General features: G+C 38.4%; 4 protein-coding genes, 2 long non-coding RNA genes, 1 other non-coding gene and 4 pseudogenes across 16 annotated transcripts; 3 read left to right on the forward strand and 8 right to left on the reverse strand.

Moving 5' to 3' along the window:
• Window positions 1-12141: 12141 nt before the first annotated feature.
• Window positions 12142-12248, reverse strand: LOC140822272 (small nucleolar RNA R71). The gene has a single exon (XR_012115925.1). It is a non-coding gene; the product is annotated as a small nucleolar RNA R71 (small nucleolar RNA).
• Window positions 12249-29332: 17084 nt separating this feature from the next.
• LOC140821909 (uncharacterized) lies at window positions 29333-32476 on the reverse strand. Its single transcript, XR_012115858.1, has 4 exons — window positions 32347-32476; window positions 29875-30042; window positions 29664-29804; window positions 29333-29377 (listed from the first exon to the last, which is right to left on the reverse strand). It is a non-coding gene; the product is annotated as an uncharacterized lncRNA (long non-coding RNA).
• On the forward strand, window positions 32295-94176 carry LOC140821908 (protein SIEVE ELEMENT OCCLUSION B-like). The gene is made up of 7 exons (XM_073182587.1): window positions 32295-32737; window positions 32883-33026; window positions 90753-91201; window positions 91312-91421; window positions 92479-92621; window positions 92705-93184; window positions 93474-94176. Exons 1-7 carry the CDS (start codon window positions 32360-32362, stop codon window positions 93624-93626), a joined length of 1857 nt encoding a protein of 618 aa, XP_073038688.1. The 5' UTR covers window positions 32295-32359; the 3' UTR covers window positions 93627-94176.
• LOC140821791 (protein SIEVE ELEMENT OCCLUSION B-like) lies at window positions 33115-53145 on the forward strand (annotated as a pseudogene).
• LOC140821907 (protein-tyrosine-phosphatase MKP1-like) lies at window positions 66423-70778 on the reverse strand. Of its 5 annotated transcripts, none has more exons than XM_073182582.1 (3): window positions 70521-70778; window positions 67592-70190; window positions 66423-67055 (listed from the first exon to the last, which is right to left on the reverse strand). In XM_073182582.1, exon 2 carries the CDS (start codon window positions 70160-70162, stop codon window positions 67883-67885), a length of 2280 nt encoding a protein of 759 aa, XP_073038683.1. In that variant the 5' UTR covers window positions 70163-70190; window positions 70521-70778; the 3' UTR covers window positions 66423-67055; window positions 67592-67882. The 5 variants fall into 5 exon arrangements, with proteins under 5 accessions (XP_073038683.1, XP_073038686.1, XP_073038687.1 ...); XM_073182585.1 differs by having other exon boundaries at window positions 67592-70154; window positions 70521-70776; XM_073182586.1 differs by lacking the exon at window positions 70521-70778 and having other exon boundaries at window positions 67592-68224; window positions 68351-70506.
• LOC140822156 (mRNA export factor GLE1-like) lies at window positions 74685-87078 on the reverse strand. Its single transcript, XM_073182906.1, has 14 exons — window positions 86797-87078; window positions 86587-86727; window positions 86185-86299; window positions 85834-85979; window positions 85177-85348; window positions 84472-84688; window positions 84275-84387; window positions 83949-84037; window positions 83735-83816; window positions 83484-83567; window positions 83174-83257; window positions 82810-82941; window positions 75113-75235; window positions 74685-75033 (listed from the first exon to the last, which is right to left on the reverse strand). The coding sequence occupies exons 1-14, from the start codon at window positions 86982-86984 to the stop codon at window positions 74758-74760; spliced, it is 1962 nt and encodes a 653-aa protein (XP_073039007.1). The 5' UTR covers window positions 86985-87078; the 3' UTR covers window positions 74685-74757.
• Window positions 94177-94848: 672 nt separating the features above from the next.
• Window positions 94849-99434, reverse strand: LOC140822175 (putative multidrug resistance protein; annotated as a pseudogene).
• A 2419-nt stretch (window positions 99435-101853) lies between these two features.
• Window positions 101854-104740, reverse strand: LOC140822145 (D-cysteine desulfhydrase 2, mitochondrial-like; annotated as a pseudogene).
• Window positions 104741-105527: 787 nt separating this feature from the next.
• On the reverse strand, window positions 105528-107505 carry LOC140822176 (E3 ubiquitin-protein ligase RGLG1-like; annotated as a pseudogene).
• A 4059-nt stretch (window positions 107506-111564) lies between these two features.
• LOC140822077 (mRNA export factor GLE1-like) lies at window positions 111565-116731 on the forward strand. 5 transcript variants are annotated; one of them, XM_073182796.1, is made up of 13 exons: window positions 111565-112493; window positions 112948-113062; window positions 113263-113411; window positions 113556-113727; window positions 114315-114510; window positions 114599-114711; window positions 114970-115040; window positions 115178-115259; window positions 115406-115489; window positions 115715-115798; window positions 116028-116159; window positions 116258-116380; window positions 116501-116731. In XM_073182796.1, exons 1-13 carry the CDS (start codon window positions 111565-111567, stop codon window positions 116729-116731), a joined length of 2481 nt encoding a protein of 826 aa, XP_073038897.1. The 5 variants fall into 5 exon arrangements, with proteins under 5 accessions (XP_073038897.1, XP_073038898.1, XP_073038899.1 ...); XM_073182797.1 differs by having other exon boundaries at window positions 114315-114482; window positions 114586-114711; XM_073182798.1 differs by having other exon boundaries at window positions 113556-113688; window positions 114450-114510.
• A 4416-nt stretch (window positions 116732-121147) lies between these two features.
• LOC140822065 (uncharacterized) lies at window positions 121148-122775 on the reverse strand. 2 transcript variants are annotated; one of them, XR_012115895.1, is made up of 4 exons: window positions 122463-122775; window positions 122119-122279; window positions 121317-121609; window positions 121148-121234 (listed from the first exon to the last, which is right to left on the reverse strand). It is a non-coding gene; the product is annotated as an uncharacterized lncRNA (long non-coding RNA). The 2 variants fall into 2 exon arrangements; XR_012115896.1 differs by lacking the exons at window positions 121148-121234; window positions 121317-121609 and adding an exon at window positions 121619-122021.
• Window positions 122776-144179: the final 21404 nt, after the last annotated feature.

Genomic DNA, 144179 nt, shown 5'->3' on the forward strand with positions numbered 1-144179 from the left:
CCTCGTTCTTATCATTCCACCGCTACCGCGCTCGAGCGGTAGATTTCTCGCGCCCGAGCGCGAGAAGTTCTGTCCCCGAGACTTATTTACGCCGTGCTCGGGCGGTAGAAAGTTACCGCTCGGACGCGGAACTCTCTGTCCGAATACTCATTTCAGATACCCTGGCGCTCGGGCGGTAATTTTCTACCGCTCGGGCGCCACAAGTTTTGTACAAATTTTAAGTTTGTACTAAATTGGCGTCCGGCCTCTCAAATCAAATTCATACAACATCAATTCATATACAATATTCATTTTCTCAATTCCATTGTCACGATATACCTCAAATACATAATCACGTGACAATTCCAATAATTATCGATAATCAACATAGGATTTACGATAATACGATACACGGTCCTTACATTTCTCCCCCTCTTAAAAGATTTCGTCCTCGAAATCTCACACATCACTATATATACATAACATTGGCAAACATACATATGTCACCAGTTATAGTACATATCAAAACTAAAATCAGTAAAAGGATCATTATACATCGAATACAATGGAACAGATGTCACAGAATCAAATAAATGCGGATACGAATCTCGCATCTTGCTCTCCAGTTCCCACGTTGATTCTTCAACACCATGTCGTGTCCATTGCACTCGTACTAGAGGAATCGATTTGTTTCTCAATATCTTTTCCTTTCGATCCATAATGCGAACAGGTTGTTCAACATAGGAAAGAGAAGGATCCAATTCAACCTCATCAGGTGCAAGTACATGCGATGGATCGGGTTCATATTTCCTTAACATAGAAACATGAAATACATCGTGAATAGCAGATAGAGCTGGTGGCAATGCCAATCGATACGCAAGATCACCAACTCGATCAAGAATCTCGTATGGCCCAACATAACGGGGAGATAATTTCCCTCGCATGCCAAATCGAACAGTGCCTCTAAAGGGAGATATTTTCAAAAAGACTTTGTCACCTTTCTGGAATTCCAAGGGTCGTCTTCGTTTATTCGCATAACTCGTTTGACAATCCTGAGCAGCTTTCATCCGCTGTCGAATCAACTGAACCTTATCATTCATTTCCTGTATCATTTCAGGTCCAGTCAATTGTTTCTCTCCAATCTCATCCCAGAATAATGGTGATCTACATCGTCTCCCATATAGAGCTTCAAACGGTGCCATACCGATACTCGTTTGAAAGCTATTATTGTAAGAAAATTCAACCAATGGTAAGGCATCTTGCCATCCCATACTGAAGTCCATCACAATCGCACGCAACATATCCTCTAAAGTCTGAATCGTACGCTCAGTCTGGCCATCAGTTTGAGGATGATAAGCAGTACTCATAGCCAAACGCGTACCCATCGCTTCTTGGAAACTGCCCCAGAATTTAGAAGCAAACCTGGGATCACGATCAGATACAATTGAGACTGGCACACCGTGCAGTCTCACAACATTCTCGATGTATAAACGGGCCATTCTCTTATAAGGATAAGTCCGCTCATACGGAATAAAATGTGCAGATTTCGAAAGCCGATCAATAATAACCCAAATAGCATCACAGCCCTTGGGCGAACGAGGTAAATGAGTCACGAAATCCATAGCAATATGTTCCCAATTCCATTTCGGGATTTCAAGACTATGGAGTAAACCTCCCGGTTTCATTCTTTCGGCTTTCACTTGCTGGCAGACCAAACATTTAGAAATAAACTCAGCAATGTCCTTCCTCATACGTCTCCACCAGAATTGAGGTCTCAATGTCAAATACATTTTTCGACCTCCCGGGTGAATACTATATTTGCTACAATGTGCTTCACGAACAAGGGCAGATTTCAAACCAGAATCGTCAGGGACTACCAGCCGACCATTAAGTCGTAAAGAACCATCAGAAGAAATCTGAAATCCAGACTGATGTCCTGCAGATACAAGTTCTTTCGACTTCTGGATCTGAGCATCGCTTCGTTGGGCCTTTCGAATCTTCGATATCAAGTTCGGCTCAATTTGCAATGCTGAGACAGTGACAGAATTCCAATTCGAGTGAAAAGTCCAACCAGAAGTACATATATCCTCATGTACCTTGGCGACATTGATAGAAGCTACAACAGAATCATACACTTTACGACTCAAGGCATCCGCAGTAACATTCACTGCTCCAGGGTGGTATTGAATCTCACAATCAAAATCTTTCAGGAGATCCATCCATCTGCGTTGCCTCATATTCAGATCGGATTGAGAAAAGAGATATTTCAGACTTTTATGGTCTGAATAGATAACAAACTTTTCTCCGTACAAATAATGGCGCCAAATCTTCAAAGCAAACACAATGGCGGCCAATTCGAGATCATGAACAGGATAACGTGTTTCATGAGATTTCAGTTGACGAGACGCATAAGCAACCACTTTGCCATGTTGCATCAGAACACAGCCCAAACCTTTACCAGACGCATCTGTACATACCACAAATCCTCCGGTACCTGAGGGAATAGTAAGCACAGGTGCTGTGGTCAATCTCGTCTTCAATTCAAGAAAACTAGCTTCACATTCATCTGACCAAATGAATCGCTGATTCTTCTGTGTCAGTTGAGTAATAGGTTTAGCTATCTTCGAAAATCCTTCAATGAAACGACGATAATAACCAGCTAAACCCATGAAGCTTCGAATCTCAGGAACATTCGTAGGTCTCGGCCAATTCAATACAGCTTCGACCTTTGTAGGATCAACAGATATGCCATGTCTCGAAATGACGTGGCCCAGAAATACCGCTTTGTCCATCCAGAATTCACATTTGGACAATTTGGCATACAAATGACTAGTACGAAGAGTTTGAAGTACCAGTCTCAGATGTTCAGCATGCTCCTTTTTCGATTTCGAATACACAAGAATATCATCAATAAAAACAATAACGAATCGGTCTAGATAATCTCGAAAGACACGATTCATTAAATCCATAAAGATAGCAGGAGCATTCGTAAGACCAAAAGGCATAACCAAGAATTCATAGTGGCCATACCTCGTACGAAAAGCAGTCTTGGGCACATCTTCGTCTCGAACTCGTACTTGATGATACCCAGAACGAAGATCAATCTTCGAGTAAACAGAAGTACCCTGAAGCTGATCAAATAAATCATCAATGCGAGGAAGTGGGTACTTGTTTTTCACAGTAACCCGATTCAATTGCCTATAGTCAATACACATTCGCATAGTACCATCTTTCTTTCGAACAAATAAAACTGGAGCTCCCCAAGGTGATACACTCGGTCGAATATATCCCTTATCGAGAAGATCCTGTAATTGTTCTTTCAGTTCTTTCAATTCCAGAGGTGCCATGCGATAAGGAGCTTTAGATATAGGCGCAGTCCCCGGCACAAGATCAATACTAAACTCCACTTCTCGATGAGGAGGAAAATCAGGAATCTCATCGGGAAATACATCCGGGAATTCTTTCGCAACAGGAATATCAGATAAAGACGGCTCTTTCTTCGAGACATCAATAGCGTAGATAAGATAATCCTCATCTCCGCTAGTCAAAAGTCGAGACATTTCCAAGGAAGATACCAATGGAATTTTGGCTTGGGAACCCTTGCCATAAAAATTCCACTTGGGTCCATCAATCGGTCGAAATCGAACCACACCGTGACAACAATCAACAGTAGCTCGATTCGTCATCAAGATATCCATGCCAACAATACAATCAAAGTCGTGCATTGGGAGGACAATCAAATTCAAGAATATCACATTATCCTCATATATCAATACACAGTTATGCACAACTTTCTCAGATAAAATAATCTTCCCTGCTGGCGTGGCTATCGACAAAGTATCATACAACGAGGTACACTCAATATCATGAGATGCAACAAATGCATGATATATGAATGAATGAGATGCTCCTGTATCAAATAAAATACGTGCAGGATAATCGCAAAGCGTGCAAATACCTTCAATCACACCTCCAGGAGCTTCTCTCGCCTGATCCTCAGTCATAGCGTACACTCTCACTTGAGGAGGAACTTGAGCACTCTGACCACCCGGTCCTCGATATCGTGGGACATTCGACTGCTGAAAAGATGGAACAGTAACAGCAGGTCTCATCGTACTAGGGCCACCTCTAAATCCTGGCTGGGGCTGAACAGAAGTCGTACCCCTGTTCGGACATACTCGAGAGAAATGGCCTTCCTGCCCACACTGATAACAAGTACCAAACATACCTCGACACTGCTCGATAGTATGTTTGCCTCCACAATGACTACAATAGGGAGCAATCACAGGACTCCCTCGCTGAGATCCACTAGAGCTTGAAGAAGACGAAGAAGCAGAGCCAGTCTTCTTGAACTTCTTACCCCTCGGTCGCAAAGTAGGCTGCTGAGCTGACACCGGAGGTGGAGGAGTATACTGTGGACCCCCTCGCCTAAGTCCAGCCTCGGCTGCCTTGGCTCGTTCAACCGCCTCTGCGTAGCTGGTAGGCAATCCAGAAACAACATATGTATACAAAACAGGATGTAAACCATTTACAAACCTGTTATATTTCTCCCTCGCATTTCCAGCTACGTGAGGTGCATTCTTCAGTAAAGTAGAAAATTTGGAAGCATACTCTGCAACAGACATCGTTCCCTGCTACAGATTATTAAATTCATTCTCCTATGCAGTATAATAAGAAGGAGGAGAATACTGCTCCAAAAACTGAGCCTTGAAGACATCCCATGTGACTTCAGTCCCAGCCTCTTTCAGTCCAATCTCAGCGGCTTCCCACCAAGATTTAGCTCGGTCCTTCAACTGATATAAAGCAAGTTTCAGTCTCCGAGCCTTAGAATACTCAACAATATTAAACAAGTGCTCGATATCCTTCAGCCAGGCCTCAGCTCTTTCAGCACTCTCAGTACCAAAGAACCTCGGTGGTTTCAGATCCTGGAATCGAGCCATTACAACATCCATGGACAATCCTTCAAATTGCCCAACAATCCTCTCAGTATTACTACTCGCAACTTCATCTGTGTGATCCATCTACAAATCAATGATGAATATCACAGATCAATATCAATATCATAATCTCATCATATACTTACTCAAATTAAATCAAGTAAGAGCAAGTAATACAAATAAATCAAACACAAGCGCACAATTCATTTGTGCCTATTCAAGTGTACACAAGACTCAATAGAGCATTCCCAGCTATGCTCTGATACCATCTTTTGTGGGGCCCTTAGCTCCTAATCGTTATTACAACGCAATCTGATTAGGTTTAACTAATTACAGCGGAAAACGAGTTTAAAAATTTCTTTTAAACGAGCCCAAATCATTTCTCCTTGAATTTATAATACTAAAAATAGTATCTAAATTCATATCATAAAACACGCCCACACATAACATAAAACACGCCCACACATAATCAAAACCAATCACATACAAACAACTCATATCCTCGGGGCATGCCCCGGTATATAGATACATATACATCTACTGGGAACAAGACATAAACATAAACCTCAGCCCAAGCTGTGGCTCCCTCCAGAAGCACCCTCTCCGGTCTCCTGATATCCTGGAGTACCTGCCATTGTCCACACACAAAGACAACAACAGCCCCCCCTTGGGGGTGAGCAAAGCTCCGTATGGAACAACCAATCATATATACCACAGATATCTAAACAATGATATATGGTTTGCAATGCATGTATGTCGTGGAGGTATCAGGTCAAATGCCCATCCACTGAGCACATGTCAGAATCAATCGAATCGCTATCAAATCAAATCAATGCTCGAGCTGGCACACCGGCCGATATGGGAATACATATATGATAGCGTCGACGAAGCGCCATCAATCCCACATCTCATATCCAATCATATGGGGCCACAAATATCTATGTTTTAAGGGTCATGTAATACCAAACATAGCATTGTGTTCACAAACCCCGGAATCCAATCCAATCATATCAGGGTATCCAAGGATCATAGCTCAACGTGCATGTCATGTATCGATGTATGCATAAAATGATGTGTGTTAACAAAACATTTATTTTATACATCGATATTCCAATTATATGTCATGTATGCCACACCAATCAATAAATAAAGCATATAGACACGTATTCCAATCCAATCCAATCAATCCAACATATATCATATAATACAGATACATGTCGTATGTTACCCGGTCGCAACATACCTCAATTCTTCGTTCCAAATTGATGTAGTCTGAAGATACTGATATTACACTTTATCTACATCAATAACATATTCATTCCAATCAATAACATACTCCAAAATCATTAATATGAGTTTCAAATATCATTTGAAACTTCAAAAATTCATATCAAATCATAATCATATCATAATTCAATTCCGACTTCAAATACTACTTTATTGTCGGATATTCTATTACATATCAAAAATTCAACTTCAAATACATGCTATTCCAGCCCTATGATAATTAAAGCTGCTGGAACTGGAAGAAAATTACCTCAGTCAGAAGACCACAACGCGCAGATCACAAATATATAATTTGTTTCGCGTTTAGACGGCGTTACGAAGTCGATTCGGACGAAAGAAATTCGAAATCCCTCGTGTCTCTCGAAGTTGCATGGAAAGAAATGAAGAAAAAGAAAAAGAACCTCGTTCTTATCATTCCACCGCTACCGCGCTCGAGCGGTAGATTTCTCGCGCCCGAGCGCGAGAAGTTCTGTCCCCGAGACTTATTTACGCCGCGCTCGGGCGGTAGAAAGTTACCGCTCAGGCGCGGAACTCTCTGCCCGAATACTCATTTCAGATACCCTGGCGCTCGGGCGGTAATTTTCTACCGCTCGGGCGCCACAAGTTCTGTACAAATTTTAAGTTTGTACTAAATTGGCGTCCGGCCTCTCAAATCAAATTCATACAACATCAATTCATATACAATATTCATTTTCTCAATTCCATTGTCACGATATACCTCAAATACATAATCACGTGACAATTCCAATAATTATCGATAATCAACATAGGATTTACGATAATACGATACACGGTCCTTACAAAAATGGTGGAGATGTAAGGTGAGGGGGAGCCGAAATAAAAGGAATGAAATTCTATTCCTGGGCTAAAAGTTGGAGATGTAAGGAGACGAGGAAAGTCAGACGAAAAGTCTTGACGATTGCACAATGAAAATGATCGATGTACTCCCGACTGTTAGCCACTTGAGCTTATTTTCCTTCTTTTCGACACCCTTCTCTGCACTTAAGAATCGAATAAAGTTCAAATTATGGTTAGTGATAAATGGACACGGGGATGCATGCTAGTGAGACTTGTATTGAAGTGATAATTGAGTGACTCGCATGATTGGATGATTGATCTATTTGAAGTACGAATGACTAGACCCATCATGACACACACACACGTTCAAATTAATGTCAAGATTTATGTATAGATAAGAATGAGTATCCGTTTGTGATTTGACTTGATTATGATTTGTATGTGGGAAAGTTCACTGAGACATGAGCATAAAAGTTGTTAACTCACCATGGACATTTACTTGTGTTAGTTATTTCTTGTTTGAGTAATTTTGTGGTTGTTGTGTTTGTTTAGAATCTCGTGCTTTAACCTATTTTACTCGAGGGCGAGCAAAAGGTTAGTATGAGGGGGTTGATAGGACTCGTTTTTACGTGTTTTTAGTGTTGGTTTTGAGTCGCATTCACGCATCATATTTATTTGTTTTAGTTAATTTTGCATTGTTTTAGCATTATTTAGCATTTGACTAATCTCGTGTATTCAGTGGTTATTTTGTAGGAATTGAACCAAAAAAGTGGGAGAAACTTTGGCCTAATATCGAAGAGGTCTCGCTCGGGCGGTCAAAAGTGACCGCCCCAGCGAGCATTGTGGTCTGGCCGAGGATTATTTTGCGCAAGTGTTTCTCTAGGGCGATCAAAAGTGACCGCCCCAGCGAAACCAGGGACATGCTCGAGGAAGCTTATTCGAGGACCTCTCGCTAGGGCGGTCAAAATATACCGCCCTAGCGAGAAGCGAGATTGAGAAAGATTTGTTTCCAAATTTTGAGGGACTCTATCCTACACCAAAACCTACACACGAGATCAGGCGCCAATTTATCATACTTTATCAGATTTTTCATCACTTTTCTTGGAGAGGAGGCTAGGAGCAAAGGAGATTTCGAAGACCTCGAGATTTCCACACGTTGTGGCCGTCATCCATCGTCATATTTAGTATTTTCATTATTCAGTATTTTATTTCTTACATTGATTGTTGGTTTTTATCATGAATTTCAGTAGCTAAACTCTATATTTGTTGGGATTTGAGGGGATCCTACCCCGTACTCGGTGTTTAACATTATTTCTCGACGTTTTTATTAGTGATTTGTTTATGCTATTGTTCTTTCTTGTTTCAATCGAAGCCTAGCTAACTTCCTTTGATTATTTCATGTTGTTAATGATTTCGATAGAATAATTAACAATACGATCAAATAGTATAAACCACGGATTTACAATTTTAGTAGATATACGGAATTGGGTACGTGTCGATAGTGATAGTTCACCCGGATGAAAGCTAGTGGATTCCATAGAATATAATGCAATCTTGAATTGTTAAATACTTGAGGACACTTGAGTACTGCATGTTTTTTATTAGTATTAATATAGCTCGACAGAGTATATTAATTAGTCTAGGGAATTCCGTCGAATGCACGAGTAAAAGTCGAGTGTAATTATTTAAACACGAGTGGTAGGTGAACTGATAATTCCCAAAAAATTCATTTCTCATCTGATTTAATCCAAATTAATCATTGCGTTCTTGAATACGTTTTCTTTGCAATTCAATTATTTTAGTTGTTTAATCGACATTAGTTTAATCATCAACTCAATTTATCGTTGCTAAAGATATTTTACTTGAAAATAAAAATAGTGTAACGCAGTCCTTGTGGATCGATACTCGTATTCACTTACGTTTATTATAACTTGACTATCGTGCACTTGCGATATTTAAATCGAGCTTTCATTTATAAAATAAATTTTGGGACTATTCACTGTGCAAGTTTTGCTCGATCAGAAGGCAAGCTCAATGATCTTTTGGATTTCTGTATAAGCTGTATTGCTTCCCCTGCGTTTTGGCTAGCAACCCTTTCTGTTGATATAGTCGAATGACTTAACGGTCGGAAAGGACAGTTAACATAAACCCGAGCTTCTGAATCAGATGAGTCGCTTTCATATTTATGAGCAATAAATGTGCGCATTAAATCTTCCTTTTTCTTATCATAAATCTGAAGCTCTTTCTTTGAGGATTTCCTTTTAAGGCAACTGTTCTCTTAGTATCAAAATAAGACGTCAATCTTTGAGCTTCCTTTCTGGGATAGAGAGATAAATGCATATAATTCTTGGAATTGATGTGTAATTGTTGACTTCAAGGAGTTTTGAATGCATTCAACCGGTCAGAGAATGTCTTCTATTCTCTTAAATAGCCGGTTCGCTTTTGTCGAAGTCTGAAGAGTCAGCGGTCGAAAATCACCGGTTTAAGAGCGATTGGGCTAATTGGAATTCCAGCCGCGGTTGATTTGGATTTGTCATACACCAAAATTCTTTAAACCCTAGTTACATTTATTAACACTGTGAATTTGATTTACTCTAACAAGACTGTGTTTGAGCTTCATTGGTATAGTTTCACAGACGACACAGGTACATGCAGAAAGGAGCAGAAGTAGTACACGTCGTCAACCCCAACGTTCTTGTCATTTTGTCTGGGCCGAAATTCGACAATGATCTATCTTTTCTTTTAAGAAAACCTATGAATTTGATCAGTTACTCTAACAAGACTGTGTTTGAGCTTCATTGGTATAGTTTCACAGACGACACAGCATGGCAATCAGGCAACCATAATCAAGTTTGTGGGCAAGTTGCTGCAATAATTCTGCTTTGAAGCTCTCAAGTTCTGAATGAGTTAAAAAAAGTTATAACCAATAAAATTCATATAATGAAGCAAAATAAAAAATTTACCTAGGTGCTTCTTGTCAAAAGGTACATAAAGATCTAAATTCGCGATAATCTTCTTTTCAATCGTATCAAGCTCTGATAATAAGTTGTCAAATCTCCAATCAGGTTGTGGATCTGCCGTTATCCCATTAATATTTGGTGGGCAGTGATAGGACTCGTTTTTACGTTTTTTTAGTGTTGGTTTTGAGTCGCATTCATGCATCATATTAGTTTGTTTTAGTTGAAGTTTGCATTTTTTTAGCATTATTTAGCATTTGACTGATCTCGTGTATTCTGTGGTTATTTTGTAGGAATTGAACCAAAAAGTGGGAGAAACTTTGGCATAATATCGAAGAGGATTCGCTAGGGCGGTCAAAAGTGACCGCCCCAGCGAGCATTGTGGTCTGGCCGAGGATTTTTTGCGCAAGTGTCTCGCTAGGGCGGTCAAAAGTGACCGCCCCAGCGAAACCAGGGACATGCTCGAGGAAGTTTATTCGAGGACCTCTCGCTAGGGCGGTCAAAATATACCGCCCTAGCGAGAAGAGAGATTCAGGAAGATTTGTTTCCAAATTTTGAGGGACTCTATCCTACACCTAAACCTAATACACGAGATCAGCAGCCGTTTTTCAATCTTGATCAGACTTTTCATCACTTTTCTTGGAGAGGAGGCTAGGAGCAAAGGACATTTCGAAGACCTCGAGATTTCCACGCGTCGTGGCCGTCACCCGTCGTCATCTTTAGTATTTTCATTATTCAGTATTTTATTTCTTACATTGATTGTTGGTTTTTATCATGAATTTCAGTAGCTAAACTCTAGATTTGTTGGGATTTGAGGGGATCCTACCCCGTACTCGGTGTTCAACATTATTTCTCGACGTTTTTATTAGTGATTTGTTTATGCTATCGTTCTTTCTTATTTCAATCGAAGCCTAGCTAACTTCCTTTGATTATTTCATGTTGTTGATGATTTCGATAGAATAATTAACAATAGGATCAAATAGTATAAACCACGCACTTGCAATTTTAGTAGATATACGGAATTGGGTACGTGTCGATAGTGGTAGTTCACCCGGATGAAAGCTAGTGGATTCCATAGAATGTAATGCAATCTTGAACTGTTAAATACTTGAGGACACTTGAGTACTGCATGTTTATGATTAGTATTAATATTGCTCGACAGAGTATATTAATTAGTCTAGGGAATTCCGTCGAATGCACGAGTAAAAGTCGAGTGTAGTTATTTAAACACGAGTGGTAGGTGAACTGATAATTCCCAACAAATTCATTTCTCATTTGATTTAATCCAAATTAATCATTGCTCTCTTGAAGACGTTTTCTGTGCATTTTAATTATTTTAGTTGTTTAATCTACATTAGTTTAATCATCAACCCATTTAATCGTTGCTAAAGAAATTTTACTTGAAAATAAAAATAGTGTAACGCAGTCCTTGTGGAACGATACTCGTATTCACTTACGTTTATTATAACTTGACTATCGTGCACTTGCGATATTTAAATCGAGCTTTAATTTATAAAATAAATTTTGGGACTATTCACTGTGCAAGTTTTGCTCGATCAAGTTTTTGGCGCCGTTGCCGGGAACTGTTGATTCACAATTTTTTATTTTTCATTTAAATTCTTTTGTATTATTTATTTTATTGTTATTTGATACTCTCATTGTGTTGCAGATTTTTCTTGTGGTGCATGCGAAGATCACTCGAGTTTAAGCTTGAGCTTTTTGACCCCGAGATTGAACGCACAGCTAGACGTCGACTACAGCAGCAAAGAGCGAAGGAAAGAATGGAAGAAGATCAACAAAGAGAGGAGCCAAGGCGTATACCGATGCTGGATTATGCACAGCCGTCTCTTGATGGAGCACGTCCAAGCATCGTTAGACCAGTCATCCGAGTTAATCAGTTTGAGATCAAGCCAGCTATCATTCAGATGATTCAGAACACTGTCCAATTTGGGGGAAGTGCACTTGACGACCCTAATTCTCATATAGCTGACTTTCTTGAAATTTGTGATACTTTTAAGTTTAATGGCGTGTCTGACGATGCTGTTCGTTTGCGTTTATTTTCATTTTCGCTGAGAGATAAAGCTAAGTCGTGGTTAAACTGTTTGCCTGTAGGGTCTATTACTACATGGGAGGATATGGCAAAGGCATTCCTGATCAAGTACTTTCCTCCGTCGAAGACTATGAAGCTTAGAGCCGACATTACTACTTTTGCTCAATATGAGCAAGAGTCACTTTACGAGGCATGGGAGCGCTACAAGGACATGTTGAGGAGATGTCCACACCATGAGCTGCCTCTTGGGTTAGTTGTTCAAACTTTCTACTACGGTCTGCTTAATCCTAACCGTACTATGATAGATGCTGCTGCATGTGGTAACTTACTGAGAAAAACGGCTGAGGAAGGATATGAGTTATTGGAGGAGATGGCTGCTAGTAGCTATCATCCTCATTCTGATAGGCAGAGACGTGGTGCTGGAGTTAATCAAGTTAATGATTTGTCGGCGGTTTCAGCACAGTTAGAGGCATTGAATAAAAAGATTGATGGGATGAGCATGAGTGGGTCGGCTATGCGTCTGCAAGAAATTTTCTGTGATAAGTGTGGGGGTGAGCATGACGTGCAGGATTGCCAAGATGGCAATCCATTCTATGTGTCTGAGGTTGCACCGATAAAACAAGTGGGATTCCAGAACCGTCTTAGAAATGACCCTTATTCGAACACATATAATCCGGGATGGAGGAATCACCCAAACTTTTCATGGGGAGGTCAAAACAACCAAAATCGCCAACAAAGAGGTCCACCATATGGGATGCACCAAGGATTCAAGCCAGAACCGCCTCGGGAGGAGAAATCCAATTTAGAGCAAATGATGACTAAATTTATTTCTGCAACAGAGACGAGATTTCAGAACCAAGATGCATCCATAAAGGGGTTAGCGAATCAAATTGGACAATTGGCTAAGTTGATTGCTAATAGGGAGCAAGGAGATTTACCAAGCAACACGGAAGTTAACCCAAGAGAACATGTGAAGGCGGTGGAATTGCGTAGTGGAAAAGCACTCGAGTCTAATGAGGAAAAGACCAAGCACGGTGAGGATGAGGTGGAAAATAGAGGAGGTAAGTCTTCTAACTCTACATCTACACCTATTTCACAGAATAAAATTGTTATCCCTCCACCCTTTCTTGCAGCAATGAAAAAAGCTAAATTAGATGCACAATTTGGTAAATTTCTTGAGATATTTAAAAAATTGCATATTAACATTCCCTTTGCTGATGCTTTATTGAATATGCCAAGTTATGCAAAATTTTTGAAAGATATCGTAGCAAATAAGCGGAAGCTAGAAGATCATATGACGGTGATTTTGATTGAAAATTGCTCCGCTTTAGTTCAAAACAAGATGCCTCCTAAGCAAAAAGATCCAGGGAGTTTCTCTATACCTTGCATTATTGGTGACATTAATTTTCATAAAGCTCTATGTGATCTTGGTGCGAGTATTAATCTGATGCCTTTTTCTGTGTTTAGGAGACTGGGATTAGGTGAACCCAAGCCAACTAAGATGTCGTTGCAGCTGGCTGACAGATCTGTCAAGTATCCACGTGGGATTATCGAAGATGTTTTGGTGAAAGTGGATAAGTTTTTTTTTCCTAGAGATTTTGTGATACTGGACATGGAGGAAGATTTAGAGATGCCTTTAATCCTAGGGAGACCGTTTCTGGCTACAGGGAAAGCGCTAATTGATGTTGAAGAGGGGAAATTGAGACTGAGAGTTGGAGGAGAAGAAATTATTTTTGATGTCTTTAATACTGTAATAGCCGAGCTCGGTGTACGGTATGGTTTAAGTTTTGTATGTTTATTGGGTTTTGTGATTTAGATGTTTAGAGTTGTGTTATGGGTTATAGTATAGTTGGTATTATTGTTTTATGGCATGGTTGATATTGTTAGTTGTTGGTGGTTGCATTGTTTCAGTGTTTTGAATCGATTGTAGTTGCTTTGGTATGTTTCTTGGCCGTGACCAGACCGCACCCGCACTCAGTGTAAGGACCGCACCTGCGGTCTTAATTGTTGAATTTTGGTGGTTTGGCCGTGAGTACACCGCACCCGCGGTGATGTTAGTACCGCACCCGCGGTGTTTGCAGGACCGCACCCGCGGTCGTCGTTTTCAGGGAACTTTTTGGACTACCGAGAGCTTAGCGCACCCGCGGTAAAGGTAAGAGCGCACCCGCGGTCATGCATTATTGAGGTATGGGCGAGATTTTTAGTACTTTATTGGAGTGGTTGGCTTCACTTTCCCTCATTCTTTCCTCTCCAATCTCGATTTTCTCTCTTAGAAGTAAGGGTTTTCTCATTTTCTTTCACTTCCCATCTTTGATTCAAGCTTTTAGTTGGATTTTCGAGTTGAGATCGAGGTTCTTGGTTGCTCTAGGAAGCTAAGGTAAGCTTTTGGTTGTATTATTTCTTGGTTTTGGAGAAGAGATATTGTGGGTTTGTTGTTTGAGTTGGTTTAATGGATTATTTGACTTGGGTTTTTGGATATTGAGTTGATGTTGGTGTTATTTATGGATTATTGTTGTAGGTGGTGTACCAAGAGTTAGATTCAAGGTGTTGTTGTGGTTTGTAAGTGGAATTTCATCCTTTTTGCTCACATGATTATATATGTATTGTGTTTCACAGATTTTAATGTGTTATTCCCTTCATTGACTTCATAACTATGTATTGATTCAATTGTATATCTATTGGAGACATTGTATGTCTCAAGTGTATTGAAAAGGGAATACAAAGAGTTTAGTTTTCAAAGTTATTAATTAAATGCCAAGAGATAGTTTCAAATGTTTTATTGGATTGATAGATACATAGTCAGAGATTGCATGCAATTAGTTGATCAACGACCATAGGCTTATATCCCTCAGAGTTGTCGATTTATATCGATGGGATACGAGTACCACAGACAGAGTTACTATTGATATCAATCCAACCAGAGTAAAGAGAAATACCATCTTATTGTTATGCTATTGCTACGATATATATGTTTCAGAGTTAATGGTATTTATGATTTCAAAGCTATGTTTTACAGAGTATACTATGCATCATTGCTGTGTAAGAGTTCCACTTGCTGAGTTTTATACTCATTTCAGTTATTTTCATGTGATGCAGATAAGAGCGATGGACCAGGACGTTGATTGTGGCCAGGAGTCATATGCATACGAAGTTGGAAGGAGGATGTTTTTGAAAGCATTTTGTCACATGATCACAGGAATGATATTTTTTATTTTTGTTATATCATTTGAATGATCATGTATTTATTTTGTAAAAATATTTGATGGAAATGTATTTTGAAATTCCTTCCATTTGCAAGAAAATTTTAAATTCCGCTGTATTTTTATCGTAACGGGTCAAGGTGTCATATTTAGTGGTATCAGAGCACCGGTTCTTCGGACCAATGCATATGACTTCGTCTACTTTCAACTGTCCGGGTATGTTTCCTTTTGCATCTATGCATTGTTATCTATTGATATGTCTTTTGTGAGCACATTGTAAAGTATGCCTCCTAAGAGGAAAGCCGTAGAGGGTGAGGATAGTTCTTCCTCTAGAGTTGTCGATGAGTACGGCAAGTTGCTTGAAGAGCAGGCCAAAGTCCATAGTGAGCAGATTCAACAGCTGCTTCGATTGCAAGGAACAGGACAGGGTAGAGGTCAAGTGAGAGGCCAAGTAGCTCAGGCAGTTGGCACTGATGCCGTCTTTTCTGCTTTCAAGAGAATGGATCCACCGGAATTCGCAGGTAGCACTGATCCGTTAGTGGTTGTTGAGTGGGTCAAAGCTCTAGAGGCGATTTTCGATCATCTCAGTTATTCAGACAGAGACAGAATCAGCTGTGCAGTATTCATGTTGGTCAAGGCTGCCCGCATATGGTGGAATGCGACAAAGGTTGGTGTCGATGTTTCAGCTCTGAAGTGGTCTGAGTTCACTGATTTGTTCTATGATAAGTATTTTCCCGACGCACTTAGAGCGAGGAAGGTGACAGAGTTTTTGGAGCTTCGACAGGGTGGCATGAATGTCGACGAGTATATTCTCAAGTTCGAGGAGGGTTGTTTATTTGCTCCGTTTGTTGCTTCCAATGATAAAGATAAAGGTGCTCATTTTATTCGAGGCCTTAGAGCGGAGATTCGAAGAGATATCAACATGTCCAAGGCTGTGACTTTCAAAGAGATCGTGTCCAAGGCTTTGTTGGCCGAGCAAGACGAGAAAGACATCACCAGAGAGAGGCAGGAGAGGCATGAAGCTGTTGTTCAGAGATGTCAGGGCTCTAATCAGAGAGGCAAGGATCGTTTCAAAGAGAAAGGCAAGATGGAATCGAGTCCAAGACCACCGCCAGTTCCAGTTGATCCCGAGAAGTCGCTGTGTCCTAAGTGCAGCAGACATCATCGAGGAGAGTGCAGATTTGGCACTCATAGTTGTTATCGTTGTGGCACTGCAGGCCACATTGCTAAAGATTGTCCACGAGGAGCGAGCCAAGGGAAGGTGCAGGGTCGTATCTTTACAATGACCAAGGAAGGTATTAATCATGATTCATCTGTGATCTCTAGAACTATTTTGATTTCAGGCAGGGTAGCTACGACATTGATTGATACTGGTGCTACTCATTCTTTTATGTCTGAATTGTTTTTGAGATCTTTGGGTATAGTTCCTTCTGTTCTTCCCCTCCAGCTTAATGTTGTATTGCCTTCGGGGGACGTGTTGTGCCCGACATCTATTGTGTATGCATGCCCTGTTCGTATTGAGGAGCGAGTTATTTTTGCTGATTTGATTGTTATCCCGATGGTTTCCTTTGATGTTATTCTTGGCATGGATTGGCTGTCCGTCCACCTATCGTGCTGTTATTGATTGCGTTGCTAAGACGGTGACCTTTGCAGATGATGGCAATAAGGGAGGAGTTCTCGCCAATGCAGGTACTTCGTTGGTCCTTCCTTTTATTTTTTGTCTTGAGGCTGAGAAGTTGCTGTGTAGAGGTTGTGATGTATTTCTGGCTTCGATTGTGGATGTGGATAGACTGATTAAGTTGAATATAGATGATATCGATGTTGTGAGGGAGTTTGCTGATGTGTTTGAAGATGATGCGCCGGGTTTGCCGCCGGACAGAGATGTTGAGTTTGTGATTGATCTAGCTCCAGGTACGGTTCCTATTTCTAAGGCTCCGTATAGGATGGCCCCTACCGAGATGAAGGAGTTGAAGACGCAGTTGCAGGATCTTTTAGAAAAGGCTTTTATTCGACCGAGTTCTTCGCCTTGGGGAGCTCCGGTTCTTTTCGTCAAGAAGAAATATGGGTCGTTGCGGCTGTGTATCGACTATAGGGAGATCAACAAAGTGACTGTCAAGAATAAGTATCTGTTGCCACAGATAGATGATTTGTTTGATCGGCTTCATGGTGCTACTGTATTCTCGAAGATTGATCTTCGGACTGGCTATTATCAGTTGAAGGTTAGGGAGTTTGATATCCCTAAGACAACGTTCCGGACCAGGTATGGTCATTATGAGTTTCTTGTGATGTCTTTTGGTCTGACCAATGCTCCTTCAGTATTTATGGACTTGATGAACCGTGTGTTCAAGCCTTATTTGGATAGCTTCGTCATTGTCTTCATCGACGATATCTTGATCTATTCCAAGACCAGAAAGCTTCATTCAGAGCACCTCAGAGTTGTTCTACAGTTGTTGCGAGAGAAGAGGTTGTTTTCCAAGCTGAAGAAGTGTGAGTTTTGGTTGGATCAGATCTCTTTTCTAGGCCATGTTGTTTCGAAGGATGGCATAGCTGTTGATCCAGTGAAGATAGAGGCAGTTCAGAAGTGGCCTATTCCTACTACTGTATCAGAGGTACGTAGTTTCCTTGGGTTGGCGGGTTATTATCGTCGTTTCATTTCAGATTTTTCCAAGATTTCCCTGCCATTGTCCAATTTGACGAGGAAGACTGTGAAGTTTGAGTGGTCCAAAGATTGCCAGCGTGGATTTCAAGAGTCGAAGGATAAGTTGACGACAGCTCCTGTTCTTTCATTGCCCAGTGGTTTAGAGGAATTTGTGGTGTATACCGATGCGTCGAAGAAGGGTCTCGGTGCAGTGCTGATGCAGCGAGGTAAGGTTATCGCCTATGTTTCTCGTCAGTTGAAGGATTATGAGAAGAATTATCCGACGCACGATTTGGAGCTAGCAGCTGTGGTTTTCGTCCTGAAGATATGGAGACACTACTTATATGGCGAAAAGTGTGAGATCTTCACAGACCACAAGAGCTTGAAATATCTGTTTTCCCAGAAAGAGCTCAACATGCGACAGAGGAGGTGGTTAGAGCTTGTTAAAGATTATGATGTAACAATCAGTTACCACCCGGGGAAAGCGAATGTAGTGGCTGATGCTTTGAGCCGTAAGTCGAGTTCTTCTTTGAGTTCTTTGATTCAGAGACCATTGTTGAGGGGCTTGCAGAGAGAGGAGATTGATTTGGTAGTTCCGTGGACCATTGCTCGCCTTTCAGCGTTGGTCATTCGGGCTACATTGACGGATAGGATCCGTAGAGAGCAGACTGATGATGTTCAGTTGACAGAGTTGAGAGCTAGAGCCGAGGATAGAGGGAATTCAGAGTTTGGTTTGAATGGAGATGGTTTGGTGACTTTCAGAGGCCGTATTTGTGTTCCTATTGGTGATGATATTCGGCGAGATGTCTTGACAGAGGCTCATACCGCACCCTATTCGATACATCCAGGCAGCACCAAGATGTATCAGGATCTTCGTCGACTCTACTGGTGTCCAGGTATGAAGAAAGATAATGCTTTGTTCATTTCTCAGTGCCTTACTTGTCAGCAGGTGAAGATTGAGAATTAGAGACCTGCTGGGACATTGCTATCTTTGCCGATTCCTCAGTGGAAGTGGGAGCATATTACTATGGATTTTGTAACTGGTCTTCCCAGAACGCAGAAAGGTTTTAACTCCATTTGGGTTATTGTTGATCGATTGACCAAGTCAGCACATTTTCTCCCAGTCAAGACGACGTACTCAATGAACCAGTATGCCGAGGATTACATAGCAGAGATTGTTAGACTTCATGGGGTTCCTGTGTCGATCGTGTCTGATCGTGACCCTAGATTTACTTCAGAGTTTTGGAAGAGTTTTCACAGAGCTATGGGTTCGCGGTTAGCGTTTAGTACAGCTTATCACCCTCAGAGCGACGGTCAGTCAGAGAGAGTCATTCAGATTCTAGAGGATATGCTCAGAGCTTGTACTATTGATTATTCTGGTAGCTGGGATTCTAAATTGCCTCTTGTGGAGTTCACTTACAATAACAGTTACCAGACGACGATTGGCATGGCACCGTATGAGGCACTTTATGGCAGGAAGTGTAGATCTCCCTTGTTTTGGGATGAGGTTGGTGAGAGGGTTGGGACCAGAGTTGGTCCAACAGACAGCCGATGTTGTTGCTGTTATCCGTGAGAGGATGAAGACTGTGCAATCGAGACAGAAGAGTTATGCAGATGTTCGTCGTAGACCTTTGCAGTTTGAGGTTGGCGATCACGTGTTCCTGAAGATAGCACCTCTCAAGGGTGTGATGCGATTTGGCAAGAAGGGTAAGTTGAGTCCGAGGTTTATTGGCCCCTTTGAGATCTTGGACAGAGTTGGTGATCGAGCCTACAGATTAGCCCTACCGCCAGATCTTGACATAGTCCATAATGTTTTTCACGTATCGATGCTCAGGAAGTATATTGCGAATCCTTCCCATGTTCTTCGCCACGAGCCATTGGATTTGACACCGAATTTGACTTACCAAGAGATTCCAGTCCAGATTTTGGATCGCAAAGTCAGAGTTTTGAGAAACAAAGAGATCGGAATCGTTAAAGTCCTTTGGAGGAATCATTTGATCGAAGAGGCTACGTGGGAACCGGAGGATGAGATGAGAGAGAAGTATCCTGAGTTGTTCGTACAGTGACGTCAATTTCGAAGACGAAATTCCCTTAAGGAGGGGAGATTGTAATAGCCGAGCCCGGTGTACGGTACGGTTTAAGTTTTGTATGTTTATTGGGTTTTGTGATTTAGATGTTTAGAGTTGTGTTACGGGTTATAGTATAGTTGGTATTACTGTTTTATGGCATGGTTGATATTGTTAGTTGTTGGTGGTTGCGTTGTTTCAGTGTTTTGAATCGATTGTAGTTGCTTTGGTATGTTTCTTGGCCGTGACCAGACCGCACCCGCACTCAGTGTAAGGACCGCACCTACGGTCTTAATTGTTGAATTTTGGTGGTTTGGCCGTGAGTACACCGCACCCGCGGTGATGTTAGTACCGCACCCGCGGTGTAGACCGCACCCGCGGTTTTTGCAGGACCGCACCCGCGGTCGTCGTTTTCAGGGAACTGTTTGGACTGCCGAGAGCTTAGCGCACCCGCGGTAAAGGTAAGAGCGCACCCGCGGTCATGCATTATTGAGGTATGGGCGAGATTTTTAGTACTTTATTGGAGTGGTTGGCTTCACTTTCCCTCATTATTTCCTCTCCAATCTCGATTTTCTCTCTTAGAAGTAAGGTTTTTCTCATTTTCTTTCACTTCCCATCTTTGATTCAAGCTTTTAGTTGGATTTTCGAGTTGAGATCGAGGTTCTTGGTTGCTCTAGGAAGCTAAGGTAAGCTTTTGGTTGTATTATTTATTGGTTTTGGAGAAGAGATATTGTGGGTTTGTTGTTTGAGTTGGTTTAATGGATTATTTGACTTGGGTTTTTTCATATTGAGTTGATGTTGGTGTTATTTATGGATTATTGTTGTAGGTGGTGTACCAAGAGTTAGATTCAAGGTGTTGTTGTGGTTTGTAAGTGGAATTTCATCCTTTTTGCTCACATGATTATATATGTATTGTGTTTCAAAGATTTTAATGTGTTATTCCCTTCATTGACTTCATAACTATGTATTGATTCAATTGTATATCTATTGGAGACATTGTATGTCTCAAGTGTATTGAAAAGGGAATACACAGAGTTTAGTTTTCAAAGTTATTAATTAAATGCCAAGAGAGAGTTTCAAATGTTTTATTGGATTGATAGATACATAGTCAGAGATTGCATGCAATTAGTTGATCAACGACCATAGGCTTATATCCCTCAGAGTTGTCGATTTATATCGATGGGATACGAGCACCACAGACAGAGTTACTATTGATATCAATCCAACCAGAGTAAAGAAAAATATCATCTTATTGTTATGCTATTGCTACGATATATATGTTTCAGAGTTGATGGTATTTATGATTTCAAAGCTATGTTTTACAGAGTATACTATGTATCATTGCTATGTAAGAGTTCCACTTGCTGAGTTTTATACTCATTTCAGTTATTTTCATGTGATGCAGATAAGAGCGATGGACTAGGACGTTGATTGTGGCTAGGAGTCATATGCATACGAAGTTGGAAGGAGGATGTTTTTGCAAGCATTTTGTCACATGATCACAAGAATGATATTTTGTAATTTTGTTATATCATTTGAATGATCATGTATTTATTTTGTAAAAATATATGATGGAAATGTATTTTGAAATTCCTTCCATTTGCAAGAAAATTTTAAATTCCGCTATATGTTTATCGTAACGGGTCAAGGTGTCACAAATACTCTCAAGCACACAATGCACAATGATAGTTGTTTTCGTATTGATGTCTTGGATTCTCTCGTTTGTGATTTTATGCAGGATGGATTGAAAGAACCATTGGAGGCCACTCTCACTACTGAAAAGCAGGAGGACGAGCTAGACGAGGAAAAGATGGAGATGGTAGCTCACTTGAATGTCATTCCACCTTGGAGAAAGCAAGTGAGGCTTAGACTAGAGGAATTGGGAGACAGAAAAGATTTAATGCCTCAAAAGTCAAGCCTAGAGGAGCCACCTACTTTGGAGCTCAAACCACTACCTCCACATCTCAAGTACGTATATTTAGGAGAAGATAATAAAATGCCTGTTATTATTTCCTCTTCTTTGACAGATGATATGGAGAGTAAGCTCTTGGGAGTCCTTAAGGAGCATAAAGGAGCATTCGCTTGGAAGGTTTCGGACATAAAAGGGATAAGTCCTTCGATCTGCATGCACAAAATTCTGATGGAAGATAAATACTCACCTCTAGCACAACCACAAAGGAGACTCAATCCAAAGATGCAAGAGGTAGTAAAAGCTGAAACAATTAAACTTCTGGATGCAGGTATTATCTATCTTATCTCTGATAGTGCATGGGTAAGTCCTGTACAATGTGTGCCTAAAAAGAGTGGGATTATTGTTATTACTAATGAAAAAAATGAGTTGATTCCCACTAGAACTGTTACGGGTTGGCGTGTGTGCATAGATTATAGGAAATTGAATGATGCAACCCGTAAAGATCACTTTCCCTTGCCATTTATCGATCAAATGATTGAACGATTAGTAGGTCATGAATTTTATTGCTTTTTAGATGGATATTCGGGATACAATCAAATCACAATTGCACCTGAGGACCAAGAGAAAACTACTTTCACTTGCCCTTATGGTACTTTTGCGTTTAGGCATATGCCCTTTGGTTTATGCAATGCACCTGCGACATTTCAAAGATGCATGACCGCTATCTTTCATGACATGACCGAAAATTTCCTTGAAATTTTTATGGATGATTTCTCTATTTTTGGCTCCTCATTTAATGAATGTTTAGAGAATTTGAACTTGGTGTTAATTAGATGTGAGAGAAATTTGGTTTTAAATTGGGAGAAGTGTCATTTTATGGTTCAAGAGGGGATTGTGTTAGGACACAAGGTATCAAAGAATGGAATTGAGGTCGACAAGGTCAAGGTGGAAGTAATCAAAAACCTACCACCACCTTCATCAATAAAAGGAGTTAGAAGTTTCCTAGGGCATGCTGGTTTTTATAGGCGTTTCATTAAAGATTTTTCCAAAATTGCTAAACCTTTATCCTCTTTGTTGATGAAAGATGCTGAATTTAATTTTGATTCTACTTGTCTGCATGCATTCGAGATACTCAAGGAAAGCTTGGTGACAGCACCTGTTCTGACTGTCCCTGATTGGGAGTTACCATTTGAGGTGATGTGCGATGCTAGTGATACAGCTGTTGGTGCGGTGCTGGGTCAAAGAAAGAACAAGGTATTTCATACCATCTACTATGCAAGTAAGACTTGAAATGATGCTCAATTGAATTACGCTACTACTGAAAAGGAATTGCTTGCTATAGTATTTGCTTTCGACAAATTTCATTCATACCTTGTTCTGTCTAAAGTAACTGTGTATACAGATCATTCTGCCCTAAAATACTTGCTTGCTAAGAAAGATGTGAAACCTAGGTTAATTAGGTGGATTTTATTATTGCAAGAATTTGATCTCGAGATTCGAGATAAAAAGGGTGTGGAAAATGTAGTTGCTGACCAACTGTCTAGGCTTGAGCATGTTAGAATTAAGGGCAGTGACGATGACATAGATGACTGGTTTCCTGATGAACAATTGCTTGAGATAAATGCGTACCCTTGGTATGCCGATTTTGCAAATTTTCTTGTCACTGGCACACCTCCACCTAATTTATTGTTTCACCAAAGAAAAAAATTCTTTTCAGACGTGAAATATTATTTTTGGGAGGAACCGTTTTTGTTTAAGATTTGTGCAGACTCCATGATAAGAAGATGTGTGACGGAGGAGGAAACCAATCAAATTCTGATCCATTGTCATGACCATGAGGTAGGTGGTCACTTTGGACCCATACGGACGGCATCTAAGGTACTTGAATATGGCTTCTATTGGCCAACTCTTTTTAAGGATGCTCGTTTGTATGTTCTCAATTGTGATAGATGCCAACGCACAGGTAATATTTCCAACCGTCATGAGATGACTTTAATTAACATTATTTATTGTGAAATATTTGATGTGTGGGGGATTGATTTTATGGGTCCTTTTCCTGCGTCTTTTGCAAAGAAATTTATTCTGGTGGCAGTGGAGTATGTATCTAAATGGGTGGAGGCGGAGGCTTGTGCCACTAATGATGCACAAGTGGTGTTAAAATTTTTGAAGAAACATATTTTTAATCGATTTGGTGCACCACGTGCAATCATAAGTGATGGTGGCACCCATTTTTGCAACAAAATTTTTGATAAACTGTTGGGCAAATATGGGTCACCCACAAGGTTTCCACTCCATACCATCCCCAAACTAGTGGACAAGTTGAAGTATCCAATCGAGAAATTAAGAGGATTTTAGAGAAGATGGTTAATGTGAATAGAAAGGACTGGTCCATTCGGTTAGATGATGCTTTGTGGGCGTATCGTACTGCTTTTAAAACACCTATAGGCACTACACCATATAGGTTGCTTTTTGGTAAAGCATGTCATCTACCAGTAGAATTAGAGCATAGAGCATATTGGGCGACCAAAGCACTAAACTTTGATTTTTCTCTTGCAGGTGAAAAACGATTGCTGCAGTTGAATCAGTTAGATGAGTTTCGAGGAAAAGCTTATGATCTTGCACTATCTTACAAGGAACGCACCAAACGAGCCCATGACAAACACATTATAAGAAGGGAATTCAAAGTGGGTAAAGCGGTGTTGTTATACAATTCTCGCTTATAACTCTTTCCGGACAAGCTAAAGTCAAGGTGGTCAGGACCATTCACTATAGCCAAGGTATTCCCATCGGGTGCAGTGGTGTTGCATGATGGCAAGGAAGGGACATTTACTATGAACGCTCAAAGATTAAAGCACTATATCGGTGGCACAATTGAGCCACAAATTGGAGTCACTCGGCTCCATGACAGTCATTGAGGACATGGGTGAAAAGTCGAGCTCTAGACTATAAATTGATAACTACTTCTACTCCTTATATTGATTTTAATTATATTTTCTTTAGTTATTAATCGCATCATTTGCATTTAGGTAGTTTCATGGTATTGCATTCATTTAAAAAAAAATAATAATAAAAACGAGAATGTCTCGCTAGGGCGGTCAAAACTGACCGCCCCTGCGGGCACTCGCATCTTTCAATAACAGAGTCATCGCAAACTCCTCGCTAGGACGAACACAATTGACCGCCCCCGCGAGAGATATATTTTTTTAAAAAAAAAAGAGTTTTAAATCGAGAACTCCTCGCTAGGGCGGTCAAAAGCGACCGCCCCAGCGAGAACTCGTAATTTTCAAATATTTTGTCGGCGAGAACCCCTCGCTAGGGCAGACACAATTGACCGCCCTAGCGAGTCGCGCAGATTTAAAAACTTTTCCCCTTCTCTTTTATTCTCCACTTCGAACCCTACTACTCCCCTCCAATTTTCGGTGCCCCCCCTCCATCTTTTGTGCTCCATCCTTATTATTTGGTGATTTTTCAGGGCAAAGACTCAATCTTGGTCCATACACTCCACGAGGAAGCATTTAGGCTACAAGATTTTCTTCTCCGGTGGTCTTTCAAGCAACTCCGGTCATCTTCCACAGATTCCGGTGAGCTTCTCCGGCGACCCTCAACAATTTTCCGGCGGTTGGATACTTTGTGCACTCCAGTCTCTACATGGCACCCAAAAGATCTAAGGTAACTCATGGTGCTTCTAGTTCTCGGTCCACTCCATCTATGTTTGTGAATGAAAAAGCTAGGGAGAGATTTTAAAATGCTAGACTAAATAGGAAACCAATCCCTGAGGGAGGATTTAGCTTGTCTATTATCAATCATTTTGCGGAGTTCCAAGTAGCAAGAATAGGGTGGACTACCTTTGTGGCACAACCGAATACAGCAGTGGTTCCGGTTGTGCGTGAATTTTATGTCAATGCTCCGGAGGGGAATGAGCATAAGGCATTTGTGAGGGGACATCTAGTCCCGTATGATTCCAAGACGATCAATGACATGTTGGGTTTACCTTCGGTGGATGATTCGGTGTTTCAGGCGTGGGTGCTTAACCCGGATTATGATTTGATCATTCGCACACTCTGTTATCCGGACACCACGTGGAAACAACCGGGGACGTCTACGGTTTTTCTTGAAAAATTTTTGAAAGTGGACGCGGCATTGTGGTATGCATTCTTGTCTAAGAGATTGATGTCGGTCGGTCATACGAGTGATGTGCAGCGTGAGCGGGCGGTTGTTCTTTATGCCATCTATTCTGGGATGGTGATTGATGTGGGCAGGCTCATTTTCGGACAGCTTAACATGTGTATAAATAGCAGCAATTTGGCTTTTTACTTCTCGACGATAGTGACTGAGCTGTGTGCCCGAGCGGGGGTGATATTTGCAGATGATGATGAGTGGTTACCGCCAATGAGAGCCATTGATGAGGCTCTTTATAGATCCAAGAGGGAGAAAAGACAGGTTGAGCTGCCCGAGTAGGTATTTTTCGATTATGGGGGAGCAGCTCAACCACCTCCATCCTTAGGACATGCACCACCACCTCCGCAGCCACGCCACCGTGCCATGCGAGATTGCATCGACGAATTGGGCGCTTGGGCCAATTATTAGACTGAGTACCAGGCCGTCAATCAGGCTCACATTCAGAACATCGAATACTTGGTGCAGGGGATCTCAACTCATTTGGGCATCGACACTTCCGGACGGCCAACTACACCCGCATACCCGCCACCCTTCCAGTTTCAGTACCATTATCCTATGCCCCCAGCAGCTGAAGAGGGAGTTCCACCGCCAGAGAATGAGGAGGAGGATGATTTCTGATCAGGAGAGTTTACTGTTTCCCCTTTCTTTTTATTTTGCATATTCTGTCTTTGCATTTACATTCATGAGTTTTTATGTTTTTAGTGTTTGTTTCGTTTTGTGCAATGAGGGCATTTGCACAACTCTAGTATGAGGGGGTGGGTAGATTGTTATGTTTGCTTAGTTACTTGATTTTAAGTTTATTGCTTGTGTGCATGTTTGGTTCGTTTATGGTGAGAAGACATAGTTTATGAGCCAATGATGATGTTGAATTTATAGTATACAAAAGTATTGATTGGGTCACTTCATGAATGGTACTCTTGATTGTTAAAGCATGAATTTTGATACAAAGTTTGAACTTCTTGAGCACATATGTGTGGGGACTAGAATTTTGTAGGAATAATGGTGAAATTTGAAGGTTTTGTGTGGTTAACTTGAAAGGCATCATTTATGAGTTGATTTAGCATGTAAACCCGTGAAAATAAGTCACTAATTGGGACCTTGAATGAGAACATTTGATTTGCCTTGAACTTTATATATACCCCCTTTTTCAATGCACTGAATTAAAATATCATACTCCTAACCAGCTGTAATCCAAAGTATATATTCTTAGCCTAGGGAGTACATGTGTGAAAATTGTGCATAAAAAAAAAAGAGAAAAAATGGTGGAGATGTAAGGTGAGGGGGAGCCGAAATAAAAGGAATGAAATTATATTCCTAGGCTAAAAGTTGGAGATGTAAGGAGACGAGGAAAGTCAGACGAAAAGTCTTGACGATTGCACAATGAAATGATCGGTGTACTCCCGACTTTTAGCCACTTGAGCTTATTTTCCTTCTTTTCGACACCCTTATCTGCACTTAAGAATTGAATAAAGTTCAATCTATGGTTAGTGAGGAATGGACACGGAGGTGCATGCTAGTGAGACTTGTATTGAAGTGCTAATTGAGTGACTCGCATGATTTGATGATTGATCTATTTGAAGTACGAATGACTAGACCCATCATGACACACACACACGTTCAAATTAGTGTCAAGATTTATGTGTAGATAAGAATGAGTATTCGTTTGTGATTTGACTTGATTATGATTTGCATGTGGGAAAGTTCACTGAGGCATGAGCATAAAAGTTGTTAACTCACCATGGACATTAACTTGTGTCAGTTATTTCTTGTTTGAGTATTTTGTGCTTGTTGAGTTTGTTTAGAATCTCGTGCTTTAACCTATTTTGCTCGAGGGCGAGCAAAAGGTTAGTATGAGAGGGTTGATAGGACTCGTTTTTACGTGTTTTTAGTGTTGGTTTTGAGTCGCATTCATACATCATATTAGTTTGTTTTAGTTGAAGTTTGCATTTTTTTAGCATTATTTAGCATTTGACTGATCTCGTGTATTCTGTGGTTATTTTGTAGGAATTGAACCAAAAAGTGGGAGAAACTTTGGCATAATATCGAAGAGGATTCGCTAGGGCGATCAAAAGTGACCTGCCCCATCGAGCATTGTGGTCTGGCCGAGGATTTTTTGCGCAAGTGTCTCGCTAGGGCGGTCAAAAGTGATCGCCCCAGCGAAACCAGGGACATGCTCGAGGAAGTTTATTCGAGGACCTCTCGCTAGGGCGGTCAAAATATACCGCCCTAGCGAGAAGCGAGATTCAGAAAGATTTGTTTCCAAATTTTGAGGGACTCTATCCTACACCTAAACCTAATACACGAGATCAGCAGCCGTTTTTCAATCTTTGATCAGACTTTTCATCAATTTTCTTGGAGAGGAGGCTAGGAGCAAAGGAGATTTCGAAGTTCTCGAGATTTCCACGCGTCGTGGCCGTCACCCGTCGTCATCTTTAGTATTTTCATTATTCAGTATTTTATTTCTTACATTGATTGTTGGTTTTTATCATGAATTTCAGTAGCTAAACTCTAGATTTGTTGGGATTTGAGGGGATCCTACCCCGTACTCGGTGTTTAACATTATTTTTCGACGTTTTTATTAGTGATTTGTTTATGCTATTGTTCTTTCTTATTTCAATCGAATCCTAGCTAACTTCCTTTGATTATTTCATGTTGTTGATGATTTCTATAGAATAATTAACAATAGGATCAAATAGTATAAACCACGGACTTGCAATTTTAGTAGATATACGGAATTGGGTACGTGTCGATAGTGGTAGTTCACCCGGATGAAAGCTAGTGGATTCCATAGAATGTAATGCAATCTTGAACTGTTAAATACTTGAGGACACTTGAGTACTGCATGTTTATGATTAGTATTAATTTTGCTCGACAGAGTATATTAATTAGTCGAGGGAATTCCGTCGAATGCACGAGTAAAAGTCGAGTGTAGTTATTTAAACACGAGTGGTAGGTGAACTGATAATTCCCAACAAATTCATTTCTCATTTGATTTAATCCAAATTAATCATTGCTCTCTTGAAGACGTTTTCTGTGCATTTTAATTATTTTAGTTGTTTAATCTACATTAGATTAATCATCAACCCATTTTATCGTTGCTAAAGAAATTTTACTTGAAAATAAAAATAGTGTAACGCAGTCCTTGTGGAACGATACTCGTATTCACTTACGTTTATTATAACTTGATTATCGTGCACTTGCAATATTTAAATCGAGCTTTAATTTATAAAATAAATTTTAGGGACTATTCACTGTGCAAGTTTTGCTCTATCAAGTTTTTGGCGCCGTTGCCGGGGACTGTTGATTCACAATTTTTTATTTTTCATTTAAATTGGCATTGAGCATAAACAGGTAACTCATAATCATAACCATCACTGCAATAAAAAATTAAAAAAAAAAAAGAAGTGATCAACAACCTGGTACACACTAATAACCAAGGAAAAATTCAACTTGTTAATCAGGCTGGGAAAATAATGAATATTTAATACAACAAGCCTATACAAAATCATTATTAAAAAAATTGTCCTTGGGGGTTTTACCAGAAAATTTGTATTTCATACACTGGAGTAACCAAAATGCTAATGTTTATTGTTGAATATCTCTTTCGGACATTTAGTCTACTATACTATTTCACTTCCCTTCATGTAGTCAAGCACAAACCTCATATAGAGTTCTTCAAAAGAAAATTTTCTGCCCGAAACCATGGATGAGTTAACAACCTCATCTTCAACGTCACTATCAGAACAACCCAATTCATGATCTGACACATGCATCGCAAATCCCCTTGTGTTGCAACGATTTCTGAATGAACAAAGTAAGGTAAATTTAAGACCAGTACATATCAAATAATGGAGCAAAATAAAAAAATTACCTAGGTCGTTTCTTGTCAAAAGGTGCAGAAAAATCTAAACTCGGGATGAGCTTCTTTTCAATTGTATCAAGCTCTGATCGTAAGTCATCAAAACTTCAATCAGGCTGTGGATCGGCAGCCATTCCATTTACATTTTGGGGACAACGAAGTTCCAACTTAATGACTCCCCTGAATGTTGACAACTCCATTCATCAGACTTTGGTCAGAACAACAAAAAAAAAACCCTATATTGCTAGCATCTATCTCTTCTCATCTTCTTTCCAATAAAGACACACACACATATGCAGATTTAGATTATAAAAAAAAGCCACTAGATTACAAAAAAGCAACAACATCTACTGGATATAAGTTAAAGGAAAGAGAACTTACATTTTTCACGATAAAAGGAAAACATCGATGGGAAGGTTCAAATAATGGCGTGATTATTGATTAAAATATGGCAAATACGAAACACTGAGGCGACCTTTAAGCGCAGCGAAGAAGATGAAATTAGGGATAACGCAGAGTGCAGAAATTAATTAAGGATGAAAGGGGGGTAGATATGCTTTTCAACGCGGCAAAACAGGATTTTCTTAAATAGCTTTGGAAAACTGATTTTTTTTCATTTTAATCATAAAATAATTAATTATTTAATTAGAAGGGAAAAATCTAAAAATAAATCCGGTAAAAGAAATAATAAAAGTATGCAATGAAACGATATATATTTTAAATAATTAAAAAACGTAAAACAAAATATAAAACCTTACCCACCCACCCAGGAAATATATAAAAGAAAATGAAAACGTTCTTTACTTGCCACAAGATTGATGGCATGGTATCTATAGTTACTTTTATTTCATTTTGTCGATAACAAATATTCATGTAAAAATCGTAATTAAACTCACTGATGGACGTAATTAAGCAAATATCAGAGTTAATAACAGCAATTAAATATAAAATTTATTATGGTTTGAACATATTAAAGCACTAACAGATAAAGATCTTGACCATTATATATGTAGTAATTGAGAATTTTATTTATTTCTAAGACATATATTGTTTAACAAAGTTAAATAGTTCAGTTTTCCTATTAGTTAGTAATATAAATATCAGATTTGTCATGCATGCAATGCCCCTTGGGAAGGTTGAGATCCAATTTCCATCTCTGTTTTCTCTCTTCCACTGTTGATCTTCTTATTCACCAGCCGCAGACTACTCACGGTGGCAAGCTAGCTTCTAGAGGTGGTGGCGCGGTGGAGGAAGAAGCCACTGGAGCACAAGACTTGGATTTACTCTGTCCTGAAAAATGTAGCCAACAACAATTTTCTACGAGAATGAACAATAATTAATGTAGGTACAAGTGTGTGGTTTGACTTTCGCAGACTACCCACATGCGCAAGAAAATCATCATGTCAAGTATACATTTTTGCACTTAAAAAAAAGTACTAACGATGTCAACTTTTATCAAAATTTACGCTCTAATAAAATATATACACATAGTGAAGATCATCATATATTATTAGGACTGAGTTCTCATAATTTATATACGACACACACTTGTCTGGCCGGTAAAGAATAGATCAGAAACCTTCCTACTAATCCACCCGCCGGTTAGATTTGATTTCAAGCCAATTCCTCCAAGTGCGAATGAGCAGTGGAAATGCATTGATTAAAACATAGTGGGAGATTATCGATTGTCAAAAAATAAATAAATAAACTCCTTGCATATTTGTCACAGTTTCACTTTTTCCATATGTGGAATATATAATGGTCTCACTTGGCCCACAAGGGCTGCGTAATACCAGATCAGAAATGAAAAAGAAAAATCCGTTATTACAAAATACAGTGCATTTATCAACAGAGATTGGTTACATGAATATATATAGTCATGCTACATTAAAGCGCGGGTTGTGCGACAAAAAACAATCATTCAAAATAATAATAATAATGATGATGATAATGAAGTCGAGTAAGACAAAAAATAACGTCTTAATAGAATTAATGCATGAAATATGATTTGGTTAGGTTTATAGTTTTAAAACATTTAAATAGTAAGATTGAATCTGCTGCAATTCTTTATAACAACCTTAAAAAAACTCAAGTTTCAAGTAAAGAAGCCTGATACATTGCCAGAACAAACAGATGCCAAGTTTGATGAAGGCTTACATTCTTCCAGATTCATATACAAAAGAAGCTTCACGCATAGAAAACGTGAATCATGTGGAAACGATCGTGTGTAAACATTAAACACAATGTTCCTTTTGCTGTCTGAAGCAAAGGATTTAGTAGAAAGAATATGTTGCAAGGGGCTGAATTCCAAACCTCTTGCAGATTTTTAAACCAAAACTAAAGTAAGGTATATGATTCAACACAGCTTTATTCTTTTCTCATGGCGCTTGTCTCCCTTTCTTTTTCTTCAACAAGTTCTGACATTCTATATAAAGCCTGGAGAAGAACACCAGATTCAGATAAGAAATAGCTAATTGAAAATACCTTTCCGATAGATATGGCTAGCCGGGATGTGTTTCCTTCGACAAAGAATGTTATATTTTCCTCCGAAAAGGTACCACCTACTAAAGCTCATATCTTCAATGGAGGCGTGCAAGATTACGAAACTGATCAACGGTTAAGGCCGAGCTATGAAATGGAACACAACATTGTCAAGCCCCTTCCATTGGGTGTGCCAGCGCCTGGTAGAGGACAGCTCATGAAAGGTGGGGGGGGGTGGGGACGTGTCTTCTTTTCTGCTGATGATACTGCACTTACCAAGCAAATTCTCGGAACCCATTCTCCAGAAATTGAAGATTTTGATGTCAAGCCAGTTCTTTTCATAGTGGAGGATATCATCCATCTGGTCAAACCTTTGACAGCTGATTCTGCTGCTGTAGGATACAAGAAGTTTCATTTTCCTTACACTTTCTAGTTCAAGAAAGATTTTTTAAATGATAATGATTATTTACTTTTTTCACTTGGATATATCCTTTCCTTTTCATTTGATAACAATTATCTTGCGTTCTGCTCAAATACAGGTTGCTCCCATTCAAGCCCATTTGGGCACGCTTGACAACAAGGTCATCTCCAGTTCCTACCATGATACTGTCACTCAAAGTTCTTACTATGATACGGAAATAGTTAAACTAATGGCATTTCCCATCAACAAGATATCCAATGAGGTATAATAAAGCTCCTAATTTCCCCTCAAGAGACGACATTTTGTTGAATTAATTACATGACTCAAAATCACGATGTAGCAAATAATGTACTTCCGGAACAGAAGCACATTCCCTAACCATGGACCTCCTAAAATCAATGTCAAACTACCCATGGGATGCCAAAGTGGTCATTACCTTTGCTGCTTTCTCCATCAACTATGGCGAGTTCTGGCTCGTTGAGCAACTTCACACAAAAAATCCACTAGCCAAGAATGTTGCCACACTCAAAGTTTACCCAGCCCAATGGAACATTCCAGTGATTTAATAAAGAAATTTGAGGCGGTAGTTGACCTCTTATTTGCAACAACGAAGATGATCCACTGTATGATAGAATTCAAGGAGCTTCCGTCTCTCTACATTAGCCGGGAATCACCAGAAGTGGAGACTACCACTTCTCATATTCCAATAGCTGTTTATTGGATCATAAGGAGCCTTCTGGCCTCTGCATCAGTACTCCTGAACCTTATCGGCACTGGTCACGAGTATGATGCTCTTAGTTCTTATTATCTCCCCTTTCTTATCGCTTATAACTGAAACTATCCACTTATTTTCACAGCGAGAAATCTTTGAAACTGTCTTTTGTTGTGTATCAAGGTACATCTCGTCAACTGCTGAGTCATGGGAGATATCAAGTTTGGCCCATAAGCTCTCAGTCATGTTGGAGCACCTACAAAAGCAACTGCAGATTTGTAAGGAATTAATCGGTAAGTCACATGTTGATTCGAATTGTCTAATAATAACGGATACTCTGGTAAGGTAACAAAGATAGTAAATGTAAACAAGGGCGATAGACTAGAAATATATTTTTTTAACCCTCAAATTCACACATCCGGTCGAACTCAAACCCACAATGTATGTCCTTAAAAAGTCCTTAAAAACCAAGGCTTGAGTATTTGGTTGGTCACTAACACACCAGAATGATGAAATACTTCAAACTGCACAAAACGGTAGTGTGATACCCACGTCGCATGGATCATGTTGTCATGTATGTGTAGTGTGACACCCTGACCCGTTACGAATAAAAATACAGCGAAATTTAAAATTTTCTTTCAAATGGAAGGAGTTTCAAAATACATTTCATAAAGTGTTTAAAAAATGCAAATACATTATCATTCAAATGATTTAACAAAAATACAAATCAATCATTTCTATGATCATGTCCCAAAATGCTTGCAAAACATCATCCTTCCAATCTTCGTATGCATATGACTCTTGACCACAATCAACGTTCTGATCCGTCGCTCTTAACTGCATCACATGAAAATAACTGAAATGAGTATAAAAACTCAGCAAGTGGAACTCTTACATAACAATGATACATATCATACTCTGTAAAACATGACTTTGAAATCATAAATACCATCACTCTGAAACATAAATACTGTAGCAATAACTGTAGCAATAACATAGCAATAAGATGGTATTTCTCTTTACTCTGGTTGGATTGATATCAATAGTATCTCTCACTGTGGTGCTCGTATCCCAAATCGATATAAACCGATAACTCTGAGGGATATAAGCCTATGGGCGTTGATCAACTAATTGCATGCAATTCTCTGACTATGTTTCTACCAATCCAATAAAACATTTGAACTCTCTATAACATTTAAACAATCACTTTGGAAATCTATCTTTTCTCTTGTATTCTCTTTTTCAATAAATGAGACATACAATGCCTCCAATACATATACAATAGAATCAATACATAACTATGAATCAAATGAAGGGAATAACACTTTGAAATCATTAAAACACCATACATATAATATCATGTGAGCAAAGGGATGAAATTCCACTTACAAACCACAATAACACCTGATTCTAACTCTTGGTACACCACCTACAAACAATAATCCATAAATAATACCATTATCAACTCTATATCCAAGAATCCAAGTCAAATAATCCAATGAACCATCAAAAACATCAACCTATAACATCTCATCTCCAAAACCATGAAAGAACACAACCAAAAACTTACCTTAGCTTCCTAGCACCAAGGAGAACCTCGATCTCAAGTCGAAAATCGAACTAGATCCAAGAATCAAAGGTAGGAAGCAAAAGAAATGGAAGAAAACCCTATTCCTTAGGGAGAAAATCGAAAATGGAGGAAAGGAAAGAAGGAGAGTGAAGCCAACAACTCCAAAAAGTAACTTAAAATCTCGCCCATACCTCCATAAATCAAGACCGCGGGTGCGCTCCAACCAGCACCGCGGGTGCGCTATGCTCACGGCAATCCAAATAATTCCCTGAACTCGATGACCGCGGGTGCGGTCCTGCAATTACCGCGGGTGCGGTACAAACAACACCGCGGGTGCGGTGAACTCTCGGCAAAACCATCAAAATCCAGCATTAATGACCGAGGGTGCGGTCCTTGCAAGGAGTGCGGGTGCGGTATGGTCACGGCCATGAAACAAACCCAAGCAACTAAGATCGATCTGAAACGCTGAAACGACGCAACACCAACAACTAACAATAACAACCAAGCCATAAAACAATAATACCAACTACACTATAACCCAAAACACAACTATAATCATCTAATCATAAAACCCAATAAACAAACAAAGCTTAAACCGTACCGTACACCGGGCTCGGCTATTACAATCTCTCCTCCTTAGAGGAATTTCGTCCTCGAAATTGACGTCACTGCACGAACAACTCAGGATACTTCTCTCTCATCTCATCCTCTTGTTCCCACGTAGCCTCTTCGATCAAATGGTTCCTCCAAAGGACTTTAACAATGCCGATCTCTTTGTTCCTCAAAACTCTAACTTTGCGATCCAAAATCTCGACCGGAATCTCTTGGTACGTCAAATTCGGCGTCAAGTCCAATGGCTCGTGGTGAAGAACATGGGAAGGATCTGCAATATACTTCCTGAGCATCGATACGTGAAAAACATTATGAACTCTGTCAAGATCTGGCGGTAGGGCTAATCTGTAGGCTCGGTCACCAACTCAGTCCAAGATCTCAAACGGGCCAATAAACCTCAGACTCAACTTGCCCTTCTTGCCAAAACGCATCACACCCTTGAGAGGTGCTATCTTCAGAAACACGTGATCGCCAACCTCAAACTGCAAAGGCCTACGACGAACATCTGCATAGCTCTTCTTAGGGATGTAAATGAGCCGAACTGTTCACGAGTTTTTCGGATCTCGGCTCGTTAAAAAGCTCGTTTGGGCTCGTTCGTTAAGCTTATCGAGCCGAGCGCGAGCCTTATTTTGGGCTCGACAATTTTTTTGAGCCGAGCTTGAGATTAATGATGTTAGGCTCGTTAGCTCGTGAACATGTTCGATAACTGGCTCGTGAGCTCGAGCTCGAGCTCGGCTCGTTATGCTGGCTCGTGAGCTCGAGCTCGAGCTCGGCTCGTTTAAGTGGTTCACAGGAGTGGTATAAAAAAAAAGGAATATCAGCGACGGTTTTTACTAAACCGTCGCTATATAGCGACGGTTTTCATTAAAACCGTCGCACATTAAATTAAGCGACGGTTTCTTAAAACCCGTCGCTATTATAGCGACGGTTTACATAAAACCGTCGCTATAATAGCGACTGTTATGAATAAACCGTCGCCGATTAATATCAGCGAAGGTTTTAGAAAATCGTCGCTAATAGCAACGGTTTAGGGTTTTAGGGTTTAGGGTTTAGCGTTGTCCTTACAATCGAAAAAAATGTCAGGACAAACCATATTTAAACGAAATTACAAACCATTTGTGTTTTCTAATAAAAATTACAAAATTGTGGATGTCAATCGAAAAAAGAGTCTTGGATATTACGAACCATTTGTGTTTCCTACGCAAGCCTCGCAAGTTGTGTATTTGACTTATCCAACAACGAAGAGAGCAGAATCAGATTGGATGCATGTGAGTACTCTACGTAGGCGAGCTTATGTCACTGATGTTGAGCCAAATACTGAGCATAATCAAATTGATGTGAACGATGCATTTCAAAACAACGAAAGTGGACATCATGACATCTCAACTCAATTTCTTTTATCGTCTCAAAATCTAGTCGATGTTAATGTTATGTACGACAACGAAATTGATTTGAACTGAAAGTGAAATAGAAAAGGTTCAATATTCGAGCGACGATGTTCGTGACATTTATTGAATTGTACTTTGGAAAAAATATATATTTCATTAATTATAAATGTTAATGTTTTACAATTATTGAATTTATTTTAGCGAGCACGACATGGCAGAGATCTAACGTCATGGGAGCTATACGTTCACACACATCGACATGCAGATGGATCTTTCGTTGACACGCGATTCACCTGATCCACGTAAGTTTATTAAATTTCGTTATTCTCATCAACATTACATTAAGAAAATTCAATTTGATTCATTTTAAATCAACATAACAGGAGGAGATGTAGCGCTACATGACTGATTCATTTTGTATGAAACACTTGTATTATTATTTGCAGATTAATAATATGATTACATTTCTCAAAATTTGTTAATTTTTTTCGATTATACAACACAATATATTTTTATTTCAGATTTAAATAATTATAACATTTAAAAAAAACAATTAGCGACGGGTTTTTGTTCAAACCGTCGCGACATTAGCGACAGTTGTAGAAAAACGTAGCCGATTAGATCGGCGACGGTTATGCGTAACCGTCGCTGTTGGCGACGGTTGAAGAAAAACGTCGCCGATGCAGATCGGCGACGTTTTTGTGAATACCCGTCGCTATTAGAGACGTTTTAATCAATACTCGTTGCTATTAGCGACGCTTTTACTCGAAACCCGTCGCTATTAGCGAACCCGAGCCAGGCTCATTAAACAAGATAAACGAGCCATTAACGAGCCGAGCCCGAGCTTCATAAATTCCGAACGAGCCGAGCCCGAGCTTCAAACCCGAGGCTCGTAACGAGCTCGAGCCGAGCCCGAGCCGAGAAAAAAGTGAAACGAGCCGAGCCCGAGCCAGCTACTGCTCGGCTCGACTCGGCTCATTTACATCCCTAGCTCTTCTTTCTCGACTGAGCAGTCTTCATCCTCTCACGGATAACACCAACAACATCGGCTGTATGTTGGACCAACTCTGGTCCCAACATCTTCCTCTCACCAACCTCATCCCAAAACAAGGGAGATCTACACTTCCTGCCATAAAGTGCCTCATACGGTGCCATGCCAATCGTCGCCTGGTAACTGTTATTGTACGTGAACTCCACAAGAGGCAATTTAGAATCCCAGCTACCAGAATAATCAATAGTACAAGCTCTGAGCATATACTCAAGAATCTGAATGACTCTCTCTGACTGACCGTCGCTCTGAGGGTGATAAGCTGTACTAAACGCTAACCGCGAACCCATAGCTCTGTGCAAACTCTTCCAGAACTCTGAGGTAAATCTAGGGTCACGATCAGACACGATCGACACAGGAACCCCATGAAGTCTAACAATCTCTGCTATGTAATCCTCGGCATACTAATTCATTGAGTACGTCGTCTTGACTGGGAGAAAATGCGCTGACTTGGTCAATCTATCAACAATAACCCAAATGGAATTAAAACCATTCTGCGTTCTGGGAAGATCAGTCACGAAATCCATAGTTATATGCTCCCACTTCCACTGAGGAATCGACAAAGATAGCAATGTCCCAGCAGGTCTCTGATGCTCAATCTTCACCTGCTGACAAGTAAGGCACTGAGAAATGAACAAAGCAATATCTCTCTTCATACCTGGCCACCAGTAGAGTCGACGTATATCCTGATACATCTTCGTGCTTCCTGGATGAATCGAATAAGGTGCGGTATGAGCCTCTGTCAAGACGTCTCTCCGAATATCGTCGCCAGTAGGAACACAAATACGGCCTCTGAAAGTCACCAAACCATCCCCATTCAAACCAAACTCGGAGTTCCCTCTCTCCTCGGCTCTAGCTCTCAACTCTGTCAACTGAACATCATCAGTCTGCTCTCTACGGATCATGTCCGTCAATGTAGCCCGAATGACCAACGCTGAAAGACGAGCAATGGTCCCCGGAACTACCAAATCAATCTCCTCTCTCTGCAAATCCATCATCAATGGTCTCTGAATCAAAGAACTCAAGGAAGAACTCGACTTAAGGCTCAAAGCATCAGCCACTACATTCGCTTTCCCCGGGTGGTAACTGATCTTCACATCATAATCTTTAACAAGCTCTAACCACCTCCTCTGCCGCATGTTGAGCTCTTTCTGGGAAAATAGATACTTCAAGCTCTTGTGGTCTGTGAAGATCTCACACTTTTCGCCATACAGATAATGTCTCCAAATCTTCAGGGCGAAAACCACAGCTGTCAGCTCTAAATCGTGCGTCGGATAATTCTTCTCATAATCCTTCAACTGTCGAGACGCATAGGCAATAACCTTACCTCGCTGCATCAGCACTGCACCGAGACCCTTCATCGACGCATCGGTAAAGACAACAAAATCCTCAGAACCACTGGGCAAAGAAAGAACAGGAGCTGTCGTCAACTTATCCTTCAACTCTTGGAATGCACTCTGGCAATCAATAGACCATTCGAACTTCACAGTCTTCCTCGTCAGATTGGTCAACGGCAGGGCAATCTTGGAGAAATCTGAAATGAAACGACGATAATAACCCGCCAAACCAAGGAAACTGCGTACCTCTGATATAGTGGTAGGAATAGGCCACTTCTGAACTGCCTCTATCTTCAATGGATCAACAGCAATGTCATCCTTCGAAACCACATGGCCTAGAAAAGAAATCTGATCCAGCCAAAACTCACACTTCTTCAGCTTGGCAAACAACCTCTTCTCTCGCAACAACTGAAGAACAACTCTGAGATGCTCGGCATTAAGCTCTCTGGTCTTGGAATAGATCAAGATGTCGTCGATGAAGACAATGACGAAGCTATCCAGATAAGGCTTGAACACTCGGTTCATCAAGTCCATAAAGACTGAAGGAGCATTGGTCAAACCAAAAGACATCACAAGAAACTCATAATGACCGTACCTGGTCCGGAACGCTGTCTTAGGGATATCGGACTCCCTAACCTTCAACTGATAGTAGCCAGACCGAAGATCAATCTTCGAGAATACAGTAGCACCATGAAGCTGATCAAACAAATCATCTATCCGTGGCAACGGATACTTATTCTTGACAGTCACTTTGTTGAGCTCCCTGTAGTCGATACACAGCCGCAAAGAACCATCTTTCTTCTTGACGAAAAGAACCGGAGCTCCCCAAGGCGAAGAACTCGGACGAATAAAACCCTTGTCTAAAAGATCCTGCAACTGCGCCTTCAACTCCTTCATCTCAGTAGGGGCCATCCTATACGGAGCCTTAGAAATAGGAACCGTACCTGGAGCTAGATCAATCGAAAACTCAACATCTCTATCCGGCGGCAAACCCGGAACATCATCCTCAAACACATCAACAAACTCCCTCACAACATCAATATCATCTATGTTCAACTTAATTAGTCTATCCACATCCACAATAGAAGCCAGAAATACATCACAACCTCTACACATCAACTTCTCAGCCTCAAGACAAGAAATAAAAGGAAGGACCAGCGAAGTACATGTGCTGGCGAGAACTCATCCCTGGCTATCATCTGCAAAAGTCACTGTCTTAGCAACACAATCGATAACTGCACGGTAAGTCGAAAGTCAATCCATGTCAAGAATAACATCAAAGGCAACCATAGGGATAACAATCAAATCAGCGAAGACAACTCGCTCCTCAATACGAACAGGGCACGCAAACACAATCGATGTCGGGCACAACATGTCTCCCGAAGGCAAAATAACATTCAACTGGAGGGGAAGAACAGAAGGAACTATGCCCAAAGATCTCAAAAACAATTCAGACATAAAAGAATAAGTAGCACCAGTATCTATCAATGTCGTAGCTACTCTGTCTGAAATCAAAATAGTACTAGAGATCATAGAAGAATCATGATTAATACCTTCCTTGGTCATCGTAAAGATACGACCCTGCACCTTCCCTTGGCTCGCTCCTTTAGGACAATCCCTGGCAATGTGGCCTGCAGTGCCACAACGGTAACAAGAATGAGTTCCAAATCTGCACTCTCCTCGATGATGCTTGCCACACTTAGAACACAGCGGCTTCTCGGGATCAACTGGAACTGGAGGTGGTCTAGGACCCGACTCCATCTTGCCCTTCCCTTTGAAACGATCCTTGCCTCTCTGATTCGAGCCCTGGCCTCTCTTAACAACAGCTTGGTGCCTCTCTTGCCTCTCTCTGGTGATGTCCTTCTCATCCTGCTCGGCCAACAAAGCCTTGGACACAATCTCCTTGAAAGTCACAGCTTTGGACATGTTGATATCTCTTCGAATCTCTGCTCTAAGGCCTCGAATGAAATGAGCACCTTTATCTTTGTCGTTCGAAGCAATATACGGAACAAATAAGCAACCCTCCTCGAACTTCAAAATATACTCGTCAACGTTCATGCTCCCCTATCGAAGCTCCAAGAACTCCGTAACCTTCCTCGCTCTAAGTGCGTCGGGGAAATACTTGTCGTAGAACAAATCTGTAAACTCTGACTGTAATAGCCGAGCCCGATGTACGGTACGGTTTTAGCTTTACTCGTATTTGGGTTTGTGATTAGATGATTAGAGTTGTGTTTTGGGCTATAGTATTATTGGTTATTATTTATTTGAGGTATTAGTTGGTGTTGATTGTTCGTTTCAGCGTTTCGGATCGATTTTAGTTGGATTTGTACTGTTCATTGCCGTGAGTAGAGTGCACCCGCGCTCTTAGAAGAGTGCCCCTGCGGTGTACTATTCATCATTTTGCATTTGGGAGGCCGTGGCATGACCGCACCCGCGGCAGTGCAAGGACCGCACCCGCGGTGAGACCGCACCCGCGGTAGTAGAAGCGCCGCACCCGCGGTGTTTGTGCATGGGATTTATTTTGGAATGCCGTGAGCATACCGCACCCGCGGTGGTTGAGTGACCGCACCCGCGGTGGAGGTATGGGCGAGATTTTAAGTTGCTTTTTGGGAGTTGTTGGCCATACCTTACCCATTCCTTTCTCTTCCATTTCGATTTTCCTCTCCATTGCTAGGGTTTTCCTCCATTTCTTTAGCTTCCTACCTTTGATTCTTGGAGTTATTTGGATTTCCGTCTTGAGATCATCATTCTCCGTGGTATAAGGAAGCTTAGGTAAGTTTTTGGTGCGATTCTATCGAAGTTTTGAGTTTAGTGTTGGCTTGGAGTTGATGTTTGAGTTGGTTAATGGATTATTTGACTTGTTTTTGGGATTTTAGAGTTGATATTGGTGTTATCTTTGGACTATTGTTGTAGGTGGTGGCTAAGAGTTTATTTGGAGGTGTGCTATTGGGTTGTAAGTGGAATTTCATCCCTTTGCTCACATGATATTATATATATTGTGTTTTAAAGGTTTCAAAGTGTTACTCCCTTCGATTGATTCATTGCTATGTATTGATTCTCACTATTGTTATAAAGGGAATACAAGAGAATATGAGATTGCGAAACGACGGCTTTAAATGTTATTCAGAGTTCAAATGTTTTTATTGGATTGATTAATCATAGTCAGAGCATTGCATGCAATTAGATGATCATCGACCATAGGCTTTTATCCTGCACAGTTATCGGTTTATATCGATTGGGATACTAGCAACCATAGTCAGAGATACTATTGATATCAATCCAACCAGAGAAAAGAGAATACCATCTCATTGCTATTGCTATTGCTATTGTTATTGCTACGTTATCCATGTTCAGAGTTGATGGTATTCATGATTTAAAAGCCATGTTTTACAGAGTATACTTTGTACCATTGCTATGTTAGAGTTCCACTTGCTGAGATTTATTCTCATTTCAGTTTATTCATGTGATGCAGATAAGAGCGACGGACCGGGACGTTGACTGTGGATAGGGGTCATATGCATACGAAGATTGGAAGGAAGATTTTGGCATGATCATCGGAATGATATTTTGTATTTTGTTATGTCATTTAAATGATCATGTATTGCTATTTTGTAAACATTTTATGAAATGTATTTTGAAACTCCTTCCATTGAAAGAAAATTTTAAATTCCGCTGTATTTTTAATTGTAACGGGTCAGGGTGTCACATTTAGTGGTATCAGAGCACCGGTTCTTCGGACCAATGCATATGACTTCGTCTACTTTCAACTGTCCGGGTATGTTTTCTTGCATCTATCTATTCATTGTTATATATTGATTGTGTCTTGTGAGCAATTGTAGAGTATGCCACCTAAGAGGAAAGCAGTAGAGGAGGAGGATAGTTCTTCCTCGAGAGTTGTCGATGAGTTCGGCAAGTTGCTTAAGGAGCAGGCTAAGGTGCATAGCGAGCAGATTCAGCAGCTCATTCGTATGCAAGGTACTGGCCAAGGTAGAGGGCAAGGTAGAGTTCCAGTAGCTCAGGCAGTTGGCACCGATGCCGTCTTTTCTGCTTTCAAGAGGATGGATCCGCCGGAATTCGCAGGCAGTTCTGATCCGCTAGTTGCTGTTGAGTGGGTCAAGGCTTTAGAGGCGATCTTCGATCATCTGCAGTACGAGGACAAGGACCGGATCAGTTGTGCTGTTTTCATGTTGGTCAAGGCCGCCCGCATTTGGTGGAATGCGACCAAGGTTGGTGTTACTGTTGCGACACTGAAGTGGTCAGAGTTTACAGACTTGTTCTACGACAAGTATTTTCCGGATGCCATTAGAGCGAGGAAGGTTTCAGAGTTCTTGGAGCTTCGACAGGGAGGCTTGGATGTTGGTGAGTATATCCTGAAGTTTGAGGAGGGTTGCTTGTTTGCTCCGTACATTGCTTCGAACGACAAGGACAAAGGCGCTCATTTCATTCGAGGCCTCCGAGCGGAGATTCGACGGGACATCAACATGTCCAAGGCCGTTACTTTCAAGGAGATTGTGTCCAAAGCTTTGATGGCCGAGCAAGACGAGAAGGACATTGCCCGGGAGAGGCAAGAGAGACACCAGGCCATTGCTCAGAGAGGCCAGGGTTCGAATCAGAAGGGCAGGGATCGTTTCAAGGGTAAAGGCAAGATGGAGTTCAGTCCTAGACCTCCGCCAGTTCCAGTTGCTCCAGTTGATCCCGAGAAGCCACTGTGTCCTAAGTGTGGCAAGCATCACCGTGGAGAGTGCAGATATGGCACTCATACTTGTTACCGTTGTGGCACGGCAGGCCACGTTGCCAGGAATTGTCCGAGAGGAGATAGCCAAGGGAAGGTTCAGGGTCGTATCTTTGCGATGACCAAGGAAGGTATTAATCATGATTCTTCATTGATCTCTAGTACTATTTTGATTTCAGGCAGAGTCGCTACGACTTTGATAGATACTGGTGCTACTCATTCGTTTATGTCTGATTTTTTTTTTGAGATCGTTGGGTATAGTTCCTTCTGTTCTTCCCCTTCAGCTTAGTGTTATTTTACCTTCGGGGGATGTTTTGTGCCCGACCTCGATTGTGTATGCGTGCCCTGTTAGTATTGAGGAGCGAGTTGTCTTCGCTGATTTGATTGTTATCCCTATGGTTGCTTTCGATGTTATTCTTGGCATGGATTGGCTTTCGACTTACCGTGCAGTTATCGATTGTGTTGCTAAGACAGTAGCTTTTGCAGATGATGGCCAGGGAGGAGCTCTCGCCAGCACAGGTACTTCGCTGGTCCTTCCTTTTATTTCTTGTTTTGAGGCTGAGAGATTGCTTTGTAGAGGTTGCGATGGGTTTATTGCTTCTATTGTGGATGTTGATAGATTGATTAAGTTGAATGTAGATGATATCGATGTTGTGAGGGAGTTTGCTGATGTGTTTGAGGATGACGTTCCGGGTTTGCCACCGGATAGGGATGTTGAGTTTGTGATCGATTTAGCTCCAGGTACGGTTCCTATTTCTAAGGCTCCGTACAGGATGGCTCCTACCGAGATGCAGGAGTTGAAGACTCAGTTGCAGGATCTTTTAGACAAGGGTTTTATTCGTCCGAGTTCTTCGCCTTGGGGAGCTCCGGTTCTGTTTGTCAAGAAGAAGGATGGTTCTTTGCGACTGTGTATCGACTACAGGGAGCTTAACAAAGTGACTGTCAAGAACAAGTATCCGTTGCCTCGGATAGATGATCTGTTTGATCAGCTCCATGGTGCTACTGTGTTCTCGAAGATTGATCTTCGGTCTGGCTACTATCAGTTGAAGGTTAGGGAGTCTGATATCCCTAAGACAGCTTTCCGGACCAGGTATGGTCACTATGAGTTTCTGGTCATGTCTTTTGGTTTGACCAATGCCCCTTCAGTCTTCATGGATCTGATGAACCGTGTGTTCAAGCCTTATCTGGATAGCTTCGTCATTGTTTTCATCGACGATATCTTGATCTATTCCAAGACCAGAGAGCTTCATGCCGAGCATCTCAGAGTTGTTCTTCAGTTGTTGCGAGAGAAGAGGCTATTCGCCAAGTTGAAGAAGTGTGAGTTTTGGTTGGATCAGATTTCTTTTCTAGGCCATGTGGTTTCGAGAGATGGCATTGCTGTTGATCCATTGAAGATAGAGGCGATTCAGAGTTGGCCTATTCCTACCACTGTTTCAGAGGTTCGCAGTTTCCTTGGTTTGGCGGGTTACTATCGTCGTTTCATTTCAGGTTTCTCCAAGATTGCCCTGCCATTGTCCAATCTGACGAGGAAGACTGTGAAGTTCGAGTGGTCTATCGATTGCCAGCGTGCATTTCAGGAGTTGAAGGACAGGTTGACGACGGCTCCTGTTCTTTCATTGCCTAGTGGTTCCGAGGATTTTGTGGTCTATACCGATGCGTCGAAGAGAGGCCTTGGTGCAGTTCTGATGCAGCGAGGTAAGGTCATTGCCTATGCGTCTCGTCAGTTGAAGGATTATGAGAAGAATTATCCGACGCACGATTTGGAGCTAGCAGCTGTGGTTTTCGCCCTTAAGATTTGGAGACATTATCTGTATGGCGAGAAGTGTGAGATCTTCACAGACCACAAGAGTTTGAAGTATCTGTTCTCTCAGAAAGAGCTCAACATGCGGCAGAGGAGGTGGTTAGAGCTTGTCAAGGATTACGATGTGACGATCAGTTACCACCCAGGGAAGGCGAATGTTGTGGCTGATGCTTTGAGCCGCAAGTCGAGTGCTTCGTTGAGTTCTTTGATTCAGAGGCCATTGTTGATGGATTTGCAGAGAGAGGAGATTGATCTGGTGATTCCAGGTACCATTGCTCGTCTTTCAGCGTTGGTTATTCGATCTACTTTGACGGACAGGATCCGTAGAGAGCAGTCGACTGATGTTCAGTTGACAGAGTTGAGAGCTAGAGCAGAGGCTAGAGGGAATTCAGAGTTTGGTCTGAATGGAGATGGTTTGGTGACTTTCAGAGGCCGTATTTGTGTTCCTACTGGCGACGATATTCGTAGAGACGTCTTGACAGAGGCTCATACCGCACCTTATTCGATTCATCCAGGCAGCACGAAGATGTATCAGGATCTTTGTCGACTCTATTGGTGGCCAGGTATGAAGAGAGATATTGCTTTGTTCATTTCTCAGTGCCTTACTTGTCAGCAGGTTAAGATTGAGCACCAGAGACCTGCTGGGACATTGCTATCTTTGTCGATTCCTCAGTGGAAGTGGGAGCGTATCACTATGGATTTCGTGACTGGTCTGCCCAGGACGCAGAAGGGTTTCAATTCTATTTGGGTCATTGTTGATAGATTGACCAAGTCAGCTCATTTTCTCCCAGTCAAGACGACGTACTCGATGAATCAGTATGCCGAGGACTACATTGCAGAGATTGTTAGACTTCATGGGGTTCCTGTGTCGATTGTGTCTGATCGTGACCCTAGATTTACCTCAGAGTTCTGGAAGAGTTTGCACAGAGCTATGGGTTCTCGATTAGCTTTCAGTACAGCTTATCATCCTCAGAGCGACGGTCAGTCAGAGAGAGTCATTCAGATTCTGGAGGATATGCTCAGAGCTTGTACTATTGACTACTCTGGTAGTTGGGATTCCAAGTTGCCTCTTGTGGAGTTCACATACAACAATAGCTACCAGGCGTCGATTGGCATGGCACCGTATGAGGCACTTTATGGCAGGAAGTGCAGATCCCCTTTGTTTTGGGATGAGGTTGGTGAGAGGAAGATGTTGGGTCCCGAGTTGGTCCAGCAGACTGCCGATGTTGTTGCAGTTATCAGAGAGAGGATGAGGACTGCTCAGTCCAGACAGAAGAGCTATGCAGATGTTCGTCGTAGACCTTTGCAGTTCGAGGTTGGCGATCATGTATTTCTGAAGATAGCACCTCTCAAAGGTGTGATGAGATTTGGCAAGAAGGGCAAGTTGAGTCCTAGATTCATTGGTCCATTCGAGATATTGGACAGAGTTGGTGACAGAGCCTACAGATTAGCCCTACCGCCCGATCTTGACAGAGTCCATAATGTGTTTCACGTTTCTATGCTCAGGAAATATATTGCAGATCCTTCCCATGTTCTTCGCCATGAGCCATTGGACTTGACGCCGAATTTGACTTACCAAGAGATTCCGATTCAGATTTTGGATCGCACTGTCAGAGTATTGAGGAACAAAGAGATCGGCATCGTTAAAGTCCTTTGGAGGAACCATTTGATTGAGGAGGCTACGTGGGAACCAGAGACTGAGATGAGAGAGAGGTATCCTGAGTTGTTCGTGCAGTGACGTCAATTTCGAGGACGAAATTCCTCTAAGGAGGGGAGATTGTAATAGCCGAGCCCGGTGTACGGTACGGTTTTAGCTTTACTCGTATTTGGGTTTGTGATTAGATGATTAGAGTTGTGTTTTGGGCTATAGTATTATTGGTTATTATTTATTTGAGGTATTAGTTGGTGTTGATTGTTCGTTTCAGCGTTTCGGATCGATTTTAGTTGGATTTGTACTGTTCATTGCCGTGAGTAGAGTGCACCCGCGCTCTTAGAAGAGTGCCCCTGCGGTGTACTATTCATCATTTTGCATTTGGGAGGCCGTGGCATGACCGCACCCGCGGCAGTGCAAGGACCGCACCCGCGGTAGTAGAAGCGCCGCACCCGCGGTGTTTGTGCATGGGATTTATTTTGGAATGCCGTGAGCATACCGCACCCGCGGTGGTTGAGTGACCGCACCCGCGGTGGAGGTATGGGCGAGATTTTAAGTTGCTTTTTGGGAGTTGTTGGCCATACCTTACCCATTCCTTTCTCTTCCATTTCGATTTTCCTCTCCATTGCTAGGGTTTTCCTCCATTTCTTTAGCTTCCTACCTTTGATTCTTGGAGTTATTTGGATTTCCGTCTTGAGATCATCGTTCTCCGTGGTATAAGGAAGCTTAGGTAAGTTTTTGGTGCGATTCTATCGAAGTTTTGAGTTTAGTGTTGGCTTGGAGTTGATGTTTGAGTTGGTTAATGGATTATTTGACTTGTTTTTGGGATTTTAGAGTTGATATTGGTGTTATCTTTGGACTATTGTTGTAGGTGGTGGCTAAGAGTTTATTTGGAGGTGTGCTATTGGGTTGTAAGTGGAATTTCATCCCTTTGCTCACATGATATTATATGTATTGTGTTTTAAAGGTTTCAAAGTGTTATTCCCTTCGATTGATTCATTGCTATGTATTGATTCTCACTATTGTTATAAAGGGAATACAAGAGAATATGCGATTGCGAAACGACGGCTTTAAATGTTATTCAGAGTTCAAATGTTTTTATTGGATTGATTAATCATAGTCAGAGCATTGCATGCAATTAGATGATCATCGACCATAGGCTTTTATCCTGCACAGTTATCGGTTTATATCGATTGGGATACTAGCAACCATAGTCAGAGATACTATTGATATCAATCCAACCAGAGAAAAGAGAATACCATCTCATTGCTATTGCTATTGCTATTGTTATTGCTACGTTATCCATGTTCAGAGTTGATGGTATTCATGATTTAAAAGCCATGTTTTACAGAGTATACTTTGTACCATTGCTATGTTAGAGTTCCACTTGCTGAGATTTATTATCATTTCAGTTTATTCATGTGATGCAGATAAGAGCGACGGACCGGGACGTTGACTGTGGATAGGGGTCATATGCATACGAAGATTGGAAGGAAGATTTTGGCATGATCATAGGAATGATATTTTGTATTTTGTTATGTCATTTAAATGATCATGTATTGCTATTTTGTAAACATTTTATGAAATGTATTTTGAAACTCCTTCCATTGAAAGAAAATTTTAAATTCCGCTGTATTTTTAATTGTAACGGGTCAGGGTGTCACACTGACCACTTCAATGCTGAAACAGTCACACCAACCTTGGTTGCATTCCACCATATACGGGCAGCCTTAACCAACATGAACACTGCACAACTGATCCTGTCTTTATCCTCATACTGGAGATGGTCGAAGATTGCTTCAAGCGCCTTGACCCACTCGACAGCCACTAACGGATCAGTACTACCTGCGAATTCCGGTGGATCCATCCTCTTGAAAGCAGAAAAGACGGAATCGGTGCCAACTGCCTGAGCTACTGGAGGAAGAACTATCCTCACCCTCTACGGCTTTCCTCTTAGGTGGCATACTCTACAATGTGCTCACAAAAGACATATCAATAAATAACAATGAATAGATGCAAAAGAAAACATACCCGGACAGTTGAAAGTAGACGAAGTCATATGCATTGGTCCGAAGAACCGGTGCTCTGATACCACTAAATGTGACACCCTAACCCGTTACGAATAAAAATACAGCGGAATTTAAAATTTTCTTTCAAATGGAAGGAGTTTCAAAATACATTTCATAAAGTGTTTAAAAAATGCAAATACATGATCATTCAAATGATTTAACAAAAATACAAATCAATCATTTCTATGAACATGTCCCAAAATGCTTGCAAAACATCATCTTTCCAATCTTCGTATGCATATGACTCCTGACCACAATCAACGTCCTGATCCGTCGCTCTTAACTGCATCACATGAAAATAACTGAAATGAGTATAAAAACTCAGCAAGTGAAACTCTTACATAACAATGATACATATCATACTCTGTAAAACATGACTTTGAAATCATAAATACCATCACTCTGAAACATAAATACTGTAGCAATAACTGTAGCAATAACATAGAAATAAGATGGTATTTCTCTTTACTCTAGTTGGATTGATATCAATAGTATCTCTGACTGTGGTGCTCGTATCCCAAATCGATATAAACCGATAACTCTGAGGGATATAAGTCTATGGGCGTTGATCAACTAATTGCATGCAATTCTCTGACTATGTTTCTACCAATCCAATAAAACATTTGAACTCTCTATAACATTTAAACAATCACTTTGGAAATCTATCTTTTCTCTTGTATTCCTTTTTTCAATAAATGAGACATACAATGCCTCCAATACATATACAATAGAATCAATACATAACTATGAATCAAATGAAGGGAATAACACTTTGAAATCATTAAAACACCATACATATAATATCATGTGAGCAAAGGGATGAAATTCCACTTACAAACCACAATAACACCTTGATTATAACTCTTGGTACACCACCTACAACAATAATCCATAAATAATACCATTATCAACTCTATATCCAATAATCCAAGTCAAATAATCCAATGAACCATCAAAAACATCAACCTATAACATCTCATCTCCAAAACCATGAAAGAACACAACCAAAAACTTACCTTAGCTTCCTAGCACCAAGGAGAACCTCGATCTCAAGTCGAAAATCGAACTAGATCCAAGAATCAAAGGTAGGAAGCAAATGAAATGGAAGAAAACCCTATTCCTTAATGAGAAAATCGAAAATGGAGGAAAGGAAAGAAGGAGAGTGAACCCAACAACTCCAAAAAGTAACTTAAAATCTCGCCCATACCTCCACAAATCAAGACCGCGGGTGCGCTCCAACCAGCACTGCGGGTGCGCTATGCTCACGGCAATCCAAATCATTCCCTGAACTCGATGACCGCGGGTGCGGTCCTGCAATTACCGCGGGTGCGGTCTCACCGCGGGTGCGGTACAAACAACACCGCGGGTGCGGTGAACTCTCGGCAAAACCATCAAAATCCAACATTAATGACCGCGGGTGTGGTCCTTGCAAGGAGTGCGGGTGCGGTATGGTCACGGCCATGAAACAAACCCAAGCAACTAAGATCGATCCGAAACGCTGAAACGACGCAACACCAACAACTAACAATAACAACCAAGCCATAAAACATTAATACCAACTACACTATAACCCAAAACACAACTATAATCATCTAATCATAAAACCCAATAAACAAACAAAGCTTAAACCGTACCGTACACCGGGCTCAGCTATTACATGTAGTTAGGAAGAAGTCTGAAGATTCGTACACTGCATTCAAGAAACTTATGGAGACTGCTCATATTGACAATATGAAAGTACTCAAGGGGATGATTCGTGCCCCAGATGAACAAATGCCACTATATAATGGTTCTAAAAGATCTAATGTTTGTTCTTTACTTTTACCAGATAAAATTTCAAGATATCTACAACTTAAAACTCTGAGAAGCTAAAGTTCTTTGCGTTACAGGAAAGGATTGATCGACTGAAGGCGAAGTATGTACTACTGCTGATTTCAGATCTCGACCTGCCTCACGAAGAGCTAAACATCCTTCATATGATCTACAACCAACAACAAATGAGGCATGAGTACGAGGTTTTATGGTTTCCCATTGTCAACCGAACTAACTCACTTTCCCAATCACAGGAACTACAATTTAAGGAACTGAAGATTTATAGTATGCCATGGTATTCGGTGGACCATCCTTCATTGATTGAACATGTAGCCATCAGATACATCCAAGAGGTCTGGAAATTTGTCCACATGCTGATGCTCGTAGTATTGGTTCCCCAGGGGAAACCATCCAATCTTGATGATTTACCTATGATGTGGATTTGGGGCAGTTTAGCTTTCCCCTTCACTAAAGCCAGGGAGACGGCTCTCTGGTCAGAAAACACCTGGAACATCGAACTCTTAGCAGATTCCATTGATCAACGAATTCCCGACTGGGTATGTGATCACCAAACTACCATGGATTTATTTTGTATCATGCTATCATATGTCTATAATTGCCGCGACATGTCAATGAATGCGATATTCACAAACAACACTCAGAACAAATCCTACATAAGAATCAAAGAAATGTGTGTGTTCTCCTATTCAACACCCCGAAACATGGGTAACTGCACCGCCCTTGTACATTTTAAAAAAATCATTTGTTCAGTAAGACAAGTACGTAATCCAAACCCAACTAGCATTTCACGAAGCTGATCACGGAGATTTCTTTTGGTCTGACAGATCAGGGACAACAGAGTGATATGCTTGTACGGTGGGGAGGACATTGACTGGATCCGTAAGTTTACTGTATCAACCAGAGCAGTTGCAAGTGCCCTAAACGTACCTCTGGAAATGCTCTATGTGGGAAAGCGCAATCCAAAGGATAAAGTCCGACTGTGCCATGAAGTAATTGATCGGGAGAAACTGAGCCACATCTTCTCACTCAAGGAATATTACGACTATGTCTGGTACTTCTAGGTGAGGCCGTGGAGCATGTGTAACACCAAGAAAAACACTTCCTTAAACGTGGAAAACGACCATGTGATGCAGCAGATCATGGAAGTGCCGGCATTTGACAGCAGTGACGAAGGGTGGGCAGTTTTCAACCAGGGAAACAATGAGATGACCAAGGGAAAAGGCGACATATTGCTGCCTGTTTTAGATTACTACATTAGTTGGCGGTACAAGGTGGATCATCCCGACAAGTTTGTCACCATGCTGGATGAGGCGATACGTGGTATCCATCGTGCCGGGGCATGCTGGATACATCCCCGACCAGGTGGTTTGCTCAGAGTGTGGCAAGATCATGGATAAGTACGTCATGTACAGATGCTGCACCGACTAAGGAACCATGATACATCCTTTTTGCTCGGAGAACTTGCTCTGGTTCTTCTACTTGTCCAGAATGATGACAAACCTTCTACTTTAATAACATGTGAGACGATACATTTCATCCTTTTTTTAATGTGTTTTGCGTACTTTTTAATTTACTTCTCTTGTTAAGGAAACAAATCTGGAGTGTGCTTGAAATAAGTCAATGCCAATTATATCTGAAAGGGGATCGGTTACGGTGACCGAAAGCGCAACGAAAGTTAAAAATTTCGATTTTTACATAAAAAATTTCGGCCACCATGAAGAATGTGTGTAGCAAATACAACAAACACCAAAATGACATTCATAGTGTGTTTAGAAATTTACCTATCAATCACAAGGATTGATGTATGGCTCCAACTAAGGTGTAAACACCTTAGCTCTTCAAAGGATGACAAATCTACAAGCTTCCAACCTTCAAAATTAGGCCCACCACCAACAAGGTAAATCCCCTCATAATTTAAACTAGAAAACTAAGAGGATTTTTCAAGGAGAAGAATATTTCTTCCTCAACACTCGAAGAAGAAATTGAGAGAAAAACTTGAGAGAAATTGTTGAGAGGTTTCGGCCATGGTGTTGAGTGAATGGGGGAAGGGAGACTTATCTTGGACTTGCAAAAAACTAAAAGCAAAAACATATTTTTGCATGCCATGCCTTGATAACCCAAAAAGTAGTCTCCAACCCTTCACCTCCCATGCATGCATATATTATATGGTTTTTAACAATTAAAAACCCATGGACTTAATTTAATTATCTCAAATATTTTTTAGACTAATTAAACATTACTTGAATTTACTCAAGTTCACTAGTTAAATAATTTATTTAAATTGAGCTCTACAAGACTCAATATAATTTAATTAATTCAACACTTGAATTAATTTAATTATTTGGAGTCTACTAGGTCCACTAGTGTTTAATTAATTCAACACTTGAATTAATTTAATTTAGTCCATAATAATGTTTATGAAAATCACAATTTTCAATTACATTATTTATTTGGTCAAATTTTAATTTAAGAACACATTCATAAATTAAAAATTACATTTCTCTCATAGAAGTCATACTTCTATTTTTCCTTACGTTTATAAACTCATTTATAAGCCGTTCAACACATTGAACTATTTTACTTCTCAACGGGATCTAGAAAGCTAGTACTTGTGTGGCCCTCAATGGTTCACTGATACAACTAGCCGTGGGTTCACATCTCTATGTGATTCGGACTAAACATGTCCTTATTTGAGCATGCCCCAATTGCTCCATTCTTACTTATCAACACTTTGATAACAAGAACGTCAGAACTCAAGTCTGATAGTACCCAACCAATCATGTTAAACGCCTAGCAGCATCGCTTACATGATTCATTAGGTATCAAATGATAGTGCCTGCAAGAACCATTCAATTATGGTTAGCGTACAGTACGGTCCCTTGAACTCATATATCACGACCGATTCGACAACCATTGGTTTATCGAGAGTTGTCAATGAATCGATACTATGTGTCATGTCGTAGTTGCATCGATGGTGTAATCTATGAAACCTCTTTCATAATTACCACCATACTCTGAACAGAGATTTCAACCTACACATACATGAGAACACATAGGATATCCATACCCGAAGGTAAGCGGTGAATCCCCGATTACAATGCATCGACTCCTATGTGTTTCGACAGAACACCCAACCTTGCGACCTTATGACCCCATGAGAGTAGGTAAACAAGTCAAAGTGTAATTCTAGCACATAGAGTCTCAATGTTGTCTCGGGTCATAAGGACTAATGGTGTACAACCATAAACTAGGACTTTTTCACTCGATAAGTGAGAACCACTTGGAAAGTCTTTTATGGAGGGTTGTTCAGTGCACTCTACAAGGAGCACCTATCTGCATGTTTGGACATCACAATGTCCCATATCAATGAAACATGGTACTCACATCGCAGATACTATTCTCTAACTCTAGCGGCTTATATCCTTCTTAATGGCGGCTGAATCGACTAGGAACCGTTTAGAATATACAGTATTACAAATATGAGTTTCATGATACTCATCATATGAGCATCTCATATTATTTCTACTATTTGTATATTCAAGGGCTTTATCTATGCAACTAGAATGGGTATACAGATAAAGATGTGCCAAAGTAATAATTTCAAATATTATTAAAATAAAGATTGCTTATACATAGATTTTCATTGTGAACACTTGGCTCGACGGACACCTACTCTAACAATCTCCCACTTGCACTAGAGCCAACTACCCATATGCTTCAAACCCATTGATTCGCGATGCATCTCGAATAATGGTCTAGGTAAAGACTTAGCTAATGGATCAGCAACATTATCTGCGGAGCCGACTATGTCAAAAGACACTTCTCCTCTTTCCACAATCTCTCCGAGGATGTGGTATTTTCTCAATACGTGTTTGGACTTGTGATGAGACCTAAGCTCCTTTTGCTTGAGCTACAGCTCCCGTGTTTTCACAAAACACCGGGACAGGGCAACTCCATTAGGAATGACGCCCAACTCTTGGACGAAATTCCTTATCCAAACAGCCCCTTTTGCTGCATCTGATGCAGCAATGTATTCGGCCTCTATGCTGGAATCCGCAGTATTGTCTTGCTTGGAACTCTTCCAAGAGACAGCAGCACCATTGAGCATGAATAAAACCTAGAGGTTGACTTCGAGTCATCGATATTGCTTTGGAAGCTAGAGTCGGTACAGCCTTCCAATTTCAGTTCTCCACCCTATAGATCAAGAACAATTTATTGGTCCTTCTCAACTATTTGAGGATGTCTTGCACAGCTTTCTGGTGTGGAAGACCAGGGTTCAATTGATATCTACTCACTACACTTAGTGCGAAAGCCACGTCAGGACGTGTAGATATCATCCCATACATGATGCTATCAATCGCAGATGCATACGGAATGCTTGTCTTCGCCGCTATCTCTGCATCAGTCTTGGGAGACATAGACTTGGATAGAGTCACGCCATGACACATTGGTAGATGTCCTCTCTTGGACTCATCCATCGAGAACCGCTTCACGATGGTATCAATGTATGTGGACTGGGTGAGACCAAGCAATCTTTTTGATCTATCTCTATAGATCTGTATTCCCAATACAAAAGATGCTTCACCCAAGTCCTGCATCGAGAACTTACTCGCTAACCATATCTTAGTTGATTGCAACATTCCTACATCATTCCCAATGAGTAGAATGTCATCAACATAAAGCACCAGGAATGTCACAACACTCCCACTGACCTTCTTATACACACAGGGTTCCTCGGGATTCTTAGTAAATCAAACTCTTTGATTGTACTATCGAATCTAAGGTTCCAACTCTTAGATGCCTGCTTTAGACCATAAATAGATCTCTGAAGTTTGCATACCATATGCTCACTTCCGATAGATGTAAACCCTTCAGGTTGAGACATGTAAATCTCTTCCTTAATATCCCCATTAAGAAAGGTTGTCTTAACATCCATCTGCCATGTCTCATAGTCATACCATGCAGCTATGGCTAGCAAAATCCTTATGGACTTGAACATTGCGACTGGGGAAAACGTTTTCTCAAAGTCAACTCCTTGTCTTTGAGTACATCCTTTTGCCACCAATCGCGTCTTGAAGGTCAATACCTTCCCATCCGCCCCAAGTTTCCTCTTGTAAATCCATTTACACCCTATGGGAACAATTCCCTCAGGTGGATCCACGAGATTCCACACTTGGTTCGAATGCATGGAATTCATCTGAGATTCCATTGCTTCAAGCCATTTGGATGAATCGGTATCAGATAATGCTTCCTTGAAGGTCTTTGGATCACATCCATGATTAGGCTCAACATGGCCCTCTTCAAGAAGCAGACCATACCTCATAGGTGGTCTCGAGACTCTCTCGGATCTTCTAGGAGTTTGTATCTCCTCTCTTGGCTCTTTGGGTGTGGGCTCTTCAATTGTGGGTGTCTCTCGAACTTCTTCGAGTTCTATCATCTCCCCTCTTCTATCCAATAGAAATTTCTTTTCCAAAAAGATTGCATTCCTAGAAACAAACACCTTTGTTTCTTGGGGATGATAGAAATAATATCCAACAGAATTCCTTGGATATCACACAAAGAAACATAAAATGGATCGACTATCCAATTTATCTCCCACTACCTGCTTCACATAAGCAGGGCACCCCCATATTCTAAGATAAGAATATTTGGGTGGCTTACCCATCCATATCTCATATGGTGACTGTCTTTGAATGGACATTTAGTGGAATATCTTTCAATTTTAAGTTGTAGAGATCGTTTTCAAGTTCTTCAGTACCAATTAAACATTCATTCTTGTAAATGTTGCAAACATCTTTGCTAAATAAACAAGAATGTCCATTTTTATCATCATAGAAATGGAAACAATGTTTTTCACAAAATTAGGTACAAACAAAACATCTCATAAAATTAACTTAAAACTATTGTTCAACAATAAGTAAACATCTTCAACAGCCTTGGCAGCAACTCTTGCTCCATTGCCCATTCTCAAGAAGGTCACATCTTCCTTAAGCTTCCTACTTCTTCCCATCACCTGTAAATCATTACAGAGATGTGAACCATAACCGGTATCTAATACCCAAAAAGTAGAGTTAATTGAAATGTTTACTTCAATTTAGAACATACCATTTCCAAAACCTTTCTGGGCAAGATATTCTCTGCAGTTACGCCTCCAATGTCCAGGCTTCTTGCAGTGATGACATACATCAGCAGTCTTGTCAGCCTTAACTGGTCTGGCTGCCTCAATGGGATTCGGAGATTGCCTCATTAAGGGCACGTTCTTCTTGGGACGTTGGAAAGAACGCTTCTTTCCCTTCCCATGTGGATCAATCTTCGTACCAGATGAAGAACCCACATAAAGAACCAGCTTCTATTTCTTGATGGTGGACTCAAAGGTCACAAGCATGTTCACCAACTCCTCAAGGGCCGGCTCCATCTTGTTCATGTCGAAGTTCACCACAAAAGGATCAAATGAGCTAGGCAGCGATAAGAGCAACACGTCAGTGGTAAACTCCGAAGGCAAGATCAGATTTATGCCAACGAGCTTGTCCACAAGCTCGATCATCTTTAGGCCATTCTCATGGACCGAGGCCCCATCTCGCATGCGCAAAGTGATCAGCTCCTTGACGGTAGCATGCCTAAGAGGACGTTTTTGCTCACCAAAGAGCTCCTTGAGATGCAAATGAATGTCAGCAGCACTCTTTGCATCCTCAAAACGCTTCTGCAGCTCATCATTCATAGAAGTCAGCATATAACACCTGGCTATCAAGTCATGGTCACACCATTCCTTGTAAGTCTGCAATTCCTCAGGAGTGCAGTCAGTCGGAGCCTCAACAGGAGACGACTCAGTCAGTGTATATGCTACCCTTTCCGAATTCAAGACGATTGTCAGGTTTCTTAGCCAAGTGAGGTAATTAGGTCCATTTAATATGTGTTTGTCGAGTATTGCAGATATCGGATTACGAATCGAAGACATTGTCAATTTGTACTGAAAAGTAAAAACAGATAAATGTTGATGACTATTTTAAAATATTTAGTAAGATATGAAGTTTGGACTTTTACTTCATAAAAATATTTGCTCCCACTGTTTTGACATCTTTCACTACCCTCTATTGAAAACGGGAAACTCCTTTCCTCAGTAGGTACGTAAGATCCAATTAGCGAATTATGATCCCGAATAATATCAGCCAATCACAATTCCTAAAAGGTAGTTTCCAATTGCATCACAATGCAACCCTTAACGTAAACTTTTGTCTCACGTTTGATTAGGACCCAATAATATGACGTCGTTCATCTTCACGTGTCAAGCCTTACCCATCGATGTTGAACCTTAATGGACGGTCGCCATGAGTTCCCTCAATAATATGAGCCGAAATCATGGGAGTTCCACGTAGTTCACATCACTATGTCAATGGATGTCACAGCTTTCCGGCACTCAGGACCCCCTCAATAATATGAGCCGAGCCCCGAGCACGGGTAGCATTCATCATGCACCCATTGTCGATGGAAGACATGGAAATTATAAACAAATTTATAATTCTTTTTTTCGGGCTTGATATTAATTTTGAATCTTATTCAAAATGAGGGTTTTTAATTTTGAAAGGTCTCATCATTAATTTTATTTAAAAAGCTCGCCATGTTTGATCGTATGTTTGCCGGATTCATGCAACTTTGTTATTATCATAATAATAACGCACATACTAATTATTTATAACATATCATGCATATATTATAAACAGTAAACAAACAAGGATGATCAATCGCCCCAATACTAATGGCCTGTGTGAGCTAAACACGGGCCTAGGTCCAATCCTAGGGTAATGCAAGGGATGCAAATGCAACTATTACATTAGCTTCCAATATTTACATGTCTTCGATCTTCATAATCATCATGGCCACCATCTTCCAATCTTGATCATCCACTATACTAATATTTACAAATAAATATCCATGACAAATAGGGATACATCTCATGGGGTTGGGAACGGACCATAAACCAAGCCCACTTTATAAATTAATAATTATTACAATCATTCAACACAAAATATCCTATCATACACCTAGCAAATTGGGCTTGGGCTTTTGATCATCCTTCATGCATAATATCACATATCATACACTATCATCACAATAATTAATTGATTCAATATTATATATCTTGATCCAATCACTAACCACCACGATTATAAACTAAATTAACAAAGTATACAAACAACTTTGTCTACTTTCTAATTAATTTATTTATAATCGAATTTCTTGTAAATCACAATTTACTATAAATAATTAAAGTCCAACTTAAATTATTTATTTCATGAGAAAATATTTGCAACTTTTGTAATTTTAAACTTAAGGGCCCAAAAACTTATTTTTCACCAAAAACATTTTTGGCCCATTTAAAATTCACAAACATGTTAGCCATCTAATGGCCCAACAACTCAAGGCCCATGACACTTTGATATTCCAAAACACTTTTGGAAACCCTAGTCGTCATCGCCGTCGTCGGATTCCGGCAACAAATTTTTTTTTAAAAAAGGGGGGCGTTCGGGCAGCCCGAGCTGCCCGACACGGGCAGCAACATGCTGCCCGAAATTTCCCCACAAAAGCCTCGGTATTTTGTTGCAAAAATACACTCATGCGGTTAGAAATCGATCTCAACATAATATCTTGTAATTGCTAAACAAAATCGTAACCATAGCTCGGATACCACTTGAAAGGGGATCGGTTACGGTGACCGAAAGCGCAACGGAAGTTAAAAATTTCGATTTTTACATAAAAAATTTCGGCCACCATGAAGAATGTGTGTAGCAAATACAACAAACACAAAAATGACATTCACAGTGCGTTTAGAAATTTACCTATCAATCAGAAAGATTGATGTATGGCTCCAACTAAGGTGTAAACACATTAGCTCTTCAAAGGATGACAAATCTACAAGCTTCCAACCTTCAAAATAAGACACACCACCAACTAGGTAAATCCCCTCTTAATTTGCATTAGAAAACTAAGAGGATTTTTCAAGGAGAAGAATATTTCTTCCTCAACACTTGAAGAAGAAATTGAGAGAAAACCCTTGAGAGAAATTGTTGAGAGGTTTCGGCCATGGTGTTGAGTGAATGGGGGAAGGGAGACTTGTCTTGAACTTGCAAAAAGCTAAAAGCAAAAACACATTTTTGCATGACATGCCTTGATAACCCAAAAAGTAGTCTCCAACCCTTCACCTCCCATGAATGCATATATTATATGGTTTTTAACAATTAAAAACCCATGGACTTAATTTAATTATCTCAAACATTTTTTAGACTAATTAAACATTACTTGAATTTACTCAAGTCCACTAGTTAAATAATTTATTTAAATTGAGCTCTACAAGACTCAATATAATTTAATTAATTCAACACTTGAATTAATTTAATTATTTGGACTCTACTAGGTCCACTAGTGTTTAATTAATTCAACACTTGAATTAATTTAATTTAGTCCATAATAATATTTATGAAAATCACAATTTTCAATTACATTATTTATTTGGTCAAATTTTAATTTAGGAACACATTCATAAACTAAAAATTACATTTCTCTCATAGAAGTCATACTTCTATTTTTCCTTACGCTTATAAACTCATTTATAAGCCGTTCAACACATTGAACTATTTTACTTCTCAACGGGATCTAGAAAGCTAGTACTTGTGTGACCCTCAATGGTTCACTGATACAACTAGTCGTGGGTTCACATCTCTATGTGATTCGGACTAAACATGTCCTTATTTGAACATGCCCCAATTGCTCCATTCTTACTTATCAACACTTTGAGAACAAGAACGTCAGAACTCAAGTCCGATAGTACCCAACCAATCATGTTAAACGCCTAGCAGAATCGCTTACATGATTCCCTAGGTATCAAATGATAGTGCCTGCAAGAACCATTCAATTATGGTTAGCGTACAGTACGGTCCCTTGAACTCATGTATCCCGACCGATTCGACAACCATTGGTTTATCGAGAGTTGTCAATGAATCGATACTATGTGTCATGTTGTAGTTGCATCGATAGTGTAATCTATGAAACCCCTTTCATAATTACCATCATACTCTGATCAGAGATTTCAACCTACACATACATGAGAACACATAGGATATCCATACCCGAAGGTAAGCGGTGAATCCCCGACTACAATGCATCGACTCCTATGTGTTTCGACAGAACACCCAACCTTGCCACCTTATGACCCCATGAGAGTCGGTAAACAAGTCAAAGTGTAATTCTAGCACATAGAGTCTCAATGTTGTCTCGGGTCATAAGGACTAATGGTGTACAACCATAAACTAGGACTTTTCCACTCGATAAGTGAGAACCACTTGGAAAGTCCTTTATGGAAGGTTGTTCAGTGCACTCTACAAGGAGCACCTATCTGTATGTTCGGACATCACAATGTCCCCTATCAATGAAACATGGTACTCACATCGCAGATACTAGTCTCTAACGCTAGCGGCCTATATCTTTCTTAGTGGCGGCTGAATCGACTAAGAACCGTTTAGAATATACAGTATTACAAATATGAGTTTCATGATACTCATCATATGAGCATCTAATATTCTTTCTACTATTTGTATATTCAAGGGTTTTATCTATGCAACTAGCATGGGTATACAGATAAAGATGTGCCAAAGTAATAATTTCAAATATTATTAAAATAAAGATTGCTTATACATAGAGTTTCATTGTGAACACTCGGTCAACACTTGACTCGACGGGCACCTACTCTAACAATATCAGTCAATAAAACTGCATGTATTTCAAAGTTGCACAGTAAATAAAAGAATCCTCCGACTCCCAATAAAATAGTCAACATAAAAATTAGTTCCTTTCAATTGACTCAATTCTAGTGCGATACCTCGGGTGAATCTAATTAAAGGAAGAGTGAAATAAAATAAGTATCAATAAATTTGGTAAGCTTGACCCAACAGACCCTATAGCTCTGTGGTAGAGCGTCAGTCTTCTAAACCCTTCGTAGTTCGATCCTGCATGGGGGCATTTTTCATTCACTATTTTCTGTCCTCTCCTTTTGCCTTGAATCCCAAACTCAAGAATCTTTTCTAGACCCTCGACCCCGCTTAGAGGGATGAATGTTCATATTCATAATATTCTCTAATATCATCTTTGTAAAATATATAACCTACTGAAACTGTTATATAGATAATATGTATTTATTACGGGATTTGTTTATCATAATCATGGATTCGATGTGACTTGAATATCTGTTAATGCCAATGTGCAAGATTTAACCTCCGCATCTTACTGCCCCTTCTAAGGAGTGTAACAATATTATTGCAACTTGACTAGGTTAAAATATGAGCCTTTGTCTCCAAGAGCAAGTAGCTCAGAATGTGATCCTTCTTCCACAATTCTACCATTCTTGATCACTGCAATGGAATCAGGCATTTGTATAGTCGATAACCTATGCGTGATGACCACACAAGTCCTTCCCACCATCATTTTCTCCAATGCTTCTTGCACTACATTCTGGGACAAACTATCCAGTGCACTTGTCGCCTCGTCTAAAAGCAAGATTGACGGATTCTTCAAGATTGCTCGTGCAAGTGCTATCCTTTGCTTCTGTCCTTTCGAAATTTGAACTCCTCGTTCGTCGCAGAATGTTTTGTATCCATCCTTCATTGAACTGCGCGTGAGGGAGAGATAGGGATGATTTAGAGTGCCGATTCATGTATATTACTTCCCATATTGGTATCTTACCAACTAGAATAAAATGTTTGTGAATGTGAGTATGTGACTGATAAATGGAGGTTGAAAAATACCATATGAATTCATCAACGTTAGCAAGTGCAGCAGCTTCTATGATTTCAGCTTCTGTGGCATTATCTTTCCCATAAACTATGTTTTCTAGTACGGTTCCCGCGAAAAGAGCCGGTTCTTGACTCACTAATAAAATGCTTGATCTTAAGTCTCTCAAACTGTAATTTCTGATATCTTTTTCATCTATCAGAATTGTCCCTTTTACGGGATCGTAGAATCTTTCTATCAGTCCAATCACAGTGGATTTTCAAGAGCCACTCTCTCCAACAAGTGCCATTGTTTTTCCTGCGTCAATCTTGAGACTAAGGCCATGAAAAATGAACTGTTCAGGTCTTGATGGATAGTGAAAGTAAACATTGTCAAGTTCTATGGTTCCTTTCAGATTTTTTGTAGCTTCCAGACCTTCAAATTTGTCAGGTTCAATCTCAATTTTAATGTCTAGAGTTGCGAAAACTGATCTCACAACACTACTACCTTTTAACAGCTCAGATGTCATAGTTCTTGCATCTGCTATCGTTTTACCCGTACTCATCAAGATAAAAAAAGTTAGAAAGAGCTGTTTTACACTAAGTAACCCTTTGTTCATGAGTGTCCCACCGTACCAAAATGTCATAGCTACAGCACCTATGGCTAGGAACTGGGAACTAAAAAGTCCAAACCAGAAATCCATGACTGTCTCGTGCTTTCTTTTCGAGGGTTTTTCAGCATTTCTTCGAATAGTTCAATGATTCTTTTCTGAGATGAAAATGTGGTTATAGTTATGTGGTTCAATACTGCTTCACTCGCCAGCTGGCTTCCTGAATTCTGTGCATATTTGGCATTTTCAGACATTTGTTCCATCAAAACTGTTTTGTAATAAAAACTGGCTATAATAAAAGGTTGTATTGCAATCATCACTATGGCGACTTTTCAGGCAATGACTAGTCCAAGAACGAAAGATAGGAAAGTGTTTGTGAATACCTGAACCACTAATGATATACTGTCTCCAACTAGAGACCTAACCCTGCTCGCTTCGGTAGAGAGACGAGAACAGATGGCAGCACTTGTGTTCTCTTCCCGATCGAACCAGCCAACCTCGAAAGTTAGAATATTTTTCAAAACCCTTTCGCAAACCTTTTTGGTTAACCGTTCTCCCATGATTCCAAAGTTGTAATGCTGGAGCAGGTTAGAAAAGAAGGTGACGACAGCTATATTTAAAAAGATGATACTGTAGAATCTTGTGTCGGACTTTATTTTTGAGTTTTGGTTAGTGAAGTAAGCGGAAACAAGAGCGCCCACACTGGCTGAACAGCCCCAAATAAAACAGCTCCTATAGAGCTAAGAAACACCCTCTTCCACTCTGGTGCATTCATTTCTAGTAATCTGTATAGTGAAGGATTAGAGTAAGAAGTCACTGGTTTTTCATTCCTTTCGAAATAGGAACTAAACGATGAAGCCAGACTATTCTGAATTGAAGAAGGAACTAAACTCAAAATCAGTGGTGGTGTGAATCCAGAAGCAGAACTATTCAACGAGCTAGATCTTATATAATGAGGCGATATAGGGCTTGATTTACACTTGATTTATTTTGTTAACCTAATATTCGCTTTATGATTCTAAGTAGGGGTTTTTTATAAAAGTAATTTAATTTTTAAAATTAATTTCAAAAATAATTTAAAAAAAAAACGTTTTCAAAACTACCCTAATCCGCGCTTACGAAGCGCGGATGCTGCCCACGTGGAGCAGCGTCCGTGCTCCGTAAGCGCGGACGCTGCAAACGTGGAGCAGCGTCCGTGTACACGAAGCACGGACGGTGTTTGCGACGGAATTTAGCGACGGATTTACCGTCGCTAAATTTAAATTAGCGACGGTTGTCAAAACCCGTCGCTAAATAAATCGACGACGGTTTTAAAACCGTCGCTAAAATAACTCCGCGACGGTTTAAAAACCGTCGCTACCTTCAGCGACGGACCAAACAGTCGCTGATTTTAGCAATTTTATCAATAAAATCCATTACAACAAATCATCAAGTAAACAACCACCGTGATCATGAATGGTTCAATCTTATATTTTTTTTTTTATAATTTACTCACCTCTAATTTTTTTTACAAAAAATTACTGATGTGTTTGACAACGTCGACACTGCAATGAAAGCGACGGTTTAAAAAACCGTCGCTGATTTTAGCAATATTAACAATAAAATGTATTCCATCAAATCATCAAATAAACAACCACCCTGGTCATGAATGGTTCAATCTTATATTTTTTTTTATATAAATTACTCACCTTTAATTTTTTTTTTACAAAAAATTATTGATGTGTTTGAAAACGTCAAAACTGCAGTGTCGACGTTGTCTAACACATCAGTAATTTTTTGTAAAAAAAATTAGAGGTGAGTAATTTATAAAAATATATATATAAGATTGAACCATTCATGACCATGGTGGTTGTTTACTTGCTGATTTGTTGCAATGGATTTTATTGATAATATTGCTAAAATCAGCGACGGTTTTTAAAAACCGTCGCTTTCATTGCAGTGTCGACGTTGTAAAACCCATCAATAATTTTTTGTAAAAAAAATTAGAGGTGAGTAAATTATAAAAAAAAAATATAAGATTGAATCATTCATGACCACGGTGGTTGTTCAGTTGATGATTTGTTGTAATGGATTTTATTGATAAAATTGCTAAAATCAGCGACGGTTTGGTCCGTCGCTAAAGGTAGCGACTGTTGTTAAACCGTCGCGGATTTATTTTAGCGACGGTTTTGAAACCGTCGTCGATTTATTTAGCGACGGGTGTTGACAACCGTCGCTAATTTAAATTTAGCGACGGTAAATCCGTCGCTAAATTCCGTCGCAAACACCATCCGTGCTTCATGTACACGGACGCTGCTCCACGTTTGCAGCGTCCGCGCTTACGGAACACGGACGCTGCTCCACGTGGGCAGCGTCCGCGCTTCGTAAGCGCGGATTAGGGTAGTTTTGAAAACGTTTTTTTTTTAAATTATTTTTGAAATTAATTTTAAAAATTAAATTACTTTTATAAAAAACCCTTCTAAGTAGTGATTTTTATTATATTTATATAAGCATTAGATGACCACCCCATGTTATTAAACAAAATAATTTGGCATCAGATTCAATTCAAAATATGCATAACTTGAGAAACATGCGAGTAACTAGAAAAACAGTCGAGCTGAAATTGTCATGGTTCGGTACAGAAAGTGGACAAAGTTTGTAGAACACTCTCGAACTCGAGCTCTGATTCAAATCGAACTTGAACCAAAAATTTAAATTCAACCTATCAACTTGGTTCGTTGGCAACTATACATGACTATCACGCAACTGAACAATGGACCTCAAGGGTTAACATAAAAAAAACATTAAGTTCCCAAGGTAATATATTTTAAAACAAAAAAAAACACACACACATCTAATTAATAATCGTTAGCACTGCGTTACACTAGCACAATTCTTTTTTGCTTGTAATAGCTACTTTCATATTACGGAAAGTTATTTCCTGTTTGTACAGAGTCTTGCACGGGATTTTCCCCTTACATCTCACAATCAGAACGAGAAACTCGTCCCGCTTCCAGATGCCAACGAATCTGATAAGAGCTGCCGCAACCCAGAATAAAAAATCAAAAGATCCTTGCTCCGTCTCTCATTCTCATATCCGACCAGAAACCATTATATTATTCGTTGTCTAACAAGACGCAGTTGAGCAAGAGTTGATTCCTCACCTTCCAATTGTTTCTCATTCAAAAGGTCCTGTGGTGCAGATCGTGTCTCATTACAAAGGTCCTCAATTATATAGCTAAAACAAATCATTCACAAACTCGTCTTGTCAACCAGTCAGTAAATTTCACAAGACCAGGTACCATTTCTTCAAGGTAATAATCAAGTTATTCTTGAGCATAGATAGATGCATAAATAGCCTATATGTACACATGCGTCACTAGTCACTACTATTTGCGATGAACGAGATAAAATACGGATGATATTTTTACATAAATCTCTAAAGAGTGAACCCATGGAATGGGCATTCAGATTCTTGTTTTAAAACACAGGACTCTTACGTATGGCTCTCAGCATCATGCACAAATTTAGACGTCTTTAATCTTTCAAAATGTTCCAAATTTAGCTTCCTTTTTTAACCATAAAAGTAAATCCTAAAGAGGACATTAAAGTTGTCTCTATTGTTCAAGAACACACATTCAAAACGCTTACATGAGATAACAGAATGTTTAGCAGTGAAACCATGCACGAAATGGTATAATATTGATGCAATTAAAAGGATCAAGTACCTTATCTGAGAATCTGTGATGAAACTCTCCTCTTAAGATTCTGGACAACTGCTTCCAAATGGTATGACCATCTTCACATTCACTCCTTTATTACTCACTGATCATGATTTTGGACATGCTAAACGCCACATATAAAACAACAGCGACTTTGTACCCAAAGCTCGCTGAGGCATCCAAGTTGCCAAAATGCAAGTTCATTTTTGTACAAAGCTTACAGGTAAAGACTAGGTCACTTGCTTCTGAGCAGTTGAATCATTTGAAGTAAATCGTATTTTTCATCTTGCAAACCGATTAAAACTCATCATTAGGAACATAACCATTTGCATCTGAAATTGGCTTTTTCCCCTCCCTCTCGGAAGGAACATCACTATTAAAGCTGTTGCATCCAACATCTTTCAATACATTGTTTCCCATGTAGCTTGTCAAGTTTTCTGTATTACGAGACACTTCTGCAGTGGAGCGCAGGATCATCCTAGAAGGAAAATGGCTGCCCATATGCTCTGAAAGGGAGGGCAAAGTCTCTCCACAGGATGAACATTGACCGGGTACTTCTTGACCTACAGAAACAGTTTCCTCTACAGGACCACGCTTACCGGGATCAGCATCTCTGGATTCGAGTCCATTAGGAGATGGCTGAGCCGATACAAACGTTAAGTCAGACCAGTTGGATGATGATGGGGAGAAGGTAAATGAACTTGAATAATCAGAGGTAGCTGGTGAAAGTGCCGGTGATGGTGAACAGGACTTGGATTTACTAACCAGAAAAGACGAAAAAGAATCCACCAGATTGAATGATGGTGATCGAGACAATGCAATCTCAGAAAGAGGAGCTGCAAATTCCACTTCTTTTAAGTTACTTTTGGACAAACCAGGGCTGCTGGTTACAAACGAAGCAAATGAAAAAGGTGAATCACACCGACTATTGGAAGACACTGAAACATCAGAAGCCGATACAAAATCTTCAACTTCTTCACATATATCAATTGAATAGGGTCCATTACTTACTTGGGAGGCACTAGGGTTGAATTTAGAAGAGGTGATATGTTCTTTCAAAATACCACCGGAAAATTTTCTCCTCAATCTGTTCCAACCATTCTCTCTTGCTGGAAGACATGTTTGAGATCCTGATTCCATTGATGGATATGATGGTGCAACCTCACCAGGAGTTGCTCCGTGAGATAATTCAAAATCTAAATCATGCTCTGGAAAGCCACTAGAGTTGATTTTAGACGAGGTAATAAATTCTTTCACAACACCACTGGCAAACTTTCTCCTCAATCTGTTCCAACCATTCTCTCTAGCAGGAAGATGCGTCACAGATCCTGCTTCCAATAACGGACACGGTGGTAAGACCCCACCAGAAAGTGCTCTGTGAAATATTTCGAAATCTAAATCGTACTCTAGGAGTTTCCTTTCACCAACAGATTGATGAGCTGTAGCGGGCACCACATCAAACTCCACAGGCATACTTTCTTTCTCGGAGTTTACACGGCAGTAGCGGAGAGCATCCCAAAATTCAAATGTCTCTTCACCTTCTTTAAGAGTAATAACTGGACCCTGAGCCTTTTCATAACGAATTACTTGAGAGGCAGCTGCCATGGCATTATCTGACATCACAGGGGAGCAATGCTGCCCGGTCCATACATATAAAGCACAAGGAATGTGAATAATGAAAGCTCCTCTAGAGTCGAGTTTTTGCTCAATGGGGTCACACAACAGTTTTGGTACAAGATGCAGGGGATCATATGGGGAGTGAGGTGCCATACGGTACATCCTAAGAACAGAAGTAGGGCTTGCAGGGAGAGCATGAACTCGTTTTTGGCACTGCAACAGTTGGCAAGCAAATCCCACATTTGGATTAGTCACTCCTCTGGCTGCCTTGACATGCTGAAATGCATCATCAAAGCTCATCCCCTCTTTCCACATAAGATATGCAATGACTAACGAGTTTGATCGAGACACACCTTGACAGCAGTGTACGAGAACGCGCTTGCCTTGTTCCCGAACATCTTCAAAATAATCAAACACATCATAGAGAATACTTGTTATATCCTCAGACGGGCAGTCATGCAGCCAAAGTGTTTTGTACACAAGTTCCTTCTTAAAATATTCTGGGCAAACAAACCCCACACAGTTCAGCACATGAGTGATTCCATTCTGGTGGAGGTTTTCGCGATTCTTTGCAACGGCAACACTACCCAAATATATATGATCTAAAATCCTTGAGCATTCCTTCTCAAAAAAGGCAAGCTTGTCTTTTCTAAAGTCAAATTCTCGAGGAGGTTTATCTAAGGCTGAATTTTCACAGGGAGTTGCGGACCCAGGCCTTGCACCGGGAGTTGGAGGATTTGGCCATATACCAAGATCATCCGACCCAGCTTTTGGCCAATCCTCAAAACTCGGTCTAATGATAGAGAGAGGTTGAAGTGGCGGCAAACAAGCTCGTGCTTTGCTGTTCCATTGTGGTTTAGAATTAGACTTTCTTGGTGGATGTCCAGTCCATGAAACCGACCTTGAGTATGTCTTCCAACTTCCACCTGGTGATTGCTCCTTCTCTTCTTCCCTTATCATTTCAAAACACAAGGTGACACTCTGTAATCTAATTTAACTAAATTTAGGAATTTTTGTAAAAATAAAATCTAGTGTCAAGATTGAAAAAGAAAACCGAAAATATAAATCAATCGAAATATTTGACAAACAACTAGTGAAATTTCCCTAGAAGCCCGAGAAAAAATCTGTCATATTAAAGCCAAAGTTTCTTCATTTTCACATGACCCAGTAAAACCCATTAAACATCGCTATCAAGAGAAAAACAGAAAAATTATAAACAAAGTAAAATTCAAATTGAATTCAACATAATATCCATAAAAGCCCAAAAATGAAATAACTAAATAAATTATTCAAGGAAAAGGAGAGCACAAACACTTACATGAACTGAACGTCCTTACAGATTGTTGGGCACAAACAGCAGACGTTTGATCAGCATCCCATGGTGGTATGATGGTCACGAACAAAAATAAAAATAAAAATTAATACTAATAATTTTTAAAGAAGAAGAAGAGAAGAAAAGAAAAAAGAGTGTTTTCTTGTCGAAGATGGAGAAGAGCCGCCAAACAGAAAGTGAGATGGCCGCTTCTTGGCGATATTATATATCCATTAATGAAGGAAGTAGTCAAACTTGCCATGCCGGATTTTGCTCTACACCTACTTTTTATTAGTCTAATGAAAAATCAAAATAATATGTAGATAATGTCAGATACTTTATTTAAATATTTTTTAAAATGGTAGGCCCAAAATCAAGATTCGACTATTTTGCAAGGCCCGGCCCATTCTCTTTATTTTTCAAATCCAGAGCTCGGACTTGGATTTTGGGCCCCCGACTCCCCGCCTTCTCTTTCGTTCTCCGCCGCAAAGAGGTGGAGCAAAAACTCAAATGCCGATCCCGGCGGAAGTAGCACCTGCGCATTAGTGTTCTTTTATTGTATTGAAATTGAGCACCAAGTCGTAAGGATATTTTTCAACTCCCGTTTCTCCAGCGGAGCTCAAATGCCTAAGTTTCTGAGAAACCCACGTTGATAATGTATAGAACTCTTGGCGCACAGCGCCATATATACTGTTCTTGCATTTCTATCTTTGTCAGATCCGGACTAATTGATCAGGCAGTTCAGGTGTTCGACGAAATGTCCTCCTCGGATTGCAGAATTTTTCCGATGGATTACCATCGATTTCTCGGAGTTTTGGTGAAAAACAAGCGTTTCGAATTGGCTGAATATTATTATAACTCCATGAATCCGAAAGGGTTCTCTTTGAATTCCTTTACTTATTCAAGATTTATTTCCGGGTTGTGTTAAGTTAAGAACTTTGAGCTTATTTACAGGCTTTTTCATGATATGGATACCATTGGTATCGTTGCTGATATTTGGGCTTATAACATTTATTTGAATCTTTTGTGTAGTGAGAATATAGTGGATGATGCTTTGAAGGTGTTGAGAATAATGGGAGAGAAGGGGCGAGAACCTGATAAAGTAAGCTATACTATTATAATTAGTGGATTGTGTAGAGTCAAACGATACGAGGAGGCCGGAGAAATGTGGAAAATGATGATCAAGAAAGGGCTGGAACCGGATAACAAGGCATGCAGGGCACTTGTGCTGGGATTAAGTGAGAGTGGACAGGTTGATTTGGCTTATGAACTCACAGTGGGGAATATGAGGGGAAAACTTAGGTTTGAGACGGTAATCTATAATGTGCTTATACACGGGTTTTGTCAGGTTGGTAGGATTGACAAGGCGCTTGCTATTAAGACTTATATGAAGAGGAATGGGTGTGAGCCTGATTTAATCACTCATAATGTGTTGTTAAATTATTGTTGTGGTCACTTAATGTTAGATGCGGCAGAAAAATTAATGGAGAAGATGGAGAAGGGCGGGATGAAACCTGACAGTTACAGCTACAATGCGCTCCTAAAAGGTCTCTGCAAAGCCAGCATGATAGATAAGGCATACATGTTGATAGTAGTAAATAAGATGGAGGGCAAAGGAGTTGTAGATGTTGTATCTTACAACACAGTGATACATGCACTTTGCAAAGTTGGTCGTACCAGCAGAGCTTATATACTCTTGTGGGAGATGGGGAGGAAGGGAATCTTTCCAGATGTGGATACATTTAGTATTCTCATAGATGCCTTTCTGAGAGAAGGCAACTCAAGTGCAGCCAGGGACCTTGTTGAGCAGATGACAAAGATGGGTCTAATTCCAAGTCGTGCATTATATACCATTATTATTGACCATCTATGTAAGACAGGTAGAATAGGAATGGCTCACAGTACTTTCCATGATATGCTAGAACAGGGAGTTTACCCTGATGTTGTGTCCTATAATGCTCTCATCAATGGATATTGTAAATATTTTAAAGTTAGTGAAGCCTTGAATCTATATGAAGAGATGCAAACTATAGGTGTTTATCCAGATGACGTGACTTTCAAATTGATTATTGGGGGTCTCGTAAAGGAAAATAAGCTTTCCTTGGCATGTGATGACTGTGAAGCAGGTACAACGTTTGAGTTTACAGTCGGATTCTCTCATGCAGATTCACCGAACTGAGATGAAAGATGCTGTAGATAAGCTAAACTGTTGAGTTTGTGAGAGAAAAATTGCTTTCTTGAGTGGAGTGACGGGACAGCTTGGTTCCAACTCTTTTGGTCAGATCCAAATCAGGCTAAAGGGCCAGAAGAAAATATCAATTTACTTGTATAGATATTTTTAAGAAGTTTTCCAAATTTTGCTCTCTATCACGGAGCATTGGATGAAAATTTTTACGATTTCTAGATTAATACTTCTTTTACTAATGATGGATGCAGGAATGAAGCTTAAGTCTTACCCTGGTGCAATGGGAAATTTTTGGGTGCAAAGAGGTGGCTGCCATTTGTTCACACAAGGCTCTAGGTTGTATTGCCATCAAGCATGTGGAGGACTTTTGGCCCCCTTCCCTGGAGGCAAAGTGTCTCAGGCTCTTCTCGGTTCTCTTCTCCAAGTAACAAACAATATGGTTGCTTTTAAAAAAATTGAGATCCACTCACTTCCCTGCGCACGCACACAGAGAACAGGAAGGGATATTATTTACTTTTTGCTACTTAAAAGACTGGTATTTGATGTGATATCTTTCGTGCGTGTAGATGCTCTGGTGCTTATATTTTCCTCGAGTAGAATTGCTGTATTACAGATATCTGGCCGTTTGCTTGCCTCCTTATGAAGACGTTGAAATTTGAGCGTGAAAGTTTCCATTTTCCTGAAAGGAACCTCCATGGATCATCATCCACGTATCATCGCAATCAAGCGTAGAGGTTGCGTTAGTCCATCTTGATCATATCATTTTTTCGGAAAACAAATTCCTTATTTTTCTTGCACGTAATTTAGTTCTGTAAATTATTTTTTATACGTTGATTCTGTAATTGGTTGTGTGGTACATCTACCTAACCTTTAAGTTTTAAATCTAATATTTATTTACATGTCATTTTTGTGATCAATCACTATTATTTTGGGAAACATACATATGTGAGAATAATCACACGCACATACATATTGTAAAATTAAAATTATTATATTTTATTAGAGTATTGTATTTAAGAAATTACCTTTTCCATTCTTATTGAAACCTTCTTCCAATATTTTTTTCCCTATGCGTATATAGTGTCCAGCGTTACGAAATCAGAGAAACCCGTGGAAGAGAAAATTTATTGAAATTAATATTTTTGATAACATATTGTTATTAAAATAATGAACGGGAGTGGATTATTAGTAGCCATAGGTGACTAAGTAAAATCTCTAATAACATTTTTTTTTTTTGGAAAAAAAACATATAAAATCTCGTTTCAACTTTTCCTTGGGTAATCGTATAGCTCACTTCTTCGATCGTCAAAAAATTATTTTATCAATCAACTTGTCCTTTTCAATTATGACACGATTTTCCACAATGCTATCTACTCTTATTTATGAATAGGTAAACAACATCAATTTACATAAACAGATCAAATGATTTCCTATTAAAACTTTTTAGTTAATTTAAATGTTTAAAAAATAATCTTTAGAGCATAGTTGTGACACCAATTCCGGAGGTGATTGCTTAAACCATGTTACACTATTTGACCACAAGATTACGATCAAAATATATTGTTGTCACTTGGTATGAACAATATGTTCAGAATTAGAGGTGTGATCAACACTCCCAAATCAAAAGTAGAATTGATCTATGGTCAATTAGTATGCCACTTCTATGAATAACACGTAATGCTGTTTCGTTCTTTCTTTTTTCTATTATAGATGATCAAAAAATACAAGTAAAATTTTGGTTATGACCATAATCCTAGGAAGCTGCCAAGGGCAATGGTTAACACTTGTCGGACATATGGACAGCTATCCGAGTAGTTGTTTGTTGTCGATTTTTCAACACTCTTAAGTGTACTTGTTTCTTCAATTTCTAAAAACTTTGGGAGGATCTTCACTATTCAAGCGGATGAAGCCAAATTAGGCAACATTTCTGAAAGCCTTCGGATTCTATTAGTCCAGCAATACTAATTGGGAACCATGATTGATGGATGAGTAACATTTCCCAACATTCAACCTTTGTGTTCTAGTTGCCGAGTAACACTAATTGATACACATGATCGATCAGATTAACTGCACATCAATAGATTTCGAAATAATGGCTGAACATAAAAAAAAATCATTCGAATCCAAGTGGCCTCTCAGCTGCAATCCTTCTGGTTCCTTCTTGAACCGGCTTGACTCTACGTAATTAATGATGGATGTTTTCACCTTGATCAGCTTTGCATTTACTGAATCTGAATTACCCTCTTTTAGTGCTTTGAGGAAGTCACGAGCAATGATCCTCAGCAACTTCTCAAACTGATTTCTGTATCTTCGGTAAAGAGCGTATCCTGACATCTAGACGTTCTTAAATGACTACATATCATTATGCATAAAATATTGAAAAATATATGTGAAAAGGCAAATGCCAGCTTACTTCAAGAAAATGTTGTAGTGCAACTGCTGTATAAAGATTAGCCGGGAGAGAATTTAGAAACCGTGCAAGCCATGCCCAACCTTCTTTAAGTCCATGGAGATTCTGAAAGCCACCAATTTCAGTCTGCCAAAACAAGAATATCAGAACCCAATCTTGTCTTGTAGTGACCCGTTCCAGAATCACCTACTAATTGAAAACTAAGCATGCAATTAACTTAATAATTACTAATCAGAGATAATAGCGGAAACAACTAACAAATGATAGTTATACAACCCAAACGAACTCTAGAACAACTCAAAATAAGGTAAAGAATATCTGGTACAACCATATCGAATCAAATGATACCGAAACTAAACCAACCGGCTACTCAACGTCCTCCTCCTGCTCCTCCGGAACCATCCAACCTGAGACCTGCCCCGAGGGAATGGGGTGTCCAAGATAAACAAAACCGAGGACGTGAGCGATAAGAACGCCCAGTACAAAAGTATGAGTATACAGACCTATATGAAATGCACATGCTATGATCATGATACCGGGGTAGTCAAGAAACAGGAATCACAAAAGGATCTCAACAATGCTCAGTCTAGAGGCGCCAAGTGGATAGTGCCGCGCGGTCCAACCTCTGGGTCACTGCATCCACTACAAGACAGACGTGGACCTAAAATGTCCCGGACCACCGAAGCCCTCCCGACCCGTCGGCCACTGTGTACTCTCGGTGTCCATGCGTCCACAAGACAGGGCTGAGCGGCCCCAAGATATAGCTTATCTCGAAAGAGATACAGCTCACAGCAAAGGCTATCTCGAAGGAGATACGGCTCAACATGAAATGCAATGTGCAGTAATAAACGTGACATAATAGCATGCATCATATGACATATATCAATGCACCACATAATCATGCAACACATATATGAATGTATACTCAACCAGGATATCTCGGATAGTACTTTCGTACCTCTATCACAGCAATCCTAATCCACTGGAACAACCAGACAACAGGTCTAATCCAAGCCTATTCATCAAGTGAAAACCATCACTAAACTTATCTACCAGACTTAACTAGATAATCCTGAGATAAATACTGATAAAATTCCAAACCTTCGTCCGTCGCTAGCCCGCTGATGCCGCTAGCTCCCAACTAGAGCACAGCTCTGCTACAAGACCAGCAGCTCCCCGCTAGTGCCCAAATCTCGGAACAAGACTAGAACCTGTCAGAAACGACTGAAATGCTATGGAACTCTCTGAATTGGCGAGTCAAAATGAGGAAATCCGACCACTATTTATAGGCCATGTTCGGATCCTCCGAACACCACTTCGGAACGTCCGAACGCTACGTGTCCATTGGCTCTTGACAGCTCATGATCGGATCCTCCGATCATACACTTCGGACCGTCCGAACATGCACGTGTCCAGCTGCTCTTGACACCTCATGATCGGATCCACCGAACCTACACTTCGGAACTGCCGAACTCTTCGGTGCTTCCGAACCATCTTCGGACCTTCCGATCATGATTAATCACCATTAATCCGTTAATTACCCAATTCGGCATTCGGGCTACTACATTCTCCACCCCTTAAAAGATTTCGTCCTCGAAATCAGGCTTAGAGAATGAACAAAACGAAATAACAACATCGCTATTATATCTCAATTGTTGTTGAATACAACTGATATCTCGATTACAATTGAAAAACACAAACATATACAAAGCAAAACTCAAAAGAGCTCTGGATGTTCTGAACGCATACGACTCTCTAACTCCCAAGTGGCTTCTTCAGTGCCTCTGCGCTGCCACTGTACTAAGACAAGAGGAATGATCTTATTCCGCAACACCTTGTCTTTGCGATCGAGAATCTGAACTGGTCGCTCCACGTAAGACAAATCTGATTCAAGTTGAACTTCAGAGGGATGCAAGATGTGAGACTCATCTGCTACGTATCGTCTCAACAAAGATACGTGGAACACATCATGAATACCGGACAAATACGGAGGTAATGCTAACCTGTAAGCTAAATCTCCCACACATTCTAGAATCTCAAAAGGACCAATGAATCTCGGAGATAGCTTACCCTTGAGACCAAATCTCAAAATCCTGCGAAAAGGCGAAACTCGGAGAAACACTTTCTCACCTGGCTGGAAATAAAGAGGTCGCCGCTTGGTGTTCGCATAACTAGCCTGTCGATCCTGGGCAATCTTAATCCTCTTCTTGATTACTGCAACTTTATCAATAGCCTGCTGGACTAACTCCGGTCCCTCAACATGTCGTTCACCAACTTCGTCCCAGAATAAAGGAGTACGACAACGTCGCCCATACAACGCCTCAAATGGTGCCATACCAATACTACGATGGTAGCTGTTGTTGTACGCGAACTCAATCAAAGGCAAATGATCCTGCCAAGCGGGTCCGAAATCCATAACACAGGCTCGCAACATATCCTCAAGCGTACGGATAGTCCTCTCTGACTGACCGTCAGTCTCCGGATGATAAGCAGTACTCAGACTCAGTGTAGTACCCAAAACTGACTGGAAACTACCCCAAAACCGTGAGGTAAAACGAGGATCTCTGTCACTGACAATACTGACAGGCACTCCATGCAAACGTACAATCTCCTGAATGTACAATCGAGCCATACGATCGAAAGTGAAATCCCGGTTATAAGACAGAAAATGAGCAGACTTGGTGAGTCGATCCACCACTACCCAAATAGCGTCACTATTCCTCGACGATAATGGCAAGTGAGTAATGAAATCCATCGCGATATGCTCCCACTTCCATTCAGGAATAGGTAGATTCAACAATAATCCTCCAGGTCGACGGTGCTCTGCCTTAACCTGTTGACAAACAAGACACTTGGAAACAAACTGATAAACACTGCGCTTCATCCCTTTCCACCAAAATCGTGTCCTCAAGTCTTTATACATCTTATTACTTCCTGGATGAATACTCAACTTACTTCGATGAGCATGAGATAAGATCTCCTCCCTCAAATTATCATCTTCTGGTACTACAACTCGATTAGACAAACACAGAAGACCATTAGACTGATAATGGAAACTGCTATCTCCACCCGCTAACCGAGCTAATCTCTGAGTCTTGAGATCAGACATCTGAGCATCTCGAATCCGAGCGAACAAGGCTGGCTCAGATAAAATGGTAGCAACACGAATGCTCTCCATACCTTTCCGATGTTTGAAATTAAATCCCAACGAACAACAATCCTGAATAGTACTAATCATAGCACTGGTCTGAAGTGCAGAAACTCTCACTTTGCGACTAAGAGCATCAGCTGTGAGATTTGCAGATCCTGGATGGTACTTGATCTCGCAGTCATAATCTTTCAGCAAATCCATCCAACGACGTTGCCTCATGTTCAACTCAGCCTGAGTGAACAGATATTTCAGACTCTTATGATCAGTAAAGATTTCAAACTTAACCCCGTACAAGTAATGACGCCAAATCTTCAGCGCGAACACAATAGCTGCCAACTCTAGATCATGAGTAGGATACTTCTCCTCGTGAGATTTCAGCTGTCTGGAAGCATAAGCAATCACATGACCGTTTTGCGTCAACACACACCCTAAGCCTTGAGAAGAGGCATCGGTGTAAACACTGAAACCATCAGATCCTGACGGTAACGCCAAAACAGGTGCAGAAGTCAGAAGTCGACGAAGCTCTCTGAAACTATCTTCGCACTCAGATGACCACTCAAATGGAACATCCTTCCGAGTAAGTTGCGTCAAAGGTCTAGCTACCTGGGAGAAATTCACGATGAAGCGACGATAATACCCTGCTAGACCTAGAAAACTACGGATCTCAGCCACCGTCGTAGGTCGTGACCAATTTAGCACTGCCTCAATCTTGCTGGGATCCACAGAAATTCCTTCCTTGGAAATCACATGACCAAGGAATACTACACGATCAATCCAGAACTCGCACTTACTCAGCTTAGCATACAATTGCTTCTCGCGAAGAATCTGCAACACAATCCTCAAGTGCTGGACATGCTCTTCCACACTATGAGAATAGATCAAGATATCGTCAATGAAAACCACCACAAACTGATCCAGAAAATCTCGGAAGACTCGGTTCATCAGATTCATGAACACCGCTGGCGCATTCGTCAATCCGAATGGCATAACTAGAAACTCGTAATGCCCATAACGAGTACGAAATGCAGTCTTGGAAATATCATCATCTCTGACTCTCATCTGATGATAACCTGATCGCAAGTCGATCTTGGAGTAAACAGAAGTACCCTGAAGCTGATCGAACAAGTCATCAATACGGGGTAATGGGTACTTGTTTTTGATCGTCACCCGATTCAGCTGGCGATAATCAATGCACAACCGCATCGATCCATCCTTCTTCTTGACAAACAAGACTGGAGCTCCCCAAGGCGAAACACTCGGGCGAATATAACCTTTATCAAGAAGATCCTGCAATTGCTGCTTCAGCTCTCTCATCTCTGACGGAGCCAGACGATAGGGGGCACGAGAAATCGGTGCAGTCCCTGGCATTAATTCAATGCCAAACTCCACCTCTCTAACCGGAGGAAAACCAGGAATCTCTTCTGGAAATACATCAGGAAATTCACAAACCACTGGAATATCCTCTATACCAACACTACCTGTGGACGTATCAATTGCATAGATGAGGTAGCCTTCCCCGCCCGCCTCTAAAGCACGACAGGCTTTCAGAGCAGATACTACTGGCATCGGAGGTCGCGCTCCCTCACCATAGAAAAACCAACTAGAGCTCTCAGTCGTACGAAACTGAACAAGCTTCTGGTAACAATCCACAGTAGCTCGGTAGGTAGTCAAAATGTCTATCCCCAAAATACAATCAAAATCTTCCATCTCCAGAATCATAAGATTCGCAGTCAACTCGTTACCCTCAAAATCTAAAGGACAACCCATCACTAGACGCTTGGCTAAAACCGAATGACCCATCGGGGTAGAAACAGAAAGAATGACGTCTAGAGAAACATACGGTAACTTATGACGTTTAACGAATCGTGCAGAAATGAATGAATGAGATGCTCCGGTATCTATAAGAACAAAAGCAGGAATACCGCATAAACAAAAAGTACCTGCTATGACTCTCTCGGTCTCGTCTGCAGCCTGATCCTGGTTCAACGCAAAAACTTGACCTTGGGCACGAGGTCGAAGATTCGAACTACCCACTGCCTGACCCTGCCTCCTCTGCTGAACAGTCGCCTGAGATCCAGAATCAGATCCTGCTCCACCTCGCAACTGAGGACAATTCTTCTTAATATGCCCCATCTCTCCGCACTGATAACAAGCTCCTGCGGCTACTCGGCATTGCTCCGATGGATGGTTCTTCCCACAATGCGCACAAGACTCCTTCTTCTTACCAAAGCGGAAAACACCGCTAGATCGAGATCTAGATCCAGAAGAAGACGAACCAGATTTCTTGAACGACTGAGATCGAGGCCTCAAAGTACTCGGAGGTCTAGAAGAAAGAATAGCCCTACCACGCTGGAGACTGATCTCTGCTTGACGACACCGGTTCACCAACCCATCGTACGAAGTAGGATTATCACAGACAGTGACTCGATCAAAGATCTCCTGATTAAGGCCCTGGAGGAAATGATCATACTTGGCCTCAGAACTGCCACTGATATGAGGAGCGAAGGGTAATAACTCAAAGAATTTCTGCTGATACTCATCAACAGACATACTCCCCTGCTTCAGGTTCAAGAGCTCAATCGTCTTGGCCTGGCGAAGGGCTGGAGGAAAGTACAGCTGCATGAACGCTGCACGGAAATCGACCCAAGTCGCTCTACCCTGAGACTGAACTATCGGCGCAGAAGTCGATCGCCACCACCTGCGAGCACGGCCCTCAAGAAGAAAACTAAGGGTCTCCATCTTCTGCTCATCGGTGCACTGGAATGCGCGGAAACAACTCTCCATGCGCTCTAACCAATCCTCCGCATCATCGGGAGTCTCACCGCCAACTAAAGGCTTAGGCCCCATCTGCATGAAACGATGCATATCGAAACGCCTAGGACCATCCCGACGATGACGATGCTCATGGTGACGCCTAAGATCATCTTGGTCACCCCATCGACCTACACTCCCCTGACTACTCCCGTCATCAAAATGGTCAGCCATCGCTACAAGATAGAATAGGGAAAAATGGTCAACGGAAATCCCAAAACAAAATCTATATCCCAAAATCCTACGCATGCTCTGATACCATAAATGTAGTGACCCGTTCCAGAATCACCTACTAATTGAAAACTAAGCATGCAATTAACTTAATAATTACTAATCAGAGATAATAGCGGAAACAACTAACAAATGATAGTTATACAACCCAAACGAACTCTAGAACAACTCAAAATAAGGTAAAGAATATCTGGTACAACCATATCGAATCAAATGATACCGAAACTAAACCAACCGGCTACTCAACGTCCTCCTCCTGCTCCTCCGGAACCATCCAACCTGAGACCTGCCCCGAGGGAATGGGGTGTCCAAGATAAACAAAACCGAGGACGTGAGCGATAAGAACGCCCAGTACAAAAGTATGAGTATACAGACCTATATGAAATGCACATGCTATGATCATGATACCGGGGTAGTCAAGAAACAGGAATCACAAAAGGATCTCAACAATGCTCAGTCTAGAGGCGCCAAGTGGATAGTGCCGCGCGGTCCAACCTCTGGGTCACTGCATCCACTACAAGACAGACGTGGACCTAAAATGTCCCGGACCACCGAAGCCCTCCCGACCCGTCGGCCACTGTGTACTCTCGGTGTCCATGCGTCCACAAGACAGGGCTGAGCGGCCCCAAGATATAGCTTATCTCGAAAGAGATACAGCTCACAGCAAAGGCTATCTCGAAGGAGATACGGCTCAACATGAAATGCAATGTGCAGTAATAAACGTGACATAATAGCATGCATCATATGACATATATCAATGCACCACATAATCATGCAACACATATATGAATGTATACTCAACCAGGATATCTCGGATAGTACTTTCGTACCTCTATCACAGCAATCCTAATCCACTGGAACAACCAGACAACAGGTCTAATCCAAGCCTATTCATCAAGTGAAAACCATCACTAAACTTATCTACCAGACTTAACTAGATAATCCTGAGATAAATACTGATAAAATTCCAAACCTTCGTCCGTCGCTAGCCCGCTGATGCCGCTAGCTCCCAACTAGAGCACAGCTCTGCTACAAGACCAGCAGCTCCCCGCTAGTGCCCAAATCTCGGAACAAGACTAGAACCTGTCAGAAACGACTGAAATGCTATGGAACTCTCTGAATTGGCGAGTCAAAATGAGGAAATCCGACCACTATTTATAGGCCATGTTCGGATCCTCCGAACACCACTTCGGAACGTCCGAACGCTACGTGTCCATTGGCTCTTGACAGCTCATGATCGGATCCTCCGATCATACACTTCGGACCGTCCGAACATGCACGTGTCCAGCTGCTCTTGACACCTCATGATCGGATCCACCGAACCTACACTTCGGAACTGCCGAACTCTTCGGTGCTTCCGAACCATCTTCGGACCTTCCGATCATGATTAATCACCATTAATCCGTTAATTACCCAATTCGGCATTCGGGCTACTACATGTCTCGTACCATTAAAATGCATTGGGTAATTATGGTTAGAAGCTCAAGTAGTCACAGAGCACCCAAACCTGTACTAAAGCTCCATAGAGTCTCATGATCGAACTCAATCTCTCTACATAACTATCAGTGTTCTCGATCTTACCATATATTTCCTTGTAGCCAATAGCTTTGAAATAAGCTTCTCTGGTTTGAAACAATACCTGTAAAAGATAACATAAATATGGTATCAATTTACAGTAGCAGCTCTGTCGAAAAGCCAAAAGAGAACAAGAATGTTTCTGAACTTAAGAGTCCAATCAAGCCATGTGACTCTTGCAGAGAACTTAAAAAGTACATGAAACTGCCCATACTTTTGCATCATCAAACCATAACAAGGAAAAATCGAGAACAAACAAAAGACAAGTTCTTAAAATATTGAGTTAGATTTATTACTGGAGAGTATTCTACATATTTGGGCACAGTGTACATGCAAACTCTATTCAACTCTGCCAAGAGAATGTCCAAAGCCAATGGAATCTGTATTCAATAAAATAAAATATTATCAAATGACACATTATCCAGGATCAACATGCTAAATTGCTGTTTCAATGGACACAAGCATACAAATCCAGACACAGAGAAGACTTATCTTACACAAAAGAAGAGAACATAAAAGGACTTCTTAGCAAACAATTGATTTCATGATAACAACTTAGAATAAATTTATAACAAGTAGTATGGAATTCTTCACAGCAGAGTTTACCTTGGAGGTGACAAGAACAATGACATGACTACAGGCAAAAATGAATCCGTCGCTCTTTTGAGAATTTTCACAGTTGAAGACCACCTGTAAAAATCATGACTCCCTAAGTAAGCACATATTTATTAGACATTCTCTGAACACGATGATGAAAGTTTCCTCCGCCTATAATCTATTAAATATCAAATTGGTTCTGCAATCAAACAAAGAAATGAAAACCGGTAACTCCTTCAAATGATACTCAACAACAATACCTTTTCTGCAAAGGACATGATACTGATGGAATGGGGATATTCTGGACTACTGATTAAATTGAACAATTCATCTGCTTTTGTTCTGTTGAAAAAAAAAATGCAATTTGCACATAACATAAGATTTTTTTTATCAGAGGAAAATAAAAACTAATGAACAGCAAAGTAAAAGACTTACTGGTTTGTTAAAATGAAAGAATGATAAGATCCGACTGACCTGACATTTTCTACAGTAGCATAGATGGTTTTAATCAGCATATTGAAATTCTGTCCAGTTCTTCGATTACCCTGGATAGGACAGACAATTGTGGTTCATAAATGACATATCATCGACATTGTGCTCATGGACATCGTAGAGAGATAATGAATCAGAAGAACCATCAAACACATTACTCTAGCATTCGGTGATCTATTCAAAGTTGCGACCACCTTATGTGTCTTGCTTATTTTGCACAAACGATTCTATAAACCTGTAAAGATATTTAAATGCATAGTACAGTAAAATCTAGTAATTTGAAATTCGAATCATCCTTAGTGATTTACCTGATCAGAACTTTCTTTAAGAGCCCCGTTTTCTATAGTTAACTTTTCATAAATACGTAGTCTTTTTCTCTCCAATTCTAAAGCATTTTTTGAAGCTCTTGTCATACTTCTTCCTGCCAAATAGACTCGGTTGAAACTTCAGATTAGAATGGCGAAAAAGTCAAAATTCTTGTTTATCAACATAACGTCCCACATACCTGATAATGAAACATGTTTCTTATCGTCAAATCTGGTAGGCACGACCTGCCCAAGAGTTTCTATCCTGGGAACACCATTTCTTAAAGTTTCAACAGCATTTTTGGTAGCAGCTAATTCAGCAACTTGATTCTCAGCATGTCTTTTTCCTTCTACAGATTTCTTCTCAGCTTCCGCAGCCGCTTTATCTATTTCAGCTCTCTCAGCATGTAGCCTAGCCTACATTGATTCAATCATTCAAATGTACCAGGAAAAAAAAAAGTTATTTAAGTTACGAAACAAATAGTGGATGATGGATGCATATTCACATAAGCCTTGCTCCAACTAATTTTCTTGGTAAATCTAATATATGAAATGCATCCATCCATCATTTGGTGTGCAATTTAGTAGCAATTCTTTTCTGAGCAACTTCTCAATAGTTGGAAACTTTCAGATTAGATTTATACACAACATGATAATAAGACATGGAAGACAATACCAAGCTGTGATATCTGAAGATTTTTCATTGACTAAAAGTCCGTTCTCATTTTTATCGTTATACACAAGAAGCTTTGGACAGAAAAACTACACATATGTGAATAACTGTTACATCTGCCTCATTCCCATGGGGGAAAAACAAATTTCCCAAGGGCAACGAATTAGCTGCTGCAGAAGCTGAGAAGGAAAAATATACAGAAATATTTAAATGATATAGGTGCGGAAAGAACCTCTTCTTCGGCTTTGATCTTTTCTTTACATAATTTTTCTTCTATGAGAGTCTTCTCTTTCCTTTTAGCCTCTTCACGGGCTGCATCATCTCTTATTCTTTTCTCTTCTAGTTGTGATATGTGCTCATGATCTCTTTGTACAGCTGTAAGGTGATTATCAAGTGCTTCTGCACTGCCATAATTCAATAAATTCGTAAGAGCAGTATTCTCGTCCAATTCAAATTATCGGAGTAGAAATGATTGGAATACAACCTTAAAAACCTAGCTAAACACTTCACAATAACCGTGAAAATTCATATCAAGGTCATCATAATTGAGATGGAGATCAGATAGGTTAAACAATTTTTGAATAAATTGAATTCATATGCCAATCATATCCATACACCTCAAGGACCCTCCAGTTGTCTTAAGTGTCCTGGAACCTTTATAGTCTCAAAACAGTAACAAATTCAATGAGTTTTGTCAGGTAATCAGTTACAAAAGGTTGCCATTTACTAAGGGAGAAAAACTACACTACAAATGAAGTTAAAAAAAGGAATATCTTCATAGCATACATAGAATATGCCGTGCTAGAAAGTCTCAAGCCCACTTCTATATTTAAAAATAGGAAGCATAACGAAAATTAAGATCTGAGGTACATAGTGTAAAAGGTCATACATTGTACGGTGATATTGCAAATCAAATTTTCGCTCCCTCTCTTGTTGTGTCCTTCTATGCTTATGAATTTCAGCAATTTGAGAAGCAAACTTCTCTTTTTCCTTTACCAAATTTGTCTCTAAGGTTAATATTTTATTTCTCACTTCCTCTCGAGTCAAGAAAATGGTAAGAAAGGTCAACAACAACAACAATTAGTCCCACGATGTTAATAGAATGAACGAAAAAATTAGAGCAAGCACACACTAATCCATCAAACTATTTAGAAAGATGGGAAAAGACAGTTTGGTATCATTAACCTCATTATTATCCTTTTCCCAAATCATCTAACACAAATCAAGTACGTCTACTCACCGAAACATAAAGCTGAAATTCATAACTTAGCTCACGGATTGCACCTTCTGCTAACCCCACTTTATCCATCAATTGGCATTGAGCATAAACAGGTAACTCATAATCATAACCGTCACTGCAATAAAAAAATAAAAAAAAAAAAGAAGTGATCAACAACTTGGTGCACACTAACAACCAAGGAAAAAGTCAACTTGTTAATCAGGCTGAGAAAATAATGAATATTTAATACAACAAGCCTATACAAAATCATTATTTAAAAAAATTGTCCTTGGGGGTTTTACCAGAAAATTTGTATTTCATACACTGGAGTAACCAAAATGCTAATGTTTATTGTTGAATATCTCTTTCGGACATTTAGTCTACTATACTATTTCACTTCCCTTCATGTAGTCAAGCACAAACCTCATATCGAGTTCTTCAAAAGAAAATTTTCTGCCTGAAACCATGGATGAGTTAACAACCTCCTCTTCAACGTCACTATCAGAACAACCCAATTCATGATCTGACACATGCATCGCAAATCCCCTTGTGTTGCAACGATTTCTGAATGAACAAAGTAAAGTAAAGTTAAGACCAGTACACATAAAATAATGGAGCAAAATAAAAAATTACCTAGGTCGTTTCTTGTCAAAAGGTGCAGAAAAATCTAAACTCGGGATGAGCTTCTTTTCAATTGTATCAAGCTCTGATCGTAAGTCATCAAAACTCCAATCAGGCTGTGGATCGGCAGCTATTCCATTTACATTTTGGGGACAATGAAGTTCCAACTTAATGACTCCCCTGAATGTTGACAACTCCATTCATCAGACTTTGGTCAGAACAAAAAAAAGCCCTATATTGCTAGCATCTATCTCTTCTCATCTTCTTTCCAATAAAGACACACACATATGCAGATTTAGATTATAAAAAAAAGTCACTAGATTACAAAAAAAGCAACAAAATCTACTGGATATTAGTTAAAGGAAAGAAAACTTACATTTTTCAAGATAAAAGGAAAAACGTCGATGGGAAGGTTCAAATAATGGGCGTGATTATTGATTAAATATGGCAAATACGAAACACTGAGGCGACCTTTAAGCGCAGCGAAGAAGATGAAATTAGGGCTAACGCAGAGTCCAGAAATTAATTAAGGATGAAAGGGGGGTAGTTATGCTTTCAACGCGGCAAAACCGGATTTTCTTAAATAGCTTTGGAAAACTGATTTTTTTTATTTAATCATAAAATAATTAATTATTTAATTAGAAAGAAAAAATCTAAAAATAAATCCGGTAAAAGAAATAATAAAAGTATGCAATGAAACGATATATATTTTAAATAATAAAAAAACGTAAAACATAATATAAAACCTTACCCACCCACCCAGGAAATATATAAAAGAAAATGAAAACGTTCTTTACTTGCCACAAGAGTGATGGCATGGTATCTATAGTTACTTTTATTTCATTTTGTCGATAACAAATATTCATGTAAAAATCGTAATTAAACTCACTGATGGACGTAATTAAGCAAATATCAGAGTTAATAACATCGATTAAATATAAAATTTATTATGGTTTGAACATATTAAAGCACTAACAGATAAAGATCTTGACCATTATATATGTAGTAATTGAGAATTTTATTTATTTCTAAGACATATATTGTTTAAAAAAGTTAAATAGTTCAGTTTTCCTATTAGTTAGTAATATAAATATAAGGCACGAGAATTTGATTACCGTAATCTGAAATGATTTGGGTATAATTACCGTAAATTAAGATTAATCTGGAATGATTTATGGATCAATGACATGATTGAGGTTATACGAACTTGAATGAAGAAGTCGGGCAGCGTTACATTATAAGCCAAGATGTTCAACCGAACATCTCGAGATGTTCGGCCGAACATCTCAAAAGAAACAATCGGCGCACATGCGCGAAGAAACACGCGCATATGCGCGAGGGGTCCAGAAGCCCTCGCGCATATGCGCCACCCGTCCAGAAACTTTGGCGCACATGTGCGAGAATAAGCGCGCATATGCGCGAGTGGGTTTTTGGCAAATTCTGGAGAAGACACGTACAAGTTACATGCAATATTTATATATATATATATATATATATATATATATATATATATATATATATATATATATAAGAAACAAGCCAATCTTCAGAATAAAGGAAAGAGAAGAACGAAAGTATCCAAGAGAGATTTTAGTTTCTTGCGCTTCAAATCTTGACCGTGTTAATCCGTCCGTCTGATTTGAATCCGACTTCATTACTGTATTCCTATCGACGTAGGCTACAACTGGACGTAAGTTTTACTACGTTTAGACATTATCTGAATTTATGATATGGTCAGAATTGAATATGAACCAGATATAGTGTTTCTGCTACAGTAGACATTGTATAATTGAAGTCAGAATAAAGAATAGACTGTTTATACAATTGTTATGATTTTCAGAGTTGATTTAGTTGAGATTATATATCAGAGTTGTGTTATTATTCAGATTTTGAATTGTACTGATACTGATTATGAGTTCTGGTATTATATCTGTGATGTTGAGATTGACGGGGTTATCGAAACTGTATGATTATGCTGTCGAAACATCAGTAGATTGATATTGATCAGATTCAGTATTGATTGAGATTGATCAGATTCAGTAATGATTTCGATTGTATCGTGATATCATTGATATGAGTTAGATTGTACCTTGTTCAGATATGGATCAGATTATATACTGATTTGAGTATTGATCAGAACAGGTTTGAATTGAGTTATTTACTGAGATTGTATTTATGCTATTGTCATTATCAGATTTGGATATGGACAGATTGGAATACAAGACTCCGTCTTCGTCAGACTTGGAAGACAAAGGTATAATTCATGTGATATTCGGGAAGCTACAACTCAAATGAGATCCCATTTGAGTTTCTCAATAAAATCACATACTAGATTATTGTTTATGTTTTAATATGATTATGCTTTGTTTATAGATTTAATTCATTGTAATTAAGATAGGAAAGATCGACAGACCAGTCAATCTTCTAGACGTTCGGTGATATAACGGCTTAGGGGAAGATCACCTCTCCTATTGTAGATGTGGATACAGATCAGGCCGAAGTCTAGGAATAAGACGTACCGTCACCCCGAGCGGTAGGGTAGGTGACAGATCGTCTTATTCACACCGAGACCCCTAGAGTTATAGTTGAGTCGAGTCTAGACATGATCGTCTTAAAGCGCGGGTTGTGCGATAAAAAACAATCATTCAAAATAATAATAATAATGATGATGATAATGAAGTCGAGTAAGACAAAAAATAACGTCTTAACAGAATTAATGCATGAAATATGATTTGGTTAGGTTTATAGTTTTAAAACATTTAAATAGTAAGATTGAATCTGCTGCAATTCTTTATAACAACCTTAAAAAAACTCAAGTTTCAAGTAAAGAAGCCTGATACATTGCCAGAACAAACAGATGCCAAGTTTGATGAAGGCTTACATTCTTCCAGATTCATATACAAAAGAAGCTTCACGCATAGAAAACGTGAATCATGTGGAAACGATCGTGTGTAAACATTAAACACAATGTTCCTTTTGCTGTCTGAAGCAAAGGATTTAGTAGAAAGAATATGTTGCAAGGGGCTGAATTCCAACCTCTTGCAGATTTTTAAACCAAAACCAAAGTAAGGTATATGATTCAACACAGCTTTATTCTTTTCTCATGGCGCTTGTCTCCCTTTCTTTTTCTTCAACAAGTTCTGACATTCTATATAAAGCCTGGAGAAGAACACCAGATTCAGATAAGAAAATAGCTAATTGAAAATACCTTTCCGATAGATATGGCTAGCCGGGATGTGTTTCCTTCGACAAAGAATGTTACATTTTCCTCCGAAAAGGTACCACCTACTAAAGCTCATATCTTCAATGGAGGCATGCAAGATTACGAAACTGATCAACGGTTAAGGCCGAGCTATGAAATGGAACACAACATTGTCAAGCCCCTTCCATTGGGTGTGCCAGCGCCTGGTAGAGGACAGCTCATGAAAGGTGGTAGGGGGTGGGGACATGTCTTCTTTTCTGCTGATGATACTGCACTTACCAAGCAAATTCTGGGAACCCATTCTCCAGAAATTGAAGATTTTGATGTCAAGCCAGTTTTTTTCATAGTGGAGGATATCATCCATCTGGTCAAACCTTTGACAGCTGATTCTGCTGCTGTAGGATACAAGAAGTTCATTTTCCTTACACTTTCTAGTTCAAGAAAGCTTTTTTAAATGATAATGATTCTTTACCTTTTTCACTTGGATATATCCTTTCTTTTTCAGTTGATAACAATTCTCTTGCGTTCTGCTCAAATACAGGTTGCTCCCATTCAAGCCCATTTGGGCACGCTTGACAACAAGGTCATCTCCAGTTCCTACCATGATACTGTCACTCAAAGTTCTTACTATGATACGGAAATAGTTAAACTAATGGCATTTCCCATCAAAAAGATATCCAATGAGGTATAATAAAGTTCCTAATTTCCCCTCAAGAGACGAAATTTTGTTGAATTAATTACATGACTCAAAATCACGATGTAACAGATAATATGCAAATGTACTTCTGGAACAGAAGCACATTCCCTAACCATGGAACTCCTAAAATCACTGTCAAACTACCCTTGGGATGCCAAGGTGGTCATCACCTTTGCTGCTTTCTCCATCAACTATGGCGAGTTCTGGCTCGTTGAGCAACTTCACACAAAAAATCCATTAGCCAAGAATGTTTCCACACTCAAAGATTTACCCAGCCCAATGGAACATTCCAGTGATTTAAGAAAGAAATTTGAGGCGGTAGTTGACCTCTTAACTGCAACAACGAAGATGCTCCACTGTATTATAGAATTCAAGGAGCTTCCGTCTCTCTACATTAGCCGGGAATCACCAGAAGTTGAGACTGCCACTGCTCATATTCCAATAGATGTTTATTGGATCATAAGGAGCCTTCAGGCCTCTGCATCAGTGCTCCTGAACCTCATCGGCACTGGTCACGAGTATGATGCTCTTAGTTCTTATTATCTCCCCTTTATTATTGCTTATAACTGAAACTAACCACTTATTTTCTCAGCGAGAAATCTTTAAAACTGTTTTTTGTTGTATCAAGGTACATCTCGTCAACTGCTGAGTCATGGGAGATATCAAGTTTGGCCTATAAGCTCTCAGTCATGTTGGAGCACCTACAAAAGCTATTGCAGATTTGTAAGGAATTAATCGGTAAGTCACATGTTGATTCGAATTGTCTAATAATAACGGATACTCTGGTAAGGTAACAAAGTTAGTAAATGTGAACAAGGGCGATAGGATAGAAATATTTTTGTTCACCCTCAAATTCACACATCCGGTCGAACTCGAACCCACAATGTATGTCCTTAAAAACAAATGCTTGAATATTTGGTTGGTCACTAAAACACCGGAATGATGAAATACTTCAAACTGCACAAAAACAGTAGTATGATACCCACGTCGCATCGATCATATTGTCATGTATGTACAGTTAGGAAGAAGTTTGAAGATTCGTACCCCGAGAACCATTTTCCAATTTTTCTTTATTTAAAAATCCTCATTTGACACCTAAGCTTCAACCCCGAGCCAACTTTTGATTTTTACGAGTTACCCCCGAACCATGTCGAGCCAAAACGTGCCCAACATGTTAAATTAACCTACTAGACTCTAAGTTTTTCAAGTTATCCACTCAAAATCCAAAAACATGCTGCCCCACGTGACACCTATTCTGGCCGAGAATCACACCTTGCATGGACTCCATGTTTATGATCGTGTGAGCCCAGCCGACGCTCTACCACCCAAACCCAACCCCTGAACGCTTACTTAGGACCCTAGTGAACCTTCCTAGCCCAGCCCGTGCCCCACACATCGAGCTATCAGTGCCTGGAAGTAGCGCAAACCCTGCACCAATCTGTGCAGGGTTCTCAGGAGGAGTCCTAGCCATGCTAGGACTCTTTCCCGAATTGCAGATTTGTAAGGAATTAATCGGTAAGTCACATGTTGATTCGAATTGTCTAATAATAACGGATACTCTGGTAAGGTAACAAAGTTAGTAAATGTAAACAAGGGCGATAGGATAGAAATATTTTTGTTCACCCTCAAATTCACACATCCGGTCGAACTCGAACCCACAATGTATGTCCTTAAAAACCAATGCTTGAATATTTGGTTGGTCACTAAAACACCGGAATGATGAAATACTTCAAACTGCACAAAAACAGTAGTATGATACCCACGTCGCATCGATCATATTGTCATGTATGTGCAGTTAGGAAGAAGTTTGAAGATTCGTACACTGCATTCAAGAAACTTATGGAGACTGCTCATATTGACAATATGAAAGTACTCAAGGGGATGATTCGTGCCCCAGATGAACAAAGGCCACTATATGATGGTTCTAAAAGATCTAATGTTGGTTCTTTACTTTTACCTGATAAAATTTCAAGATATCTACAACTTAAAACTCTGAAAAGCTAAAGTTCTTTGCGTTACAGGAAAGGATTGATGGACTGAAGGCGAAGTATGTACTACTGCTGATTTCAGATCTCGACCTGCCTCACGAAGAGCTAAACATCCTTCATATGATCTACAACCAACAACAAATGAGGCATGAGTACGAGGTTTTATGGCTTCCCATTGTCAACCAAACTAACTCACTTTCCCAATCACAGGAACTACAATTTAAGGAACTGAAGACCTATAATATGCCATGTTATTCGGTGTACCACCCTTCATTGATTGAACAGGTAGCCATCAGATACATCCAAGAGGTCTGGAAATTTGTCCACATGCCGATGCTCGTAGTATTGGATCCCCAGGGGAAGCCATCCAATCTTGATGCTTTACCTATGATGTGGATTTGGGGCAGTTTAGCTTTCCCCTTCGCTAAAGCCAGGGAGACGACTCTCTGGTCAGAAAACACCTGGAACATCGAACTGTTAGCAGATTCCATTGATCAACGAATTCCGGACTGGGTATGTGATCACCAAACTACCATGGATTTATTTTCTATCATGCTATCATATGTCTATATTTGTCACGACATGTCAATGAATGCGATATTCACAAACAACATTCAGAACAAATCCTACATAAGAATCAAAGAAATGTGCGTGTTCTCCTATTCAACACCCCGAAACATGGGTAACTGCACCGCCCCTGTTACATTTTAAAAAAATCATTTGTTCAGTAAGACAAGTATGTAATACCAGCCCAACTAGCACTGCACGAAGCTGATCACGGAGATTTCTTTTGGTCTGATAGATCAGGGACAACAGAGTGATATGCTTGTACGGTGGGGAGGACATTGACTGGATCCGTAAGTTTACTGTGTCAACCAGAGCAGTTGCAGGTGCCCTAAACGTACCTCTGGAAATGCTATATGTGGGAAAGTGCAATCAAAAGGATAAAGTCTGACGGTGCCATGAAGTAATTGATCGGGAGAAACTGAGCCACATCTTCGCACTCAAGGAATATTACGACTATGTCTGGTACTTCTGGGTGAGGCTGTGGAGCATGTGGAACTCCAAGAAAAACACTGCCTTAAGCATGGACAACGACCATGTGATGCAGCAGATCATGGAAGTGCTGGCATTTGACAGCAGTGACGAAGGGTGGGAAGTTTTCAGCAGGGGAAACAATGAGATGACCAAAGGAAAAGGAGACATATTGCTGCCTGTTTTAGATGACTACATTAGTTGGCGATACAAGGTGATCATCCCGACAAGTTTGTCACCGTGCTGGATGAGGCAATACGTGGTATCCACCGCGAACACCACTGTAACCACCTGATCCTGCCGGGGCATGCTGGATACATCCCCGAGCAGGTGGTTTGCTCAGAGTGTGGCAAGATCATGGATAATTACGTCATGTACAGATGCTACACCGACTAAAGAACCATGATACATCCCTTTTGCTAGGAGAACTTGCTCCGGTTCTTCTACTTGTCCAGAATGATGACAAATCTTTTACTTTAACAACACGTGAGACGATATATTTCACCCTTCTTTTAAGTTGTTTTGCGTACTTTTTAATTTACTTCTCTTGTTAAGGAAACAAATCTGGAGTGTGCTTGTAATAAGGCAATGCCAATTATATCAGTCAATAAAACTGCATGTATTTGTAAGTTGCACAGTAAATAAAAGAATCCTCCGACTCCCAATAAAATATTCAACATAAAAAATAGTTCCTTTCAATTCACTCAATTCTGGTGCGATACCTCGGGTCAATCTAATTAAAGGAAGAGTAAAATAAAATAAGTATTAACAAATTTGGCAAGCTTGCCCCAACAGCCCCTATAGTTCAGTGGTAGAGCAAGAGTCTTGTAAACTGAAGGTCTGTTGTTCGATCCTTCATGGGGGCATTTTTCATTCACTATTTTCTGTCTTCTCTCCTTTTGCCTTGTTCCCAAAATCAAGAATCTTTTCTAGACCCTCGACCCCGCATAGAGAGATGAATGCTCATATTCGTAATATTCTCTAATTTCGTCTTTTTTAAAAATATATAACCTACTAAAACTGTTATATAGATAATATGTATTTATTACGGGATTTGTTTATCATAAGTATGTATTCGATGTGACTTGAATATTTGTTAATGCCAATGTACAAGATTTAACCTCCGCATCTTACTACCCCTTCTAAGGAGTGTAACAATATTGTTGCAACTTGACTAGGTTAAAGTATGAGCCTTTGTCTCCAAGAGCAAGTAGCTCAGAATGCGATCTTTCTTCCACAATTCTACCATTCTTGATCACGGCAATGGAATCAGACATTTTTATAGTCGATAACCTATGCGCGATGACCACACAAGTTCTTCCCATCATCATTTTCTCCAATGTTTCTTGCACTAGATTCTCGGACAAACTGTCAAGTGCACTCGTCGCCTCGTCTAAAAGCAAGATTGACGGATTCTTCAAGATTGCTCGTGCAAGTGCTATCCTTTGCTTCTGTCCTCCCGAAAGTTGAACTCCTCGTTCGCCGCAGAATGTTTTGTATCCATCCTTCATTGAACTGCACGTGAAGGAGAGATAGGTATGATTTAGAGTGCCAATTCATGCGTGTTACTTCCGATATTGGTATCTTACCAACTAGAATAAAATGTGTGTGAATGTGACTGATAAATAGAGGTTGAAAAATACCATATGAATTCATCAGCGTTAGCAAGTGCAGCAGCTTCTCTGATTTTAGCTTCTGTGGCATTATCTTTCCCATAAACTATGTTTTCTAGTACGGTTCCCGCGAAAATAGCCGGTTCTTGTCTCACTAATGCAATGCTTGATCTCAAGTCTCTAAAACTGTAATTTCTGATGTTTTTTCGTCTATAAAAATTGTCTTTTTTACGAGATCGTAGAATCTTTCTATCAATCCAATCACCGTGTATTTTCCAGAGCCACTCTCTCCAACAAATGCCATTGTTTTTCCTGCGTCAATCTTGAGACTAAGGCCATGAAAGATGAACTGTTCAAACTGTAATTTCTGATGTCTTTTTCGTCTATCAGAATTGTCCTTTTTACGGGATCGTAGAATCTTTCTATCAATCCAATCACGGTGTATTTTCCAGAGCCACTCTCTCCAACAAATGCCATTGTTTTTCCTGCGTCAATCTTGAGACTAAGGCCATGAAAGATGAACTGTTCAGGTCTTGATGGATAGTGAAAGTAAACACTGTCAAGTTCTATGGTTCCTTTCAGATTTTTTGTAGCTTCTAGACCTTCAATTTTGTAAGGTTCAATCTCGCTTTTTCTGTCTAGAGTTGCGAAAAATGATCTCATAGCACTACTACCTTTTAACAGATCAGATGTCATAGTTCATGCATCTGTTATCGTTTTACCGGTACTCATCAAGATAAAAAAAGTTAGAAAGAGCTGTTTTACACTAAGTAACCCCTTGTTCATGGGTGTCCCACCGTACCAAAATGTCATAGCTACAACACCTATGGCTAGGAATTGGGAACTAAAAAGTCCTAAACCAGAAATCCATGACTGTCTCGTGCTTTCTTTTCGAGGGTTTTTCAGCATTTCTTCGAATAGTTCAATGATTCTTTTCTGAGATGAAAATGCGGTTATAGTTCTGTGGTTCAATACTGCTTCACTCGCCAGCTGGCTTCCTGAATTATGTGCGTATTTGGCATTTTCAGACATTTGTTCCATCAAAACGGTTTTGTAATAAAAACTGGCTATAATAAAAGGTTGTATTGCCATCATCACTATGGCAACTTTCCAGACAATGACTAGTCCAAGAACGAAAGATAGGAAAGCGTTTGTGAATACCTGAGCCACTAATGATATCATGTCTCCAACTAGAGACCTAACCCTGCTCGCTTCGGTAGAGAGACGAGAACAGATGGCAGCACTCGTGTTCTCTTCCCGATCGAACCAGCCAACCTCGAAAGTTAGAATATTTTTCAAAACCCTTTACCGAACCTTTTTGGTTAACCTTTCTCCCATGATTCCAAAGTTGTAATGCTGGAGCAGGTTAGAAAAGAAGGTGACGACATCTATATTTAAAAAGATGATACTGTAGAATCTTGTGTCGGACTTTATTTTTGAGTTTTGGTTAGTGAAGTAAGCGGAAACAAGAGCGCCCATGTAGTATGCATTCACTGGCTGAACAACCCCAAATAAAACAGCTCCTATAGAGCCAAGAAACGCCCTCTTCCACTCTGGTGCATTCATTTATAGTAATATGTATAGTGAAGGATTAGGGTAATAAGTCACTGGTTTTTCATCCCTTTCGAAATGGGAACTAAACGATGAAGCCGGGCTATTCTGAATTGAAGAAGGAACTAAACTCAAAATCAGTGGTGGTGTGAATCCAGAAGCAGAACTATTCAACGAGCTAGATCTTATATAATGAGGCGATATAGGGCTATGCCTATGAGGTGTTTTTTTACCCTCATTTAGCACTACCGATTTCTGTAATCTCACCATTTGACTGTATATTCCACCTTCTCCGCTATTCATTTGCATCAGCTCATCATGCGACCCTAATTCAACGACCCTCCCCGACTCCAGTACCATAATTTAATCAACATTTCGTATGGTAGAAAGGCGGTGGGCAATGGCAATCGTTGTCCTGCCTTGTGAAGATTGGTCAATCGCTTCCTGTACCATTCTCTCAGATTGTGCATCCAAAGCACTAGTAGCTTCATCAAGCAAAATAATCCTTGGATCTCTGAGCAGTGCTCTTGCTATAGCAATACGTTGCTTTTGACCACCTGATAACTGAACACCTAGCTGACCAACCTGAAATTTCGAAACAATACGATCTGTTATGTTGAAATAAACAACCTACTAATCAGATTTCAGCGTATGAAATAACTTACTTGAGTGTCGTATCCATCTGAGAATTTGACTATGAAATTGTTTGCATTTGCTGATATAGCAGCATTTATTACCAGTTCCATTGAAGCATCCTCCTTTCCAAATAGTATATTTTTCTTAATGGATGTGGCAAACAGAATTGGATCTTGATTCATCAATCCAATCTGAGATGTAAACCATTGGACTTGAAGTCTTTTTATTCTGTGTCCATCAAGCCGAATATCTCCTTTTATGGGGTCATAAAACCGTTCGATCAAAGAAACAATTGTCGATTTTCCAGAACCACTTCCACCTACAAGACCGACTTTTTTACCAGGTTTCACTTTAAGATTTAGCCCTTGAAGGATCGGTTCATCCTTTCTTGATGGATAGCTGAAATAAACTTCTCTGAACTCGATTTGTCCCTTTACAGTAGCCAAAATTTTCCCATTCTCGTTTTCAGAGTCTATGTGAGGAATACGTTCAATCATCTCAAAAATACGCTTTGCAGCAGCCGATGCCTCTACTATAAATGGTACATTAGGAAGAGAGGACATACAGGACCTGATGAAATATCAAGACCGCGAATCAACTTGAAAGAGTATATAAAAAAATCTAAATCAAGAGTATATATATAGATTCAAATAATCTAATGCGTAGATTCAAGAAAAAGAGGTCTTACAGTCCTCCAAGAATGATACAAATGCCTGCTATAAAAACATGGCCGTCACTTTCACCCTTTTCGGTTACTAAAAGGCCACCAACCTAAGCTTGAAATGCCCAAGTCACAAAAATCATTCCCATGCTACCTATCATCAAACCCTTCATTAATCCTTGTTTTATTCCAAGATTACTGCTTTTCTGGAGTGAATGGCTGAACCTTTCAACTGTTTTTAGCTCTCCCACGTATGAATAAACAGTTCTTATATTTGATATTGCTTGTTCGACAATTCCACCTGCGACCCCATAAGCATCCTTAATCTGGACTCTTGTGTTCATCATTAGCTTTCCGAATCCAACCCCCGGGGCTATAAATCCAATAGCAAATGGAACAGAAGCCAATGCCAGACGCCAAGAAAGTAGGAATGCGACTAAAAGACCAAATACCAGTGAACAGATTTGAGCTAGAGAGTTGGGAATCTGCAGCAGAAGAAAATCCTGATCCAACTTTCGTAATATACAATTTAAGATCCAAAAAGTTGAAGACAAAAAATTTGAATGAATCGTGACCTTGGAAGCTATAACGTCTTGAATGGAATGCGCATCAGTAGAGATATTTGAGACAGATTGGAAGCTGGAGAAAGAGTCATTTGGTTGTCAAAGAAACCGACTTCTTGTCTAAGTATCGACTTCAGGTATTCCATTCTTATTCGAGATGTCTGCCTCTCAGCAGTTTTTGTCCAGCAAAGTCCTTCTACAAATATAGATTGCAACACAAAAATAACCGCAAGTCAAATACCACCAAAGTTAGCTAGTTCCTCAAGCCGACGATGGTTTCTAACATTCTATATAACCAAAGTATATTTTTCCGACAATTTATCATTTGCAGAGGATAAAATACACCAATAAAACAAGCAAATCCGACCCCAATAGCAACATAAAGTAGTCTCAGCCCATACTGCAAAGGAAAAAAATGGCAGAAGCTTCAAACTGTGCTGTTTTCCTACATCTCAGTTAAACTGTAATTCCAAATTATTGTATTAAAAGGTCAAAATATTATACATGGTTACTTTGTTCACCGCCCCATTAGTAATAGCCCGATCAGCCTTCCCGAATTCATCTATCGCTCCACTCAACGTATACATGGTAATGGGAGAAGCAAAACCTTCCGCAATACTACCCAAAATGCCAAGAAACATCAGTAACTTGTCGACACCATCAGCAAACCGAAAAATCCACCCTTTCCCCCCAATTCTTTCCATTTGTTAGCCACGAAAATCCCAATTATGACTGATTATGTTACTTCTTTTTTGTAGACGAAGTCCCACGGTATGTAAAACAATTTGAACTTTTTCAAGAAGCTCAACTAGTTTTGTTTGTTTCCAATTATACCTACTTGATATCTTTCTTCGTTTCTTTAAATCGATCAGATGGCTCCAGATTCTGTCCTAGAGCAATTTGTCTTCGATGGGATATTTGATAGGTGTGTTTTTTATGTTAATAGCTTGGTACAAGAGAATCAAAGTAAAAAAATAATAATAATAACAGCATTTGAAATTTTCTTAAAATGTCCGGCCACATCACTGTAACTGCCCCACGAGAAAAATGCTTCGAAATTTATATATATAATTTCATCTGACACTAAAACTGAGTTCTTTACATGGGTTAACTTGGAATAAACTGGCCGGCTGTGCTGTACCCAGAAGATAATAAGAATCCAAAAAACAAAAAAAAATCGAGAAGGAACATGTAGTAGATGTCAGCGCATGTCTCTTCGCGTTTTGAACTTGCTTATGATCAAATGCAAGAAACAAAAATGTAACACACGAAAATTGAAATCGTATATACATACAACTCAAGATGTGGTTTCCTAGCTGCAAGAATGAACGGGCTTAAAAATTTCATTAAAATTTCAAATGGATTACTGTAAGATGCAAATGATTCGATTCTTAGAAATATATTATTATTAATTTGTAAGAAATTGTGTTGGACATATACTAATGAATAATAAAAATATCAAAATAGTATGTAAAATCGTTGATTTGTGTTTTATCAGAATTAGGTGTTATGTCAGATGTTACAACATCTCGGACAACATGCAGCGAAAAATTATATTTTGTACCACAAATACACTTAAAATAAATAAATGGACAAGATTAAATTTACACAAGTATAAATACTTTTGCGGTGTCTTATGACAAAATTAATCACTAGAAAACCAAATCGTTTACATAAAAACCTATCACTAGTGATTATCAGAAAAATCAATTTCCTCAACAAGTTGAGGAAACAAATGCTTTCTAAAACAAATAACCAGAATAAAAACTAAATCAAGAAAGCAAAACAAAAACATGATCCCAAAAGGAACGAGCAACTAAAAACGATCTTCAGCCAACATCGTCACGGATGTTGTCTGCAGATGTTGGCAACATTCAGGACAACACGACGATCACAACTCTTCAAAACAGCAACGTCTTTGTAGAATTATTTGTCTCTGAAATCTCGACGTGCAAAAGTGCATCAGTTATGCATTCATGAAAACTTCCAAGCGAAGAGTGAAAAACATATAAATCGAAAAAGCTCTCTCCTAAATGTTTGCGTGAATCCTCAATCCAAGAGCTTTCTCCAAAGTGCGTGTATGAATAATCAAGAAGGTCCGTGCACAAGAGAGAAAGGAGAGAGAGTGAGAGAGATAAAATGAGGTTCTTGATCTCTTATTTATAGATGTAGACTTTTATCTCCACAAGGAACCCTATTCAATAAGGAAAGTAAGAGTTTAATTAGAAATAAACTCTTTTAAATATTGATACCAAATCACAATAATATCTCATCATCAAGAATAAAATCCTAGCATATTTATCTCATTAATTAAAAAGGCAAGATCTCATTAAATATCATATTATCTAGAAAGAAAAAATCTCATTAAATATTATGCACAATCAAATCAATAAGGAAAAGATAATATTAGAGAAATAAATTAAATTAAGAAATTAAACAAGGAAATAATATTTTCCTTCGTAATTAATTGACAAACAGGCACGATTGGGCCTTATTTCGCAAGAAGACAGAGCCGTACCCAATATAATGCTCCCCTTCGATTCCTTTCTTTTCAGCAAATTTTCCGTTTTACGACGTGTTTGGAAACCGAAGCTTTAACTAAAATATTTCCACGTGCTAATTAATCACTCACTAAACCTAAAAAGAAAAATATCATTCGAAAACAGAAAGGTAAAGAAATTCAGGCTCTCAACTCTCACAGTGAGCCTCTAAATCTCTCTGCTGACGAGATGACAGAGCCTCAGGGCTCAACTAGCTGGTTAAAGCTATTATATCGACTGTTTGCTAGCCCAAGCTACACTGCTCTTGAACAGCCACCAACCCCGCTCTCAAGTCCTCCCTCACGCCGGCGCTCCATCTGCAAAGCCCTCACGTCGCCGAAGATTTCCAAATCATGCCACGCACTAGTCTCACAGACAGAACTAAGGGTCTCGGTTGTACAGAAGCTAGCAAATACGAGGCATGCATGTATGCACGTAGGTGCTGTGACAATAAAAGTTTTGCTGCTGTTTTGCTGCCGTTGATAAAATTTTAGACCGACCACTCGAATACATCTCATTTAAAAACGGTTTCATCCTTCTTATTAGAACTATCCAGTTACAGGTACACCATCACAAATTTGAATGTGCTAATGTCTTTTAACTCTAATATAAATTTAGACAGTCTCAGTTTGCCCTATGACACAATTCCTTTACCTGACAAAATACAAAACACTGATAAAATGTGTTAAGGACCATCCTTATTCAGTAAATATCTATGAGCGAACTCAAAAATGCGATCGAAAACGTATATAAAATTCAATGCTGTAAGACTAGGTCCGCCTTTACTCAGGCAGAAAAAATTACAAATCTTGGAATGTGATAAATTCATTTCGGGAAAGTGCACGGCTTCAAAAGTTTAGACTTGTACTATTTGACACCTTTATCTGGCATTTTAAAGTGAGACTTGCACCGCTGCGCCACTCCAAACATTCCCAACGTCCCTCCAGTGTGGAGCATTACCACTTTTGCATCGTCTTCCTTGTTCTCAGAAAGTTGTGTAGCAAGATCCCAAGCCGATAAAGTATATATAGGATCTACAAGAATACCGGTTTGCTGTGCTATTCTTTGGCGTTCTTGAACTTCCCCTTCTAATATCTTGCCAAATCTGCAAGGACGTCACAAGTGTGTTGTCATTCGGAGCCATATTTTGGGGACTAGAATAACTGAAACAAAGACTCGATTACTTTCTTGGTAAGCTCCGTTCCACCCAGTTTACGATTACAAAATCTACTCCACTTCCGAGGGGGTAGTCACCAAGGGAAGACGTAAAGCATGCAAAAAATTCAGATATCAAGTTTCGCTCCATTTTTCTGTATCCGTCAATATCATCAGCCAGCATTATGGCAATAATCTCCCATGGAAGCCTGGTTCTCAAAATGGCAACCAAAAAAGAATCTCGATAAGCGGCTTGTTCTCAACAAATTTGAGTAAAAAATCAACATAATTCGGATAAAGATATACTTAAATGGTATAAAAAAATAAGGTGGATCAATCACCCTAAACATAAAACACCAAGACCCAAACCAATAGCTGTAGTCCCGCTGCCAGCATCTACAACAATTTTTAGAGCTTGCTTTTTTTCCAAACAAATGGTCCTGGGACAAGTACCGAACCAAACGTACAAGTCCTATAAGGAACAACGTTTTAATGACATCTCAGCAAAGCATCTGATAAAATAAGAATGCACAAGAGGACATGTAAAACTTTTGTGAACGCAACTAGGGGAAATTTTTAAATCAGCCAGAAAGATATGCTCATTTTTTAAAAGGAAAAAAAATCGATAATAGCTCCAAAAACAATTGGATACCAAGCAACGCTATGGCATCTCCTGCGCCTTCATTGATAATAACAACTTTCCTTGTTTTTTCTTGATATTCAACGGTATCTTCTTCTGAGGACTTGTAATTACTCGCCAGATGATATAAGGAGAGATCCTCAAGAAAATCCCTGAGCCAATAAGTAGAGCCATTACAGCCAAGAACCAACTCGGCATGCCTTGTTAGCATTTCTTCTCTCTTGGCATACATGGATCTTGGAACATAAACAACATTTCCATACAATTTAGAAACCAGATTTCATCCCGTTAGAATTTCAGGTTCTTCTCCTCTGAGTAACAAGTGAGATTTTAATCCTCTCTCTGCACATGAAACAGCTGCATGTTAATGAAACAAAAGGTTACGACTCTGTCAGATATAATTCCAGCAAAACAGCAATAAACTTAAAAATAAAAGCATGGGACATACCTACAGCTGCTGTGTGCGCACTTTGGCAACCGCCACAGGTGACCTAAAAGGATCCATTATGGCATTATCCAATTTTTACAAGTATTTTAAGAAACTGACTTTTTGGGGGTGTTTTTAGTTTATTACCAGCAAAATACTCATGTCACCAAATGATTATTTCATAAATAGTCGTCTGCAGCAAAACAAGGAAACAAATGGAAATGTGAGTGCTTGCTGTTTTTTTGTTTTTTGATACACTTTTGTTGCCGTTTAAGATTATCAAAACATTAAAATTTACACATACATAGGCCATGCCAGCAAGATTTATAACCAAAATTCACAACTTAAGGCAGAAAGAGATTAAGAGAGCCACATGAAACTTCAAAAGATCATGATCTCACCACATCAGTTGCAGCATTATCTTCAAGGACTGGAAGAATTGCGTCTAATTTCCTGGCCTTGTTACCATTCACCAATGGATGTAACAAGTCGTCTCTCACAACATAAAATGATGGAAAAGGGTGACTCTTTTGCATCATCCCTTCACCAAGACAAGGATTGTTGATGTTCTTGAAAGAATTGTTCCCACATAATCCACCTTCCTTTCGATACAAGGTCATTACTTGGTTGATTTTCGTGTCTGGGCTGCTTAAGGCCCACCTTCTGTCAAGCAATTTCGATACAAACTCTTCATTACCCAGATTATGCTTCAAGAAAACACCCTGAATCAAAGGTGCCAAATTTGATTGAGATTATCCTCAAAACTACTCAGCATATAAAATAGACAAGTACGTGTTGATTGCTAAATTGTAACAATAGACTCGGCTTGTTAAAGAACAAAAATTACAAATGGAATCCGTAGATACTCTCACATGGGAGAGTGAGAGTGAATTTCGCCATTATTTTTATAAATACAAATACTAATCTTTCACCATTTAACTCTGACAACTAAGGCACCGTAAATTGCAAAAGGAATCTAAAATGTTTAGGATAAAACTCTTCAAGAAAGATCCCATCGACCAATAATTATAACTTAAAAACAAAAAACAAAAAAAAATGCTCCACACAACCGAAAAAACAGTCAACACCAATTCTAATATTTATACAAAGAAGATTAACAACAGGACTTACAGGATATCTTGGCAGCATCTGAATTCTCATACTTGGCTTCCGAACATCAATCAAGCGAACGCTGAGTATGAAGCCTGAAGAGCCAGGCTTCGGCCTTTCTCTAAAGATAGGAGGGACCATAGTAATCACGGTGCCTTGCTGGAAAATATATATTTTTTAAAAAAAAAAAAAAAAAGAAAGAAGAGAGGGAGGGCAGTCCGTTGGTGTTTTTAATATAAAGTAAGAATAGGCACGTTTTTTGGTAACACGTATAAAATAATTTAAGGTCCGTTTAGTTGGGTTATAAAACTTGATAGGATTTTTTAAATATATAATATTATGATTATTAAAAAATTCGAGTAGGTTGAATAAAATGATGACATTTTTCATTTGATTGATTAAATTTTGAATAAAATGACATATTTATTATAAAAGTTCAAGAAAAAGGTGTAATGGAATAATTCTTCCTAGATAAGGTTTCTACTTAATGTAGCCGGATATGTGATTTGCAGGGACACTAGTCTCAACACGTTCCGACAGATCAATGGATAATCACATGAGATCTATGAAATTTTAGCTACTTTCGAATGTCACAGTATATTCCAACAATACAATGTCTCTAGTATCTATGCTTCACATGGTCAGCGCTATTCAAAAAATGAATGTTAGTTCGCAGGTGCCTTAAAATGTATAAAACTTCCCAAACATTTATTGGACAACCCTGACGAGGATACAATTTTATTCTTATCTATGGATACAATTTTATTCTTGTCGTGATCGTGCTTCGGCATATCGGACAATAAACAAGGCCTATTCCATTGTAACAATAGGTCTGGCCAAGAACGACAAAACCAAAACGATTCAAGATTGCATCATTCTTCGTGAAATAACCTCGTTATGTAGAGAGAAGTTGACAATCTTTACCTTATGTCCACAGCCAAAGCCATGTCTTTTGAGTGTCTCTTACAAATTGGACAACCCTGACGAGGAAACGAGTAAGATTAGAAATTCAAGAAACAAAAACACTCAAATGTTGAAAACTCGACACCAAACGAGCATTCTACTCAGCTAGCTATACGTATGCTCGACAAGTGATAACAATTGCCCTGCTAGGATTATGGTGAATCCATTACCTGTTGTCATACATATTGCTCGATGGTGATTCATGGGCAGAATAAAACAGAGTACTGTGCGGAAAACTGCTTGAACCATACGGCTTAAGTGAACTGCCGCTGGAAGAAACTCTGCCATGAGAAGGTGGCAGAAGAACAGCTCTGCTTGGAGGATTCTCAGTCTGATGGCTGATAAAGAAAATAAAAATACTTCCAGTATTTTATCTCAATACTAGAGTTTCACACACACACACACCTACATAAATGCATACATGTGTGTGTAAGTGTGTGTTTTCTTCTCCTGTGAGCTCAATTGACCATTTGGTGTATCACTGCTTCTTGTCACCTACACGCACATTCATTCGTTATTACATGATCATGAATATTAATAACAACTAAGGATATTTCCCATAAGTCCTAGGCTTTTAATGCGCTTACTCCGAACATGAAATGCTAGTCGAGCACCTTGTAAATAGGATATGCATTTTTCAGGCATTCTGAGAATATCTGAACTTAACATTACATTCGAGGAGTTGAGAGGCAATTCATTCCAGCAGTCTCTCAGTGTGACATCTTTCATAACAAGAACTTAAAGTGAATATAGTCAGTGTACCTGGCCATCTGCGATGATGAGAAAACATGGTCCTGGCCTCTCTACTTTCCTCAACAATGCTCATAGCCATTTCAATAACCGGTGCAAATGATGTTGGACCTGAAATCAATGCAGCATTTGTGACTACTCGTCATGGCAGACTCAATACAACGAAATTGGTCCCTTTGAACTTAAGGTTTTCAAAATTCATGCACGGTTTCGATTATGCTCAATGGCTCTACTCTGCCAAAAAAGGTGTGGATGCGAGCACCAGAAAGACGAAGCTGAGGAACTAACTGGCGGTATCTGGTTAGCACCTCTTCGAATCCCTCGCAAAACCTTCCGTCTGGATAAAATAAAGACATGTTGGTCGTGTGTCGATGCTGCAAGAAAAATTTGGACCATCAATACAACTAATGATCGTTTTCTTGTTGATTAGATATATCCCTCTTGAAACTTTACCATCTCCAAATCCAAAACATGGAATCAAGTTATCTTCGTCAAAAGATGACAGGGTGGGGTTTTCCCAATGATGGTTATGGCTTGTTTGTAGGGATTTTGGACATTCCCAAGATGATGCAAGCTATTCCGGTTAAAAGACTTGGCTCCTGGTTTTCATCAAAAGTTAGCATAATCCTATAAATTTTTCTGAAGGATTTGTCAAAAAATTTATACATATGTTTGAAGTTTTCAACTTGTCCACTCATTACTCTCTGTGAAATCAATACCAACAATCAGATTGGAAGACCCTAATCCCGACCGGGAGAGGGCAGCCGTTACCTGAGAAAAAGTAAATAATTACTTGTTACTCCATTTATCGAGATGATGTGGATAGTTATTCGGAAGAGAATGGTGAATTAATTTTTTTTGAGCAGAAGTTGTCATTTTTTTTTTATAAATTATATATGCAATTTCATAATTTTTATAGACGTGACATGAATTAAGACAACCTAGCCTAACCATTCAGTTGTCCTTACACAGCTAAACCAATCAAATGGAACAAGAATTCCGCGTGCAATTCAACATGATGGCCTAATTACCTTATCCAAAGTTTGGCAATTTTCATCAATTCTTCAGAATTTCCTGTCCAGCCGGCGTTGTGGTGCAAGGGTTGACGGAGCATGGTGGTGCAGAGCATGGTAGCCATTATCATCAAATGAAGATGAAAATGTTCTCGGAACTGGGCTTGTATTTCCCATTGATTATTACAGAAAATTTAGCTCCAAATTCAAAAACGAATCACAATTTGTTTGTAACACAAACCGTATCCCACTTTTAAGAACCAACTGAATGTTTCAAATAGTAAGAAAAAGAAGGTTATCGATGCTTTCAAGAAACAAACTGGCAACGTTTTTACATATATAGATATGGTGCTCGAGTTTCATGATGCAATATGGATGAGTAATCATAAAATTGTTACAAAATATAAATTAAAAAATTCGGATGATTTAATCATTAATACATTTGATATGACATGTTATTAAATAACATGTAAAATTTGATTTTCCTTGCAAGATTGGCGAAAGCTTATTGTTATCCAAGACTTTCCAAGAAATTTCTGATGATGAAATTTCGACAAAAAAGAAGGTATGTGGATTTTACTTGCATTCAATTAATTTTTAAAAAATAGAAAACAAAAATCATAACTAACCTTTTTTTTTACAAGATAATTACGTGCATCATATATGTACATGGACGAGTTGACCGTAATTTTGGTCAACTACCATTATATTTATTTTGTTAAAAAAAAAAAAGAAATTTGGATGTGATACTGCCATATCGGATTATAGAAATATCGGCAAAAAATTAATTTGTTGTGCCAAAACTTTAAGTTAAATATAAATTAGTAGATTAAAATTCAAATCAAATAAATTTGTATTAATTCATAGTTTATTCATTTTATCGAAATCGAAGAATTGAAATTGTAGGTTTCCCATATAAAATATTAATAATTTCTTTATATTTGATATTAATTACTCTACGATCTACAGATTCTTTAATTTTTTTTTTTTTACATTTAAAGTAACTAAAAGGCCAACTTGATTGATAAAAATATTTTTGACGATTTAAGAACTGAGCTAATCCTTTGTCATATGCATAATTCATGTTAGTAATGTTTTCATAATCGAAACAATGATCGAATCTATCAACATTAATGTGTGTGTATATATATATCGAAAAAAAAAGTTATATGAATTCTTAACTTTGGACACTATAAGAATGGAAAAGTAATTTCTTAAATACAATACTGATAAAAATATTCAAAAATATATTAATTTTAATTTTACAATATGTATGTGCGATTCATAATTCTTACATATGTATAAATCCTTAAATATGAGTGATTGAACATAAACATGACATTTAATGAAATTAATGCAACCTCGATGATTGATTGCGATAACTGGATGATGATCCACGGAGATTCCCTTTCAGGAATATGGAAACTTTCCACATGTTTCTTCAATTTCTACTCAGGGTAAATATGTGCACCAGAGCATCTACGTATGCGAAAAAGATCAAATCGAATAGCACGGTCTCTTAGAAATTCAAAAGCCTGAGATAAATCGATTCAATTTATAAATAACCAAGAGTAGAAAACGAAATTTATTATGAAAGAAATAGTTTGATGCACATAAATCTGATTGTAGAGAAACAATATGCATCATCAAAATATTACTACTATTTTAATTATTAATTATAAATATTTAATTATCTATCAAATTATTTTAAAATATTTATAATTATTTTACGAAAAAACAATAATATTTTAATTATTACTAAAACTTTATTTAACATTAACATTCAAAATATTATTGCTATTTTAATTATTAAAGTAAATGCATATTTACAAATTTATTTCTAATAAATATATTTAAATTAATTTTAATAAATGTAAATTATAATTATAAATATTTAATTATCTATCCAATTATTTTAAGAATATATATTTAATTATCATTTGGGACATTTTGATCATTATAATAAAATTTACAAAATTAATCCATCATTTTAAAATCATACTAAACACCATGTTATTTATCTCACCATACTATTAATCCATATATCTCATTTTTTAATCACTCTAATTATTAATCATTTACTTATCCTAGCACACGTATAAAACAGAGCCTTAAAAAAGCAAACAAAGTGTTTGATACTTGGAGAAGAGCCTGAGACACTTTGCCTCCAGGGAAGAGGGCCACAAGTCCTCTACATGCTTGATGGCACCAAATGCTTCGTTCATAATAGCGAGCACAATCTGGAAAATTGAGATTTTCTTCGGCCACTTTAGCCTCATTTGGATCCAACCCAAGAGTTGGAACCAAGCTGTCCGTCCCCAGTCACTCCACTCGAGAAAGCAATTTTTCTCTGACAAAACAATTTAGATTATCTACAGTATGAATTTGCATGAGAGAATCAGACTGTAAACTTAAACATTGTACCTGCGTCGTAATCAATATTTATGTATTTCAACAAAATTAATCAGAAAAATAAAAGAAATAAAAATTCAAAGATTCAAGAGAAAAGAAAGAAGAAACAGGTTCGCAAACCAGAAAGCTCGATTTCCAACAGTCGGGCATAAAAGACGGAACATCATCAAGGTGAACAAACATATATAGAGGATGGAGCAGTGATTCAACCATATTGCCTAAAAAAATTAGTTTCATTAAAGGCTGCTTACCAAAACATCACAATGTCCAATAAAATTTGGTAAACATGTGATCAAAATCAAGAAAGAAATGGACTATTTTTTCCCTCTCAAATTACAGAAAATGCAATCATTCAGATAGAGACCCTTTTAAAATTTTAAATTCAAACTTAAACTGAAAAATAAAGAAACATTGAACAAAAGAGCTACTTAAAGACACAGCACAGTTAAAAAGAAAGGAAGCGTAAAGAAATATAACATATCAACAACAAAAAATAAAAAAAGGAAAACCACCTTTTGCCATATTGAGTTTAACATTGTTATAAACCAGCCAACCGAATAGAACATTTTTCGACCTAAAAGAGATATTCTTGTCTCACCCACTAAGATCATAGATGGATCATGGAGGATGATGTCTATATATATGGACATCATATATATGCCCACTAACATATAACCGATATTTTGAAATGATGAATAAGCAAAAATATATAATTCATTGATTTTTATCCGTGAAATATGTTCATATTTACAATAATAAATAATATTTTTGGCACAAATAGTAATATTTTTTCATTAGTGACCTAAATAGGATATTCGACTCATAAATTAATTCGTAAGACCATATCGAATTTTTTAAGACCATATCGATTTTTTTTTTCTGTGTTATTTATATATACAATATATTTTCTTATCTTCTGTCTTCTGTCTTCTGTCTTCTATCTTCTAATATAAAGAATGCGATTTAAAATCTCGACGGGTCTTTCCATGATGGCAAGTCAAGCTTGACTACCTCATAAATGGAAATATAAAATCGTACATGCGACTCTTTCCCACTCTCTCCTTCGACCCTCTTCTCCTTCTCTATCTATATTACTTTCTTTTCTTTTTTTTCAAAAAATAAAAAAATAAAATATAGTTATTTCCTAATTTCCCCAGTTTCTTTTGTTGAACGGATCGTTCTTGTTTTATTATTATTAATTTTAATTTAATTTTTGTTCTTCATTGTCATACCACCATGGGATGCTAATCAAACGTCTGTGGTTTGTGCCCGGAAACTTGTAAGGACGTTTAGTTCATGTAAGTGTTTCTGCTCGCCTTTTTCCTTGAAAATTCTGGACCGATTTACGAATTAATTTAGTTATTTTGTATTTGGGGTTTTATTGATATTATCTTGAATTGAATTTGAATTTTGCTTTGTTTATGATTTTTGTGTTTTTTGTTGAAACTTGTTAGCGATGTTTAGTGGGTTTTACTGGGTCATGTAGAATTGAAGAAACTTTGGTCAAGGGTTTAATGTGACGGAATCTAGTTCAATATTTTTTTAATTTCCTTTTTATTTTTTTAAAGATCCTATCGCTCGGGTTTTTCTTTGATTGTGGGTGTAATCTATTGGAAAGGTCTCAAGAATCAAAATTCAAAAAATTGATGTTCTCTTTGGCTTCTAGGGAAGTTTGACTAGTGTTTTGTTGATTATTTTGATTGATTTGTATTTCAGGTTTTTTTTTTTCAATCTTGACACTTGATTTTCATGTGGTTTTGGATCTTTATAAAAACACCTAAATTTGCTTGAATTAGATTACAGAGTGTCACCTTGTGTTTTGAAATGATAAGTGATGAAGAGAAGGAGCAATCACCAGGTGGAAGTTGGAAGACATACTCAAGGTCCGTTTCATGGACTGAACGTCCACCAAGAAAGTCTAATTCTAAACCACAATGGAACAGCAAAGCACGAGCTTGTTTACCGCCTCTTCAACCTCTTTCGATCATCAGATCCAGTTTGGAAGAATGGCCAAAAGCTGGGTCAGATGATCTTGGTATATGGCCAAATCCTCCAACCCCCGGCGTAAGTCCTGGGTCCGCAACACCCCGTGAAAATTCAGCCTCAGATAAACATCCCCGAGAATTTGATTTTAGAAAAGACAAGCTTGCCTTTTTTGAGAAGGAGTGCTCAAGGATTTTGGATCATATATATTTGGGTAGTGATGCTGTTGCAAAGAATCGTGAAATCCTCCGCCAGAATGGGATCACTCATGTGCTGAACTGTGTGGGGTTTGTTTGCCCAGAATATTTTAAGAATGAACTTGTGTACAAAACACTTTGGCTGCATGACTGCCCGTCCGAGGATATAACAAGTATTCTCTATGATGTGTTTGGTTATTTTGAAGATGTTCGGGAACAAGGCAAGCGCGTTCTCGTGCACTGCTGTCAAGGTGTGTCGCGATCGAACTCATTGGTCATTGCGTATCTTATGTGGAAAGTGGGGATGAGCTTTGATGATGCATTTCAGCATGTGAAGGCAGCCAGAGGAGTGACTAACCCAAATGTTGGATTTGCTCGCCAACTGTTGCAGTGCCAAAAACAAGTGCATGCTCTTCATGCAAGCCCTACTTCTGTTCTTAGGATGTACCCTATGGCACCTCACTCACCATATGATCATGGATTGGGTTTTCCTGATAGTGACACTGAAGAAGAGGTTGTTAACACATCCATGTTTTCAGGCAGAAGATTTGGTTTGGATGAAGTCTATATGAGGTTTGTACTTGAATACTTATCAAATAAGAAAGAAGTGAAATACTTGAAGCGCAAATCACTCATTACAAAGTATTATCTCCATATTCTGTGTTATTGTTTTCGTAGATTTTGTTATGGGGCCATCTTCCCCTCCTTTTAAGTGAAAAATTGAATCATTTGTCTTTCTCATATCTATCACTATGTGAATTGAGATGAAAATATTATAATAGAGTGAATGTGGGAAAGATTTATTCAACAATAAACATTACCATATTGATTACACCATTGTATGAAATACAATTTTTTTTCTGGTAAAATACTTGTTTCTGCAAGAACTTATTTTTTCGATTACGATTCTACATAGGCTTGTTGGATTAAATACTCATTATTTTCCCTTCCTGATCAACAAGTTGACATGTTCCTTAATTCTTAGTGTACACCAGGTTTTTTATCAGCCTTTTTTTTTTCCTTGCAGTGATGATTCTGATTATGAGTTGCCTGTTGATGCTCAATGTCATTTGATGGATAAAGTGGGATTAGCAGAAGGTGCACTCCATGAGCTAAATAATGAATTTCAGCTTTATGTTTCGGTGAGTAGACATACTTGATTTGTGTGTGATGATTTGGGAAAATGATATCAACGAGGTTAACAACTCTGAACTCTCTTTTTTCATCTACTCTAATTTTCATGATAGATTAGTGCGTGTTTGATTTTAATTTTTTCATTCATTCTTTTAACATCATAGGACTAATAGTCGTTGACCTTTCTTTCCATTTTTCTGACACACAGGAGGAAGTGAGAAATAAAATATCAATCTTAGAGACAAATTTGGTCACGGAGAATGAGAAGTTTGCTTCTAAAATTGCTAAAACCGATAAGCATAGAAGAACACAGCAAGAGAGAGAGCGAAAATTTGATTTGCAGTATCAACGTACAATGTATGACCTTTTAAATTGCATACCTCGACTCTTAATTTTCATTATGTTTAGCGAGGCTTTTAAGGTTGCGTTCCTATTATGTCTACTCTGATAATTTGAATAGAATGAGAATACTGTGGTTGAGACTTTATTGAATTATGGCAGTGCAGAAGCACTTGATAATCACCTTACAGCTGTACAAAGAGATTATGAGCACATATCACAACTAGAAGAGAAAAGAATAAGAGACGACGCAGCTCGTGAAGAGGCTAAACGGAAAGAGAAGGCTCTCATAGAAGAAAAAATACGTCAAGAAAGGATCGAAACTGAAAAAAAGGTTCTTTCCGCATTTATATCATTTAAATATTTTTTGTATCTAAACATGATGTATGCTTATTGGCGTTCATCGTTTCTATAATTCTTTTATTTCTTTTTCTGTTACGACAACTAGTCAATCTTATCTCAAATTAAGACAACCCTTACTGTAATAGAAAAATGATTCTGTTGAATTCACAAAAATTTTCACAAGCCTTTGGGAATTTGTTTTTCCCCCCATGGAAATGAGGCAGATGTGACAGACATTCATATGTGTATGGTTTTTCTGCCATTGCTTCTTATGTACAAACATAAAAACGAGAACGAACTTTTAATTGATGAAAAATCTTCAGATTTCCCAGCATGGTATTGTCTTCTATATCTTATTGTCATGTTGTGTATGCATCTTTCTGAAAGTTTCCAACCATTGGAAAATTGATCAGAAAGAAATTGTTTCTAAATTGCACACCAAATTATGGATGATCCATTTCATGCATTCGATTTGCCAAGAAAAATAGTTGTAGCTTTGTGAATATGCATCCATCGTCCGCTATTTGTTTCGTATCTTAAATAACTGTATTTTTGTCTGGTATTTTTGAATCAACGTAGGCTAGGCTACAAGCTGAGAGAGCTGAAATGGCTGAAGTGGTTGCCGAAGCTGAGAAGCAGTATGTTGAAGAAATGAAGCAAGCTGCTGTTGAAACTTTAAGAAATGGTGTTCCCATGGTACTGGATTATTCGAAGGAAACTCTTGGGCAGGTTGCGGCTACAGGGTCTGACGATAAGAAACAGGTTTCATTATCAGGTATTTGGGGATTGCGTTATGTTGATAAAGAAGAATTTTTATTTTGTCCCCGATTCTAATCTGAAGTTTGACTGAGTCTATTTGGCAGAAAGAAATATGACCAGAGTTTCAAAAAATGCTTTAGAATTGGAGGATAAAAGACTACAGATATATGAAAAGTTGACGTCTGAAAATGAGGCTATTAAAGGAAGTTCTAATCAGGTAAATCATTATGGATGATTTGAATTTCAAATTCTTAGATTACTGTATTATACATTTAAATATCTTAACATGTTTATAGAATCATTTGTCCAAAATAAGTAAGGCACATAAGGTGGTCGTAACTTTGAAAAGATCACTGCATGCTAGAGTAAATTGTGTTTGGTGGTTCTTAGGATTCATTATTTGTCTGTGATGTTGTTCATGAGCACAATTTCAATGGTATGACATTTGTGAACCACAATTGTCTGTCTAATCCAGGGTAACCGAAAAACTGGACAGAATTTTAATAGGCTGATTAAAACCATCTCTGCTACTGTAGAAAATGTCAGGTCAGTTGGATTTGATCATTCTTTCATTTTAACAAACCAATAAGTCTTTCAGTTTGTTGTTCATTAGCTTATATTTTCTTCTGATAAAATATATTATGTTATGTGCGAATTGCACATTTTTATTTTTTTTTCAACAGAACAAAAGCAGATGAGTTGGTCAATATAATGAGGAGTCCGGAATATCCTCAGTCCCTCAATATCCTCTCATTCGCAGAAAAGGTACTGTTATTATCACTTGAAGGAGTTATGTGTTTTCATTTATTTGTTTGATTACATAAGAGGTTTAGGTGGAAGAAAATTACATCGTCATGCTCAGAAAATGTCTGATAAATGTATGTTTACTGAGGGAGTCGTGATGTTTACAGGTGGTCTTCAACTGTGAAAATTCTCAAAAGAGCGACGGATTTATTTTTTCTTGTAGTCGTGTCATTGTTCTCGTCACCTCCAAGGTAAACTCTGCTGTGAAGAATTTCATTGCCACTTGTTATCTAATGATTCTAGTTAGTTATTATGAAATCAATTGTTCACTACAAAGTCCTTTTATGTTCTCTTCTTTTATGCAAGACAATTCTTCTTTATGCTTGGATTTGTATGCTTGTGTCCATTGAAGCAGCGATTCAAGATGTTGATCCTTGAAAATATGTTGTTCGATAACTTTTTTTCATTGAATACAGATTCCATTGGCTATGGACATTCTCATGGCGGAGTTAAATAGAGTTTGCATCTACACTGTGCCCAAATTTGTAGAATTCTCTTCGGTAATAAATCTAATTCGGTGTTTTAAGCATTTGTTTTTTGTTTGTTTTCTATTTTTCTTTCTTATGGTTTTCTGATGTAAAAGTATGGGAAGTTTCATTTAGTTTTAAAGTTCTCTTCAAGAGTCATATGAAATGATCGGACTCTTAAGTTCAGAAACATTCTTGCTCTCTTTTGGCTTTTTGACAGAACTGCTGTAAATTGTTACCATATTTATGTTATCTTTAACAGGTATTGTTTCAAACCAGAGAAGCTTATTTCAAAGCTATTGGCTACAAGGAAATAGATGGAAAGATCGAGAGCACTGATAGTTATGTAGAGAGATTGAGTTCAATCATGAGACTCTATGGAGCTTTAGTGCAGGTTTGGTGCTCCATCTCTACTTGAGTTTTAACCAAAATCTTCCAATGCATTTTACTGGTATGATAGAAGCATGAGTTCTGATAGTCTTGTTTTGGCAGACTGAAATTGGTGGCTTTCAGAATCTCCATGGACTTAAAGAAGGTTGGGCATGGCTTGCAAGTTTTCTAAATTCTCTCCCGGCTAATCTTTATACCGCAGTTGCACTTCAACATTTTCTTGAAGTAAGTTGACATTTGCCTTTTCACATTTTTTTTATATTTTTCTTGAAGTAAGCTGGCATTTGTCTTTTCACATTTTTTTATATTTGATGCATAAGTATGAAGTCATTTACGAATGTCCAGATGTCTGGATATGCCCTTTACCGAAGATACAGAAATCAATTTGAGAAGTTACTGAGGATTATTGCCCAAGACTTCCTCAAAGCACTAAAAGAAGGCAATTCAGATTCAGTAAATGCCAAGCTGATCAAGGTGAAAACGTCTATCATTAATTACATAGAATCAAGCCAGTTCAAGAAGGAACCAGAAGGATTGCAACTGAGAGACAACTTGGATTCGACTGATTTTTTTTGATGTTCCATTTTTTGACATCATTTAATGTGCTGTTTATCTGATCAATCATTTGTGCCAATGAGTGTTGCTGCCTCTTCCTTTTCCAATGACAGGGAGCTTACTTGCTTCATAGGTCCTCATAGGTCCATCAAAACTATCTATAACGTAGAAAAGCTTTGTTACATCAGCTGAACCATCCAGCTCCTTGTTTCCAAATTCAAATGCAACATTAGGGACTACATCCCATTCATCTTATGTAAAATGGATTTTATCTGAGCCACTGATAAGGGACGGTCTTCTAATTCTGAAAGAAAACATGATAGCAGAGAAATAAACAAAAAGAAACACGAAAAGCAGTTAATTACAGAAAATGACAGTAAGCTAATGTTTTCCCATAAACGAGGATGAAGCACCATGAAATCTGGATAATGAAGTAGAAAGTTCTGTCTCTCTTTTCCTCAAGTTATCCTCCTTTTCCTTATAATCATCTAGCTTAAGCTTCATTTCATCACATGAGTTTTGCAGTGCCTCTATATCCGTCTATAGCATGTATATTTTCTCTCTGTAAAGATCTCTTTCTTCCATGACTTCATCACAGCTTAACTTGGACTCTTGCAAGTTCTACTGCATATCCTCGGTCACACACGTCAACTTATTTATGACATCCAGAAAAAGTTCACCTAGATCTTGACTGTGTCTAGAAGCATGCGACCACATTTCGGCTGTCTTCATATGGTCACTGGCAATTCCTGCAGAGGCGTCACCACCGAATTTTCCCAAATCTATGGACATTTTATCATCAAACTTTACAAATTTGAGGATAGAAATCAGATTTGATAGATTTTTCTGCACATTAAAATCCACTTCCTGAACGGCATCAGTATAAGAAGATGATAGATTTCTTATATCACTTTCCAACAATGCTATAATATCCTCCTTCCTTTCCTTATCTGCCTCCATCTCCTTCACTTGTTGTTTTAAAGATTTTATGTACTCTGTTGAACTCATTATTCCACCTTTTTTGATGTGTAATCCATTCAACAGCACTGCAATGGATTCATCCATACACGAAGAGAAATTTTTTACTTTATCGGCTAGTATCTTGTCTTTAAGACTAAATCTTTCAATCATCTTCTGAATAAGATACATAATATTCTCACAATCTGCTGCATTTATCTCGTCATTCGACAACTTACTCATATTCAAAGCACCATCTGAGCTGGATGATTTGGTCGAAATAGAATAAGTATCCTAAAAAAATTGTGGAAAATACTGAGAGACCATCAGATGAGAAAATGCATGAGATGGGAGGAAATGAGTTAGACGATTAACATTAACTTGTATTTCTACATTTCGGGTAAAATTCAGTAAGAGTATATAGAATTGCATAGCACGCTGAAAAGGAGTAACCATAAAGCAATAAGCACATTCAAACAACTATCGTACCTCCATGATTGAACAACAGCCTTGCAGCACTTTTGAATCCATTTCCTTGAAAATATCCGTCATTTCATTTAGAAGAATTTCCATGTCTTTCAGGCTCTCAAATTTTTTGTGAAACATTCTTCTAACAAGTTTGACAGCACCTCCACTTTCTGAAGCCATTGAAGATTGTTCAGCTGATCCAGTAGCTCCAGAGGCAAAATCTCCTTGCCTCCACGCATTCCAGCTAAATCTTCCGTGCAAGATTTCAACTTAAGAGTCAAGACCTAAGATCTCTTTTTCAGCATTTTTATTTTCTTGAACAAGATCTGCCATGTCATTCTCTGCATGTATTAATGCATCTTGAAGCGATTTAATTGTTGCGGTGGCATCAGCCAGCTTGCTAGCCTGAGATTCGGCCTCTTCTTTTAACTTCTTTACCTCATTATAACAAGCTCTATCAACTTGTAACTTGCTGTTTTCTTCAGTTAGCAGGAAAATATTCTTCTGTGCCTCAGAAAATGCAGTTTCAAGGCCCTGTACAGTTTTATAAGCATCAGCAAGTTCACTAATATGAACATAAAATTCCTCCTTCAATTTCTCTAGCCGCTCTTCAGCAAGTGTGCTTCTTTCTACTGCTGCGTCTCTACTATTCATCAACTGGGAAATACTGTTCTCTGCCAGTGACAAAGTATCTTCGAGTGCTCTTCTACTCAAAGAAACCTCTTCAAATCTGCTTGTCTGAGACGAGGCTTTCTCTTTTGTCTTCTGTAGTTCTTCCTCGAGAAGTGTCTTAGAAACTGCAAATTCTTTCTTCTCATCCAAGAGCAGAGATATGTTATTTTTTGCCATGGTTAAGGCAACTTCAAGTGATTCAGTCATTGTCTGGGCTTCAAATAACTTACCTGCCAATGAACTTGCTCCATCCTTTACTTTGATCAATTCTTGTTCCATTTCCATCTTTGCAATTTCACGCTCATTAAGATATCCAACAAACCATTTCACCTTTTCTCCAAGCCCTTCAAAAGCCAAATCAGCTGTAGTAGTGGTGCCTTCAATAGACTCTATGACTCTTTGAAGCATATTGCTACTGTCTGCTAAAAACTTCTCAAGTTGGTCAGCACGCTACTGTGTAGCAACAAGATCAATCTCTAACTGAGAAATCTGAAGTGACAACTTAGTGATCTGATCTTGGCATTCATTATAAACGGATAGGTTCAGCTCTTCTTCAGATTTCAACCTATCAATTTCAGTGTTCTTTTCATTTAGAGCTGCTTTCAGATTTTCTCTTTCTTGGAAAAGGCCCTTGCCTTTCTTGAGAGCCATAGATAACTTCTCCCTTAGAATGGATCATTTCTCCTCCAACTGTTCATGGCTTTTCTGCATCACGGATTTCTCATCCTGAAGTGCATTAAGTTCTTCAGTGATCTCTTGTGATTCATTTGACAGCCGATTCACTTCCAATCCATCCAACACATATTCTTCAACAATTAGCTCATAAAGCCTTGTTTCCTGCTCTCTAATATACAGAAGACTCTGGAACCTTTCTAACATTCTGTCTACAATTTGCAACGATTTGAGGTGATGTTTCTTTTCTTCAATCTTTGCAAGGCAATCAACAATCGTGGTGGCCATATCAGACTGCTCTGTGAGAGCTTCTTGCTGACCTACATTTGCAAGCCCAGATGCCTCGAGTAACATACTAACTATTCAATCCATCTCCAGCAAGAAGCGATATTCCATTTGAACAACAAGTTCATATTTGTTTCTCAATTCCTCCAACTTCATTTGAAGATGGTTCTTTTTTATAGACTCTACTAACTGTGACTCATTCAGGTAATCGATCGAATGATTAGCAGTTTCCCTTGCTTTAGCAAGCTCATTTTGTGACTTTTCCAGTGCTTCATATTTGTTTCTATAGTCCTCAAAAACTGCTTGAAGATAGCCCTTTTACTGCATTTCAGCCAAAAATAAAGTGGTGAGGCAATAAATCTCCTCATTTGCTGCTGCCCTTGTTTCAGCTATCTTGTATTTTAACTTCAAAGCTTCTTCTATAGATAGATGATATGACTCCACAAGCCAATGGACTCGGGCATCTAATTCATTAGAAACAACTGTTTCTGGAAATGTAAAAACAGATAATGCATTTGTCAGTTTATTGTATTGAAGAGATGAAGCCTTCAGTGATTTGTTCTCATTCACAAGCCATCTTACTTTCTCAAAAAGATCTGTTGACTGAAATTCGTGCATTGCCACACACTCCCATAATATTTCTCCAGACTTCTGAAGTATCATGTCCCTTTCTTCAAGAGATTCCTGAAGGGAATCTGCAGCCTCTAGAACACCCGATTTTCCTGCCGTTCAATCATACATTTTTCCAAGTCGCTTGTTTTCTCTGTCAATTATAGCTTCAGTGAGTCTCTCTGCTGTACCAAAGCCTTTCCTTTTGTCACAACCATGGCAAGCTTCTCTTTGGTGTTAACATAACTGTTTTTCTCCTGTTCAAATCCGGCACTCTGTTTTTTCATTTCTGTACTGGCATTCTCAGCAATAGATTTCTGTTTCTTCATTTGCTCACGCAATTTCCTGTTTTCATCTTCCAAATATCGCACATTTTGGAACAAATTCGCTTCATTTCTTCTAAGTTCAAGTATTTTATCATGAGCAATGACAAAAGTTTCAACTTCGTCCACCATGCTGATGTTCAATCCAACCGCTGTCAAACATGCCCTTAGTTGGTCCATTTCAGAAAGGAAGAAATTGAACTTTTCGACCAAAAATGTAACAGACTTCTCAACACTTAAACAATTTTTCTGCATTTCCTCCTTCCAACAACTCTTCTTGATGGAGAGTCGTTGAGAGGGAAGATAATATCCTGTTTACAGATTCCTAGATGTTCTTGTCCTTCCCAGGCTCAGATTCGTGTAACTGGGACTGCATAAAATTGCTTGATTGAAATAACTCAGAAACTTTTGCATTGAGAAAATCAATTTCCTGATCTTTTGTAAGTGGCACAGAATGGAGTTCTTTAACTTTTTCCTCATTCTGAGCCCGTTCATCCAAAGCATGGCTAAGTTCTGTCATAAATGCTTTCCGTTCTTTCTGCGTGGAAAATAGAGTTGATGTTCAGTTTAACTAAACACACAAATATATTAAAAGAAGTAGTGGTCATCCAAGAGAGAACCTCGTGATTTCGCGCGGATTCATCTTTCTCAGCAATACTCTTTTCAAGCATATCGCACAGCAGTTCCATCTCAGCCATCAAATGTTGGACATTGATGTCACTGTCAGATTCTTGAAAACCATTATCCTGCAGATTCTTCTTCTCGACGGATTTCTGTTCTGATTCTGAATTTTCTATCTCATCCATACAATCAACGAACATATTCTCTCGTCCCCCATCCTCTGCGGTTCTCATCTCATTTGTTCCATTTCCAAATAATTTAAGGCCACATTGGTTAAGCCTCCAAAAAACACCTGCATATAAAGACATTTCCAGTGCAGAGTAAGGCAACAACCATTTTTCTATATTTCATCCTTTTCCAAAGTTAATCAAATGGTATTAGCAACAAAAAAATGATGTTTACAAGAGATATATCAAAACATTCCACCAAAAATGAATATGCATTCAAAAATATATATAGAATTTCAGCACATAACATAACCACAACAGCAGACAAATTTATGTGAACCTCAATAAGCAACTAACATGCCCACATCAAGAAACCAATGAAGAAACAATATAGAGAATCATTCTTTAATTGAATTAACATGCCTTGTCCCGACGACCTCTCCAGACACACGGGTCGAAATTCATCTATTTTAACACGGATTAAGATTTTGCTATCCAATTATATGCTCGTCTTTCTGACTCAAACTTAAAAGCTACCTGAATTTTTTAAAAATCCAAATTGAACGAGGCCTTACATTAAAGGGTGTGAAAAGTAAACTTGTAGAATCCAAAAAAAATAGTATAGAATGCACACCTGATCTACTGAATCACCAACACTATTATCTGCTGCACCATTAGTGGGCTCCATAGGAGTAAACACTGCACCTTCCTCGTATAAAAACGCATTCCTCAAAGGGTTAAAAGACATGTTTACTAATCATTACACACAAATGGAAAAACCACAGATGGAATCGCCTGTTACACGGTTTTCACGATCTGCCAAACAAGAAAAGAGATAAAAAAATCCAATCAGATTCATAAAAAAAAAATCTTGAACTAGTGTGCAAACACACACACCTATACACATGCATGTATACAAGATAAAACCAGGAAAAAAAAATGAATGAAAACCAAATTAAGTAGAATAACAGATTTTACTTTGGAATTGTTAATGGGTTTTTGTTGAAGAATAGTTACAAGGTCTCTCGGATTTTGCAGCGGTGCAAAATACTGTAAAGATTGTGCATTTATTCAGTTGCTCTACCAGCCTTCACAGGGAACACAAGCTGACCGTGATTAATTTGCTCATACGACGTCGTATTTCTGAAGCCAAACAATTTGTTTCTCTTTTCTTCAAGAATGATATACTGTTAACAAAAAGTCAATTGACCCGACCCGTATGTAGGATGTGGGTCAGAGTTACACCCTATCTATATGCTCGTAGATGGGCTCAACCAAATTGGTTACTTTGCAACATTTATATACGTTTTGGGCTAACAAAGCCGACTCCTCGTCAGTGTTGGATAGTAGTTTACTTAATTAAAAACAAAAACAAAAAACAAAAACAAAAACAAAAACAAATTTATATTATAAAATTAAGTTAAGAGAATGATTTTGAACTATTTTATTCATAACTGTGAATATTTATAAACTTGTAGATAGAAAGATGGAGATATCAATTTTAATAGAAAATATATTTACATAATCATCTATTTTCAAAATCATATCATAAAATGATTATCCACACATCAACTACTTGGTTGAATCTTTCATTTGACAAGATGGTTAGTTGAAACTTCACGAAGAGTCACGTGTTGCCTTGTTAAAACATTGACAATAAAAACGAGTGGGAAAACTTGAGCGAAGAAAAAGAGTACAACGATAGATAATCTTTCTTGTATGTTCTCTTGACGATATATGCATCTCATTAAAACATTATTAGGAAAAATCTGATAAGACAAATTAACAATTTTTTTTTGTATTAGATGTTCATAAATAGTATAGTTTGGATTATCTTAATCATCATAATGACTTTTTTTATTTTATTGAAGATATAATATTCGAGGTAGAATCTAATTCAAAGCATTGATGGATTTTTCTTTGTATATCACTGTTTAGTCAACACATCCATGACAAGTGAGAGCATTTTCTCATAATCGACACCCATGCATCTATGATGAATTTTATTTGATTAGCCAATATAATGAATATTATTTAATTATAAAAATTTATATTTTTATATTTATAAATATATATGTATAATGAAAATTTTATATATTAATACAATTAACATGATATAAGCATACATATCTAAATTAATAAAATCTAATGGTCTCAACATTATTATTTTATAACGGTTTTACTTAACGAGCATGTAATTTATAAGCCACGTCTATCGCTTAGATTTACTCTAAAAAATTATAAGGATATAAATTAAAGGCATCTTCAATGTCGTTAATTGAGCAATAATCAACATGAACGTTTGACTTTTGAGTAGAGAATAAGAAGATTTTGGTGAAATTCTTGCTTTTGAATAAACAAATGAAAAGGGGCATTCGACTTTTGGAAAATTGTAATTATATTTCGGAAAGGTGCAGAAAACATTTTATTGGGATATTTTTCAATTGAGCATTAAAAAATTAATAATAAGTTTAAATCAACTTATATCAAAATAAACATATATACATATTATTTATATGTCAGTGTGTGATAAATCCAAACGAAAGATCGATCTATATGGATAGAGGATTTGATTTCAAATTATTATGAAAATAACTAAGAATAATATGTGAGAAACATCGTATCCATATATTTAAACATTATTAACGTAAGTGGAATTTTTTGAAATTATTTCGTTTCAAATCTCTCCATCCAAATACAACTTGAGATTTTGCAGTTTATGTCAAGAGTTTATCTCTATCAAAATAATCTTTTTTCTTCGCCAAAAGGGAACATATTAGTGGGCACACACCTTGAGAAGGTTCAACTATGAAATTAAAATATGAAACACTGAGGCGACCTTTGAGCGCAGCGAAGAAAGATGTAATTTGGGCTAACGCAGAGAGTGCAGAAAGGAGCAGAAGTAGTACACGCCGTCAATCCCAATGTTTTTGTCAAGGCTGAAATTCGACAATGATCTATCTTTTTTATTAGCAAACCTGTGAAATTGAATTACTCTAACAAATTTGTGTTTGAGCTTCATAAGTATAGTTTCAAAGACTACACATCATGTCAATCAGTTAACCCTAACCAAGTATATTGGCAAGTTGCTGCAATAATTCTCCTTTGAAACTCTCAAGTTTCTAAATGAGTAAAACAAATTTATAACCAATAAACTTCATATAATGAAGCAAAATAAAAAATTTATCTAGGCTGCTTTTTGTCAAAAGGTACAGAAAGATCTAAATTCGCGATAATCTTCTTTTCAATCGTATCAAGCTCTGATAATAAGTTGTCAAAGCTCCAACCAGGTTGTGGATCGCCGTTATCCCATTAATATTTGGTGGACAGCGAAGTTCCAAATTAATGACTCTCCCGAATGTTGACAACTTCATCATTCAGACTGCGCGTCTTTCTTCTCTCTCTCAAATCTTCATATTAAAGTTGAAGGCGAGGCTAACATGCAAAAAATCGTTGGGGGTGCTTGAACATGAATTTAAAAATATTGATTTTGATGGGTTTGTAATGGACAGGTACATGCAGAATGGAGTAGAAGTAGTACACCACGCCAACCCCAACGTTTTTGTCATTTTTTCTGGGTTGAAATTCGTTAATGTTCTATCTTTTTTATTAGCAAACCAGTGATTTTGAGTTACTCTAACAAGATTGTGTTTGACCTTCATTGGTATAGTTTCACAGACGGCACATCATGGCATCAGGCAACCCTAACCAAGTATGTCAGCAAGTTGCTGCAATAATTCTCCATTGAAACTCTCAAGTTTCTGAATGAGTAAAACAAAGCTATAACCAATAAACTTCATATAACGAAGCAAAATAAAAAATTTACCTAGGCTGCTTCTTGTCAAAAGCTACAGAAAGATCTAAATTCGCGATAAGTTTTTTTTCATACATAAATGTCTGTCACATCTACCATATTTCTGTTGGGGAAGAAACAAATTCCAAAATGGAGTAGAAGTAGTACACCCCACCAACCCCAACGTTGCTAACATGGCAAAAATCGTTGGGGGGGCTTGAACATGAATTTAAAAATATTGATTTTAATGGGCTTGTAATGGACTGATACATTCAGAAAGGAGAAGAAGTAGTACACGCCGCCAACCCCAACGTTCTTGTCATTTTGTCTTGGCTGAAATTCGACAATGATCTATCTTTTGTATAGTTTCACAGCATGGCAATCAGGCAACCCTAACCAAGTATGTGGGCAAGTTGCTGCAATAATTCTCCTTTGAAGCTCTCAAGTTTCTGAATGAGTAAAGCAAAGTTATAATTAATAAACTTCATATAATGAAACAAAATAAAAAATTTACCTAGGCTGCTTCTTGTCAAAAGCTACAGAAAGATCTAAATTCGCGATAAGTTTTTTTTTATATATAAATGTCTGTCACATCTACCATATTTCCGTTGGGGAAAAAACAAATTTGAAAATGGAGTAGAAGTAGTACACCCCGCCAATCCCATGGCAAAAATCATTGGGGGGGGGGGGGTGTGCGCGCTTGAACATGAATTTAAAAATATTGATTTTCATGGTTTGTAATGGACTGGTACATGCAGAAAGGAGCAGAAGTAGTACACGCCGCCAACCCCAACGTTCTTGTCATTTTGTCTTGGCTGAAATTCGACAATGATCTATCTTTTCTTATTACCAAACATGTGAATTTGAGTTACTCTAACAAGACTGTGTTGAGCTTCATTGGTATAGTTTCACAGCATGGCAATCAGGCAACCCTAACCAAGAATGTGGGCGAGTTGCTGCAATAATTCTCCTTTGAAGCTCTCAAGTTTCTTAATCAGTAAAGCAAAGTTATAACCAATAAACTTCATATAATGAAGAAAAATAAAAAAATTACCTAGGCTGCTTCTTGTCAAAATCTACAGAAAGATCTAAATTCGCGATAATTTTTTTTTCATATATAAATGTCTGTCACATCTACGATATTTCCGTTGGGGAAAAACAATTCCAAAATGGAGTAGAAGTAGTACACCCCGTCAACCCCAACGAGGCTATCATGGCAAAGATCGTTGGGAGGGGGAACTTTTACATGAATTTAAAAATATTGATTTTGATGGGCTTGTAATGGACTGGTACATGCAGAAAAGAGCAGAAGTAGTACACGCCGCCAACCCCAACGTTCTTGTCATTTTGTCTTGGCTGAAATTCGACAATGATCTATCTTTTCTTATTAGCAAACATGTGAATTTGAGTTACTCTAACAAGACTGTGTTTGAGCTACATTGGTATAGTTTCACATCATGGCAATCAGGTAACCCTAACCAAGTATGTGGGCAAGTTGCTGCTATAATTCTCCTTTGAAGTTTTCAAGTTTCTGAATGAGTAAAGCAAAGTTATAACCATATAATGAAGCAAAATAAAAAAATTACCTAGGCTGCTTCTTGTCAAATGCTACAGAAAGATCTAAATTCGCGTTAAGTTTTTTTTTCCTATATAAATGTCTGTCACATATACCATATTTCCGTTGGGGAAAAAACAAATTCCAAAATGAAGTAGAAGTAGTACACCCCGCCAACCCCAACGTTGCTAACATGGCAAAAATTGTTGGGGGGACGGGGGAGAGGGGGGGGCTTGAACATAAATTTAAAAATATTGATTTCGATGGGCTTGTAATGGACTGATACATGTAGAAAGGAGCAGAAATAATACACGCCGCCAACCCCAACGTTCTTGTCATTTTGTCTTGGCTGAAATTCGACAATGATCAATCTTTTCTTATTAGCGAAGATGTGAATTTGAGTTACTCTAACAAAACTATGTTTGAGCTTCATTGATATAGTTTCACAGCATGGCAATCAGGCAACCCTAACCAAGTATGTGGGCAAGTTGCTGCAATAATTCTCCTTGGAAGCTCTCAAGTTTCTGAATGCGTAAAGCAAAGTTATAACCAAGAAACTTCATATAATGAAGCAAAATAAAAAATTTACCTAGGCTGCTTCTTGTCAAAAGCTACAGAAAGATCTAAATTCGCGATAAGTTTTTTTCTCATATATAAATGTCTGTCAATCTACCATATTTCCGTTGGGGAAAAAACAAATTCCAAAATGGAGTAGAAGTAGTACACCCCGGCAACAATAACGAGGCTAACATGGCAAAAATCGTTGGGGGGGGGGGGGGTGGGGGGGGGGGAGGGGCTCGAACATGAATTTAAAAATATTGATTTTGATGGGCTTGTAATGGACTGGTACATGCAGAAAGAAGCAGAAGTAGTACACGCCGCCAACCCAACGTTCTTGTCATTTTGTCTTGGCTGAAATTCGACAATGATCTATCTTTTGTATAGTTTCACAGCATGGCAATCAGGCAACCCTAACCAAGTATGTGGGCAAGTTGCTGCAATAATTCTCCTTTGAAGCTCTCAAGTTTCTGAATGAGTAAAGCAAAGTTATAATTAATAAACTTCATATAATGAAACAAAATAAAAAATTTACCTAGGCTGCTTCTTGTCAAAAGCTACAGAAAGATCTAAATTCGCGATAAGTTTTTTTTCATATATAAATGTCTGTCACATCTTGTAACGCCCCGAAAATTTTAAGGTTCACGTAAACCACATGCGCGCCATTATTAAATTCTTTTGTATATTAATTAATTATTTGAATTTGCATTAATTAATTATGTGACATGTATGCTTATATGCTAAATTAGATTTTTATTTTCATCATGCATAAAATGGTATTTTTAGGAATATTCAAGTGACGATCGAGGAACGGGGACCGAGGGCTAAAAAAGTAAAGGATTTTTATTAAATGATTATTTTTTTATTATTTAAAATGAGGTCGATGCTTTTAAGTTTTATTTTCAAAAATAAGGGTTTTTGTGGAGTGATTTTATATGCCGGAACGTAAATTTTATCGGTGTTAGTTTTTCAACTAAAATACGAACTTCTTGGCAACCCGGCTATTAAATTCACAAACTTATTTTAGTAAAACTATTTTAATATTTTAATTAAATCCTAATTAAGACTAATGGGCCTAAACTTAAGCTTAATGGGCCTAAACTTAATTATGGAGATAATTAACTATTTAATATTTTATAACCCACCCCAACCCCTCATTCTCACGCACACTCTTTTAAAAATTAAAAACTCTCCCCACCCCACACACACAACACACACGGCACACACTCATAGAAAGCAAGGAATTTATTGAGATTAATTGAGAAAGCTTCAAAGGAAACTCCATAGCCTTCGTCTCTTCGTCGCCGTTCTTCGTCGTCAACGTTTAATCGTGCGTTTAAAACGCAAAGGCACGCCATATTCTCTTTTTACTCATCTTTCACACCATATTATGTGTTTGATACATGATTGCATGAAAAACATGATACAACTTTTATATTTTCGTTTTTATGGTTATACATGCACAAAACAAGAGTTTTTCTTTTTTAAAACTCTTCATAATGATGCACAAAGGGGCTGCCATGGTAGGGATACTTGAAGGGATGTCTTTTCACATGTTTAAGGGTCCCTAGGTGGATGTTTAAGGGCTGAAAAAAATAGGGAAAAAATAAAAACGAAAATAGACTCCTTAAAGGAAAGGACTCTTTGACTAGGCTGTTAATTGGTTCTAATTGGCTTGATTTGGGTTGAATATGGGTTATTTTGGTGTTATTAAGATTTGGTTCAAGTTTGGTAAAGTTTGGAGAAGTTTCGAGTCCATACGAGTCAAAACCGGGAAGTACGTCTAAGTTTAAAAACGAATCGGGAAACATCCAGTTAAGCTTTATAAAATTATGAAAAATTAGGTTTAAGCTTAAATAATTATTAGAAGTCTAATTTTTAAATTTAGAAATTTTATATTAAAGTTTGGGATTTTTCGGAATTAAAACGCCTTCAAAACGTCAATTTACGAAATAATTAAAAAGCCTAGATTTAAGCTAAAGAAAATTATGGGAATTTTAATTTAGGCTAAAATGATTATTTGGGACATGTTGGAGTCATGAAAATCAAGAAAAAGTCAAAAACGTAAAATTTTACGTCTAGGGGTAAAACGGTCTTTTTACACCTAAAAATTAGTAAACGTCATGGCAGTGCCCGTAATGCTGTTTTATATGCTAATATGATTATTTTCAATGATTATGCATGCTTATATGTTAATATGTCAATTTTATATGTTTATGGATTTTTAAGACGTTAATATGTTTAATGTTTTATGATTTAATATGCTAAAATGTTTATTTTAAATGTTTACGTTTATTTTAACATTTAGGATGTAAAAATGTCTATTTTAAAATGTTCATGTATGTTTATGATTTTTAATATGTTAAGTTATGATTTTTAAATGTCTATGATTTTTATGATTTAAATATGGGCATTTAAAAGACATGTTGCATGCTTGGTTTCAAAATAAAAAATGATATTATATACATGATTTTTATTAAGTGGTGATAACATGTTGAAGGAAGTGAAGGGATTGTGACTACTGAGATTGATATTTTATTTTTCACTTCTTCCTGTGTGTCAAAAAATGGGAAAAAAATGTCAACAACTATTAGTCCTATGATGGTAAAAGAATGAATGAAAAAATTAAGATCAAACACGCACTAATCTATTATTAAAATTATAGTTGATTGCAAAAGAGAGTTCAGAGTTGTTAACCTCGTTGATATCATTTTCCAAAATGGAGTAGAAGTAGTACACCCCGCCAACCCTAACGAGGCTAACATGGCAAAAATCGTTGGGGGGGGGGGGGGGGCGCTTGAACATGCATTTAAAAATATTGATTTTGATGGGCTTGTTGTGGACTGGTACATGCAAAAAGGAGCAGAAATAGTACACGCCGCCAACCCCAACGTTTTTGTCATTTTGTCTTGGCTGAAATTCGACAATGATCCATCTTTTCTTATTAGAAAACATATGAATTTGATCGAATCATTTTTCTATTACAGTAAGGGCTGTCTTACTTTGAGATAAGATTTGCTAGTTGCCGTAACATAAAAAGAAATAAAAGAATTATAGAGACGAACGCCAATAAGCATACATAATGTTTAGATACAAAAAATATTTAAATGATATACGTGCGAAAAGAACCTCTTCTTCAGCTTTGATCCTTTCTTGACGTATTTTTTCTTCTATGCGAGCCTTCTCTTTCCGTTTAGCTTCTTCACGAGCTGCGTCGTCTCTTATTCTTTTATCTTCTAGTTGTGTTATGTGCTCATGATCTCTTTGTAGAGCTGTAAGTTGATTATTAAGTGCTTCTGCACTGCCATAATTCAATAAAATCTTAATCACTGTATTTTCATTCTATTAAAATTATCAGAGTAGACATAATAGGAACGCAACTTTGAAAGCCTCGCTAATCACTTGAAAGAATTTTTAAGCAGTGAAAAATAATATCAAGGTCATCATAATTGAGATGTAGATCATAGATAGTTTAAACAATTTTCAGATAAATTGAATTCATATGCCAATCATATATGTACACCTTAATGACCTTCCAATAGTCACAAGTGTCATGAAACTTTATAATCTCAAAACAATAACAAATCTGATGAGTTTTGTCAGGTAGTCAATTACAAGATAAGTGTTACTTCCCACTACCCATAGATACTATGAGTTATCAGGTAGTACAGCTACAGATACAAGATTTTTCAAAAGGAAGAATTTCCAAATTGTTGGGGGGCGGGGGCGAGGGGGGGTGCTTGAACATGAATTTTAAAATATTAATTTTGATGGGCTTGTAATGGACTGGTACATGCAGAAAGGAGCATAAATAGTACACGCCGCCAACCCAACGTTCTTGAAAGCCTCGCTAATCACTTGAAAGAATTTTTAAGCAGTGAAAAATAATATCAAGGTCATCATAATTGAGATATAGATCATAGATAGTTTAAACAATTTTCAGATAAATTGAATTCATATGCCAATCATATATGTACACCTTAATGACCTTCCAATAGTCACAAGTGTCATGGAACTTTATAATCTCAAAACAATAACAAATCTGATGAGTTTTGTCAGGTAGTCAATTACAAGATAAGTGTTACTCCCACTACCCATAGATACTATGAGTTATCAGGTAGTACAGCTACAGATATAAGATTTTTCAAAAGGAAGAATTTTCAAATTATTGGGGGCGGGGGCGAGGGAGGGTGCTTGAACATGAATTTAAAAATATTAATTTTGATGGGCTTGTAATGGACTGGTACATGCAGAAAGGAGCAGAAGTAGTACACGCCGCCAACCCAACGTTCTTGAAAGCCTCGCTAATCACTTGAAAGAATTTTTAAGCAGTGAAAAATAATATCAAGGTCATCATAATTGAGATTTAGATCATAGACAGTTTAAACAATTTTAAGATAAATTGAATTCATATGCCAATCATATATGTACACCTTAATGACCTTCCAATAGTCACAAGTGTCATGGAACTTTATAATCTCAAAACAATAACAAATCTGATGAGTTTTGTCAGGTAGTCAATTACAAGATAAGTGTTACTTCCCACTACCCATAGATACTATGAGTTATCAGGTAGTACAGCTACAGATATAAGATTTTTCAAAAGGAAGAATTTCCAAATTGTTGGGGGGCGGGGGCGATGGGGGGTGCTTGAACATGAATTTAAAAATATTAATTTTGATGGGCTTGTAATGGACTGGTACATGCAGAAAGGAGCAGAAGTAGTACACGCCGCCAACCCAACGTTCTTGAAAGCCTCGCTAATCACTTGACAGAATTTTTAAGCAGTGAAAAATAATATCAAGGTCATCATAATTGAGATGTAGATAATAGATAGTTTAAACAATTTTCAGATAAATTGAATTCATATGCAGATCATATATGTACACCTTAATGACCTTCTAATAGTCACAAGTGTCATGGAACTTTATAATCTCAAAACAATAACAAATCTGATGAGTTTTGTCAGGTAGTCAATTACAAGATAAGTGTTACTTCCCACTACCCATAGATACTATGAGTTATCAGGTAGTACAGCTACAGATATAAGATTTTTCAAAAGAAAGAATTTTCAAATTGTTGGGGGGCGGGGCGAGGGGGGGTGCTTGAACATGAATTTTAAAATATTAATTTTGATGGGCTTGTAATGGACTGGTATATGCAGAAAGGAGCAGAATTAGTACACGCCGCCAACCCAACGTTCTTGAAAGCCTCGCTATTCACTTGAAAGAATTTTTAAGCAGTGAAAAATAATATCAAGGTCATCATAATTGAGATGTAGATCATAGATAGTTTAAACAATTTTCAGATAAATTGAATTCATATGTCAATCATATATGTACAAATTAATGACCTTCCAATAGTCACAAGTGTCATGGAACTTTATAATCTCAAAACAATAACAAATCTGATGAGTTTTGTCAGGTAGTCAATTACAAGATAATTGTTACTTCCCACTACCCATAGATACTATGAGTTATCAGGTAGTACAGCTACAGATATAAGATTTTTCAAAAGGAAGAATTTCCAAATTGTTGGGGGGCGGGGGCGAGGGGGGGTGCTTGAACATGAATTTAAAAATATTAATTTTGATGGGCTTGTAATGGACTGGTACATGCAGAAAGGAGCAGAAGTAGTACACGCCGCCAACCCAACGTTCTTGAAAGCCTCGCTAATCACTTGAAAGAATTTTTAAGCAGTTAAAAATAATATCAAGGTCATCATAATTGAGATGTAGATCATAGATAGTTTAAACAATTTTCAGATAAATTGAATTCATATGCCAATCATATATGTACACCTTAATGACCTTCCAATAGTCACAAGTGTCATGGAACTTTATAATCTCAAAACAATAACAAATCTGATGAGTTTTGTCAGGTAGTCAATTACAAGATAAGTGTTACTTCCCACTACCCATAGATACTATGAGTTATCAGGTAGTACAGCTACAGATACAAGATTTTTCAAAAGAAAGAATTTTCAAATTGTTGGGGGGCGGGGCGAGGGGGGGTGCTTGAACATGAATTTAAAAATATTAATTTTGATGGGCTTGTATGGACTGGTATATGCAGAAAGGAGCAGAATTAGTACCCGCCGCCAACCTAACGTTCTTGAAAGCCTCGCTAATCACTTGAAAGAATTTTTAAGCAGTGAAAATTAATATCAAGGTCATCATAATTGAGATCTAGATCATAGATAGTTTAAACAATTTTCAGATAAATTGAATTCATATGCCAATCATATATGTACACCTTAATGACCTTCCAATAGTCACAAGTGTCATGGAACTTTATAATCTCAAAACAATAACAAATCTGATGAGTTTTGTCAGGTAGTCAATTACAAGATAAGTGTTACTTCCCACTACCCATAGATACGATGAGTTATCAGGTAGTACAGCTACAGATATAAGATTTTTCAAAAGGAAGAATTTCCAAATTGTTGGGGGGCGGGGGCGAGGGGGGGGTGCTTGAACATGAATTTAAAAATATTAATTTTGATGGGCTTGTAATGGACTGGTACATGTAGAAAGGAGCAGAAGTAGTACACGCCGCCAACCCAACGTTCTTGAAAGCCTCGCTAATCACTTGAAAGAATTTTTAAGCAGTGAAAAATAATATCAAGGTCATCATAATTGAGATGTAGATCATAGATAGTTTAAACAATTTTCAGATAAATTGAATTCATATGCCAATCATATATGTACACCTTAATGACCTTCCAATAGTCACAAGTGTCATGGAACTTTATAATCTCAAAACAATAACAAATCTGATGAGTTTTGTCAGGTAGTCAATTACAAGATAATTGTTACTTCCCACTACCCATAGATACTATGAGTTATCAGGTAGTACAGCTACAGATAAAAGATTTTTCAAAAGGAAGAATTTCCAAATTGTTGGGGGGCGGGGGCGAGGGGGGGTGCTTGAACATGAATTTAAAAATATTAATTTTGATGGGCTTGTAATGGACTGGTACATGCAGAAAAGAGCAGAAGTAGTACACGCCGCCAACCCAACGTTCTTGAAAGCCTCGCTAATCACTTGAAAGAATTTTTAAGCAGTGAAAATTAATATCAAGGTCATCATAATTGAGATCTAGATCATAGATAGTTTAAACAATTTTCAGATAAATTGAATTCATATGCCAATCATATATGTACACCTTAATGACCTTCCAATAGTCACAAGTGTCATGGAACTTTATAATCTCAAAACAATAACAAATCTGATGAGTTTTGTCAGCTAGTCAATTACAAGATAAGTGTTACTTCCCACTACCCATAGATACTATGAGTTATCAGGTAGTACAACTACAGATATAAGATTTTCCAAAAGAAAGAATTTTCAAATTGTTGGGGGGCGGGGCGAGGGGGGGTGCTTGAACATGAATTTAAAAATATTAATTTTGATGGGCTTGTAATGGACTGGTACATGCAGAAAGGAGCAGAATTAGTACACGCCGCCAACCCAACGTTCTTGAAAGCCTCGCTAATCACTTGAAAGAATTTTTAAGCAGTTAAAAATAATATCAAGGTCATCATAATTGAGATGTAGATCATAGATAGTTTAAACAATTTTCAGATAAATTGAATTCATATGTCAATCATATATGTACAAATTAATGACCTTCCAATAGTCACAAGTGTCATTGAACTTTATAATCTCAAAACAATAACAAATCTGATGAGTTTTGTCAGGTAGTCAATTACAAGATAAGTGTTACTTCCCACTACCCATAGATACTATGAGTTATCAGGTAGTACAGCTACAGATACAAGATTTTTCAAAAGGAAGAATTTCCAAATTGTTGGGGGGCGGGGGCGAGGTGGGGTGCTTGAACATGAATTTAAAAATATTAATTTTGATGGGCTTGTAATGGACTGGTATATGCAGAAAGGAGCAGAATTAGTACACGCCGCCAACCCAACGTTCTTGAAAGCCTCGCTAATCACTTGAAAGAATTTTTAAGCAGTGAAAAATAATATCAAGGTCATCATAATTGAGATGTAGATCATAGATAGTTTAAACAATTTTCAGATAAATTGAATTCATATGACAATCATATATGTACACCTTAATGACCTTTCAATAGTCACAAGTGTCATGGAACTTTATAATCTCAAAACAATAACAAATCTGATGAGTTTTGTCAGGTAGTCAATTACAAGATAAATGTTACTTCCCACTACCCATAGATACTATGAGTTATCAGGTAGTACAGCTACAGATATAAGATTTTTCAAAAGGAAGAATTTCCAAATTGTTGGGGGGCGGGGGTGAGGGGGGGGGGTGCTTGAACATGAATTTAAAAATATTAATTTTGATGGGCTTGTAATGGACTGGTACATGCAGAAAGGAGCAGAAGTAGTACACGCCGCCAACCCAACGTTCTTGAAAGCCTCGCTAATCACTTGAAAGAATTTTTAAGCAGTGAAAAATAATATCAAGGTCATCATAATTGAGATGTAGATCATAGATAGTTTAAACAATTTTCAGATAAATTGAATTCATATGCAGATCATATATGTACACCTTAATGACCTTCCAATAGTCACAAGTGTCATGAAACTTTATAATCTCAAAACAATAACAAATCTGTGGAGTTTTGTCAGGTAGTCAATTACAAGATAAGTGTTACTTCCCACTACCCATAGATACTATGAGTTATCAGGTAGTACAACTACAAATATAAGATTTTTCAAAAGAAGAATTTCCAAATTGTTGGGGGGCGGGGGCAAGGGGGTGCTTGAACATGAATTTAAAAATATTAATTTTGATGGGCTTGTAATGGACTGGTACATGCAGAAAGGAGCAGAAGTAGTACACGCCGCCAACCCAACGTTCTTGAAAGCCTCGCTAATCACTTGAAAGAATTTTTAAGCAGTGAAAAATAATATCAAGGTCATCATAATTGAGATGTAGATCATAGATAGTTTAAACAATTTTCAGATAAATTGAATTCATATGCCAATCATATATGTACACCTTAATGACCTTCCAATATTCACAAGTGTCATGGAACTTTATAATCTCAAAACAATAACAAATCTAATGAGTTTTGTCATGTAGTCAATTACAAGATAAGTGTTACTTCCCACTACCCATAGATACTATGAGTTATCAGATAGTACAGCTACAGATAGAAGATTTTTCAAAAGGAAGAATTTCCAAATTGTTGGGGGGCGGGGGCAAGGGGGTGCTTGAACATGAATTTAAAAATATTAATTTTGATGGGCTTGTAATGGACTGGTACATGCAGAAAGGAGCAGAAGTAGTACACGCCGCCAACCCAACGTTCTTGAAAGCCTCGCTAATCACTTGAAAGAATTTTTAAGCAGTGAAAAATAATATCAAGGTCATCATAATTGAGATGTAGATCATAGATAGTTTAAACAATTTTCAGATAAATTGAATTCATATGCAGATCATATATGTACACCTTAATGACCTTCCAATAGTCACAAGTGTCATGGAACTTTATAATCTCAAAACAATAACAAATCTGATGAGTTTTGTCAGGTAGTCAATTACAAGATAATTGTTACTTCCCACTACCCATAGATACTATGAGTTATCAGGTAGTACAGCTACAGATATAAGATTTTTCAAAAGGAAGAATTTCCAAATTGTTGGGGGGCGGGGGCGAGGGGGGGTGCTTGAACATGAATTTAAAAATATTAATTTTGATGGGCTTGTAATGGACTGGTACATGCAGAAAGGAGCAGAAGTAGTACACGCCGCCAACCCAACGTTCTTGAAAGCCTCGCTAATCACTTGAAAGAATTTTTAAGCAGTGAAAAATAATATCAAGGTCATCATAATTGAGATGTAGATCATAGATAGTTTAAACAATTTTCAGATAAATTGAATTCATATGCAGATCATATATGTACACCTTAATGACCTTCCAATAGTCACAAGTGTCATGGAACTTTATAATCTCAAAACAATAACAAATCTGATGAGTTTTGTCAGGTAGTCAATTACAAGATAATTGTTACTTCCCACTACCCATAGATACTATGAGTTATCAGGTAGTACAGCTACAGATATAAGATTTTTCAAAAGGAAGAATTTCCAAATTGTTGGGGGGCGGGGGCGAGGGGGGGTGCTTGAACATGAATTTAAAAATATTAATTTTGATGGGCTTGTAATGGACTGGTACATGCAGAAAGGAGCAGAAGTAGTACACGCCGCCAACCCAACATTCTTGAAAGCCTCGCTAATCACTTGAAAGAATTTTTAAGCAGTGAAAAATAATATCAAGGTCATCATAATTGAGATGTAGATCATAGATAGTTTAAACAATTTTCAGATAAATTGAATTCATATGCCAATCATATATGTACACCTTAATGACCTTCCAATAGTCACAAGTGTCATGGAACTTTATAATCTCAAAACAATAACAAATCTGATGAGTTTTGTCAGGTAGTCAATTACAAGATAATTGTTACTTCCCACTACCCATAGATACTATGAGTTATCAGGTAGTACAGCTACAGATATAAGATTTTTCAAAAGGAAGAATTTCCAAATTGTTGGGGGGCGGGGGCGAGGGGGGGTGCTTGAACATGAATTTAAAAATATTAATTTTGATGGGCTTGTAATGGACTGGTACATGCAGAAAGGAGCAGAAGTAGTACACGCCGCCAACCCAATGTTCTTGAAAGCCTCGCTAATCACTTGAAAGAATTTTTAAGCAGTTAAAAATAATATCAAGGTCATCATAATTGAGATGTAGATCATAGATAGTTTAAACAATTTTCAGATAAATTGAATTCATATGCCAATCATATATGTACACCTTAATGACCTTCCAATAGTCACAAGTGTCATGGAACTTTATAATCTCAAAACAATAACAAATCTGATGAGTTTTGTCAGGTAGTCAATTACAAGATAAGTGTTACTTTCCACTACCCATAGATACTATGAGTTATCAGGTAGTACATCTACAGATATAAGATTTTTCAAAAGGAAGAATTTCCAAATTGGCTTTCAAGCAGCCACTTATTATGGGAGAAACTCCAAAGGAAGTCGTTAAAAGAAAGAACATCTTCATAGCATACATAAAATATGCCGGGTTAGAAAGTCTCAAACCCATTTCAACATTTAAATATAGGAAACATAATGAAAATTAAGAGTCGAGGTATGCAGTTTAAAAGGTCATACATTGTACGTTGATACTGCAAATCAAATTTTCGCTCACTCTCTTGCTGTGTTCTTCTATGCTTATCGATTTTAGCAATTTAAGAAGCAAACTTCTCATTCTCTGTAACCAAATTTTTCTCTAAGATTGATATTTTTTTTTTCACTTCCTCCTGTGTGTCAAAAAATGGGAAAAAAATGTCAACAACTATTAGTCCTATGATGGTAAAAGAATGAATGAAAAAATTAAGATCAAACACGCACTAATCTATTATTAAAATTATAGTTGATGGCAAAAGAGAGTTCAGAGTTGTTAACCTCGTTGATATCATTTTCCAAAATGGATTAGAAGTAGTACACCCCGCCAACCCTAACGAGGATAACATGGCAAAAATCGTTGGGGGGGGGCGCTTGAACATGCATTTAAAAATATTGATTTTGATGGGCTTGTTGTGGACTGGTAAATGCAAAAAGGAGCAGAAGTAGTACACGCTGCCAACCCCAACGTTTTTGTCATTTTGTCTTGGCTGAAATTCGACAATGATCTATCTTTTCTTATTAGAAAACATATGAATTTGATCGAATCATTTTTCTATTACAGTAAGGGCTGTCTTACTTTGCATGCAACTTTAATACAAAACATTAAATGAATCTGAAACTTCTTCACTTGTCTTTTCTTTACTATACGATCCGTTAGCTCTTCAGGTCTCCATCAATCAGATGTTGAGATATTAAGTGTCTTGCATAATTTAAAATCTTAATCACTGTATCTAGATTAAATTACAGAGTAGAATAATAGGAACCAACCTTGAAAGCCTCGCAAAATCACTTGAAAGAATGTTTTAAGCAGTGAAAAATAATATCAATGTTCATCATAATGAGAGTGGTAGATCATAGATAGTTTAAAACAATATTCAGAATTACCTTGGAATTCATATGCCAATCATATATGTACACCTTAATGACCTTCCAATAGTCACAAGTGTCATGGAACTTTATAATCTCAAAACAATAACAAATCTGATGAGTTTTGTCAGGTAGTCAATTACAAGATAACTGTTACTTCCCACTACCCATAGATACTATGAGTTATCAGGTAGTACAGCTACAGATATAAGATTTTTCAAAAGGAAGAATTTCCAAATTGTTGGGGGGCGGGGGCGAGGGGGGGTGATTGAACATGAATTTAAAAATATTAATTTTGATGGGCTTGTAATGGACTGGTACATGCAGAAAGGAGCAGAAGTAGTACACGCCGCCAGCTCAACGTTCTTGAAAGCCTCGCTAATCACTTGAAAGAATTTTTAAGCAGTGAAAAATAATATCAAGGTCATCATAATTGAGATGTAGATCATAGATAGTTTAAACAATTTTCAGATAAATTGAATTCATATGCCAATCATATATGTACACCTTAATGACCTTCCAATAGTCACAAGTGGCATGGAACTTTATAATCACAAAACAATAACAAATCTGATGAGTTTTGTCAGGTAGTCAATTACAAGATAAGTGTTACTTCCCACTACCCATAGATACTATGAGTTATCAGGTAGTACAGCTACATATATAAGATTTTTAAAAAAAGAATTTCCAAATTTTTGGGGGGGTGGGGCGAGGGGGGGTGCTTGAACATGAATTTAAAAATATTAATTTTGATGGGCTTGTAATGGACTGGTACATGCAGAAAAGAGCAGAAGTAGTACACGCCGCCAACCCAACGTTCTTGAAAGCCTCGCTAATCACTTGAAAGAATTTTTAAGCAGTGAAAAATAATATCAAGGTCATCATAATTGAGATGTAGATCATAGATAGTTTAAACAATTTTCAGATAAATTGAATTCATATGCCAATCATATATGTACACCTTAATGACCTTCCAATAGTCACAAGTGTCATGGAACTTTATAATCTCAAAACAATAACAAATCTGATGAGTTTTGTCAGGTAGTCAATTACAAGATAAGTGTTACTTCCCACTACCCATAGATACTATGAGTTATCAGGTAGTACAGCTACAGATATAAGATTTTTCAAAAGGAAGAATTTCCAAATTGTTGGGGGGCGGGGGCGAGGGGGGGTGCTTGAACATGAATTTAAAAATATTAATTTTGATGGGCTTGTAATGGACTGGTACATGCAGAAAGGAGCAGAAGTAGTACACGCCGCCAACCCAACGTTCTTGAAAGCCTCGCTAATCACTTGAAAGAATTTTTAAGCAGTGAAAAATAATATCAAGGTCATCATAATTGAGATGTAGATCATAGATAGTTTAAACAATTTTCAGATAAATTGAATTCATATGCCAATCATATATGTACACCTTAATGACCTTCCAATAGTCACAAGTGTCATGGAACTTTATAATCTCAAAACAATAACAAATCTGATGAGTTTTGTCAGGTAGTCAATTACAAGATAAGTGTTAATTCCCACTATCCATAGATACTATGAGTTATCAGGTAGTAAAGCTACAGATATAAGATTTTTCAAAAGGAAGAATTTCCAAATTGGCTTTCAAGCAGCCACTTATTATGGGAGAAACTCCAAAAGAAGTCGTTAAAAGAAAGAACATTTTCATAGCATACATAAAATATGCCGGGTTAGAAAGTCTCAAACCCATTTCAACATTTAAATATAGGAAACATAATGAAAATTAAGAGTCGAGGTATGCAGTTTAAAAGGTCATACATTGTACGTTGATACTGCAAATCAATTTTTCGCTCCCTCTCTTGCTGTGTTCTTCTATGCTTATCGATTTTAGCAATTTAAGAAGCAAACTTCTCATTCTCTGTAACCAAATTTATCTCTAAGATTGATATTTTATTTTTCACATCCTCCTGTGTGTCACAAAATGGGAAAAAAATGTCAACAACTATTAGTCCTATGATGGTAAAAGAATGAATGAAAAAATTAAGATCAAACACGCACTAATCTATTATTAAAATTATAGTTGATGGCAAAAGAGAGTTCAGAGTTGTTAACCTCGTTGATATCATTTTCCCAAATCATCACACACAAATCAAGTATGTCTACTCACCGAAACATAAAGCTGAAATTCATGATTTAGCTCATGGAGTGCGGCTTCTGCTAATCCCACTTTATCCATCAAATGACATTGAGCATCAATAGAAACACATAATCAGAATCATCACTGCAAAAAAACAAAGGTGATCAAAAACCTGGTGTACACTAAGAATTAAGGAACATGTAAACTTGATTGTTTAAGGGGAGGAGGGGGGAGGTTTGAACATTAATTTAAAAATATTTATTTTGATGGTCTTGTAATGGAAAGGTACATGCAGAAAGGAGTAGAAGTAGTACACGCCGCCAACCCCAACGTTCTTATCATTTTGTCTAAGCTGAAATTCGACAATGATCTATCTTTTCTTATTAGCAAACATGTGAATTTGAATTACTCTAACAAAATTGTGTTTGAGCTTCATTGGTATAGTTTCACTGACGGCACATCATGACAATCAGGCAACCCTAACCAAGTATGTGGGCAAGTTGCTCAATAATTCTCCTTTGAAACTCTCAAGTTTCTGAATGAGTAAAACAAAGCTATAACCAATAAACTTCATATAATGAAGCAAAATAAAAAATTTACCCAGGCTGCTTCTTGTCAAAAGATACAGAAAGATCTAAATTCCCGATAATCTTCTTTTCAAACGTATCAAGCTCTGATAATAAGTTGTCAAAGCTCCAATCAGAATGTGGATCGTCATTATCCCATTAATATTTGGTGGATAGCGAAGTTCCAAATAAATGACTCCCCTAAATTTTGACAACTTCATCATTCAGACTGCGCGTCTCTCTTTTCTCTCTCAAATCTACATATTAAAGTTGAAGGCGAGGCTAACATGCCAAAAATCGTGGTTGGGGGGGGGGGGGGGGGCGCTTGAACATGAATTTAAAAATATTGATTCTGATAGACTTGTAAATGGACAGGTACATGCAGAAAGGAGCAGAAGTAGTACACGCCGCCAACCCTAATGTTCTTGCCATTTTTTTTTGGGCTGAAGTTCGACAATGATCTATCTTTTTAATTAGCAAACCTGTGAATTTGAGTTACTCTAACAAGATTGTGTTTGAGTTTCATTAGTATAGTTTCACAGATTGCACATCATGGCAATCAGGCAACCGTAACCAAGTATGTTGGCAAGTTACTGCAACAATTCTCCTTCGAAACTCTCAAGTTTCTGAATGAGTAAAACAAAGTTATAATCAATAAACTTCATATAATGAAGCGAAATAAAAAATTTACCTAGGCTGCTTCTTGTCAAAAGCTATGGAAAGATCTGAATTCGCGATAAGTTTTTTTTTCATACATAAATGTCTGTCACGTCTACCATATTTCCGTTGGGGAAAAAACAAATTCCAAAATAGAGTAGAAGTAGTACACCCCGCCAAACCCAACGTTGCTAACTTGGCAAAAATCGTTAGGGGGCGTGGGGGGGGGGTGCGCGCTTGAACATGAATTTAAAAATATCGATTTTGATGGGCTTGTAATGGACTGGTACAAGCAGAAAGGAGCAGAAGTAGTACACGCCGCCAACCCTAACGTTCTTGTCATTTTCTCTTGGCTGAAATTCGACAATGATCTATCTTTTCTTATTAGCAAACATGTGAATTTGAGTTACTCTAACAAGACTGTGTTTGAGCTTCATTGGTATAGTTTTACAGCATGGCAATCAGGCCACCCTAACCAAGTATGTGGGCAAGTTGCTGCAATAATTCTCCTTTGAAGCTCTCAAGTTTCTGAATGAGTAAAGCAAAGTTATAACCAATAAACTTCATATAATGAAGCAAAATAAAAAATTTACCTAGTCTGCTTCTTGTCAAATATTTATTCTGATAGACTTGTAGTGGACAGGTACATGCAGAAAGGAGCAGAATTAGTACACGCCGCCAACCCTAATGTTCTTGTCATTTTTTCTGGGCTGAAATTCGACAATGATCTATCTTTTTTATTAGCAAACCTGTGAATTTTAGTTACTCTAACAAGATTGTGTTTGAGTTTCATTAGTATAGTTTCACAGATTGCACATCATGGCAATCAGGCAATCATAACCAAGTATGTTGGCAAGTTGCTGCAACAATTCTCCTTTGAAACTCTCAAGTTTATGGATGAGTAAAACAAAGTTATAATCAATAAACTTCATATAATGAAGCAAAATAAAAAAATTACCTAGGCTGCTTCTTGTCAAAAGATATGGAAAGATCTGAATTCGCGATAAGTTTTTTTTCATATATAAATGTCTGTCACATCTACCATATTTCCGTTGGGGAAAAAACAAATTCCAAAATGGAGTAGAAGTAGTACACCCCGCCAACCCCAACGTTGCTAACATGGCAAAAATCGTTGGGGGGGCAATGGGGGGGGGGGCTTGAAAATGAATTTAAAAATATTGATTTTGATGGGCTTGTAATGGACTGGTACATGCAGAAAGGAGCAGAAGTAGTACACGCCGCCAACCCCAACGTTCTTGTCATTTTGTCTTGGTTGAAATTCGACAATGATCTATCTTTTCTTATTAGCAAACATGTGAATTTGAGTTACTCTAACAAAACTGTGTTTGAGCTTCATTGATATAGTTTCACAGCATGGCAATCAGGCAACCCTAACCAAG

Source organism: Primulina eburnea, unplaced genomic scaffold (assembly GCF_022965805.1).
Source record: "Primulina eburnea isolate SZY01 unplaced genomic scaffold, ASM2296580v1 ctg739_ERROPOS11973397, whole genome shotgun sequence".
NCBI classification, from domain to species: Eukaryota; Viridiplantae; Streptophyta; class Magnoliopsida; order Lamiales; family Gesneriaceae; genus Primulina; species Primulina eburnea.

What these genes read in the sequence shown, in the direction of transcription:
- LOC140821907 (XM_073182582.1), bottom strand. Translation starts at nt 70,162, where the DNA reads ATGATAAGGGAAGAAGAGAAGGAGCAATCACCAGGTGGAAGTTGGAAG.
- LOC140821908 (XM_073182587.1), top strand. Translation starts at nt 32,360, where the DNA reads ATGGCTAGCCGGGATGTGTTTCCTTCGACAAAGAATGTTATATTTTCC. An exon ending in TCAACAAGATATCCAATGAG is followed by an intron (nt 33,027 to 90,752) that starts GTATAATAAAGC and finishes ACGATGTAACAG; the next exon opens with ATAATATGCAAATGTACTTC. An exon ending in ATCAACGAATTCCGGACTGG is followed by an intron (nt 93,185 to 93,473) that starts GTATGTGATCAC and finishes TTGGTCTGATAG; the next exon opens with ATCAGGGACAACAGAGTGAT.
- LOC140822077 (XM_073182796.1), top strand. Translation starts at nt 111,565, where the DNA reads ATGATAAGTGATGAAGAGAAGGAGCAATCACCAGGTGGAAGTTGGAAG. An exon ending in AATTTCAGCTTTATGTTTCG is followed by an intron (nt 113,063 to 113,262) that starts GTGAGTAGACAT and finishes TCTGACACACAG; the next exon opens with GAGGAAGTGAGAAATAAAAT. An exon ending in TCCTCTCATTCGCAGAAAAG is followed by an intron (nt 115,260 to 115,405) that starts GTACTGTTATTA and finishes TGATGTTTACAG; the next exon opens with GTGGTCTTCAACTGTGAAAA.
- LOC140822156 (XM_073182906.1), bottom strand. Translation starts at nt 86,984, where the DNA reads ATGGAGTTGTCAACATTCAGGGGAGTCATTAAGTTGGAACTTCATTGT. An exon ending in TTGCAATATCACCGTACAAT is followed by an intron (nt 85,349 to 85,833) that starts GTATGACCTTTT and finishes GAATTATGGCAG; the next exon opens with TGCAGAAGCACTTGATAATC. An exon ending in TCTATGGAGCTTTAGTACAG is followed by an intron (nt 75,236 to 82,809) that starts GTTTGGGTGCTC and finishes TTGTTTTGGCAG; the next exon opens with ACTGAAATTGGTGGCTTTCA.